The sequence below is a fragment of the Coptis chinensis genome, chromosome 4, assembly GCF_015680905.1.
Source record: "Coptis chinensis isolate HL-2020 chromosome 4, ASM1568090v1, whole genome shotgun sequence".
Lineage (NCBI taxonomy): Eukaryota > Viridiplantae > Streptophyta > Magnoliopsida > Ranunculales > Ranunculaceae > Coptis > Coptis chinensis.
In genome coordinates this window covers 97275121-97419299 of record NC_141459.1, presented here as the reverse complement: position 1 = coordinate 97419299, position 144179 = coordinate 97275121, and the positions used below count along the sequence as shown (strand labels likewise).

General features: G+C 37.9%; 11 protein-coding genes, 1 long non-coding RNA gene and 5 pseudogenes across 15 annotated transcripts; 7 read left to right on the top strand and 10 right to left on the bottom strand.

Annotated features, from left to right (window-relative positions):
- Nucleotides 1-5931: 5931 nt before the first annotated feature.
- On the top strand, nt 5932-7201 carry LOC147506024 (bifunctional aspartate aminotransferase and glutamate/aspartate-prephenate aminotransferase pseudogene; annotated as a pseudogene).
- LOC147506023 (polyubiquitin-like) lies at nt 7054-8048 on the top strand (annotated as a pseudogene).
- Nucleotides 8049-9534: 1486 nt separating this feature from the next.
- LOC147506022 (polyubiquitin 11-like) lies at nt 9535-10689 on the top strand (annotated as a pseudogene). Its single transcript, XR_015193555.1, has 2 exons — nt 9535-9643; nt 9805-10689. The product of XR_015193555.1 is annotated as a polyubiquitin 11-like (transcript).
- A 434-nt stretch (nt 10690-11123) lies between these two features.
- On the bottom strand, nt 11124-13420 carry LOC147506021 (uncharacterized). Its single transcript, XM_086558356.1, has one exon. It carries the CDS (start codon nt 12677-12679, stop codon nt 11279-11281), a length of 1401 nt encoding a protein of 466 aa, XP_086414482.1. The 5' UTR covers nt 12680-13420; the 3' UTR covers nt 11124-11278.
- On the top strand, nt 13419-14461 carry LOC147506020 (uncharacterized). Its single transcript, XR_015193557.1, has 3 exons — nt 13419-13475; nt 13612-13848; nt 13928-14461. It is a non-coding gene; the product is annotated as an uncharacterized LOC147506020 (long non-coding RNA).
- Nucleotides 14462-14495: 34 nt separating this feature from the next.
- LOC147506019 (uncharacterized) lies at nt 14496-15134 on the bottom strand. The gene has a single exon (XM_086605680.1). The coding sequence runs from the start codon at nt 15132-15134 to the stop codon at nt 14496-14498; it is 639 nt and encodes a 212-aa protein (XP_086461806.1).
- Nucleotides 15135-58954: 43820 nt separating this feature from the next.
- On the bottom strand, nt 58955-59569 carry LOC147506018 (uncharacterized). Its single transcript, XM_086605679.1, has one exon. The coding sequence runs from the start codon at nt 59567-59569 to the stop codon at nt 58955-58957; it is 615 nt and encodes a 204-aa protein (XP_086461805.1).
- A 3043-nt stretch (nt 59570-62612) lies between these two features.
- LOC147506017 (uncharacterized) lies at nt 62613-66753 on the top strand. The gene is made up of 2 exons (XM_086605678.1): nt 62613-63051; nt 66602-66753. The coding sequence occupies exons 1-2, from the start codon at nt 62613-62615 to the stop codon at nt 66751-66753; spliced, it is 591 nt and encodes a 196-aa protein (XP_086461804.1).
- A 10303-nt stretch (nt 66754-77056) lies between these two features.
- LOC147506016 (polyubiquitin-like) lies at nt 77057-78124 on the bottom strand. The gene is made up of 2 exons (XM_086605677.1): nt 78101-78124; nt 77057-77971 (listed from the first exon to the last, which is right to left on the bottom strand). The coding sequence occupies exons 1-2, from the start codon at nt 78122-78124 to the stop codon at nt 77057-77059; spliced, it is 939 nt and encodes a 312-aa protein (XP_086461803.1).
- A 676-nt stretch (nt 78125-78800) lies between these two features.
- LOC147506015 (RAF-like serine/threonine-protein kinase 20) lies at nt 78801-81435 on the bottom strand. The gene is made up of 5 exons (XM_086558353.1): nt 81127-81435; nt 80904-81051; nt 79932-80054; nt 79604-79691; nt 78801-79117 (listed from the first exon to the last, which is right to left on the bottom strand). Exons 1-5 carry the CDS (start codon nt 81285-81287, stop codon nt 78942-78944), a joined length of 696 nt encoding a protein of 231 aa, XP_086414479.1. The 5' UTR covers nt 81288-81435; the 3' UTR covers nt 78801-78941.
- Nucleotides 81436-81445: 10 nt separating this feature from the next.
- LOC147506013 (putative LRR receptor-like serine/threonine-protein kinase At1g53430) lies at nt 81446-85517 on the bottom strand. 2 transcript variants are annotated; one of them, XR_015193553.1, is made up of 5 exons: nt 84882-85517; nt 83062-84181; nt 82387-82474; nt 81922-82163; nt 81446-81588 (listed from the first exon to the last, which is right to left on the bottom strand). XR_015193553.1 is itself a non-coding variant. In XM_086558354.1 (4 exons), exons 2-4 carry the CDS (start codon nt 83436-83438, stop codon nt 81990-81992), a joined length of 639 nt encoding a protein of 212 aa, XP_086414480.1. In that variant the 5' UTR covers nt 83439-84181; nt 84882-85517; the 3' UTR covers nt 81909-81989. The 2 variants fall into 2 exon arrangements, 1 of the variants encoding a protein (XP_086414480.1); XM_086558354.1 differs by lacking the exon at nt 81446-81588 and having other exon boundaries at nt 81909-82163.
- Nucleotides 83541-84979, bottom strand: LOC147506014 (LEAF RUST 10 DISEASE-RESISTANCE LOCUS RECEPTOR-LIKE PROTEIN KINASE-like 2.4 pseudogene; annotated as a pseudogene).
- A 425-nt stretch (nt 85518-85942) lies between the features above and the next one.
- On the bottom strand, nt 85943-94661 carry LOC147506012 (RAF-like serine/threonine-protein kinase 24). Its single transcript, XM_086558355.1, is given in 12 exon segments — nt 85943-86298; nt 86300-86349; nt 86783-86870; nt 87507-87629; nt 88081-88228; nt 88314-88477; nt 88750-88902; nt 90880-90957; nt 91079-92024; nt 92027-92678; nt 92681-93625; nt 94293-94661. Coding segments are annotated over 11 exon segments (3453 nt in total). The 5' UTR covers nt 93615-93625; nt 94293-94661; the 3' UTR covers nt 85943-86181.
- Nucleotides 94662-116646: 21985 nt separating this feature from the next.
- On the top strand, nt 116647-117066 carry LOC147506011 (protein AGENET DOMAIN (AGD)-CONTAINING P1-like). Its single transcript, XM_086605675.1, has one exon. The coding sequence runs from the start codon at nt 116647-116649 to the stop codon at nt 117064-117066; it is 420 nt and encodes a 139-aa protein (XP_086461801.1).
- A 2146-nt stretch (nt 117067-119212) lies between these two features.
- On the top strand, nt 119213-119959 carry LOC147506010 (uncharacterized). Its single transcript, XM_086605674.1, has 2 exons — nt 119213-119384; nt 119523-119959. The coding sequence occupies exons 1-2, from the start codon at nt 119213-119215 to the stop codon at nt 119957-119959; spliced, it is 609 nt and encodes a 202-aa protein (XP_086461800.1).
- Nucleotides 119960-120443: 484 nt separating this feature from the next.
- On the bottom strand, nt 120444-122723 carry LOC147506009 (uncharacterized). The gene is made up of 2 exons (XM_086604205.1): nt 122539-122723; nt 120444-121274 (listed from the first exon to the last, which is right to left on the bottom strand). The coding sequence occupies exons 1-2, from the start codon at nt 122648-122650 to the stop codon at nt 120637-120639; spliced, it is 750 nt and encodes a 249-aa protein (XP_086460331.1). The 5' UTR covers nt 122651-122723; the 3' UTR covers nt 120444-120636.
- An 11589-nt stretch (nt 122724-134312) lies between these two features.
- On the bottom strand, nt 134313-138026 carry LOC147506008 (glutathione gamma-glutamylcysteinyltransferase 1-like; annotated as a pseudogene). The gene is made up of 8 exons (XR_015193552.1): nt 137845-138026; nt 137611-137767; nt 137027-137268; nt 136516-136678; nt 136204-136255; nt 135622-135850; nt 134993-135508; nt 134313-134590 (listed from the first exon to the last, which is right to left on the bottom strand). The product of XR_015193552.1 is annotated as a glutathione gamma-glutamylcysteinyltransferase 1-like (transcript).
- Between the last annotated feature and the right edge of the window lie 6153 nt (nt 138027-144179).

Genomic DNA, 144179 nt, shown 5'->3' with positions numbered 1-144179 from the left:
TGATGTGGCAAATGAGAATATTTAGGACTGGAGCATATCCATTTCCAATCTGCCCCATGATATTAACTTTGGTACTGAAGTTTAGTCTCCCTGGTGGGATCAACTTTGGAATTTGATGCAACAAACCAATTGGATTGAGATCTTTCACATCAACATCCTTAACAATGAACCCGACATGGCCTCCACGAGGGGCTCCTAGAGAACTTCTTGATACATCTCATCAAACTTAATTTGGCCAGTCCAATGGGAGTAAAGGTCGCAACCATCACTACTAGGTACTAAGTGCCTAAGTGGCACAATATACCATTACCACCGTACTAATCATGACTTTTTGTTTAAGTGGCAATCTCTTTTTAGAAGTTTATAAAAAAATGTCTGTGTATATGTAGCCGAAATGTGCAGAAGATATTGGAATATATACACGACTTTGTAGAAAGTAAGGATGTTATTGTTGTTTTATGATGGATTGGTGATGGAAGTAGGCAAGTAGTATATTTGAATAACCAAACCCTAGGATTCTTAACACCTGTTAACAAGAAAGCTAGACAAAAGTCTTTGGATGCATCAAGACTTGCAATGAAATGTTTATTTCGATTACTTTATTTTGCATTCGAGTGTTTCAATTGGGGACATGTGTATGGCTTAGATAGTTTTAAAACCCCTTTGAGGCTAATTCTCAATAACATTTAAGTGCTTTTACAAGGGTTGTATTAGAAAAAGTTCACTAATTACCAAAAAAAAAAGTTGTATTAATAGTTATTACATTTGAATTTCTACACCAGGCCATCTGAATTTTGAAACACCATTTCCACACAATTGTCATGATGGGGGACACGGGTGTGTGTAGTGTGGATCATTTTGAATGGAGCATTTAATATTGTAAATTAAACGATTCATTTAATAACACACTTATCGACTCAAGGGTGTAACTTGAAAATTAAGGGGTTGGATTAAATTTTCCGATAAAAGAAACTTCAATAACATCGTTAAAGTGGGTCGGGCGGTTTACAAGGGTTTTACATCTTAGCACTCTCCAAGAAATGTAAAAGAAAAATAAAAGAACGGAAATATTCTAAAATGGTTAGTTCTTTCAGCAGCTACAACACATGGTTCGTTTCTTATCTCTTTCTGAAATATGTGAAAGGTCCCTCTCCATTTTTTTTAAATTTAGGTGGGTTCATCTTTATTTGTGATTGAATTTTCCAATTTCTTTCATGGGCGTACACTGTAGTGATTGGAATTTATGATACTGACTTTGGAGTAGGAAGAAACAAGACTACTTTCAGCAATATCGACTCGAAGGCGAACTTCATATAGGACAATGTTTCATACCAACACCCTTTGTCTTATCCTCTTCGGTCCGGCTTCAAAAATTATCGGTTTGTAATTAGAATTTGTAATACAAAAGATGACAAGCATTTGATAAATAAATCAACTTTAGTTTCTATTGTTTTGATTTTTGGTTCATCAATACCATTGTTTTGCATATAGACATGGTTGTTTGCACTCACAGGCCACAACCTTCCATATATAGGAAACCAAGTGAAACTCATATATTTTTAATTTCAGGTGCATTAACATCTAAACGTTCTTGGTGGTATTGAAAATTCGTGGGTATTATGGGTTTTAAGATTTGGACTTTTCACTAGCTGGAAGTATTGGTTTGATTTATGGTTTTGTTGGGGTATTACCTAGAATTGAAATTGATACACAGTTTGATACTAATCAATCAGTAGTAGTTAGAGTTATTCGTCTCGAATATTTGATAAATTTTACAACGCTAGCTTTAGATTCTTTTTCTTTTCTCCATTTTAGCAAAACATGTTGCTTCTTTTTCCCACTTCAATAGATTTAGGCCATATCACGTTGTGATAATTTTTTTTGCTTCTTTTACGAGTTTTTACATTACGGTGGTATGGCGATTCAGCCTTACCAAGATCTTGATAGCTTATGTAGAGGAACGGTGAGGGAAAATAAGGGGATGCATTACAAGAGTGATATGATGGACTCCACTAATTTGAAAGATAAAAACAACTCTTGGGCCTAAAATTTCTGCTATTGGATTCTAAGGTAGACACTATTAGGGCTTCATACTCATTGGTATTTTAAAGTTTGTGTTGCATCACTACTTTATTTTTTTTTCTAGTTGTGGGCAACTAATATATTTGCCGAAATTTTCATCATGGATAGGAAGCAGTAGCATAGTTTTTCTCCCTGATTTAATTAGGAAGCAATAGCTAGCAAGGTAGGTGTTAATGCTCCTTGATAGAGTTTTTTGAGTGGTAGAAGATTACATGGACTAGAGGTATATGAGAAGCTATGACAACCATTTTATTCTTACTTATTGCTTTATTGGCTTCTTTGACATAAAGAAAAATTTATTGTTCCAATCTATACCAAAACACTTGATTTGTTAAACCTACAATGTCCAGGTGCCAGATCCAATTTCATTGTGCCAAATTTGGTTTTTAAAAAACAATTTGAAGCTTGGGGATAGATATATGAATTGGTTGAATTGGGTGTAAACATGGCTACTCAATGGGTATACGTGGCTAAGGGAGGTATACGTGGCTTGAAGTTTGTGGGTAATGAGGAAGGGGTATTATATGTTAACTGCAGTATGCTACTACAAAATATGATTATTTTTTCTTTGCTTTGAAATATTGAAGCAATTGTTCTCTCTCTGTTAATGGACTTAGATTAGTTCGATGAAGACAAGTGTACAAGAGAACCAATACATAAACTTGAGGAGTAAGGATATACCAAACCAAAATTAAGGTCCACCTATTCATTTGGCTATCTAATATTCTCTTTTCCTCTTCCAGTAGTTGCCCACATATATTTTCCACTTGCCCTTTTACTAAATGAAGAAGAATGCACTCTTTATTTTTTGTGACATTGGAGATTGCTATGGCAAATAAATCTTCAATTAATGGTAAGTTAGTTGTCTCTAGAACCAATTTTAGCTTGGGAATGATTTGGGCATATTCATTGTAGTCAAACTTTACCATTTGAAATCAGACTTATTTTATTTTATTTTTTTAGCAGGTGTGTTCGTGACTTCCACAATTGATTTCCAAGATATAAAATCATTTTCTTTTCTTTATAGATTTTGAAATGGAATGAATGTTTTTTTTTAATGCTAACTAATTTTTTTAAAAGATATCACTTTTGTGTTGATGTCATTATTCATCCTCTATTGTTGGATTAATTGGTTTCACGATTGGTGTTATGTACAACCAAAATTTTCATAAGGAAGTGTAAATAGGTTTTCACAACTCCCATACCTATTTTGGGAATAGAGGTACACTTTTGCAGCTCTTTTTCACAATACAATAAAGTTGGGAAAAAACCTATGAATTATGGAATTTTTATGGTATGTGACATCGATACCATTTTTAAATCAACTAGGAACAAAAACAATTACTGTAATGAAGATTCTTTTGAGATTTGACATAGTTAGTACTATTGTTGATGGTTAGATGAGTTCTTGTGGTTACTTCCAAGTAAAGTGGAAATTTCACTAAGATTAGTAGACTCACCGAGCTTAAAGTTAGTGATGTTAAGTTTCTCCTTTTTTTTTTTTTTTTTTTTTTTTCTGATAATCCTCGATGAGAAATTTAGCCTCCTAAAGTCTAACATTATTCTTTTCAACATGAATACAACACCTACAATATTGGAATGTATGTGTATTCACCCAGTTGCAACAAACACAGCTCAATCAAGAATGCCCAAGAGAAATTAGTAGAAGTTGTTAAGGCATGACAAGTAGGTGTACCACCAGCCTTCTTGCCCATCGAATATAAGATAAATTGTGGAAATTGATGAACCTCCCAAAGCAATTGACATGCATGTACGAGTAAGAGTTAGCATTTTTTTGGATAATCATCGTTGAAGCTCCTCCCAAAGCAATTGACATGTATGTAATGTAAGAGTTAGCATTTTTTTGGATAATCATCGTTGAAGCTTGACCTTATGGTTTGTTGTACCTTGGATGGTTTTACTTAATGTATAATTAGTTAATGTTGTATTGTTGTGTACTTTATTTCATCAAAGTTTTTTACTTTATTTGTGCAATAGTTGGCTCATCTGTATTGAAGTTATATGTGATATTTGGTGGAAGTCATTGTTGTACAAGTTATTTGCAGATTGTAAATAGCTTAACCATATATTTTGCCTTTGTCTGTAGTATACTTCAATAAAGTTTTTTTTTTTTTTTTGCAAAATACATATATTAAGTGAATTTGATGACTTATATTAACTTTCTTTTAATTTTTAAGCACAATGTGCATCAATCAATAAATGTAAATACAACTGTGTCGAAGGCACGGGTTATACCTAGTATATCTAACAAAACAGGGAGGAGTGGGAGGACAGATTCCACGTCATAAGGTGAGACGTAGTCGACACACCCCTTAACCATAGCCACTCAAAACCAAGGCCCAAAATATCGATATCGATGAATATATCGGTGTACCCAAAAACCGATATATATCGGATATATCGGATATTTCGGATATATCCATTTTTTTTTATAACCAGTTCAAACTATTTAAAATATCGGAAATATCGGAAATATAATATCGGAAATATCGGATATATATCGGAAATATATTGGAAATATCGGATTTATATTTTAAAATAGTCAAAAAGTCAACCGATATATATCGATTATATATCGAAATATCGATTATATCGGGTGATATAAAGTTTCATATCGGAAATTCCGATATATATCGGAAAAAAAATAGTTCTATATTCGGTGGATATATGTCGGAAATATCGATGTCGGTGTACCAAAATACCGATATATATCGGCGATATATCGGATATATCGGCGATATTTTGGTCCATGCTCAAAACTCATGGATGGTGAATTAAAAAGTTTTTATAGGGTGAGTTAAACAGTTTTTCTCACCTCACTCACCCCTACACAAAAAAGTCAACAATGGACAAAAAATTTATGGGTTGAATCTTTTATGGGCTTGGAACCATGAGCATGGGCTCAATTAAAAAAAATTGTAATAGTGGGGGTAGACATCCAAAAATCAGCCAAAAGGCTGGGCTTATAAACTGTTGGGCCTCTAAATTTGACATGGTATTGCCATAGTTTGTGATTCCGAACGAAACTTTGGAATTCCGCCCGGAATTTCGGTTTTTCAAAAAAACGGAATTCCAAATATAGAGTCGAAATATCCGAAATTTCGAATGTGATAGGGGTCGAAATTAATAAATTTCGGATTTTGGATTTGTCAGAATTCTGAGAATTCCGAAATTCCGAACTATGGGTACTGCGTGACAATTGGTCAACCCAATTGATATTATTGGGCTTATGGATAATGGGCAATTACCGGCCCTATGCCCTTGACGAGTTGTTTCTACCGAAGATGCACATACACCTTGCGCCCGAAGGTGACGAAGTTGTTTTCCGGGCGCTGACGTGTTATTTCGCGTCGAAGACACACGCGTTCGGCATCGTCGCTTTGCACCGAAGGTACAACGAGTTGTCGGGGTAGCGTGGCAGGCGCGTTGAGGTCTCACGGGTCGTAGGCACGGGCATACCCTAGTAATATACAGAAGGAGTCCACTTTGCACTTGGTCCTCTGTCTCTGAGGTGGGATGCAAATCTTTGTTAAGACTCTTACTGGAAAGACAGTCACTCTCGAAGTTTAGAGTTATGATACTATTGATAATGTCAGCGTGAAAATCCAAGACAAAGGGTATTCCCCCAGACCAGCAGAGACTGATCTTTGCAGGAAAACAACTCGAGGATGGTCACACCTTGGCTGATTATAACATCCAGAAAGAGTCTACTCTACATTTACTTCTTCGCCTTAGAGGTGGAATCAGGGGCGGATCTACAGGTTGGCTGACCGGGGCTGCAGCCCCCCCCACCCCAAACTTCCCAAAAAAAAAAAAAAATTAGTATGAACACTATTTACAGTCGATACTACATTGAGTTCTAGAGTGAATTCTGTGAAACCGTCAAGAACCGTAGCAATAACTGATCAAGCTATTGCACTAGTTCAAGCTGGTGTACTTGTTATCTGTTTAGCAGCTGGAGAACCTGATTTCGATACCCCATCAGTGATTGTTGAAGCGGGGATTAATGCGATACGTGAAGGGCATACAAGGTATACTCCTAATGATGGTACTTTTGAGTTATGTAAAGTGATATGTCATAAACTTGAAGAAGAGAATGGTATTAGTTATACACCTGATCAGATTTTAGTTAGTAATGGTGCTAAATAAAGTGTACTTCAATGATTGCTTGATGTTTGTTCGCCAGGTGATGAGGTTATAATTCCTGATCCGTTTTATGTTAGTTGTCCTGAAATGGCTAGAATGGCTGATGCAAATCCGGTGATTGTAGAAACATCTTTGAATAATAACTTTTTGTTGGATCCTAAAGTTTTAGAATCAAAACTTAATGAGAAGTCGAGGGTACTTATTCTATGTTCGCCTTCGAATCCAACTGGATCTGTTTATCCTATAAAACTTACGGAGGAGATTGCTAAAATAGTTGCGAAACATCCTAGACTATTAGTGTTATCAGATGAGATTTATGAACATATCGTTTATGCACCAGCTACTCATATTAGTTTTTTGCTTCTTTGCTTGGAATGTGGGAGAGAACATTGATTGTTAATGGGTTTTCGAAGGCGTTTGCAATGACTGGTTGGAGACTTGGGTACCTTGCTAGTCCAACACATTTTGTTCAAGCTTGTGGGAAGATTCAAAGTCAAGCTACTTTAGGTGCTAGTAGTATTTCACAAAAAGCTAGAGTTGCTGCTTTAGGACTTGGATATGCTGGAGGTGAAACTGTTGGTTTTGGCAGGGTATGCAATATATTAAACCACACATTTCTTAATAATTGTATTTGGCAGGTAGGCATAGGCAGGGGTGGATCTAGGGGGGACACACCCAACTTTTCCGGCAAAAAAAAATACTAGTTATAATAGTGTATAATTCATCCCAAAAACAAAATTTGTAGTGTATATTAGTTGTAGCAGCCCCCCTTGAGTGGCAATCCTGGATCCGCCCCTGGGTGGAATGCAGATCTTTGTCAAGACCCTCACTGGGAAAACTGTCACTCTTGAAGTTGAGAGCTCTAATCAAATCGATAATGTAAAGGCAAAAATCCAAGACAAAGAGGGTATTCCCCAAGACCAGCAGAGGCTTATCTTTGCAGGGAAGCAGCTCGAGGACGGTCGAGCATTAAGCTAAGATTCAGGGGTAAGAGGGCATCCCCCAGATCAGCTGAGGCTTATCTTTGGCGGGAAGCAACTGGAAGATGGTAGGACACTGGCTGATTATAACATTCAGAAGGAATCTACCCTGCACCTTGTGTGGAGGCATGCAGATCTTTATCAAGACTCTCACTGGGAAGACTATCACGCTGGAGGTTGAGAGCTCAGATACAATTGACAACGTGAAAGCTAAGATTCAGGATAAGGATGGTATACCACCTTACCAGCACAGGTTGACGTTTGCTGGGAAGCAACTGGAGGATGGTAGGACATTGGCTGATTATAATATTCAGAAGGAGTCGACTCTGCATCTTGTACTCCGCCTTCGTGGAGGCATGCAGATCTTTGTCAAAAAACTCACAGGAAAACCATCACTCTAGAGGTTGAGAGCTCTGACACTATTGACGATGTGAAAGCAAAAATTCAGGACAAGGAAGGCATTCCTCCCGACTAGCAGAGGCTCATATTTAATGGTAAGCAGCTTGAAGATGGCCGTACACTAGCAGATTACAACATTCAGAAGGAGTCCACTTTACATCTTATCCTTTGTCTTCCTGGGGGTATGCAGATCTTTGTGAAGACACTCACTGGTAAAACCATCACTCTTGAGGTTGAGACTTCCGACACCATCGATAATGTGAAGGCGAGAATCCAGGATAAGGAGGATATTCCGCCTGACCAGAGGCTCATTTTCGCTGGAAAGCAGCTTGAGGACGGTCGTACTTTGGCAGATTACAACATCCAGAAAGAGTCCATGTTTGAAGTCTGAAAATAAGATTTTGTTTGGTTATGTACAAAATATTCATTATATAACTACTACTTGTTACCTTAAGTCCTTTTTCTATAGATCAGTATTTTGGTTACTTCTTGGCACTTTTCTTATATGAATCTGCTTCAGTTGTGATTTTTTGTCATGTTTTGTTAACATATCTTATGATGTGACGAATTCATGCAGGTTCAATTTTTACATATAAATTTGAAATAGTTTAACAGTACTCTGTTGCATTATTTAGGGAAGTTTATTTTGCATTGGAAGCCAGGTTCAGTACCTGCACAGCTGCATTTGCCCTTGTAGTAGAACTTGGTTGTGGATGATGGTTTGCTGTGGAAAACTGATTTTGGCATGAGCTGTTTCCTTGTGTTTTAATATTGGTAGAGCGAAGGCAGGAGTAGAATGTGTATTTAGTAGTACTGTAGTAGAATGCGCTGCTGGTTCTGTCCATGATATAATAACACAAGTCCTGACGGCTCATTGAAGTTGTCGACCGTGTTGCAGTGTACTAGTCCTTAGTCTTACTGTACTTTACTCACTGACTCCCTTATATTTAGAGGTCGGCCAGTAGATCCAATGGCAGGACCCCTGTTTGTATCGAGAGGTCTGGGCGGTTTATGTGGAAGAAAGGGTCCTTAGACTTGTTAGTCTGATCAAAACACTGATAGAATTCAAGTATTAACCATTGATCCAAAATAGTGAATGAGTGAAGGAACTTCTTCAGATCAATGTGCAACCACATAAGAGTAAGCTTGGTTTTCTTAGAGTACGGTATTGTTAAGGGTGTCATGTATTGCATAGAACAAACTTGACATTCAGGAGAAGCGATGGATCTATCTTAACCAAACAACATAGCTCCTTAAGCGTTTAGGCACTTGGATAATTTGGAACTACAGCCCCCTAATCATAACTGCACCGAGTTGTGCTTTATAAGTTGCTTCTGCAAAAACAAGAAACGGTGTACGCACTAATACACTAAGCCCTTCAGTTTAATAACACGATATGGCTGCTAAATTTCAGAATTTTCCCCGTGCTCTTTGTTTGGTATTCAGTGCTCCAGAAATGGTACTATATTAATATGTAAGTATGCAACTGTATAATGTCATTCTCAACTTTATTGATTGAACATAATTAGGTTTGAATCTAAGGTGAAAAATTAGGGAGTGGAAGCCTAAAGCACTTTTGTTTTAATTCATGGTGGACAACATATATGCACCAATCCTCAGTACTCATCACTTCATCAGCCTTCAATCAAGAGACACTGTTAAGTAATCAAGGTCCCTCTATTAAAATTGTAAAAGCATGTCTGTGTCATCCTCAAAGTTGCACCACTGCACCACACGTCCTCACTCCGGAAGGTTCTACAGTGCATTTCATGTACAAACATCAATTTCATTTGAAATATTTCTACCAAACGGTTTCGACAAATACGACATTTTGTCAATTTCTGACTTATCAAAAAATTTGAAGCCCAGCCCATAGGCCCATACTCGAATTGGAAGTTTTGAGACTTCTAAACCGACTCATATTCCCCATAAATACATAACCTTTCGTTGGTCTCAAACTCTCAATATTCTTTTTTTCAACTGTGTCTCGTTCTTTGATCAAAATCTCATTAAGGGTAAGCTTCTTTTCTCAAGATTTCAATTCGTTCTAGGGTTGTTTGTTTGTTGTGATTTGTTAAGAATACCAATAGATTGATCATTGATTTCCATATAACTATCAGTCTTGTACTCTTGTTTATTCTCGGATTATTTCATCTCACCGGTGTTTTTTCTTTAGATGCAAATCTTCGTGAAAACCCTCACTGGGAAGACCATCACTCTTGAAGTCGAGAGTTCGGACACAATTGACAATGTCAAGGCGAAAATCCAAGATAAAGAGGGTATTCCTCCAGACCAGCAGAGGCTGATCTTTGCAGGGAAACAGCTTGAGGATGGTAGGACGTTGGCTGATTATAATATTCAGAAGGAGTCTACCCTGCATCTTGTTCTTCGTCTGCGCGGAGGCATGCAGATCTTTGTCAAGACTCTCACTGGTCTTTGTCAAGACTCTCACTGGTAAAACCATCACTCTGGAGGTTGAGAGTTCTGACACAATCGACAATGTTAAAGCCAAAATTCAGGACAAGGAGGGAATTCCACCAGATCAGCAGAGGCTCATTTTCGCTGGTAAGCAGCTTGAGGATGGCCGTACCCTGGCAGATTACAACATCCAGAAGGAGTCCACTTTACATCTTGTCCTTCGTCTACGTGGTGGCATGCAGATTTTTGTTAAAACCTTGACTGGAAAGACGATCACTCTAGAGGTTGAGAGCTCGGACACCATTGACAATGTGAAGGCTAAAATTCAAGACAAGGAAGGGATTCCGCCTGATCAGCAGAGGCTGATCTTTGCTGGGAAGCAACTTGAAGATGGTCGCACTCTGGCTGACTATAATATACAAAAGGAGTCCACTCTTCACCTTGTTCTCCGCCTTCGTGGTGGTTATGAGTAGTCGTCTGTCTGTTTGGTCTGTCATCTTTTGGATCCTGGATTCTGTGCTAGTTTTATTTTGCTACATTATCTTATGTTGATGTAACAATGAATGTCTGATTGGTAGATTGTTCTTAATGCATATGGACCACTACAACTTCGGTTTCACGTATACTATCGGTGTTGGTTTGATATTTGTTTTGACATGTATGGCTTGGTTGGCATGATGTTTCTTTCGAGTTTCAACAGCTTCTGTATATCATTGGTTTTGCTCACATTAGAATCCAGTATTGGACAGTTTGCCTCAAGAGTCACTCATAGAGTCCTAGGTCTAAGAGATTAGATTTTTGCTCCTTTTTCAGTGCCGAATGTAATTTTATGGAGAGTAAAACAGTTCATTTTTATTATTATTAGCGTTCTTAGTTGCAAATCTAAGAGTCATATACAGTAATATTACCGTTTAGATTGAAATGGTTGTTGAGTCCGGTTCCTGCCTCTCTAGCTTTTGATGTGGTTCTAGTATTGGGGTCAAGTTTGACGACTCCCTGCTCCATGCTCTGCTGACTAATTAGAACATGTCTGAGCCTGGTATGCCGATGCATCATTCTAATGGTGGAAGCTGAATATGCTAAAAGTTGTGTGAACACGTGGATTAACCAGTATTTCTCATGTACAAAACATATATCATCTAAAGGTTTTGCAGTTTACACCATAAACTCATTGCTCTGCCTCTCCAAAAAAAAAATGCTTCTTGAATTCTTTATTCGTGCTTACTGTTGTTTCAAAGTTCATCTAGGGAGAAACTATTTTCATCGAAGTTCCCATTGACACCTTCGTGCCCATTGAATTCATCGAGTCCAACTAGCGTTTCTATTGGAACGTCTTTGATTGACAGAAAGCAGTCTTCTAGCAGCTCCCTGTAATCTGTAATCAGCACGTCATTGGCGATATTTTCCCTCGTCGGTTCATCCAAATCATCTCGAATCTCAAGAGGTCTCTTTTCCGTGGAATCTTGAACTGATATTCTTAGCTTTGAAGGCATGTTACTAGTTCTCCTCATATTCTTCTTCTCATGTTTTATTTTGGAGCAAAAAGTAGTTGGCACCTGAGATCTTGAGCTGGAAAATTCTTCTTTTTGGTCCCTGAATTTTCGCGACTGAAGTCTTAATATGACTGATTTGGGAGCGGAAAACCTCTCACATTTCCCCAGCTCACTTCCAACTCTACGAGGTGACATACAAAAACAGTCGAATAGTACTTCGGAATTCCAACTGAATTTAGACTCCGGTGGCCTGAATAGGGGTTCGTCATTATCACATTCAGCAGCTTGTAATACATCCTCCGACAGCAAATCAGAACTCAAACTGTTTTGGTTTTCTTCATGGAGGGTAGAGACATTAGAATCAGAGGATCCAACTAAAGAGTAACATCTTCTCATGTATGAAGGACTGGGAAATTCAGATTGGAAAACATCCCATCCTGTCCTTATATCTATCAAAGGGTCACAAGCATCCATTTTATCGAGTTCCCAAATCCCAGATGAAGCATCATCTGTACTGAGGGACATCCAAGAACTCTCGCAATCAGAAGAGTTCTCATAGCAAGAATGCTCATCAGATGACTCTGACATTTCCTTCATGCCATTCCATGATGAACTAAGTTGCCAAGGAACTACTTGTTCCAAGTTTTTTCGGACAATAGTTAGGTTCGACATCTTCTCCAGAAGCAAAGATGCCTCGTCAATAGGATCTGTTCTAGACCCGTCAAAAAAAGAAATTTCGTTTATAGAGGAAAGAACCGAGTTTCTCGATATAGATAGCCTGAAAGACAAACGTTCTGTCCCAAGATGATCTTCACAAGTCAAGGAAGGAGGCTTGATATCTGAAAACAGCCACATACAGTCACCCTCACCAGACCACTTTTCGAAATCAAACTGGTCATCAACACCATATTCTTCTGACTCGGGAAATATAGCAGCACTTTTCTTTGTAAGCTTCCAAGCATCATCAACATCGTTGCTTCTTCTCAAGTTACTCGATCCCTTTCCCCTGGAACGTAACTGATTGTTCCCTCGATGAGAATCATAATTAGTCTTCTTTGGACATGTAGGAACCACCCTCTTTGGAAGTTGTTTAGAGTTGTCTCTTCTTGTAGAGATCATTTTGTTGGAATACTCAGTCATGTTCACTCCAAGTCTCCACCATAGAATTCATCTACCAAATCCAAGAGTAAAGACACAAATAAGGTCTGCGACGAACCATTAAGGGAATTCCAAATACATTGAAACAAAAGAAGGCATGATATATAGAATTGACACATTCCAACATTTGACTAAGACAAACCTTTATGAAAAGTCACCTATCAGAACATAGAAAAGTGAATTTGGAACTTTCTCCTAGTCAAAGAGGGCTTAGAAAATAATCTAATTATAGTCAATAGGGGGGAAAGACTTTAATGACTTGCTTCAGTAGCAGCCTGAAGTTGGATATTCCCCTTTCTTCTGAAGCCGAGTCACCTCTTCGCTTGCATTGCCTCCTTCCCTTGTTCAATTCTTGTTGAACCACCTTGGCAACCAGAACTGTTGTGATCAAATCCACGCCAGTGGACTTGCTGCTGGCCCTCATACACTCACACTGAACTCTTCTATTAAGTTTTGACCTGCCTGGTCTTCTTGTGAGCACCCTTGGGGCAACATATATCAGACTAAGTCTGAAACCAAAATGAAGAAAAAATAAATTTAAGGAGAGAGACGATGGCAGGATTTGGCAGCCTACCCTGCTGGTAGTATGGTACACAGGTAATTTAACTAGATTTAGTTTTCTTCTTTCCTAAATGCTGTTCTCTAGTAACAAATCTTACTTCCTTCTTTTCTTGGTTATATATGAAAATATAAATCAAATCTAGAAGTAAATGAAATAAATTGAATTGGCAATACAATACAATCCAGAATGCCAAATCTCAGTTTTCTGCAATGAAAGGTATTTCTGCAAACTTGCACGAGTTGTCTTTCGCTAATAAATGTATGTCTTCAAACTGAAAGAAAATTATACTTTGAGGATGGCACCACTGATTTGCGTCTTCATGAATTTAACTCATATTTTGTATTGGCTCCAGGAAAAAGACATTTGAACTTTATATGGATAACGTGTACACCATTCTTGGTGTGAAGGCCAAGATTCAAGACTCACGAAAATATTTCAGCGTGCCAGCAGAGTCTTATCTACCATGGACAAAAACTTAATCATAGGAAGACTTTAGCGGCTTATATGAGATTAAGGGAGCGTGCACATTTATCTTAATCTTTCATCAGGAAGATTGTTTGAGGATATAGTATCTTGAGTACCGACAAAGGTAGTGAAAGCCTTCATTTACTATTCAGGCTGTCAAGATCTTTATTAAGAGCATTCTTTTGTTTCCAATTTCTTATCAGAGACTCTACGGTGATGGGAACCAAGTGGTGGACAATAGGCAAATAGGTTCTTAATTAGCACATTACAAGGCTGTGGGAGCACGAACACTGTGTGGTATATACTTTCATGGAAATAATTGTAAATAGACTTGCAAGCAGAAGAACATGCGTATAATGCAATGAGATGAAACAATTTCGCTCCCTCAAGGCTAAGATTGAAGAAAGAGAAGGACCACCTGTCAAGGAACAAAGAATCGTCTACGGGGCAAAGGATTTTGAAAAATTATCAGACTAATGCTGAATCCAATATATCTCATGTATCTTAGCATTCTTCACCTATTCCTTTGTCTCAGGGCCGGACCGGTGTGAATGGGGCGTTTAACTTTTGTTAGTTGCTGACTTCTGAGTGTCTGATTTATATAAATCATTCAACAACCATAAATTGATGGCTTGGTTAACTTCTGTTTGGAGCCAATCACGTGGTTTTTATGATTTCAGAGTTCTACTTTGGAATAAAAAAATAATAAAAATGCAACACATATCGATCTGATATGTTACTAATACAGTAATACCACATCACATACGAATCTTACATCAAACTATAGCCGAAGCGAAATGTATTATGACCGACACGAAATGTAGCATAAGCATCAATTGTAGCATACTTGATTTGCTCGTTAGTAATAAAACCTGCATTCCATTCAGTAACTTTCTCCCTGGAAGGTTTCACAGGTAGACCCACGTTAGTCGCTCTAGCCAAGTCCATTATATTAAGAACTCCAAGCAGCGGTTGCTCACGAGTATTAGCACATAATGTTCCCAAATCAACGACCTTCCTACATTCCATCTTGAATTTGTCAAGACAATTGCGAATATCAACACCCACAAAGTAGATATCAGGATCATCCAGAAAATCAAGAAATGAGGAATGAAATGGTGCATTCTCTACCACAGGTATAATCAAACATCTTCGGTCTACACATAGTGTCAACACTCCCAAAAAGCCAGCACTCCGGTTGGAACTACTTCGCGACCAATCAAAATGCAATCCGACAATAAGACCTTTTTCCTTGCACTGAGTCATATAATCTTTAGCAAACATGGATGTACCTTCTCCTGACATGGTTGAAATAGTGGTAGCAACTGTTGCATTTCCAATTTCAACACTAATAGTCGTATTTGAAAGTGATTCGATACTAGTTGCTTCGTGTTTTATATGAGTAGTCATTTTTTTCAACGAAGAACTATGGTCGGGTTTAACTGTTTAAGCCTTCCTATACATACATACTCATTAATTATTTATACAACAAATTTTCTTTTCCTATTCCCTATTCTGGTAGTGGACGTGGTAGTAACGCTTACATTATTAAACACCCAAAGTGGCTTTTCATTTCTCAATATCAATTTCAAATTCACATGGTCTTTATTCTTAAACTTGGGCTACTGACAAACAGTTGTTCGAGCCCCATTAAGTCACAAATAGTTGCGTGCTCGAGTCTACAATTCATTGAACTTTTTGCCAAAACTGGAGCCCGTCTTGAATTCACTGCTTTGCAGATAACCATTGTCCACCGTCAGATAACGATTTTTGGCCTAATAAGATCGGTTGATTTTGCAAACTTATTACGCAAACTATTCTCCTCATCCTTTTTTCACCTGGAAAATTCAAAAAGCCAAGAGGTAATTATTATTATTTTTAACTTTATTTATGATGTTTGTATGCTTATTTATTAGTGATAACAATATCCCTAATTCTTAGAAGTGTGACAGTGCCCATTGTGAAAGCTAATGTAACTTTTTTAGTTTAATAAAAGGTTACTATAATTATTTTATTCGTTCCACTGTAGTTCTATTTCGGCGTGATCTGTTCATTCTGTTGTGTCCAGTGTTGGAAAAAATAATTGAAGTATTAAGTATATTATTTATAAATACTTTTATAAACTTTCTTTCTACTCAATTGTTTTCTCAAGGTGCTAAAGTGGTGGTAATTTCTTTCTCATTTTGTTCTAGGTGGTGATTTATGTGAATGTGAGAAAAACCATTGATTTGAAGGTGATGGAAGACGAGACGCTTGAGGATGTCAAAGCTAAGTTTCTTGCAATGATGGGCATTCCTGCCAACTCAGCTGAATTAACTTTTGGTGGCAATTACCTTAACACTAAGGCTGTGTTTTGGTTCAACAAATTTTGATTCTCAAGAGAAAATCCAGAAACTAATTTGACAGAATCCATTTTTGAGGAATGTGTTTTCTAGTTGTTTGGTTCACAATTTTAAAAACTGGTCCACTGGATCAAACCCCACCTAAAACCTGGTAACTCTATGCACGAGTGACTTTCTAGTTCCTCTCGAGTGGTGACGACGGAATAACTTTAGCCAATCTCAGCCGACAAACAAAAAGAAAGCAATTTCTCTCATTTTAAAAAGGATGTTTTCCTCAATATTGGTCCGGAATGGAAAATGTTTTATCTGTTTATCATTTTCCATAGTCTACCAAACACCTAATAGAATTTAGAATCCAAGAAAACATTTTATTTTCTCCCATTTTCCATGAACCAAACACAGCCTGAGAGAAAAATTGTTGATTACGGAATTCATAACGGGTCAACATTGGACATGTTACTCGATCTAGGAGTTGGAATAACAATATTTGTAGACAGCGGTGATTTAAGATCGGGTTAGATCGTAGTTAATGTAAATATGATTGACACTATTCATAATGTCAAGGCCAAGATTCAAGACAAAGTGGGAGTTCCTCCTAATCAGCAGATTCTTATCTACTCCAATGAAGAAATGGACAATAATTGTAATTTGGTGGGTTATAACATTCAAAGGGACTGCACCCTCAAGTTATCTTTCATCAAGAAATTGGTCCCAAGGCCCATTTGCGAGTGAAAATCACTCATAGAGTCACAAAACCAGTGTTTTTTTTTAATCACTCTCAAGGATAATTTTCGGGTGTAAATAATCCGGAAAACCAATTTTTGAGTGAAAATAACTCAAGGACAAATAGCCTGAATTTGAAATAAATATTTTTCGATTTTACCCTTTTAGTCATTTTGCTATGAACAATGAGTGTTCATACCTTATGTTGATGTATGAACATTGATTGTTCATACCCAAATATGTTAACGTACCTCATGCAATATATTGAGGTATGAACAATTATTATTCATAACTGATGTTGAGGTATAAACAATGATTGTTCATATTCTAATATGTGTTCTTACTGATCATACATTATGTTGAGGTATGAACATTGATTGTTCATACCCCAAATAGGTATGAACAATGATTATTCATAACTCATGTTGAAATATGAACAGTGATTGTTCATACCCCAAATGAGTATGAACAATGATTGTTCATACTCCAATAAGTACTCTTACTGATCATGCATTACATTGAGGTGTAAACAGTGATTATTCATACCCCAAATATGTATGAATAATGATTGTTCATACTCCAATAAGTGTTCTTACTGATCATATATTATGTTAATGTATGAACAGTATGAATAATGAGTGTTCATAGCTCATGTTGAGGTATGCCTATACCCCAAATACGTATGAACAATGATTGTTCATACTCCAATAGGTGTTCTTCATGATCATACATTATATTGAGGTATGAACATTGATTGTTCATACCCCAAATAGATATGAACAATGAGTGTTCATAACTCATATTGAGGTATGTTCATACCCATACCCCAAATAGGTATATACTCTAATAAGTGTTCATACTGTTCATACATCACATAATGTATGATCAGTAAGAACAATGATTGTTCATATGAACAATGAGTGTTCATAGTTCATGTTAAGATATGAACAATGATTGTTCATACTCCAATAGGTGTTCTTACTGATCACACATTATATTGAGGTATGAACATTGATTGTTTATAGCCCAAATAGATATGAACAATGATTGTTCATACTCCAATAAACTAATCATATATTATGTTGATGTATGAACAGTATAAATAATGATTGTTCATACTCCAATATGTGTTCTTATTGATCATACTATATATTATATTGAGGTATGCACATTGATTGTTCATACCCCAAATAGGTGTGAACAATAAGTGTTCATAGCTCATGTTAAAGTATGAACAATCAATTATACTCACTGCCGACTATCAAAGTCGATAGAACCTTTGGGTGATGATACCAGAGGTCTGGGGCTTGAACCCCTCCAACATCAAAGAGTTACTGATCTCATTTAAAACAGGCTTACCAAAAAATTTAAAAAAAAAAAAAAAATTCAATCATACTCTAATAGTTGTTCTTACTAATCATATATTATCTTGAGGTATGAACAGTGATTGTTCATACCCCAAATTATGGGTGATAATTTGGCCCTCAACCCGCCCCGACCCAGCCCTCAAAATTGCATGCTCAAGCCCTCAAAAGTTGGCCCTCACAGATTTGAGGGGCGGGCCCGCCTGACCCTCATGCTTATAAGGGGCGGGCTAGGGCCTAGGTTATGAAACATGAGCCTAGCCCTCATTAAGCCCTCACCAGCCCTCACTTTGCCCTCATACATTTTCTTGTTATTTTACATTATATTTAGGGTTTATTCGATTTTGGCCCCACTTTTAATAGGTATTCAGCGTTTGGCTCCTGTAAGTTGCGTAATTCGTTTTTTGCTCCAGTTAAATGGAGTTGACTTGGTCGACTTTAAGCGCTCCGTAGCTTTTGGTCCTCATAATTTCAAAATGACAACTTTACCCCTCACGGCGTGGCTGCGTGATTTTTGTTTTTTAACAAAAGCGAATGACACGTGTCCAAATCCAACGGTTGGGATCCAAGGGTTATTAGTGATTAGCCGACTTGTTCAATTTTGGCCAGAGGACTCGACTTGCCTAAGCTGGCTCGATCAGCAACCACCACGCTCAGTCACTAACCATGAGCAGATTGAAATCATCAAATACTGATTCAGTTAAGGATCTACACAGCAAAGGAGCAGAGACTCGAGGGATTCCTAAAAAACAAGTTAGATTTAGGCATTTAGCATATCAACCAATAGTAGGACTGGTTGCTAAAGAGCAGGATAGAGATCCAGTGCGAGGTAGTTTCGGTTTGACTTACTATCAGAACCTAGTAGGGAACATGTACTGAACTCTAAAGACAACTACTCGAGTTGGATATATATGAAGTCAAAAATTAGATATTGCATATGTAATGTAACTAAACATAAAAATTTGAATTTACAAAGGATATGAAATAAAACCAGGAGATATATAATGGAAAATGACAAACAAATTCATAACAAGATGTTACAGCAAGATCTTTCAAGTTTCACAGGAAGTCAGAGTAAGATATTATCACAACAGCTATTGTTTCTCAATAAAAAATTTCAACAGTAAAAGCTAACCATCTTTCTTTCTTTTCCCTTGATTCAGCTAGCGTCTAATGCGTCTAGGGAAACCTCACCATCTATAAGACCTCTTTTCCCTTGATTCAGCTAGTGTCGGCCGTCGGGAGAGAAATAGATTGAAATTTTAATATGGAGGAGGTGGAGGCAGCGTATGATGCTGATAGTTTGTAATTGGAAGTGGTGTACTAGTACCCTTCCATGGTGATGGGGTTGGAAAATTGGTAGGAGGATTAGCTGATGGTGGTGGAGTTCTGTGATGATAATGTGTTGGTGGAAGAGGTGAACTCCCAGTAGGAGGAGAAGGAGTCTTTGAACCGGCTTTCTGGCGCATGGTTGTGGATTTGGAGGGGCGTTGGTGACTGATTCTTACTAGGCGGAGGCGGTGACACTAGCACCCAAATCGTTGGAGGTGGTGACGCCGGTGTCCAAGTCGTTGGAGGCGGTGGCAGTGCAAATGGAGGGGAGTAATCAAAAGGTGAATAGTGATTAGAAGGGGAGTGATCTCGTGATATGTAAAATCCCCAAACATTTTAATCCAAGCCGTCAATGTTTGTAATATAGATACTTGCCACGTGGACTTTTAAATCGATATCATCGAAATAAAATTTGTATTGGATTTCAAAATCGAAATTTTATGAAACTAGTATTTAAGAGGTTCACGTGCAACTCACGTGAAGGGTAAAATTGCCATTTTGAAAATATGCTACGGAGCAGTTAAAGCTGACCAAGTCAACTGACAGAACTGGAGCCAAAAACGAATTACGCAACTTACAGGAGCCAAACGCTGAATACCCTATTAATAGTGGGGCCAAAATCGAATTAACCCTTATATTTATATATTATACTCTAATTATCTAAGTTGTATAAAAAAAAAATCACTAAATTAGTTTTCAATAGGGGATAAATTAGAACATAACATAGCATATGCGTTTTTTGTAATTGATTGAATGATAGGTATATAAGTCATACATAAAAGCAAATCCAACCTAACAACATAGTTAAGTATGAAAAATGTAGATGTTTTAAGAGTATCATCTCTTCCACCATCTCTATCTCTTTTTTAGTTTTTCTAAAGGCATAAGAATTAATTTTGTATACTTAGTTAAAATTGATATATATAATCAAAGTATGATAAAAATAAATAAAAAATCACAAAAAAAAATAAACTAGTGAAGTATAATTAGACCAGGCCCGACTCGGCCCTCATTGGCCCTAAAAAATGAGGGTCGAGGGGCGGGTTAAGGGCTTGAGTTTTCATGCTTGACCCTACTCGACCTGGCCCTCAATACAAAATAGGGGCAGGCTGACTCGGCACTCAATCACGAGGACTTTTATGCTCGACCCGACTCTTTTATCACCCCTACCCCAAATAGGTATGAACAGTGATTGTTCATAGCTCATGATGAGGTATGAACAATAATTGTTCATACTATATACAATGGATCGTTTCGGTTGGGCCGAGCCGTTTATTATTTCACATTAGGAGTATACTTGACTTTTCATCTACCCGAGCCATTTTTAATTTCATGTCAAGGGTATATTTGACCTTTCATCTACCCAATCCTTGTGAGTGATTAAAAATAAATGTGTCCTTAAGAGTTACTTTTTCCTCCAATCTGTCCTGGAGAGTTTCTTTCTGATCTTTCATTCCAGATGATGATTTGGAGATCTTTGTCAGCATTGATGAAGGTAGGGAAATCATCAAATGTGTAGTGAAACTTTGGCACACGGTTAGAGAAGTTAAATCCATAGTTGGGAGAAGTCTAGGGGTGCAAAGTATAGCGCTATGTATTGATGAGAAGCAATTGAATGACAATAGGACCTTATCATACTACAATGTTATGAAAGAAGCAGGTGCTGACTAGCTTAGCAAAGTCAGTAAAACCTTTGGGTGATGATACCAGAGGTCTGAGGCTCGAACTCCGTCAGCATCAAACAAAAGAACAAAAAAAAGTTATGAAAGAACAAACACTGAATATGGATTATTTGCTACAAGTGTTTGTTAGATTGGCATTGTCACCACCGAAGACAACAACTCTACGTTTGAAGAGATACTACACAACTAAAACTATCATGGCTATATGATCCAAGCTAAATAAGGAATGCGTACCGAAAGCCAAAGGCTTAATTACCAGGGAAGATGTCTTCATAGTAACTGTACTATGGCTGAAAGTGGAATCGATACTTTAGCAACCATGCAGCAATATGTTCATTTCCATGATTACATTGATTCCGACTGAGACTTTAGACATCCAAGGCTGGATCTGAGTTTTTGGGAGTCTTAGGGGAGCTCTTGAGTTCGGACTTTTATTGGGGGTAGTAAATTAAACACAAATATTACACACCTAAAAAAATATCACTTACGAAAACATCGATATTCCTTCTGAAAGTATATTACAATGTTTCTTTAAATTCTTAGCATCTTCCATAATTTTATTAATAGACAACAATAACTAATAATTGAATGCTAGTATGCAGCGAATATGTCAGCCATAGTGATTGTGAATAATTACCAAATCTCCAAATTTCAGTAATTAGTTTAATTAAAAATTTGGCAATATATCTGACTACTTACAATGTATCAGTTTATAGTAGAAACTAGTGTATTGCGTATTGCCCGTGTCGTACGACACTAAAAAAACCCTACCAAAGCCCGATTAAAAAAACTCCAATTGAAGTTCATTAGAAGCCCGACAAAAAAACCCAACCGAAGCACATAAAATTCCAGCCACATTTGTTAACTTCAATAATGATGCAACACTCTTGTTCCACACTATTAAACGACCCACACCTCATAAGCCCTACGATTCGCCACGTCATAAGCTAGATCCAAAGGTTAGGGGGTGGTGTTGGATGTCCAGCACCACACTAATTTGTTATATAGATTATTCTGTGCACACAGCACATTGACTCATTAACTTTCGTGCAATTATCTCTAGATGGTTGAACGTAGCAATATTTGAATAAAAACTTCCTGATTGGTCTTTCGGTCTTCAATTGGCTCACTTGGAAAATGTAATTCCTTACCTGTTCCAATATGCCTTTTGGGCTTTAGAGATCTTTGTCAGCATTGATGAAGGTAGGGAAATCATCAACCGAGTTAACTAGTATTACCCCCCACTAGATAACCCAATTAGGATTTTCCCCTCACTAGATGGGAAATTAAGGTCTTCTCCCACGGTCAACTTGGTTTGACTATTAACTTTTAGGTCAAATAACTTAAAATGACACAACTGCCCCCACCTATGCAAAATTGAACATTTTCTTCTTGAAAACAATGAGGGCAGTTGTATCATTTTCAGTTGCTTGACTTGACATGTAGTGAAACTTTGGCACACTGTTAGAGAAGTTAAATCCATGGTTGGGAGAAGCCTAGGGGTGCAAAGTCCAACGCTATATATTGATGAAAAGCGATTGGATGATAATAGGACCTTATCATACTACAATGTTGTGCAAGAACAAACATTGGATATGGACTGTGAGGGAGTAATATACACTTCTAGTAATATTAAGCACATGTCCAGCACACCAGGACAGTAACACTCAGCTAGGCGTCCAGGTCGCTCAAGATCAGTTACTCTATGGTCGGGCGACCTCGTCGACCCGTAAGCACACCCCACGTAACATTCAGATTGAGAGCGACAAGTGTCCGTAACGGCTCATATTGTCCATCACTTCAACGGTTAGTAACGTATGATCTGGTTGTCACCTTAAAGACTGGAGCTACAGATGCGCTCGCCATTACTCCACCGCAAGACGCCTTTATGACTCTTTAAGTGCCATCAAGTCCAGAATTTGACTGGACGCTGGAAGGGGGAGGCGCGAGCACCTTCACCTATATAAAGAAGATGAGAAACTACGTTTGACCTGATTCAAGTCTCCCCCAGCAGAGAGAACTTGATACGTAAGCAGTTCATCCATACGAACTTGGTCAACTCTATCTAATCATCCCAATCCCTTCACTAAACCTATATTTGTGAGGATTACCAAAATCATCCTTTGCATTGGCGCCGTTTGTGGATTGAATTACTTGAAAATTCATCTACTCAAAATTTCCATTTCTTCCAAACCATCTTCCTAGAATCATTAATTTTCAAGCCCACGAAGCATGGAAAGCATCCAAGATCAAATGAAGGTCATGGCCACACAGATATGATGGGAACTGTGAACGACAGCATCACCCTCTTATGATAGGAGAACGCCACATTAAAAACTCAGGTGGCAGCCCAAAACCCCAACAGAGTCACAACCGAAGACGGCATTAACAAAGTGAATCATCAAATCAACGAGCTTTCCCAACGAATTGACCAAAGTGCTATGAAGAAGGACACCACTCAGATCATCCAGAAGATGCTGAAAACTTATCGAGCGTCCCCATTCACTCCAGAGATACTCAATAAACCCTCCCCGCACGATTTCATACAGCCGCGCTTTGCGATGTATGATGGAAGTTGGTGTCCCGGTCAACACGTAGCTCGCTACATCCAGAACCTTACACTGTATAGTGCGCAGGAGTTCGACTACTTGCAGTGCTGCCTATTTCCTGCAAGTCTGAAAGAAGGAGCTCTCGACTGGTTCTACTCGCTGGAACCGAACTCCGTCGATAGCTTTGAAAAGCTAACTTATTGATAAATCGATAATTTTCGGTTTGGTTTTATACTTAAGTCCGAAGTCCACAGTCCAAAGTCCGAGGATTAAAGTCCAAAGTCCATACATAAATGTCATTCGTTTAGTCAAGTTACCTTACTCACGTGTGTTTGGTAGGATAGGTCGAGTAAGGGATTGTCCAAACCTTAGGGCTCGGCAAGGTTCACAACTAGATTTACAACTTTTGGTGAGTAGGATTTTAGGTTTTTTAGTTGGTTTAAGTAAATTAACGGTAAATTACTAATGGTGATTTCGACGTAAAAAAAATAAAGATAGAGAAACAGAGAGAGGGTTAATCATACTCCTACAAGAATCATTTTCAACAGTTTATACTACCACATGACTACAGCTCTAATCCGTCTCGAGTTCATAGACAAACCCGAGACAACATCGAATATCGATCCCTAGCAAAATACACACATCTCTGAGCGCATCTTACTAGCATAAGGAGTTGAACTAATATTTCATCTCTGGAATATCATTTTAGCTCCTAGTTTGATTCTACATCAGCTGGACAAATTGGAGAGCTGTCTGACACCAGAGAGTCGCGCGCGAGACATTTTGGGTCTCTCACGAGACTGTTCTGGAGCATCAACACTCGAAATTTGTACAGTCTCAATTATTTTGGGACCAGATGTATAATCTACACCTAATTCCTAAGTCTAGAACATTAAAGTGTTAATCCAGATTCTCACATGAGCAACATAACCCTCCCCGGGATTAGCTCATGGTCATTGGAGGAATAATTAAACTTGTTGTATACAATAAATAAGTAAATGCAGGACATGAATTAAATTTGAAAAGAAATTACATTTATTAAGAAGAAATAACTTACAGTATTGAAGCTACTGGAAGAGAAAATGACGGAATGTAAAGTACCTACTGGAATGAAGCTACAGACGATAAACTAAAGCTAACTAATTGATGAGCAAGGCTAAAGCATAAAATGCTGAAGGAGAAATATTGAAGGCCCCCCTCACATATATATAGGATGGTCTCCCCTCGTGAAGCCATTTAATTTGGCTTTGTCATTTTCTCTAATTGAGACATTCAAAACTTTGAAATACAAAGTTTTGGCTTCATATGAATTAATTTGGTTATGTGTCTTTTTGTACCTTATGTTTTGTCCTTTGCCCAATTCAATTCAAAACATTGAATTGGTACGTGTCTTTTCCTTTTGCAAGGTGGCACAAAATTGTGACCATCACTTGCCACCTGCCTATGCTGACTCGTCATGCCTTTTGGGCCTGCAGAGTGGGTCCACGTGGTGTGTCCAATGGTGACGCCGATTTTGACATTTTTACAACTTTCTGTCTTTGCGTAGAGTTCGTCGCCCTGGTTGCTTTGGCAGTTCACTAGCCGAAGTCGGTGTCCAGGTTTGAAATATGTGAGCTTCAGAAGTTTGCTGACTCTTTACATGTGGACCCGTTCTGCACTGGTTTTGTTCCTTTGGAAACTTTGGCTCTAGTCAGGCTTTGTTGGGCTTCACTGGGGCTGAGTGGGAAGACTTCAAATATTCCAGTATTCCCGTACTTCGATGCATGTTTTATCATTATATTCACGTTAACTGCGAAAACCTGCAAAAGTACAAAAATATAATTATTACATGATTATTAAACACATAATTGACCAAAACACTATGTCTCTCGGGGTTTAATATTACAGTTTTGGGTGCTTATCACTTATCAGTTCGCTAACCATTACGACCACAACAGACGTATTAAAACTGATGTAGACTCACTCTTCATGTTGTCTTAGAATAAAGACTAATCAATTCGCTCCTTCTTAGGGCAATTCAAGACAGACTTACTGTCTATAGAAAGCGACCTCCAAGAGTCCTTTGCAACCTTGGAATTCACTAAGGCAATCCGAAAAAGCACCTGGCTATACAGGTCGCTCATGAAGGAACGTCCTGAAAAGTTAAAGGACTTGTACTCTAGAGTATACAAGTATATAAAGCTACATGAAACTTTAGATAACGACGGTGAATAAGAGGAAGTCGCAGCAATCTCGGACGCTGCCCCGTCCTCAAATAAATGACCCAGACCTCAGGGACAGAAGTTTGGTACCAGGATGCACACGAAATGCGAGTTCCCTGTGCTAACAAGATCTCCAAGCTATATACTGGAGAAAATAAAATCAGCGACCTATTACCGACCTGAGGTAAAGCAACCAGAAGACACACCAGGAAAGCCATACTGCGCTTTCCACAAAGCAAAGTGACATGAGACCAACGACTGCCGCAAACACAAGCACTACCTCTAAGACCTCATTGAGGCAGGCCATATCAAGCACGTACTATACTGGTACAGCCGATGGCGACCTGCGCCATAAGCTCATGGCTCACCAGGAACAAAGCTGATCCCCTCCACGCCATCACCAATGACCTCACTCATGCGCTAGAGGATGCTCCAACGAGCGTTCTCGCCATGAACGACATCAACACTCTTTGTACAGGGAGAATCACAGAACAATCAACATGATCACATTCCAAGACAACTCTGTCACATCATCTAGGGAGAAAAGGAGACGAGTAGGTGCTCTGCATGAGGTATACCACTTCTCCTCCCAAGCGGCTCATGTTCCACACGCATCTGCCCGCAACTCAGGAGACATCACTTTCATTGAGGCCGATCTTAACAAGGTGTGCCTTCCACACAATGACGCCCTAGTGGTCCACGTTAAGATCAGCAACTGGATTGTCAAGCGCATCCTGATCGACCTAAGCAGTTCGTGTGATATCTTATTTTACCAAACTCAGAAGGAGATGAACATGCCCAAATTAGTCATGATCGATCGGCTTCAACTGATCACGAGCCGACCCAATAGGAGACATCATTCTACCTGTCTCAGTTGGATCACAAGAAGATAAGGTTAGCATCAACACGCGGTTCAGCGTTCTGGATGTCAATTCATCCTATACTGCTATTTTAGGGAGACGTTGGATCCACAAGATGAAAGCAATTCCATCAACGCTCCATCAGGTTTTACGATTCCCTGGCCCCAGAGACATAATGGAGCTCAGAAGCAACCAACTCGATGCCCACAATTGCAACCAGATCCTTTCCGTCAACAAGCCTACTGGGGCTTCACTCAAAGATAAAGGAGAGATCGCTAAAGCTAAGCTGGCAGAAGACTTCATCTCTGAGGTCAAAACCCTGACCAAGGCCCCCCAAAACGAACTGACAAAGGAGAACACTGGGGGCTCAACCCAACACACCCCTCCAGAAGCTCAGACCCTAGAGATCGCCCCACCCCTTCCGGTCAAGGAGACACCGCCAAAGACTAAGACCCCAGAGGTCGCTCAGCCCACTAAAATGGCGGCTCAAACCGAGATGAAGGAAAATGTCAACCTAGGAACTGAGGATAGTTCATTTATGTAGGAACTAACCTTGATTATACTCTCAAGGCAGAACTTGTAAGATTTTTATCATTAAATAAATATGTTTTTGCTTGGTCGTACATCGATGTGACTGGAATTGACCCTAACATTGCATGTCACAAACTAAATCTCAACCCTAATGCTAAGCCAGTTCGCCAACGACCTAGGAAACTATCTCTTAGGTTCAAAAAAGCAATAAACGACGAGATCAACAATCTCAAAAAAGTAGGCTTCATTAGAAAAGTGGAATACCCCGAGTGGATCACTAACATTATAGCAGTCCCAAAAAAAATAGCATAGTTTGCCTATGTTTCGACTTCACCAATGTCAACCAAGAAACCCCTAAAGACGGTTTCCTCTTACCAAGAATCGACCAACTCGTGGACCAAACCGCTGGCCACGAACTCTTATCCTTCATGGACGCCTACACTGGCTACAACCATATCCTACTGGCAGAAGAAGACCAAGAGAAAACCTTATTCGTAATAGAGCAAGGCATCTACTGTTACAACGTCCTCTCGTTCGGCCTAAAGAATGCTAGAGCGACCTACCAACGATTGGTCACCGATATGTTCCAAGACATGTTAGGAGATACCATGGAGGTCTACAATGACGACATGGTGGTAAAAAGCAAGAAAGCTAGAGATCACTTGGGTCATCTCGAACAAGCGTTCTCCAGACTGAGGCGAACTTAGATGAAGCTCAACCCCGAGAAATGCCTCTTCGAAGCGTCATCAGGGAAATTTCTTGGATATAAGGTATCTTAACGAGGGATAGAAGCAAACCCATATCAGATTCGAGCGTTTTTGGATATGCCAGATCCAAAAAATAAAGAAGTAGATACATAAATTGTTTAGGATGGTGGCAGCTCTAAACCGATTCATATCGAGAGCATCTGACAAATGCCGACCCTTCCTACAGATTCTCAAAAAGGGTGAACAGTTCTCATAGAATGAGCAATGCCACCAGGCATTCTACACTCTCAAAGAACTACCTCACAACAACACCTATACTAGCAAAACCAATTGATGGAGAGATGTTGAGGCTATACTTGGCCGTCTTTGACTTCGCCATTAGTTCGGTTCTCTTCAAAGAGGAATAGAACGCTAAAAAGCCGATTTACTTCACAAGCAAGACGCTATTACCAGCTGAGAAGAACTACTCCCACATTGAAAAGGCAGTACTGCCATTACTTTATTCAGCAAGAAAGTTCAGGCCTTACTTCCAAGCACACTCAATCAAAGTGCTCACCGACCTACCACTAAAGAAGATACTTCTTAAAGCCAGCAAGACAACTCGCATGACAGTATGGGCAGAGGAACTCGGCGAACATCACATAGAATTCACCCCGAGAACCTCACAGAAGGGATAGGTCGTTGCAGATTTCTTAGCCGATTTCCCAGTCAACGATCTCAACTGGGAACCACCGTCCGACATCTCGACCTATAAACAACAAGACGCATCTGTATGGTTAGTTTTCGTAGATGGCGCAAGCAACCCAGGTGGCAGCAGAGTGGGTGTAGTCCTAGTGCCACCAAATGGAAACATGGTGGAGAAGTCAATTCGTATCAATTTCACGGCGTCCAACAACGAAGCTGAATACGAAGCCCTGATCATAGGACTTCGCATGGTGTTAGAACTCAATGTTCAGGAGCTCAAGGTCTTCAGGGATTCACAACTGGTCATTCACCAGGTCACCCATGAGTATACCACTAATGAAGGTAACCTTTCTAAGTACCTTCAAGTTGTAGATAAATTACTGCCTTCTTTCAAGAATGCCACCATACAATATTTCCTACGGGAAGAGAATCGCCACGCTAACAGCTTGGCATACCTCGCGACCCAAACACCGAACTGTGACCCTAGGAAGATACTCATCAAAGTAGTCGATCGACCTGCTTACCAAAATGAACACGTCCTAGAAGTTACCGACCTATGCCCAATCTCTAAGACTTAGATGAGTCAAGCATGGATGTAACCTATCATGGATTATATCCAGCTCAGCAAAGCGCCAACAAATCGCACCAAGGCCAGACAGCAGGCTCAATACCAGTTAGGTCGCTACTGCCTTGTCAATGGCAAGTTGTTCAGAAAATCCACCGGAGGACCCCATCTAAGGTGCATAAGCCCAGAACAGGGTCAGATGATTTTCGCAGAAATCCACGAGGGAGAATGCAGGAGGTCGCTCTTTGGCTCACAAAGCGATCTCACAAGGATACTTCTGGCCAAGAATGCAGATCGATGCCAAGAAGTATGTCCTCAAATGCATTAAGTGTCAAACATTTGGCCACAACATCATCCAACCAGCTCGCGAAGTGATCAACATTGCCAACCCTTGGCCATTTCACATGTGGGGATTGGACATCATGGGTCCATTCATTCCACAGAAAAGCACAGGCTTTCGGTTTGTCCTAGCTGCAACATACTACTTCACTAAATGTGTGGAAGCCATTCCGTTGGCTCATGTCAAAGAATCTAATGTCAGAAGTTTCATTTGGACCAACATCATTACTAGATTTGGCATCCCCCATACATTGGTGATTGATAATGGCTCTCAATTCAAGGGAAAAACAGTCAAAGAATTATTGGCAAAGTGGAAGATCATTCATGCATTCTCCACTCCCCAGTACGCGCAGAGTAATGGTCAAGCAGAAGCTAGTAACAAAGCAATTCTGGATAACTTGAAAAAGAAGATCGAGAAGAACAAGAGCTAGTGACCAATGTAGCTAGAAAACATTCTATGGGCCCATAGAATGATAACTCGCTCTAGTACAGGCGAGTCCTCGTTCTCACTATGCTACGACACTAAGGCCGTCATCCCGATTGAGCTGACAGTTACAACAACCCGCTTAGAGATCATTGAAACCGGTCATAACGATGCCATTCTTGCAAGAGAAGTCGACCTTGTCACACCCCGAATTTCGACAGAATTCGGAAAAACAATATTTGTTCCTGACTCTTCGATCTTCGAGGTGTGACGCACTCTCAACTTCCAAAAACCCATAAACAGTTTAAATATGCGGATAATTAAAAACCAATAAAAATTTCAATTAAACAAAAGTCCTCTTCATTACAAAAATTCACAAATAAGATTAGGTTACAAACCTTTTTTCAATAACTCTTTATTTAAAATTACAAATGAAAATACAAATAACCTTGTCTAGACTGAAAATCTATATCACCTCAAGGGGAAACAAAACATATCCTGAAATGCAACGCTAACGCAAACCACAAGCAGTAACCAACCTTCTTCAACACTAAACCTGTCAAGACTTATCAACTATGTTCATTTAATGAACACACCCGATAAGCAAACATACAAATCGGGTCAGCATTATAAACAATGCTAGTGTGAGTAGCTCTAAAATACAACCTATACTTGTACATATACATACACAATCCATAAGGCAGTTAGTTCCTCCACCGAGGCGCCTTAACTTCCAACAACTAATACAACATTCTTAACTACAATAAGTAAGGCAGGTAGTTCCTCCACTGAGGCGCCTTAACTTCCCACTAACCACACCACAAACCATACGCATAATAAAAAGACATTTATTTCCTCCACGAGGCGCCTTAGGTTCTAACTAAACTAATAACTTGACCAAACATATTCTATACTTCGTATTTCATGCTCAATTACAGAGTGGGTCGTCCGCGCCCAAGTAATTAGTTTGACCCACACTACGCAAAACCATATACAATCATCTATCTAAAGATACATCATTAACCAACACATTACCATAATTATATTAATTAAGGCTTTCTTTGCGTGTCCCTAAAATCACATCATTATCTATGTTTTACCTAGTTTCCCGGCTACCACAATCGCTTCAACGCCGAACATGTACATCCACATGCCTCCCTTTACATAATGAACCACTCCGTGCGTAACTACCCTGACCGGGATGCCGCACACCAGGTAACCCTCACACGAAAACCATTATGTAAGTACTGCCACTATTCAGCATAAAATATCACGCATTTCGTTCTAGTTTTACGAACGGAATAATCAAGCCACTATTCGGCTACGCCAGAAAGGCCATTCAGATTCCCTGAAACGCCAGAAGGGCCAATCACATTACTACGCCGCGGCCATTCGATTCACTGAACGCCGGAAGGGCCAATCATATCACATCGCCCATCACAAAGGCAAATCACATGAGTTGTGGTAGCTAGGTTCTAGGATTTTCGTTTCGTTACGTAATTTATTCAGGTGTCATACCTTTATATCTCAGAATAATTCTTATTCTATCTCATGCCAGTATACTTAATTGTACTGAAGCTCAACGTTTCTCGTTATAATACAATCCACATTATTGATAAACATAAAAACTCAATTAGATTACTCTAACCTTATTCTTACGGTATCAATAATTTATTTCCTACTCTCACATGTATATTCATGCAATATATAGAGTACAGAATCGTTCCACTCTTAACTCTCAAGACTTAAACAAATTCAATTGAACAAACACAAAGAACAATGGTGAGAGTAATGATTTGATGTGAAATTTCTATATTACCATTCCCAACACAAGAACAATAATAAGAACATGTCATTATGGAATAAGTAATTAACTTTATAAATCTAATAGAACAATAAGAACAAGATATGATTGAATGAATAACAACTACTTATTAATCTAATGAACAATAAAAACAATGATTCAATACTCAAGAAATAAACTAATTAATTAATGTAAAACTAAATAATATAAAACTAGATCTGGATCTAAAAACTAATCTCTAATGGCTACTTTCTACCTAACCTAATTTAACTACCTAACCTCCTTTTTTTTAACAAAGAGTCAAACTTTTGTTTTTATACTTTCAAATCCAAAAATCGTGCATGGGCTTGGAGCCATGTTTTGGGCCGGAAAATCGGGCCCAAAACCCAATTTCTTTAGTCCAAAATGGGCTCTTCAGCTGCAGTTGGCTTCGACATATATTTCGTCCACTTTTGCTCCTCTGATTGGGTCAAGGCTTAGACCATTGGAAAACTCTTTCCGAGCCGGTCGTTTTGACATAAGATACTCCCAATTCCGAGGTCTGAGTCCAAAGATACGGCCTTCAGGAAGTTTCACGACTTGTGTCTTGTTTACGCCCGTGTTGACTTTTCAGCTGACCCGGGCTTTACAAAGGCTTTGTCTCCTTGAATCTTGACCTTTATTCACGAACTCCTTAGCAACCGACCTTTGCTCCTTTATCTCGCTAAAGTGGCACATTTACATTACATAATGGACTTTGAAGTCTGAAATGCATAAAAACACGTAATCAGTATTAACTCTTAATTATTACTCACATAATTGGTCTAAAAGTATGATGGTTAAGGGGTTAAAACTACAGTTTTGGGCTCTTATCAATTATCATGTGCCAATACTATTCATTGCACGATATCCAAATATCTCTATATCAAATCTCAAAACTTATTATTTCATGTGCCAATCTTATATATTTTACACACTATTCACGTCAGATCTTAATTAGATAAAGACAAACAAAATTATACAATTTCCGACAATATTTTATTACTACATTTGTCCATATTCTTAAATATGTGAAAATCTAGAAAAAGTCAACATTCCACAGTCAACGGTCAACAGTCAACGGTCAACGTCAAAGTCAACACGTCTTTGTCAAAGTCAAACTGTCGTTTCCATGTTCAACAGGTTCAGGGTCATAGCCCTGGTTCATGGCTAAGGGCAAAGGTGCATGGCTCATGGGCTCATGACCAAGGCAATGGTTCGGACCCAACTAGCCAAGCCCAAACCCAAACCTTAGAACCCGAAAGTCTAAATGTTGAAAGACCCATTTGGATCTCTATTAAGTCCTATGGGCTGGCCCCAAACAATATTAGAAATTGGCCCCAAACACTTAAACTAACTGGCCCAACAACTTAAACTAATGTGGACCGGCTCGAACAAAACAATCTAATGTTGGCCCAAACAACTAAAACAAAACCGGGCCCAAACAACTAAAAACTAAAGTCCAAAAACTAAAACCGGCCCAAGGCCTAGCAACTAATATAAAAACCGGCCCAAAACTAAAATAGATTTTCAGCCCAAACAAAACCAAAATAAACCGGCCCATTGAACTAAACCAAACTGGTCCGGCCCAAGCCCAACCAACCAAACACAGTGTCGTCTTCCTCACTTCCATCGCCAGCAGCCTCTTCCACCACCAGCCACCACCGTATTTCTCCTCCTCCTCCAATTCCATCATATCAGTTTGACTCCTCTTGAAAAACCCAACCTGCCGATACCACCCAATTGAAATCCCATCACTCCTCCAACATCGCGTTTCGACGCCATTGATGAACACTCAACTTCGACAGCACCTCCCCATAGCCCTCATTCACAGCCCTCATCCCCTCAATCAATCCTCCTAATCCCATCACCAACAACCCATTCAAATACCCAACAAAAACCCAAACAACAAAGTTTAATTTAAACTGGGCGATTTCTGGTCGCCGCCATTAACGAACCATTTGGGAGCTTCGACAGCACCATTAACACCCTTCAAAACAGTTGGGTTTTGATCCCTAACCAAAACCCACACTATACTATACTAACCAACTCGATTCCAACATCATTCACCACTTATAGAAACAACTCGACCTCCATTGACTCTGTTCAAAGCTATCAACAACCCCGACATCACCTACTACCTCCACTCAGTAATACAATCAACACAACAAGAGTATAACTAAAAAAATGAAATACAAACAGTTCCAAATCATATACAGGGGACCCTTTGTTTTGTTTGAAGTATGTGAGGGCTCGCGCGCCATTAACGACCTCAGTTCCAACAGTTCAATAAATCTTGGTAATTAAGAACAACAACCAATATAGAACAGGTTTTAACAATACTCCAAGTTTTAGCCCTACGACAATACGCAGAATAACAACCGGGAATGAGAAGGAAACAAGAGCGGAAATCTTAGACAATACAGTTATCTCTGTATAGACGTAAAATAATAGAAAAGTTAAACTACTCACCTTAATTAACAGCTTGACGAATTCCTCCTAGTCCGAATCGTTGTGCTCCAACGCTCTAGCCAACGAGCTGCCTCCATTTTTTATTATTTTATTATCTCAGAACCCTATTCTCTAGAACAATACGAATATATACTTGGGTTTGAAACCCAAACCCAACACAGACTCGGGCCCAGAAACCAAGCCCACATATCCCAAATCCAATCCAATCAAATTTTAAATAAATAGTTAAATTAATTAATTAATAAATACATATTTTAAATACGGACGTTACAAACCTACTGGAAGAACGTCGTGACCTAGCAGCCATTCGAGTGGCATCCTACTAGCAAACTCTGAGGAAGACATACAACAAGAAAGTTAACCCTCAAAGTTTTCAACTTGGCGACCTAGTCTTAAAAAATACTAAGGATGACTCGAAACTGGCACCAATATGGGAAGACCCTTATATAATGGAACGTGTCGTTGGCAATGGAGCATATTGGATCAAAACCCAAGATGGACAGGCACTTCCACGTCTTCGAAATACTTTCTTGTTAAAGAAATTTTATCAATAAAAAATTCCAGTTCCATGAGTTCGTACTCTTAGTATCTATACACATAGTTTTTATTTTACATCCATGCACTGCAATCTCCCAATGTTATCAAGTCGATGCGCAGCTCACACTCAAAGAGCAGAACGCTTACTCGAACTAAAAACATTCTACAAGGTTTAAACGTTCTCCACAGCAAAATGCTCACTCGAGCTTAGGGCTACATAGATCACAAGCTACTTAGCCTTAACACTGCTCGTTAGTTGGAGACCTATACTTCTATGGTCAACTAAGTGCAGAACGCTCTCTAAGAGCAAAACATTCAAACGAACTTAAACGTTCTCCAATGCTCAAACGTTTTGAATGACCAAACGCTCACTCGAGCTCAGGGCTATATAGCTTATACACCTCTCACTAGTTCAAAACCTACATTTTTGGGATTAACTTAGTGTAGAATGCTCTCTAAGAGTAGCACGCTTACTTAAGCTACAACACTCACTCGAGCTCAAGGGCTTCACAACTCCAACACCTCTCACTAGTTGAATACATAGAACTCTAGGATCAACTTAGTGCATAACGTTCTTTGGAACAGTCAAACCGCTCTCCTGAACAGTGCACTCAATCGAGCTCAAACACTTCATAGCATCCTATGTGTTCCTAGACAACGAGATATATATTTCTAGGTCAAATTCCTACGAAATGTCAAAATAGTATGCGACAAACATTCAGATGAAAGTAAACATCATGTGTTCCATAACGTACGAAACAAACGAACTGCTTAAACACACTCAGGAAACCAATTCTTCAAAATAACCAAACGACCACTTATGTGGACATCAGTTCGCTATGTTATCCATAACACAAACTGCCCAAGTTTCCCCAGGGTATCAGCTCTTAATGTATATGGGCCACACCCAACCATTTCAAAAGCGAACTGCCTAGGCAAGCCCAGGAAACTAGTTCTATTGTTTTACAACCACTTACAAACATGAATTTAGAGAAAAATATTCAAAAGCCGCACAACTTACACAAGGGAAGAAGAAATCTAGACACAATGGTCAAGCACCAGGAGTAACATGCTTATCATCCGTAGGAACGTCAGCTCGCTCAGCAGGAACAATACTGGTAGACGCAGCATTACTAGCATCTCTAGGTACGACAAGCACACTTGTACCTAGTGCCCCACATTCACGCCCTTCTTTCAATTGAAAGTATGTCTCCTCTAGCAACAAATAATCTTGGCACACTCGGTCATATGCCTGTTGAGCCTTTCGTACAACCGACTTGCAATGCTTGGCGTACTCAGTTGATGCACCCAATCTTTCCTGCAAGACAACCATCGAGATGAGCATCGACGTCCTCTCAGAGGCAGCGTCCTGATACATTTTCCTCAAAACCTCCAATTCCTTCTTCACCTTGCCCACATCGTTTTCCTCAGCTTCCATAACTTGGGTCATGTGCTTCAATTTCTAATATCCAACAAGAAACTACAAGTAGAAGCAGCAGGGTTACTCTCGCCAATAAGATAGAAAGAGACTAGAGAAGATTAAAAGCTTACCAAACAGCAAGCCATGTCCATGGTCTTTAAAGTCTTGTCCAGATCTTGGCCTTCTAGCTCTTTCTTATCCCCCTCTAAAACAATCCCTCCCAGGAGACAGTTAGTTATGGGTGCCGACCCGAAGCTACAGTAAGATTGTTTCACTGCACGCTTCTTCCCCGTTTTCCCAGTGTAGACGAAGTCGCTTCCCAGGTCGCCAACCCGCCTCCCCAATGAACCAGTCTCAGAACTTTCCCCAACAACAGCTTTCCCCTTGCCCACCACACCACGGTTGTGAGCGATCAGGTCGACCCCACCCGTAGAGCTCGGGCACCGAAACACCACCCCCAGTTCGCTTATGCGAACCAGAGTTAGAGCGACCCACAGGTTTGGACCGCTTAGTGGCCCTCGAGTCAGAAGCAACAGCCTTCCGCTTACCCAGATCGGCCCTACGATGCGGTAGGAACTCGATCTCATCCAAAACAAGGGGAGGGCCATCCCTCTCCCTACCCATTGGAGAGACCAAACTTACATCGTCATTACTATTTAGCCTAGCCATCCTACACTTCATAGACAATGCAACATTCAGCAAAATAAGCATACAAAACTTACATATCATAAAAAAATAGAAAGGAAAAGAAGTTGGAAGCTAACCTGAAGCGCTCTACAACTTTGGCAAGAACTTTGGAAAATCGCTTGAGGGAGATAACGAACCAGTACCCCTAAACCTCTCACGAAAAGCTTTTAGGGTAAACTATTTCACTTCCCAAGACATACCATTTATACATTGAAACCCTAACCAATGTGTCGCATGACCTGCCATATTTTCAAATTCCACAAACATTTCGCCTCCTCACACGTGTCAAACACGTGCTAAAGTCCTCTCTTAGTAGAATGCTTTAACATATAGAACACTCTCTATTAGCAGGACGCTCATTCGAGCCCACAGGCTACATAGCCTTAGCACTTCTCACAAGTCGAAGCCTACAACGCTAGTATTGACTCAATGGAGAATGCTCTCTAAAAGTAGGATGCTCATTCGAGCCCACAGGCTACGTAGCCTTAGCATTTCTCACTAGTTAAAGCCTACAACGCTGGGACTGACTCAGGGGAGAACGCTCACTCGAGCCCACAGACTACATAGCCTTAACACTTCTCGCTAGTTGAAGCCTACAACACTAGACGTGACTCAGTGATGAACGCTCTACAAGAAAAAGACGCTCACTCAAGCTCAAAGGCTACATAGCCTGGACACTTCTCACCAGCTGGAACTTACAACGCTAGGCAAGTGCAACAACATCAGCCAAATTACATTCAAGACATCAAGAAAAGAGCAAGGAGAATGAGCATGCATTTCATAAATGTAAGAGAGTGAACTGCCCGAACAGGCTTAGGAAACCAGTTTGTTTCGAACTCAAACTAAAGCAAATAATAAAGGCGAACTGCCCAGGCAAGCCCTGGTTATTAGCTCTTAATGTGTCAGGTCATAGGCCATGCAGCAATAAATAAAGGCGAACTGCCCAGGCAAGCCCCGGAAACCAGCTCTATTGTATCATAACAAAAACATTATCTCATAATTGACTAGATTTAAGAAACATTCAGCATGTTCTCAGTGGCTAGGGGCTCCAGCACATCCTCCAAAGCAGCTCCATCCAGGGCAGGATCCGAGGCAACATCATTTACAAGAGCAGGACCTTCACATACCGGAAGAACAGTACTAGCATCTCTAGGTGCGTCTAACATTGTTGCACCTCGAGCCCCATGTTCTGATTCCTCCTGTAAAGCAAGGTATTTCTGCTCCAGCTCGTTGTAGTCCTTGGCCAGCTCGGTCGCCTCTTCGAACAGAGTCTCATAGCGTCCTTCGCCGCCTTGGCTGCAGCTGTTGCCTTCTCCACGTACCTGATGTACAGGGCAACCTCGTCATTCACTTCCTCTAGCACCCCTGCCATGAACATTTTCTCTAGAGCGGCCTGATCGTGCTATTTCTTCAGTTCGTCAAAACTGGCTTGGAGCGAGACTTGAATGGAATGAACGTTCTCCAGTTCTTCCTTCATCTTTTCTCGTTCGCCCTTTTCAGTCTCAGCGATCAGGGCCAGCTCTTTCAATTTCTGGTACCAAGATAATACCTACAAAGCAACAACACACTTACACATCAACGCACCGTTCTGCATACATAAAGCAAAAAGCCAAATAACATAAACGTTTACCAGACAATACCCAAGATCCATCGCCCTCACATTTGCAACAAGGTCTCCCATGGCGTCCAGGTTATGACGATCTCCATCGAGAGCAATGCTATCCAGCAAGCAGCTCGCTATAGGAGCCGACTTGAAGCTACAATCGGAGGTCAGCACGTACTGAGTTTTGCCAGTGTCAAGATCGACATAGAAAACCTTTTTCCCAAGAGCATTGCCCTTTCCCTTGCCATAACTAGTCTTGCAACCAACCTTACTCGAACCCTTTTCTTTGCCTCTACCAGTAGGCGGAGCAACAACAACAACAACACTATCTTTCTCCTTTTCGAGGGAGTTCAGATCCACATCACTCAAGTCAACCCTTTGGAACGACCTACCCCAGGAACTCGAACCACCATCAGTTCGCCCAATCGTCCTCTCAACAGGACGCTGACTCGAGTCCCCCTTCATTATGCCCTTCAGACGAGCCACCTTGGCTGCCTTATCATCATCAGCACTAACCTTCCTCTTTAACAAACTTCTCAGTACACGAACTGGCACACTGAGTTCGTCTATATCCACCAGAGCGGGCCCGCCTCCAGGAGTTCCTGAGAAGACGGTTCAAAACCAGGGTCACGGTGGTGACCCTTCCCACCAGAATGCTTGGTCACACCACCATCACCCCTAGAGGTCCCACCGCCACCTACAGGCCTCACTGACCCACTTCGGCTTTTGTTCCTAGCCTCCCTAGTTACAATGCCACTCTCTTCCCTTTCCATTACAAGTTCGTTAGAAGATTCACTGTCAACCTGACCACGAGCTTTTTTCTTCTGACTCCTCCTCTTCAACCTTATATGATGACCTCCCCTCTCCACAAAGTAGGTCGCTACCTAGGGCAACTTCTTCCGCTTCTCCAAACGTCTAAGCTTAGCAAACTTCTCAATCACACCACGGTTCGATCTCCGGGAAATAACGACCTCTGCAAAACAAAGAACACCGACGTCAATTTAGTATGACAAGTATTACTCAACATACAACAAAGGACACCAAAATATACCAGAAAAATTGCAAACCCTAGTTTGTACTCCAAACCCACTAGCACAAAACTCTCTAATTAACAGCAACGGCCTCCTCTCCCAAGGCTCGTTACTCACACCATCCAAAACGCTCGACTTGCTTGTCTGCATCTGCAAACTGAAATTATTGGCACGAAATCGCTTTACAGCGAAGTGTTCAAGAATACCAGCAACCTCAATATTGTACTCCCCGCTATCGTTCAATAGATCGAACACTCTAAGCAACCGCCAAGTGTTGCCAATGAACTGGCACGGCGCTTTCTTACAAAAGTTCAAAAAATTGCAAGTAAGTTTCGAGAACGGTATCCTCATACCAGCTCGTAACTGCCCCTCACAGACAACTACCCCAAAACCTAGTGGTACGTAACAGTTGCTAAACATGTATGCATCCTCCCTCAGTTCGTGTATCTCCAGGTCGCTTACATGTATATCATAAGCTTCCCTTAACTCTACAAAAGCTTTCACAACACGCCTATCTATTACTCTAGGTGGTAAACCACTAGAAGATGACGAAAACCTATTACCAAAACTGCTCGCCACAGCGACCACAAAGTCAGAACCATCTTTTTCAACTTCCTCACTAAGGGAAACCTCTCGAATCTCATCAGATCGAGTATCATCTAAATCAGACATACTTCCTCTTTTTTCACAAATTACCAACAACAACTAACAACTACAAACGACCTCCACAAAACAAGGCGGTTAGCTGGCAACCCTTCAAATCAACCGTCCCACGTGCCAACTTAAATCTCTCACCAGATCGCTACACAATAACAAACGACCTGCTGAGAGGGGGCTATGTGAGGGAGTAATATACGCTTCCAGTAATATTAAGCACGTGTCCAGCACACCAAGACAGTAACACTCATCTAGGTGTCCAGGTCGCTCAAGATCGTCAGCACCCAGAATGCCACCCCCATAGAACGTCAGCATCCAGAACGGCAAGCGTCTAGAACGCTCATATTGTCCATCACTTCAACGGCTAGTAATGTATGGCCTGGCTGTCACCTTAAAGATCGGAGCTGTAGATGCGTTCACCATTACTCCACCGCAAGACGCCTTTATGACTCTTTAAGTGCCATCAAGTCCAGAACTTGACTGGATGCGGGAAAGGGGGAGGCGCGAGCACCCTCACCTATATAAAGAAGAGGAGGAACTACGTCTGACTTGATTCAAGTCTCCCCCAGCAGAGAGAACTTGATACGTAGGCAGTTCATCCGTATGAACTCGGTCAACTTTATCTAATCATCCCAATCCCTTCACTAAACCTACATTTGTAAGGATTACCAAAAGCATCCTTTACAACAATAAAATCTTTTAACCGAGAATCAACGCTTCTAATTCATAAGTAAAGATAACGATTATTTTCATACCACATGATAAGCATTAGTCGTAAACACAAAAATTATTGTCACATTCACCTCCATCATACCAACTCTTAGTATATATTAGAGTAACCCAGACAATAATACACTACGATAATACCGTAAGAATAATGTAATAATGTACCTCTTAATCACTTAACCCATAAACAAAAACCGATAAACAAATCTTAATCTTTCTCCGTATTCATTGTTAAACAACTTTAAAATTATTGGAATATAATTTCTGCAACAAGAACAAACAGTGAATATAAGAAGGCTGAGGCACGGATCGGTATGCTCTCTTTAAGGTTGTTTCGCGTCTGTTCTTCTTTATGTAGACAGACCACGTCAACCTCCAGGATACAATAACCAGTTATTACTCTTCTCTATTTACTACACACAAACCAAAAAAGAAAAGGAAGAACAACAAGACTGATCTTATGATTGCCCAAAAACGTAGTTTAGAAAGTAAAGTTTTGCAAATACTCTATAGGCGTATATATAGAGGAAAAACGTAGAGCACTAGAAGATCCGATTTGGTTGGGAACTGTTTTAGTTTCCCGATAAGGATTGGAGTCCACTAGCCCACTACGTTTCTGTTTCCTAATCCATATCCAATTTTGTTTCCAAACCTATCCAAAACAGTTAAGTAAAAAGATTTACCAAAAAGAAGATAAGGAATCAACGAGCCCAAGCCCAAGCCTTAAGCCACGAGCCACTTGTTTTATTCAAAATAACACAACAGTAGCTTATAGCATTTGAAAGAAGACCAAATGATGCACTGGAGACATTGATTTTAGGGTTAGTTAGACTTATCCCCCCATTACTAGTTGCAATTAGTGTTACCCCCTCGTTTTCAAAAATATTAGTGATACCCCCCATTTGAGTGATCCAACGGTCAGATTTCTTCATCTGAAAAAAAAATTCATCTTGTAACCGTTGGATCTTGCAATTGGGGGGGTATCACTAATATTTTTGAAAACGAGGAGTAACACTAATTGCAACTAGTAATGGGGGTAATTCTAACTAACCCTTGATTTTATATTATTTTAGAACGTGTTCTGACAATTTGTAGTAGAATTATTTTTTCATTATAAAATGTGTTACTTGGTACATAAGTGTAATGGTTTTTCATTATAAAATGTGTTACTCGGTACATAAGTGTAAGTTACATTTTTTTTTTCTCTGGGTAATGAATGTAAGATAATTTTATTGCAAGATTTTAGACATTTAAAGATTTTTGTTTAATCCCAAAGTGCCTTTACTGGAATCGAGAGAATAACCCGTGCAATTTAATGCAGCAAGCAAAATATCATCCCGGGTCTGACGCGCGTGCATAATTGCTAGTTTGAATAAAAACTTCGTGATTGATCTTTCGGTCTTCAATTGGCTCACTTTGAAAATGTAATTCCTTACCTGTTCCAATATGCCTATTGGTCTTCTGCTGCGTATCAGCATACTATAAATGGATAACCCTCAAACCTTTCAGTTCACACTCTTTTCTTTGTTTCTTTGATATATTGGAAAGACATGGCGCTGTACTCTTCCTCAGACGAAGAAGATGGCAATGATGTATGCATACCACACTTTCTCTTTTGTCAGTTACTGTTAATTCATAACTCTCCCATAACTTCTTAGTGCTTGAATTTGATTATTTTTATTGCACTTTCATCTTTGAAGTTGTTGTGTTGGAGTCAGTGAAACAAACTTATAAAGCGGTAGTTAGATAGGTTCTTGAAGCTATTTGTCTAATCTGATCGTCGTTATGTTGTCTTCATAATATACGGCATGAGCTCTACACAGCAATTTCGTTTAAGCACAACTGTACAAGGTTAGATGACGGGGTAGAAAAACTCGATCTTAACTCATACTTTGTCCTTGTTTCCAATTTTGGTTTACATAGTTGCCAGAAGTTAAGTTATAATGTTATCGTAATAACAATCTGAGGTCACTGCTTGTTATAAAACTTATAATGAAAAATAAATTAAGAGCATTTGCAATGCAGGGAAATAAGGGGGGTTTGTGACTTTTTTCACCTAGTTGGGTCCAAAAGCGCTGTGCAATGCAGGGTGAAAAACTCGGTGACTATTTTCTCCAGTTCAAAATAAGGTAAAACCTTCCACCGAGATAGTCACTGACTTCTTAACTTCGGACGAGATGTTGGATTCCGTATGGATTACAAAACTCACCAGACGGAATCCAACATCCCGTCCGGAGTCCTAACGGCTAGTTTATCAACGGTCAAAAAGTCAGAACGGTAAAAAACGGTCAAAATAAAAAACTTTGGTATATATACAATATTTGTTTCATTTCAACTCACACTTCCAACAATCATATATCATATTTCTTCTTCTTTAAAATCAGTTCTTAAAAAAAACCAAATATCAAATGGCATCAACTCAAGCATCTCAAGCAAGTGGTGGCACTCAAGCAAAAGCGAAAACTCACTTTAGTATGTCCGATGATCAAGCTCTATGTCTTGCTTGGATAAAAATTAGTGAAGACTCCATTATTGGTGCTTTCCAAAATGCAAAAGGATTTTGGAATCGTGTAACAAACGAGTTCAATCAAGTACGTGGGTCGGATAGGTCTTCCGATTCAATTAGCGGTAGGTGAAAATATATTTAAAAAATGATGAACAAGTTTGTTACAATTGTGAATGCGGTGGAGGCTCGACATGCAAGTGGTACAACAATACAAAGTCGGGTAATTACAACGTTTTCAATTTGGAATTTATTGATTATCTTAGTCTTAGTCTAATTATCTTAGTATATTTATTATTTTCATTTTAGTCTTAGTCTAATTATTATCTTAGTATAATTATTATTTTAGTTTAATTATCTTAGTCCTAGTGATTATTTTAGTCTAATTACCACCATTTTATTTTTTAGTTGTCCGAGGCAAGAATGACGTACCAACTACAAGAAAAATCGGCTTTTTCACTTGATCATTGTTACTTTATACTCAAGGATAATCCAAAGTGGAGTAACGTTTTTGAGGCAAGGTCAAGCCACCCCACAAAGGGAAAATGTCGCAAAAATGATGGTGAAGATTCAACTTCTAATTCACCAAGTGTTGGTGGAGTTGAATTGGAGGGTTCTCAAGAAATAGAGCGTCCAAAAGAAATGGAGCGTCCTCTTGGATCGAAGAAAGCCAAGTCCAAAAGGAACTAAGAAAAATCAGTTGGTATGTTGGAGGGTTACTTTACACGTTTAGAGGATACATTTTCACATGATGCAAATGAAACACAAAAATGCTTAGAACTTAAGGAAATGGAACTTGCATATGGTCAAAGAACTGTGATGGCAAGAGAAGAAAAAAATCGGATTCAAGCGAAAAAAATCAGGTTCAATTGGAAAAAAATCAACTTCAAAATATGCAATATGAAGCTAAGATTTTAGCGACCCAATACAAGTGTCCTCCATCCCGATACCGCTTTTATAATCGAGCAACAACAAGCTGAAATACGTGCTGAATGGGCAAGGGCTAGAGGTGGTTCTAGCTCTAACTAAGCTTATGTAATATATAGTATTTTATTTTAATTAAAGCACTATGTATTTTAATTAATGCACTATATATTTTAATTTCATTGTCTTTTTAATTAATGCACTATTTATTTTAATTTCATTGTATTTTTAATTAATGAACTATGTATTTTTATCTAACTGTTTTTTTTTTTAATTAATGCACTATGTATGTTCTGTCTAATATAATTATTTTCATAGAAATACAATTACCAATAAAATTAAAATATATTGTAATATAGTTCATTAAAACACAACTCATTAAACACATAAGAACTTATAGGAATTACATAGGAAATACATTAGGAAATACATAGGAAATACATAGGAAATACGTTGGAACTTAATAGTTCACGTTAGGAAATACACTTTCATTTCCATTTTAATTTTCGCCTCCTTCTCCCTCATCTGGATCCGACCAATTTGGATCATAAATTGGTACCGGATCTGCTGTTTCTTCAATGCCAGTCCAATTAAAAACATGTCCAACTAAGTCCTTTTGAAGATTAGTATGTGTAACTTCATTTCTGATCTTATTTCTTGCTTCAATCATCGATAGACAAAATGAAAACCATCATCTTCCGAAGAAGCGCGGTATTGTTTCTTTCCTCGACCTTTCCAATTCCAAACTCCACTTTCACGTTCATTCTCAACAATCATATTATGCATTATAATGCATGTCTTCATTATGTCTCCAAGAACAACAACACTATGACAATGCGCAGAAGCCTTAACAATATGCCATTGTGCCTGCAAAACTCTAAACGTCCTTTCAACATCCTTTCTTGCAGCTTCTTGACATTGAGTAAAGATCTTTTCATGCTTATTTCTTGGATAACGAATGGCTTGAACAAATGTGCCCCATTTTGGGTAAATACCATCAGCAAGATAATATCCCATATCATAGTCATTACCATTCACATTAAATGCAACAGCAGGAGCCTCACCTTGCTCTAATAATTCAAAAACATGATAACGATGAAGCACGTTAATGTCATTATGCGAACTTGGTAAGCCGAAGAAGCAATGCCAGATCCAACAATGTTTGTATGCAACAGCTTCAAGTATCAAAGTTGGTTCCTTTTTGTACCCTACATGTGTTCCAGCCCATCCACTTGGACAATTCTTCCACACCCAGTGCATACAGTCGATTGATCCAAGCATTCCTGGAAAACCCCTTGCCGCATTTTCAGCTAATATCCTAACAGTGTCTGCCTCAGTTGGTCGTCTCAAGTACTCTTCCTCAAACGTCGTGATAATTACCTTGCACCAACACTTCATAGATACATTTGCTGTGGAATCTCCAATTTGTAAATACTCATCCGTTGAATCAGAAGAACAACCAGTTGCTAATTGTGCAACTGCAGCTAGTCCCTTCTGTAACCCAGAAATTGCTTACCGACCCAATCCATTCACCTTGTCTTTAAAGTAATCGTCGAATGATGCAACAGTATGCAACATATACATAAAAAACTCTTTTGTCATCATGTACCTTCGTCTAAACTTATGAGGAGGCCACCTACAAGGTGTTGTGAAGTAATCCCTCATTATCTTTTGTTTACTGAAATCACCACCATCTCTAAACGTGTACTCTCTGCCCTTCACAGATCCACCGTGTTTGTCTGTATCCACATCTTCAATTTCAATGGTTGCTTGAGTCATTAATGCCCCAGCAGTGGATAATAACTGCAACCTCCTCATCCTCCTTCGCCTCATCATATTATTATGCACATCTTCAGTAGAAGTACCAGAAGACGACCCGGTGAAACTAGAAGACGAACTATTACTACTAGATCCTCCCCATAACCTTTGGTTATATGCAATTCTTTCTTCTCTAGACATTTTTCCTATTTTTAGCTTGGTTGTGGGGAAGAAGATGGTTGTTTGTTTGTTTGATCTAAAAGAAAGAAGAGTAAAACGAAATATGAAAGGTAAGGTCACATGTGATACTTCGATTTTGGTCCACTTACCAATTGACAACACATTTTATCAGATTTTTGTTCACTCTCCAAGTGACAACACATTGTATCCAAATGTCTATTCAAATGTACCCTCAATAATTCCAATGGGCCACCATCCCCATCCATAATTCTAATGCTTGGAATAGTAAAAGGTGCAGGGAGAAGGACTGAAAAACCAGACGGGATGTTACATTCCGTCTCGGTCTAAAAAAACCAGACGGGATGTTACATTCCATCTCGGTATCCCTATACACTATTCCTGTTAGAACCTGTCAGAACCAAACCACGCCTGCAAAAATGAGTGATATTCCATCAAAATTTTCTGTTTCAACAAAGACAGGAAATGAGTGAAACGAATGTGAAATTTTTGGAAACATACAAACTTATAAATTTTTAATTTTTTTTTTGTCATAACCTCATTTGTTTTATTGACATATTCATATCCAAAACCTGCTAATATACTTTGAAAATAATAAATAAGACAAACAACAAGCATGAACAACACCCAAGTCTAACACGTAAACTTCGGTAAAAAAACTAACTTATAATTTCTAAAAAATTGGACATAACCTCCTTTGTTTAATGACATATTCATATCCAAAACTCATCAAAGAAAAACCTGCTAATCAAAAATTCATTACAAACAACAATCCCAAACGCCATAAGACAAGTAATGGCGCATAGTTATTATAAACTACAAAAAAATATCTACTGAGATCTCCTCCCCCTATGAGAAGGCTCGGTCGAAGAGCTCTCCCCCTTACATCGTTGTCGCCTCTCTGGTTGAGGTTGAGCTTGAGGTACTCCACTTCCACCATTCTCCAACTCTTGCACACGTCTCTGAAGCTACAAAGTTCGATTTCGCTCTTCTTGTAAGTATTCAAAACTGCGACGAGAGGACTCCATGAAGGACTCACGCATGGCATAACTGAGAGAGTTGTAGTTAAGGAGCTCCGACCTTACTTCATCCTGTTTAACAAAACAAATGCATATTAGGGGTTATAGTGAATACTAATAATAACAAATCATGAATAAATTCAAATCATACTAACCTCGGCTAACTGCTCCAACTGTACTTAACAAATTTGCAACCCCTGCGGCATCTATGGTGGAATAGGTATTCTCATATCTTGCCCCTGAGAAGTAATCATGCTCCAGTGCCAAAGGTCATCATCATCAAATATCTGTGGAGTTCTTTGCGGCATCTGAATATCATGAAACACCCTGGGCTGTGACTGTGGCAACTCCACTCCTCTTGGGAAATGAATGTCGGGTCTCAATGCTCCAGAAGTAACCCCTTCAAAATTGGTGCCCCGGTATAATGCACCTAGCAAGAGACCTCGACCAACCCTTTTCCAATATAAGTCATAGTAAGCCCGTAAAATGAAAGGCGATCGCGTCGGCCACTCATTTGGGTTTTCTCTATATTGTGAAAGAACAGCAGGAAGAATATCAGAGGCTATCATATCTATGGGTGGTGGGTAAGGTATAACAATCTCTCCAGATACTTGCCGCCAACATCTGTCCCCAAGGTACCATCGCGATCGACCTATAAGTATCATTCGGCCATTGAGAAAAAACCTTACTCTATGACACATATATGATAGTCTACGGTATTTTCGGTGTTCTCGGGAACATCCGGAATATCCGCATAAAGGGTCGAAAGATGAAGGACTTCCGCCTAGGAGGGTTGCCACTCAATTCGGGTAGCTCCTAAAAGCTCAATCTCGACGAAAGTGTTATGAATATTATCGCGATAGGTCCCCACCCCCTCGCCTACGATGAAGCCCCGTGCTTGAATCACGTGGAATCAGGTCATGAGTCCCATCCTCTTCAACACGGGGATGCATCACACGCTAAAATGTTAAGTACCACCAATACGCCATCAATAGATAAAATACAATATCAATATATATATATATATATATATATATATATATATATATATATATATATATATATATATATATATATATATAAACATGTCAACATTAATAATTAGATAAATAAATGAAATAAAACAATAACTTAATAAATAAGACTTACCGGTATAATCCAAAAAAAGCCGACAAATTGCCTTTAGCGGCTTTCGTCTCAACTGCGAGGTCTAGCCAGCGGTAAAGGTATGCCAAGATGGATTGACCCCAGTCATAATCCCACATCCTCTCTACGTCTGAGACAGCGGCCATCCACCCGATACGTAAATAACTATCAGCATATCCAAATAATACCGCACCAACAAAGTAGAAGAGGAAGGCACGTACATACTCGTGGATCGACTCCTCACCAATATGATAGTCTTTCGGCTTCTCCTTGAGTCTATTCAAATATCTCGAAGTAAACCAACTCATATTTATAGCTCCTCCCTTAAACTGCTCAGCCAATAATCTCAAAAACTTGTCTTGCTCATCATCTTCAACCAAATCAAAATCTTCAAAGAAACTCATCACCGTAGTAAAAACCTCTAAAGTTTCATCAAAAGGAACGGCATCTTCATAACCAATTGGGATACCCATGAGCATTGTGAAATCAAGAGGGGTAATCCCAAGCTCACCCCATGGGAAATGGAATGTGTGGGTAGTTTGCCACCACCGCTCAACTATCCCAAACAACAACGCCTGATCATTTTGTCCCAAATTAGAATTCAAAAAGTTCCCAAATGGTGTAGCGGATATAATGTCGGTAACCGTGACAAAATTAGGATCCGTTTTTTATTTCATACAACGCCACCACGACACAACATTTGAAAGTGCACAACGCACTTTCAATAGGTGTACTTCCTATATTCAACCAACACGCAATACGATATAATTACAACTATTTTTTTAAAAACAATGCGACAAATTCAAACTAATTACACAACAACAAACTTGATATAAACTAACATAAATAATAATAATTAACATAAAAAAAAAATCAAAACTTATTTTGAGACTCGCCCACTCGATTTGCTACGTGTCGGACCGATGTTGACGCTAATGGTGAGTGTTCCTCGATTTCACAATGCGGTGGAAAATTGAACCCAAGTTCAATTTCGTCCTCCTCGCCCACATTACGCGTTCTCGACGACGATCCTTTTTGCCCTTTTTTTTGGAAATTTTAACATTTCCAAACCATCGGGAATGCTTTTCATGTGGTGAGGTTGGTGGGGATGCATTGGGGGGTGGAGAAGTCATTATGAATGGAAGTTTGTGTCAAAAGATTGTTAATGGAGGCTAGAAAATCGCAATTTTGGCTGGAAAGGAAGTGAAAATGGAGCATGTTCGCGTCTGTTCATATTGAGTCATCAGACCCATTATAAAATACCAGACAGGATGTTACATTCCGTCTCGTATCAAAAACCTCCAGACGGAATCTAACATCCCGTCCGTGATATATTATTCACCTTTGCATTGCACAGCTTCACCTTGTTTTTCACTGTTTTGGTGAAAAAGGGGTAAATAAGTGATGAGGTAGCGGTGAATAAGGGGGGAAAACTTTCACCTGCATTGCAAGTGCTCTAAGGGGTAGATTTTCTTCATCCATGTACTCATTATTTTGTCTGCAGTGTACTTAAATCTTGATACCCTTTAACCATAGGATTTTATATCTATTGAATTTTGCACTTAGCTACTATTTGATCTCCTTGTCGGCTTATGGAGTGGGGAATTAGTTCTTGTGGGTGTACTTCTCATATAGAATGTTGTTACTTCACTAACAAATGTTATGTTTTACCATTTTCATTTCAGACAATCTACGTGAAGCTAGTGTCAACTGTCGCGATTAAAATGAGTAGACTTGACACAATTGGGGATATCAAAGGTATTGTCTACGACTTTGAGGTGTATAACGATTACCAGACCAAGCTTTTGTATGCTGGAGAAGTCCTTGAAGATCATAAGGGATTGCAAGAGTATGGCATAAGTAGTGACTCGACCATCTACATGATACGCCATTCTTTTGAAAAAATACCTATATACATATCCCTTCCGTGGATTACAGCTTTAGTTTAAATCAATGTGAAAGAATGGGACACTATCAAAGATGTCAAAGCCAGTATTTGTCGGGGCAAAAACTGATCTACCCAGACACTCTTAAAATAAATACTGACCTTCTGAATATCACCACCTTCTGCAAAACAATTTCAGAACTCGTGCACCTTGTTGAACTTGTTGCATAAGAAAAAATGTTTTAGTTGTTGAGACTGAACCACTTTTTAGTTCAGTGGCTGCCTACATACTCCAGAGGGATCAAGTCTCTCTGAAAATCTCCGGAGTGTGGAGTTTTTCAATGTAGTTCTGTTGCTGAAAACTCCTCATTATGTAACAGTCCGGAAAACTAGAGAATCCCTGGATATGGATCTTTATCCTAGTTTTCAGTTACATTGGATAGAGAATCTCTGGATATAGATCTTTATCCTTAATTTTCAGTTACATTGGATAGAGTCCAATCTCCAGATTTTGCCAGGTCTGGCTGGGCCTTGTTTTCATCTGATTACGGGCTTATAGTGAGGCTTGGCCCACATGCCATGTTGGGCCCTGGTTACGAACCAGGGCTAGGCCTGCAGATATGTAGGGTCCAGTCTGGGTGTCATGTCCAAAGATCATGCCCAACTGGTCCATAGACTTCCATGATTATCAGGGGTATGCTCATCTCTTTATAAATGCTTAGACTTCCATGATAAACATAATTAAAATCCCAAGGGATGTGAAAGGTGATGAAGGTGAAAATAAAATGATTAGAAATGGGGCTGTTAATGGAGGAAGTGGTGGTGTTAATGGAGATAAAGGAAAGAGGATTGATGGTGGTGGTGGGCGACATGGCGGACATGATGTAATAGATCTACCTCGTCGGAAGTCTCAGCGTCTAAGGAGGACCAATGGAGGCCATGGTGTGGCTGAAAATCCAAGGTATAGGGTCGGAAATTCGTTTCCAGCACCTTCCTCTTCGTCCCTTTGCTTTTTCATTCCGTAAGTAGAAATGAGAGATAATGATTCCATGTTTTTCCTCACTGATGCCGCACGGTCTGGCTTGACCCATCTACCATCATATTTGCTTCTAGATAAGCATATAATCTAGATGAAGAATGATAGTGTACCCACCCTAGTCATGGATGGACCACTTAACCCTCTTTTAGACAAATGATTTGGTGCTGCGCCATATTGAGGCTAGATGGTCTCCCCACTTCTGACTTTGACCCGTCAGTGTTAACTTTGACCAGTCAACTTTATCTTCTTCTTTTTTTTTTTTGAAGATTCTCATAGACTTAGATAGCACATGGTACTTGCTTGATGCTGAGAACATGTTCACTCTAACCGATGACATGTTTGCTTGTAGGGCTCCGTCCGTCGATATTGATTCTGATGATAACGGTGAGGATGATGCTGAAGCTAAAACTGAGCAAGCCACTGCTGGCAACGTTATGCCTATGCACAGGTGGACTGCTGGAAGCAATTTACCACTCAACCGGGGTCCTTCACTATTCCGTCCTGAACGCCTATACAAGAGTTTTGGTATACCCGAGAGTGTTGTTATACATAAGCATGATGACTTGGCACTCCCGGTTGCTGAAAATGAAATAGTCGTTTCTTATGCTCAGCTACAGTACGGTCTGAGACTTCCCTTGGGGAAGGTGATGTCTAGATTGCTGAATTGGTGGGGGCTTGCACCTGGGCAGATGATGATCCTGTTTTACTTGGTAATGAGCCGAGTCCACTACATCCGTCAATCTTATAGCATCAGACTTGGAACAACAGAGATGTATCTTATGCTTAGGCCTAAGAAAAGGATTTTGAAGGACATTCCTTTCTTCACCATCGACTTTGTTTCTTCGGATAGGAAGTTCACCTATCCCCCTACTCATTACTTAACATGGCATACACCAGCCTACAGAGTTCAGGGCTAGGCAGGCCGCAGAATGGATATTCCAAATAATTTCTCAGGTGAGCTCCTTAAGAAATTATCTTCTTCGTCCACAATTTTCTTTGTTCTGCAACTCAATTTAGTTCTTTCTCTAACAGATACCTGGATTTCTGATGCTGTGGTGAGTGAAGTTGATGAAAATGCGGTTCAGCATAACCTTCAAACCTTGTTTGGTCTCCCAGAGATTATTAGGGACTTGAGTTATCCTGATACAATCGTTGCATGGGCTGCCGCATACCTTGTTCATCCTCTTCAGTCTGTGATGTCTAACACTGCTGGAGCTTCAGAAAAGGGAAATGAAGTACGTGTTAAACCTATGGCATCGAGGAGGCTTCCACGTATTGCTCCTTCATATATTATCCTCCCTGGCTCATTGGGTGATGGCGCTTAGAGTTCGGACATAGGTGATAGGGTAGAGAATCCTGCACGGCGTCGGTGTTACATCTAATATTCTTCTGACGAAGACGATGTTCCACCGACTATCACAAGGCATCCTGATCCTAGCTTGAGATCTCGCAGCTCAGGTTTGCATTCTCCACGAGCCACCATTTCCAAGTCTACTTCTATTCCACCTTTTCCAGTTGTTATGCGAGGCTCTAGAGAACATCCACATGCTGAGGGTGTTGTTGAGGTCACCGCCTCTGGTGTTGCCACTGAGCAGAACCATGTTAGTGCTAATGTGAATGGAGGGGGTACTCGTTATGTTATTCCTGATACTGCGGATGATGTACAGTCGGCTCACTCTGTCCATGTCTCTAGTCACTCCGGGAACCACAGAGTGAGAGACAATTCTGCAGATAATTGCTCTGCTAAAAGAGTTAGAAAAGACCCTTGTTCCAGTTCGGTACCATTTTCACTATCTTTTCAACATGCTGAGGAGGTCTTGATTAAGTCCTCCACCCTTTTTCGTGAGGCTTGTGTCGAGGCTGAGCTAGAATCTCAACATTCACGAGACCACGTTACCACTTTGTTAAAGGAATGTCGTCGACTTAGAGAAACATTGTCTGCTCGTGATGAGATGATTGCGTCTAAAGACTTAGAACTTATTACTTTAGTGGATAAGCTCAGGGAGTCCCAGAATGTTATACGAGCTATGGAAAGTGATCGTCGTCTGAGTGAGGAGAATACAGGTCGTGTGGTGCAGGAGAACTGGCATCTAGTTGAGGAGTTGCGCCTGCTCAAGAATCGTGTTACAGACTAGCCAACTTGACATTTTGCTTTTCTTATTATGTATCTTCCGTTTGTAGTTCGGATATTTTGAAGGCTCCTACACTTTAGTTATCTTGAATTACCGTGATGTGGCCTGTAAGGATATTTCGAAGGCTCCTGCACTTTAGTTATCTTGAATTACCATGATGTGTCCTGTAAGGATATTTTGAAGCCATGAACTTTTCTGAAATGAAAAATCTTTAACAACGGTTTGGCAATAAAATAGAACTTGAAAAGTATTGGCCTGAATATTAGCAAAGCTATATACTACCCCCAACACTACATGTGGATACGATTCACGTGTAGTGTTGAATAAGAAAGTTACTGTGTACACTGGTAAAATTGGGTATTTTTACCAACATAATGTAAAAGGAAATAGAATTGATAATGAATTGATGTTTGGCGATTCACCAATAGAATTCCATTGTAGAATAACCCAGTTGAATAGATACAACCGGGCTGAGCATGTCGCCATACTCAGAATATATATCGAACGATAGTAAGCTGCATCTATAGAATGACCTGATTGAAGCGTAATCGGACTGAGCAATTTTGTAGTAATGCTCAGATATAAATAAGTCTATATAGTTGAACCTTTGAAGGTGTTATCTTGGACAGTTTCAGAAAAGAGTATCGATTAACAAGCGTGGGTTGGCCGAAGCTTTTTGCTATGAAGCTTAGAGATGACGTTAATGCACAGAGTTTGATTCTATGCATATTGTTTTCGGTTGAGAGGATCAATGTCATTCAACCGTACCAAGCGATGTTCTCTATCCAAACTTAACGGCGCCTCTAAGGGATAGATTGCATCCAGCACTTGGGTTTTTAAAGTCCTAAAAGTTCGGAGTTACCAAGTTCACAAATAGGACTGAGCCAGAGGGTCGATGCCATTTACTCGGACCAACACACAGTGCGCTTCTGTATGTTGGCTTTTTGAACTTCGGGGATTTGTGTTTCACGCCGAAGCCAGGCAAGAAGGTCAAAGCCATATACCTGGACTCGATATTTTAGTCGTACGGGACATTTTTCAAGCCTGACGCACTCGCAGCACTTGCCTTATCACCGGCCTCAGTCAATTAAAAGGATTTGAACAGGCAAGAGGGACACTCTGGTCTGTACCAAGCTAAACAATTGATGCCATTCAGCTGGGCTTCAGAGTGTGCATTTAGTATTCTATGCACTTCCAAGTGCAAAAATGTTGGAGCTTGGAATTTTTGCAAGCAAAAATGAGGCTTTTTCACTTGACCAGGCATTCTAAGTATTTGAACCGGGTTTTGTAAAGTTGATAGAGATTCGATCACAAAGTCGTCTATACCAGCTAGGTTCTCTTAGGATTGAACCTGTAGTGTGTCTAGTTGGAGGGGTTAACCACAAGTCTGAACTTGACCAGGCGCTGTGCGCTTAAACCTGGATTTCTGTAGTGTAGCTGTGCTAAAAATTCATAGTACTGTTAATAAGAGTATTAACTTTCAATGAGGCAAATAATGAATGACAGCAAATGATCATTGGACTTAGAAGTTATTCAATGACTCTATACATGATATAAAGAAAAACTTGCTAAGATGAGAAGCCATGCTTTACTCTTGACATTGCCAACGAAAGATTTTCACTGCATTATTAAATGATTTCAGTGCATCATTTATTTAAAAAACTTCCTAATATGAGAAGCATTCCATGCTTTACTCATGACATTGCCGGCTAAAGATTTTAAGTAATAAGAACCTTTAGATGCCAACCTATCCACAATGAATGGCCCCTCCCAATTTTCAGAAAACTTACCCGCACTCGGGTTATCAAAATTCTTTGCTTTTCTGAGGACCCAGTCACCAGGTTTGAAGACACGTTCTCTGAGTTTTCTATCATGAATGTGCTTCATGTTTTCTTGATATTTGACTAATTGCTGAAGAGCTATATCTCGGCGTTCATCAATAAGCGCTTTGTCGTAAGCTAAGACCTCATCTTCAACCCCGGATCTTATTGCTTCAGTTCTGGCTGTTGGCGCCATGATTTCTATTGGGAGTACTGCTTCTGCACCATATGCTAAAGAGTATGGTGAAAAACCTGTGGACCTTCTAGGAGTAGTCCTATATGCCCATAGGATAGCAGGCAGCTGACGAACCCAGTTGCCTTTAGCTTCAGTAAGCCTTTTCTTAAGGGTACCTAGGATTACCCTATTAGTGGCCTCTGCTTGGCCATTTGCTTTAGGATGGTAAGGAGCAGAAAAATTGTGCTTTATGCTCATAGACCCACAGAATTGTTGCATCTCTATGGAGCCAAACTGGGAACCGTTATCTGATACTAATTCTGAAGGTACTCCGAACCTGCAGATAACATCACGCCACAGAAATCACTTTACATCAGCAGTAGTTATTGAAGCCAAAGCTGTGGCTTCGACCCACTTTGTAAAGTAGTCTGTAGCCACCAACAAAAAACGAACTCTTCCAGGTGCCCTAGGCAAAGGTCCCATGATGTCAAGCCCCCATTTTGAGAAAGGCCAAGGGCTGAGAATTGGGTGCAATTCTGTGGCTAGTAGTTTTCCAACTTTAGCATGTTTCTAGCACGGCACACAAATTTGAGTGATTTGTTTTGCGTCTCTTTGCATGTACGGCCACCAATAACCCTGCGTTAAAGCCTTGTGGGCAAGACTGCAACCTCCCGAGTGATTCCCACAAACACCTGCATGAATTTTTTTAAGTATCATTTCGTCTTGCTCTTGGGTAAGACATCTTAACTGTGGCCCGAACCCCATTGGTCTTTTGTAAAGTCGAGCGACTCTTTCTTTAGTGAACAATACTGCGAATTTCCATGCCTCTGGCTTAACCTTATGAGATAAAGCTTTCTCTATGGGGAGATTCCCCGAGTTCAGATACTAGATGAAGGGCAGCCTCCAATCAGATTTTTCTAGTGCCAAGATTTCTAAGTCCCTTATCTCCAAATCATCTAGAGTTTCCTCTTCAGATTCAGACTTTTCGCTTTCAGTAGGGATGATGTCGCCCCCAGTATCTTCATGGTCTCCCCCAATACTGCCAAGGTTACCAGGGTTCATTCCTTGATCTGAATCATTGACTGTGGGATGCTTTCTTTTGAGTTGTTTGCGTAAGGATGCCAAAGTCTGGCGATCCTCAGCATCAACTGGATCTTTAGATTCTGAAGATGCACGATCTTCGTCGAGTGTTAACAACACAGACTTGCATTGCGTTACACTCTATAACATATGCCTCATGAAGTCTCATTGGTTTTAAATTGATGCTCGGCTCTTGTTGGAAATCAATCTGGATTTCTCTTGGTTCATCTAGCTGGACAGCTACAGAGAGATAAGCTAGTGCATCAGCGTGCCTGATTTCATTCCTTGGCCTTTGACTGATGGAGATTTTGTCAAATTGCACAGCCAATTGGTGAATGACTGTCAAATACGCTACCATCTTTTCATCTTTTGCTTGAAAAGTACTACCAAATTGATTAGCCACCAAGAGAGAATCTGTTAGCATTTGAATGTTCTTTGCTCCCATCTTAAGTGCGGCATTCATACCATAGATAACAGCTTCATATTCGGCTTCATTATTAGAGGCCGAAAAGCCTAGTCTGACCGACCTTTCAATTTTCTATCCTTAGGGCTGATAAGTACACAACCTAGACCAGATCCGATGCATTTTTGAACCGCCGGTGAAGATGGTCCGCAGAGCTTGATTCTTGTCAAGAACGCGCCGCCTTAATCGGATGTACTGGGTGAGAATTTCTCAGTTTGTGCAGGGAACTGAACAGAATGCTCAAGAAGTTGTTCTATTTCTGCTAATTATGGACTCAGTTGGATGTCATCCACAGGAAAATCTTCCATAAGAGAGGCTAGAGCATGCCCCTTTTCTGTAGTCCTTGGCTCATAAACAATATCATATGCGCTGAGGTAACTTGACCATTCAATCAGCCTATTTGATTCCTCCTGTTTGCCGAGGGTCTTTTGTAGAGGATACTCAGTATAAACCCTCACCGTTCTCCCCTGAAAATACGACTTCAACCGCCGAGCTGCATGTACTAAGGCCAACGCGACTTTCTCAATTTTGGAGTAACGACTTTTCTTTGCGGTTAGTGTTTTGCTAACAAAATGAATCGGCTTTTCTTGAGAATCATCAACAAAATGATCGCGACCGGCTGCAGAGTCGATTCGCAAACAAGATAAATTCCTACGAGGTTCTCGGCCTTTTGGGACTAACCAAAATTGGGGGAGAGGTAAGGTAGGCTTTGACTTCAGAGAAAGCCTTTTCACAATCTTCATTCCAGGTGGATGCACTTTTCAGAATCTGAAAGAACGGCCTACATTTATCAGAGTATCGAGATATGAAACGACTGAGTGCCACAAGATGACCTAAGAGCCTCTGTACTTCCTTTCTGCAGGTAGGGGGTGGCATGTCGAGAATAGCTCAAATTTGCTCCGGGTTAGCTTCAATTCCCCTGTGGGTCATCATGAACCCTAAGAATTCGCCTGAAGATAGGCCGAATGAACATTTGGAAGGGTTAAGCCTCATTTTGTATTTCTTTAGTCGATCAAATACTTTTCTGCGCAGTCGACAAGATGATCGTGATTCTTATTGGACTTAACCACCATGTCGTCAATATAAACCTCCATAATAACCTCAATAAGATCAGCAAAGATAGTATTAACAAGCTTTTGGTATGTGGCCCTAGCATTCTTTAGGCCGAATGGCATAACAACATAGCAATATAGGCCTCTGTCTGTGATGAATGTTATTGTATACTCCTGGTTGTCATAGTGCAGTACAATCTGATAATATCCTGAGCTTGCATCCATAAAAGATAGTTTATTGAAGTCATATGTCGCATCCACCATATCTGAAATTCTGGGTATAGGATGAGGATGTAGTGGGCAAGCTTCATTCATATCTGTGAAGTCGACACAAATTCTGAGCTTCCCATTCTTCTTTGGTACTGCGACAATGTTGGAAACCCAAGTTGGGTATTCAACTGGTCGAATAAATCCAGCCTCCAATAACTTGTCAATCTCCTTGTTCACTAAGAGTTTCCTGTCTGGGGCCATTCTCCATGGTTTCTATCTTACTGGTTTGATTTTTGGGTCGATGTCTAATGTGACAAGCGACGCTGGGGTCAATTCCGGGCATATCTGTTGGATTCCAAGCAAAGATAACTTTGTTACTTTTCAATAAGGCCACCAAAGCTTCTTTCTCTGTTTTAGAAAGTTCTTCAGAGATGAAGGTGGTCTGACTTTCTTCTTCACCTATCTGCACTTCTTTCAGCTTATCAACCGTTGGAGGTCCCTTGGTTGGTGCCTCCCGAGGTGCTTTGGCTGCCCTCATTGGTGCTCTGGTCCAGTCCTATTGTAATTGCTATTTCTGCTCAGTGTTGAGAATGGTGTGTCCTCTGACCTCAGACTTTTTATAATCATCCATCGTATGCTCATGGCATTTCAGGGATGCAATCTGGTCACTTCGGATCTTACAAGTTCCCTCTGCTGTTGGAAACTTAACAGCTTGGTGATAAGTGGACACCACTGCATGCATTACATGAAGCCAATCTCTGCCTAGAATGACATTATATGTGGATGGGCAGTCTACCAGAACAAAGTCAACTCCTACAACCTTAGGACCTACTGTGACTGGCAAATTAATTTTACCAACCTTTTTAGCTAGAGCACCATTAAAGCCGACAATTGGAGTATCATCTTCCTGAATAAGATCATTGTCGAGATTCATGACAGAATAGCATCCAGAGAATAGGATACATGCAAAGCTGCCAGTGTCTATCAGAATTCTTTGGACTCTGCGGATGCTAACCCATGATGTAACCACCACAGCATCATTGTGAGGATAGTAGACTCCTCGCTCATCTTCTTCAGTAAAAGTTAGTCCTCCTCCTACAATAGTCTCAGCATAGAACCCAGATTTAAAGTTGATATTGTTTACGTGATTCCAACTACCAATTTTTTGAATCTTGCGCTTCATGCTCCATTTTCTTTCACGGTTGGATGAGCATACAGCCGCCTGAGCATGACATACAACTATCACATTGTGCTCGATCAGATTTACATGCGCCAGCTTTTGACTACCCTTTAGATACTCCTTCAGCTATCCCCCATCTGCCATTCTGGAGATCTCCTTCTTGAATGCATAACAGTCATTCAAAGTACGGCCGAAATCATTGTGACTTGCATTTCTTTGACTTATCTCTCCTTCCCTCAGTATCAGGTTTCATAGGGAACGGCTTGGAGATTTTTCCTTTGAGCTTGTCATACAATTCTGAGAGACTGACGCTGAGCTCTAGAAGAGTAAGATCTTTGCTCAGGCGGCCATCTTGCTTCTGACTTTGTGAGACACCAATTTTGGCATCTTTGTTATGTTTCTTTCTGTCTTTGTCACGCTGTTGTTGTTCCTGCTTTCCTCTATCACTTGAAAAATCTCCTTGCTGCTTGTACTTTGAATCTTCCTGAACAGTAGCATACCTTTCTGCTCGCACCAACAAATCCTGAACTGTTTTTGGAGGCTTCAGAGTTAGTGAGTTGTATTGACCAGACTTATCAAAAGGGAAAACATTTTTGAAAGCTTGCGCAACAACGTCATCTGGGACATTGCTGAACTCCTTAAGCAGCACCCTAAATTTTCTGACAAGGTCTCAAATGCTTTCTCCTTTCTCCATGTGGAGGTTGAAAAGAGTTCCAGAACCTTTTATGGTCTTCCTGTTGTAGCGATAATGTTTTGAGAACTTGTCGGTGAGCTGTGGAAATGTATGGATTGAACGAGGATGGAGCTCGTTAAACCATGTCAAAGCTTCTCCGCTAAGGGTAGCTTGGAACATTATGCACATCAATGCATCATTGTTATTAAAAAGAGCCATAGACGATCTGTACTTCATCAAGTGCTCATCTGGACAACCATCATCTACATCATCGTAGGTTGGGACTGAAGGTTGTTTGAAAGAACCAGGGGAAATGTAATCTCTGATTTCATCTATAAAAGGAGATTCTTCAGGTCCTTTGATTGCCAGTTTATCTTCCCGAGTAGCTTTGGAATCCATGGCAATTCTAATGAGTTCTTGGACTCGCTGCTCATTCAAGTTGTCATTATTTTCCTGCAGAGCGACATTGTTCGTGCCGACTCTGTGGGTATGGTTTGTCCTTTCAGGGCTCCAGCCTGGCTCAACAGGGTCTTGCCTATGTTGCCTGAAATTTGCTTCAACCCTACGTGGGTTTAGCTCTCTGGTTTGAGCGTAACCACCCACAGAATTGTGGAGGGCTCTGGTTCTGTGGCTTCTGGCCCACTATTGGCTACCGCTTCTATCTCCAACCATCTGATATATAACCTCCATTAGTCCTCCGGCGAGTGTTCCTCGAACCATTTATTTGGATTCTGAGGAATCTGAACCTCCAGGACTACGATTAAATCTTCTGTTACCTCGAGCTGGTCTGTATTGTCCTCTTTGTAGTACCAGACTGTGAGAGCGTTGCATGTCACGCTCCAGATCGATTTGAGCCTCAGAGGAATATCCGGGAACTGACAGTGATTGTTCCTTGGGGATGCGGGAATGTCTTGACACCGACCGCCCGATTGACGCCGTGGCTACTCTGAACTTCGTCCCTAGATGCGACATCGGCACCACCTAAACACTCCACAATAGGAGTTATGTGGTTTTGGTTGCTGCTGGAGGCATGGCTCCTTGGATGATGCTTCCTCTTTTGAGACCTGCTCTCCCTTGGTACGGAAGATTCCTGCTGAGAGTTTTCTTCCCTAGGCCTTTTGTCGTCATTTCTCCTAAGTTGATTGTTTTCTCTAGTCAGCTTAAGCAACATAGACATTAGAGTTTCTTCATCAAATGGGTGAGCATTGTGACTTAGATCCTGAGAGCCCGATCCAGGCCCAAGGCGGCCTTGCAAACGCCTAGGCAATATGGATGGTCCAGATTGGGTGGAAATAGCACCCGACCTAGGCCCAAGGCGTTGCTGCAGACGCTGAGGCAGCATTGATGGTCTTGCCCTAACAGATGCAAATCCGTCTGTGTGTGACGACTAGAGTATCCCTAGTTGCATCTTGTTCCCCTGCTGGAACAGTAATTCACAGGGTCTCCACCAAATCTTCTTCTTCATGCTGGGAGTCCAGATTTTGTGAGGGAATCTGATGCGTATACTTCTTCTTCTGAGTATGAACCTCGTCAGCAACTATGTGTTGTGTTGTCTCAGCACTAGGAGGCAGATTTTGTGCAATTTCTGGAGCTTGACTAGTGTCAGCCACCTTTTGATTTCTTTTGGGTCTACCAGGAGCCATTGATCGTTATATTCAATATAATAAAAGAGAAGAACGTAGTCGTGGGTTGATTCCCCATAGACGGCGCCAAAAGATGTCGGGGCAAAAACTGATTTACCCAGACACTCTTAAAATAAAAACTGACATTCTGAATATCACCACCTTCTGCAAAACAATTTCAGAACTCGTGCACCTTGTTGAACTTGTTGCATAAGAAAAAGTGTTTTAGTTGTTGAGACTGAACCACTTTTTAGTTCAGTGGCTGCCTACATACCCCAGAGGGATCAAGTCTCTCTGAAAATCTCCGGAGTGTGGAGTGTTTTAATGTAGTTTTGTTGCTGAAAACTCCTCATTATGTAACAGTCCGGAAAACTAGAGAATCCCTGGATATGGATCTTTATCCTAGTTTTCAGTTACATTGGATAGAGAATCTCTGGATATAGATCATTATCCTTAATTTTCAGTTACATTGGATAGAGTCCAATCTCCAAATTCTGCCAGGTCTGGCTGGGCCTTGTTTTCATCTGATTACGGGTTTATAGTGAGGTTTGGCCCACATGCCATATTGGGCCTTGGCTACAAACCAAGGCTAGGTCTGCAGATATGTAGGGTCCAGTCTGGGTGTCATGTCCAGAGATCATGCCCAACTGGTCCATAGCGGCACTGTGCTGTTGAGCATTCCGTCGAGTTGGATGTCTCACTGCACAAGTCGATCCAACGAGGCCACAAAAGAAGAGGATCAGGTAATGCCATGTGGACCATTTATGAGGGTCCACACAGTATTGAGATTAAGGAAGGATGCCTTAGTGAGGGACTAACTCTCGTTTACAATGGTGAACATCTCACTGATGCCAAACCTTTGGCTGCCTATGATATTCATCGTAATTCCATTCTGAATGCAATTGATAATGCGAGTGCTATATCTACAGTTTTTGTTCTCACCCCAACTCAGCCAACTGGATGCATCATAATAAATGTGAGGCTATCTTATACTGTCGAGGAAGTGAAGGACATGATAAAGAGTATGGTGGATGTCCCGGAACGTCACTCGCTAAGGCTGTACTTGGATACGAGGCATTTGGACGATAAGCATATGTTGGCAGATTATGAAATTCAGAATGCAGACAGCTTGCATCTTCTGTTTATTCCTTTTTATTGCGGCAAGGTGATATATGTGAGGATACTGAACGGTAAGACTATCAGGGTCGAGGTGAGCGGTTATGATACTTTGAAAATGTAAAGAAGAAAATTCAAGAGAAGGAAGATATACCAATACACAAGATGGTGCTCATTTTTTCAAGGACAAAGCTCGAGGATGGCTTTACACTTGAAAAATACGACATCAAAGACGAATCAATCCTACTTCTTATGCTTACGAAAGGTGGTAAATGCTAATTTTCTTGTTGAGGAATGGTCTGTAACCATGGCAAACTGAATATATCCTTCTAATTGTCAGGATAGATATTATGTTCTCCTATTTATTGTGAATGACTTCAATTTTGTTACTGACAAGAAATTGATTTACTTGCAATTTGAATTTGTTTTCTGAATTAAAAACGACTTGAAATTTTCTTTGCTCCAATTGGAATATACAATGTCAGCTATTTCTGAAACAGTTAAGTTAGCTTGCTGAAATGAAATTGTTGATTGAAATAATTTCATTTTCCTAAACCTACGATCCTAGTGTCCAAAATAAGCTGTTTTTTCTCTTTTTCTTTTTTTGTTTTGGTTTTCGATGATTAAAATTTTTTTTTGATAAAAAAGAAAATACAAAATGGGCTAAACAAGCATCTACAAGGGTGCCAAGAGCCCAAGACAATCCTTCTAGGAAAGTCTAAAAAAATAAGGGTTAACTAGTATTATCCCTACTAGATGAGCCAATTAGGATTTCCCTCCACATGGGAAATTAGGGTCTCCCTCTAGACACACGGTCAACTTGGTTTCACCGTTAACTTTCAAGTAAAACAACTGAAAATTATACAAATGCCCTTACCTAATTAAAATTTAACATTTTCTTTTTGAAAACAATGAGGGTATTTGTGTAATTTTCAGTTGTTTAATTTGAAAGTTAATGGTCAACTAAATTTACCATGTATTTAGGGGGGAGACCCTAATTTCCCATCTAGTGGGGAGAAATCCTGGCTGATCTAGTAATACTAGTTAACCCAAAAAATAAATGTCTTCTTTTTTCGCCATAGTTCCATCAGTTTATTGATTTGATAAAACAAGAAGCAATTGACTTATCAACAAGACAACAACTCATAAATTATATTACAACCTTGCTTCTGATTCTTCTTGTCCTCATTAACTGTGTAAGCCTGTAAGGCCCATGTTGCCTAGGTAGCCTGTTCTTTCTTTCCAGGTTGAGTCCAAGGGAAGGCAGAGCAAGCTGAGTACCAGGAGCGTGTTTTTTTACCTGTGGTTTAACTGGAGGAGTCTCCTTTGTATCTGCACTTTTGGGTCTGAATTACATGGAAGAGTCTCTTTTTTATCTACATTTTCAAAATCTGGAGGTCTATCGGTTGAGAAACTTCCATGGGAAAGGATACACAATTGGTCTTGGTGCAACAGAGGTCTTACAAATGAGCTAGTGGAATTTGTGACTGTTGATGCCCATGCTACCTGTGTTGTGGGGGAGAAGCTGATGCGTCGAGAGAAGGAACTTTGGTTTTGCAGAAGTGTGAAATGGTTCGATTCATGTCAGTGTTTTTCTTTCGGCTTATGACTCGATCATTTAATCTTCTGACTCGATTGAGGAACTTTTTAGAAATAGTTTTGAACGTACTTCTTCAGACGTCTTTTGATGTAATACTTTGTCAGTCATCACCATGGCTAAAACTCCTAAAAGTAATTATCATTTGGTTCTAACACACAATTTTCTGTTACTATAGAATGATACTGGGAGTCAGCGTTAGAGATCTGATTTTAGCGAGCACAAATAAAAGCGTCATTTGAAATCTTACTATGCTAAATCAAACTCTTATACATAACTAAAAGTGCATGCGGACATGATTAAAATGTTACCAACACGAGGGCGCAGTTAGTATATGTCTCGTGTTGCCTGATATTGGCATCTCTCATATACAATGTGGTAAACTGGTTTATCCTGAACTCTTTTATGAATTCTGTAGAACTTATGGCATCAAACAATCTCCAGTTTACCCAATAATCTGTTTGGTTCGGTGCACTTAGTTGGTTATGACAAATAGTTGCAAATGGCATGTGATTATATTGCATCTGATTGCATTGCATCCAACTTACTTGTGCTTGGTAAATCCAAGGCAAAAGGATGTAAAGTTGGTTATATTATCCTACTACTTTTTTTCACATCTTATAAAGTTGGTTACATCATCATACTACTTTTTTTCACATCTTATATAAGAGAAACTACCTCTCTTGTGTTTGCATCTATTTACACAACTTTTTTGACTGCAAATGGATGTCATGGAAACTACTTAATAGTGCATATAATTGCAACTTGTTGCATCAACCGCCTATTTGCATTTTGCTACTAAACATTGTTTTGTGGATGGTTACATGGAAATAAGTGCAATTGCATGTAAATATATCGAACCAAACAGAGCATTTAAAGTAGTCCCGACAATACTGACATTGTTATTAGATAAGCATTTCTAAACTTGTAACTACTAAATTATGCTGATGGATAAAATAAGCAAGCAGTTGGTGCAATCGTTGTGCACGTCCATCTCCCAGATTCAGTTAACACTTTACACCCTCTTAAATCATATATCCACATTACAGACAAACACTAGTAATAACATCAATCGGAGTGCAACAACTGTCCTTTTTTGTCATGGAGAATGGAAGAATCAAATACGTGCATCTAGGATTCATACAATGCAGCATGTAAATTCTAAACTTGTAGAGAGGTGATCTTGGGTCTGCCGAGTGTTTAAAGTTCCTTCATTTGTTCAACGCAACCCATCAATTCATATTCTCGTTGAGACCTGCATAGTCATCACGACGTTACAAGGCATAAATACTTGGTGCTTATTCTCAAGGCAACATGACAAGTACACCATGGCGGTGAACCAATGGTTGTAGACTTGTAGTATTGGCTAATGTGACTGTAAGACTTCTCACAAACGTCGAAAATTTTGGAAATCGGATCTAAACAGCTTGGAGACTTCAAAAGGCAGTGTGTAATAGAGTAATATATGTACAAGTGCCAATACAAAAATGGGAATACAAAACAGCAACGTATTCTATATATAAAGTAAATTAGCATATGCCTCTACAAATCCCATACGCCCTTCATATTTCATCCCCGTAAGTCCGTATCAAATTAAGATGACTACTCATGTAAATGTTGAAGGTCTTCCTGTGAAAATTGAGGGCCTTAATTAAGTTCGACTCCCTTCAGAAGACTGATGTATACATTGGACGGCCTGGAGGCACAGTCGTAACTACCAACGTCTCAACAATGTCTAGAGAAAGCATACCAAAATTTATTGCTGAGATTAAGTCTAATAACAAGAAAATAATTTTTATTGTCAAGTGCCGATTAGTAAAGTCGGTAAAATCTTTGGGTGATGATACAAGAAATCTATCTGGGACTCGAACCATACCCTGCCAGCATCAAAGAGTTACTGATCTCATTTAAAACAGGCTTACCTGTTTTATATATATATCTTATTGTTGGAGTACACATTGATTGGTGGCGCAATAGTTTTGACAGGTGTGTTGGAGATAAAGGTGTACTAACTACTTTGCGTCAAGGAAAGATGTTTAATAATATACCTATTGAGGAGCACAAAAGATTTCGTGGTTCACTTGTTAATTTTATGGATGATCCTGATATCTACTTTGCTGGTGTTGGTATATGGCTCTGTTTGGCTGCAAGAGATATTACATTACTTAACTATGATTAGGTGATACAAGTCATGAGATGAACTACTTGTGTGTCTGCCCTTTATCCTGTCACATGTTTTACTTCGCTACTGTTTGGCTGACATTCACCTCTATATACTCATTTTTTTATATCAAAAAAAAAAAAAAAAACTAACTCAGTAAACAAAATTTGTAAATAAAAAACTTAAAAACAAATAAAAACTCATAAACAAAAAAAAAATGAAAAAACTCTAATTAAATATTGAATACATAACACCCAATTGATTTATACAAAAAACATCCAAAAAAAAATAGGAAACCCCCAATTTGATAAATAATGTGAAGATTTAAACACCACTTTTTGGAGGAAAAAAAAATTAATGAGAGGAAATAAATAAGGTGGAGAGAGAAAGAAAATACATAAGGTTTATGGTTCAATTACTATGATTTCCATGAAAGAGAGAAAGAGAGATAGAAAGAGGAGGGGGAGAAAGAGAAATTGAGAGCATTCTTTACGTGTTTTTTTTTTTTATTATTTTTTTTTCTCATGGATATAAAACACATTTTAGCGAATCTGGGTTTTTCCTTTGGATTTGCTTATCTACACTTTTGTGTTCCCGCAATTCAAGGGGCTTACTAGAGTATCCATGTTTTATACAGACTAAACACCTATATAAGGTAAACATGATTGCCACGTCACCAATTCCTAAATATGAACTCTCTATTTGCACTGCCAAACAGAGTCGTTCTCTTGCAAAGTTGAACATAGAATGAAGGAAGGTTGTTGAAGTGGGATCACTATTTGCTTATGTTTAGCGCGGACCACTACTTCGCGTGCTTAATGTATTAGACTTGGCTCGTGGGATCGCAAGTTTATATACTGTGAAACCTTTAAGGGAAAGGGTTTATAAGGATTGTGTTGTGCAACAGAAGTGATAACAACTACAAATGGCGATAACAACAACAACAACTTGAGAGGAGTGGTAAATCACAACCAACCAAAGCAAAGAAAGTATCAACTATACAAGAAATAACCAACCAAGTAGTAGAGACACAAAGATTTAAGTGGTTTGGCTTACGACTAATCTACAACCAAATGAAAAGTTTTAAATTGAGAGAATCAAATAGTGTTACACACTCACCTTGTTCAATAGAACACTCAAAGTCCCCTTTTAGAAGAACTCACAAATCTCTCATCACCCTTTGGTTAAAACCTCAATTTTGTTTTTATAGTATAACTGAAATTTCAGAGGAATACGAAATTTTGGCTCATTTCAGCATATGGCTACCAAAGGCCCATTAGGCCCATCATCCCAACAATTCTGCACCTCGGCGAGAATTTCTCAAATTCGAACAGACCAATCTGCTACACCAAACCAAAACAAACAAATATCTCGAAAAACCAAGCAAATGTCCCGAAGGACCAACAACGACTTCACCACATAATAGTTACCTACGTACCCTCTAAACGGGATCAAGCCAATCATAGCTCACATATGCTCATAAGAGCCAAATCATCTCAAATGAAGGATACAAATCAAGTCCAAGCAATGGTAGAACTTGACTCCAAAAATCATTTTGGTTAACATATCAATGGGGTTCTCCTTGGTGTCTATCTTAGTAAGTAAGATATCACCCTCTTCCAAAATCTCTCTGACAAAGTGAAACCACACATCAATGTGCTTTGTTCGGGCATGATGAACTTGGTTATTGGCCAAATATATAGCACTCATGCTATCACAATGAATCTTAAGCTGATCATGCTTCCCAAATCATCCAACAAACCCTGCAACCAAATAACCTCTTTCATAGCCTCAGTCACTGCCATATATTCTGCCTCAGCTCTGTCGTAGACAATGCAACCGTAGACTGTAAAGTGGACCTCCAACTCACCGGAGCACCAGATAAAGTAAATACAGTGGACCGACACTTATCCAAATCACCTACATAGTCAGAGTTCACATAACCCACACAGAGCTGACTAGTATCCCTCTCAAACTTCAAACCAACATCTATAGTACCAAGAATGTACCGTAGAATCCATTTCACAGCTTGCCAATGTTTCTTCCCAGGATTGTGCATATACTTACTAACAATACTAACAGCTTGTGAAATGTCCGGCCTAGTACATACCATCGCATACATCAAACTACCAACAACACTAGCATATGGAACATGAGTCATGTACTCACGTTCCTCATCGAAACTCGGAGACATAGTAGCACTAAGTTTAAAATGAGGGGCAAGAGGAGTACTCACAGACTTAGGGTTCCCATCAATACCAAAATTATGTAGTACCTTCTTCAAATATGTCTTTTGAGACAACCAAACTCTACCCTTTGCTCTATCTTTCTGAATCTCCATGCCAAGAATCTTCTTAGCTTCACCCAAGTCCTTCATCTCAAACTCTGAGGACAAAAGTTGTTTCAACTCATCAATCTCAGTCTTGTTTCTTGAGGCTATAAGTATGTCATCAACATACAATAGCAAGTAGATGAAAGAACCATCATGTAGTTTGCGAAAGTAGACACAATGATCATAATGAATTCTTGTGTACTTAAGCCCTATCATAAACCGATCAAACCACTTGTAGCAATTTTTTCAGTTTACACAACAAATCCTCATTTTCTGCAACTTTAAATCCACTCGGCTGAGTCATATAGATCTCTTCTTCTAAATCACAATGTAAAAAAGCAGTTTTTATATCGAGCTGGGCTAGCTCCAAATCATACTGAGCTACCAAGGCCAAAAAGATGGGTATGGAGGAGTGCTTCACAACCGGAGAAAACACCTCATTATAATCAATCCCCTCCCTTTGAGCATAGCTTTTAGCTACCTATCTTGCCTTGTAACGTAACTCATCACTTAGAGATCTTTTTTTCAATGCAAACACCCATTTCCCGCCAATCGCCTTCTTACCCTTAGATAACTTTACAAGCACCCAAGTATCATTCTTATGAAGAGATTGCATCTCCTCATCCATAGTTGTCTTCTATCTTTCTGACTGCGAGCACTAGATTGCTCCATAATATGAGGAAGGAGAGTCTTCATCAAAGCTTTCAATAACTGAAAGTGCATAGGTAACATAATCGTTTAGCTAATACAATGGGGGAACATTCCTCTTAGATTTACCAGTTGCAATAGGCTCATGAACCGGAGCCAAAGGACCAACATTAATTTGCTCCTCTAATGGAGCCACATTCTTTACATCATCATCTGTTCCATCACCTGTATTCACTACTTCTGTGTCTTCAACTGGAACATCAACTGACTGACTACCCATGGTTGCCAATCTACTAGATACAAAACCATCTGGACTAGGTGAAGATGCATCAATCTCCACCTGCTGCAATACCTCTTTGGCCATACTCTCCACCTGATGAGAGTCAGCAGACTTCAACATAGAAGCCTCATCAAATGTCACATCTCTGCTCAAGACAAACTTCTTATCTTGCGGATCCCATAACTTATAGCCTTTAACTCCACCTTTCAGACCCCACAAAGATAGCTTTCTTTGCTCTAGGATTCAGCTTGCTCTTTTTGACATGGAAGTAAGCAGGACACCCAAACACACGAAGGGAATCATAATCTTGAGCAGGTTTACCAGACCAAACCTCCATAGGAGTTTTACCTCCAATTGCAGACGAAGGCAACATGTTAACAAGGTAGCATGTATAAGTTAAAGCCTCAGCCCAAAATGCTTTGCCCAATCCAGCGTTGGACAACATACACCACACCTTCTCCATTAGAGTACGGTTCATGCGCTCAGCTACCCCATTCTGTTGCGACATACCTTTCACTGTGAAGTGTCTCTCTATTCCCTCATCCTGACATACTTGCAAGAACGGATCACTCGTGTATTCACCACCATTATTAGTATGGAGTCTTTTGATCTTTCTGCCAATCTGAGTTTCAATCAACTTCTTCCACTTCACGAAGATATCTAGGACTTCATCCTTGTTTCTCATGGTATATACCCACAAACGCCTAGAATAATCATCAACAAAGGTCACATAATAATGTTTGTTCCCTCCAAGAGATGCATTCCTAGAAAGACCCCAAACATCCGAATGAACATAATGAAGGGTTCCACGCATACAGTAAATAGCAGTGCCAAACTTCACCCTTGTCTGCTTACCCAGAACACAATGTTCACAAAAATCTAACTTACAGGTCTTAGAACCTTTCAACAGTCCCTGCCTCACTAATGCTTGCAAAAACTTTTCACCTGCATTTGCAAGACGCATATGCCATAATCTGGTGGCCTCCTTAGCAACTACCTCTGAATGCTCAGCAATAGCTACTTCCCCAGTAATTGTACTACCCTTCAAATAGTACAAGTTATTTCGTCGTTTGCCTTTCATGAAAACCATTGCTCCCGAGACTAACTTCATAACACCATTTGCAATAGCTACCTTGTAGCCCTTAGCCTCCAAAAAACCAACAGAGATAAGATTCTTCTTTAATGCGGGAACATATCTAACATCCTCCAATTCCCAAACCATTCCATCATACATCTTGAGACGAATATTACATATCCCCAAAGTGCGACAAGGTTGATCATTCCCCATCAACACATCTCCACTATCAAGCTCCTTGAAGCTTGAAAACCACTCCCATATGGGACAAACATGATAGGTAGCACCCGTATCCAAAATCCATTCACTAGAGTCAATGAAACAAATACTAGATGTAACGGCAAAAGAAAAATTAGAACCATCTGAATCATTACCTCCTTGAGCAATGTTGACATTGGCTTGTTTCTGCTCAGTATCTTTCATCCTGTGTTTCAACTTCTTGCAGTCCTTTTTCCAATGCCCAACCTCATGACAAAAAGCACACTCATCTTTGGCCAGAGTTCACCCTCTCGACTTAGAACAAGATTTCCCTCTTCTTCCACCAGAATTCAGGCGGTCATTAGACCTCCCTCTTACCACAAAAGTAGAACTCGTCGACTCCTTTTACTCCATTTCATTATTGTTCATCATATCCCAACTTGTCAACACAGTATGCACCTCAGAAAAGTTTAAAGATTTCTTTCCAAATATAATGGTGGTTTTTATATGCCCGTACTCTTCCTTAGTAGGAGATCTCAACAAATGGAAAGTTTTGTCCTCATCCTTTGTTTCTTCTTCAATATTTAACAAGTCGATAAGTAACTTATTGAACTCATTCATATACTGGGCCAATGAAACACTTTGCTTCTTTCTTATTTCATATAACTTCTCTTTCATAAAGACACGACCTTTCATTGTCTTATCCAAATACTTCTCTTCAAGGATTCTCTAGATTTTCTTGGCCGAAGTCTCATTGAGAACAAGGTACTTTACATCCCTAGCCAAACACAATACCACAAGCTCGTCTATTTTTCTTAACCCAAACACTCTCCTCTATATCCGATGGTTTTTCATCTAACACATCATCTAAGTCTTGTTGGCATAGTGCATCTATAACTTCGCAACGCCACATACTAAAATTGTTAGATCTATCAAATTTCTCCACATCAATTCTCACATGATTGATATTCAAAGTCATAAGAGATTTCTCCTTAGACGTAGAAGTCGTATGAGTAATGGTGGACTCCGTCGACATACTATTCTCAAACTTTCACACACCCAAAACAATCCGAGAACCCAAATACCAACAACCACAATAATCAACTAAGAAACTCACTTGAGAATTTCTTCAAACACTTGGACTTCTCCAATAACCACAAGTACAAACCCAAAGTAAAACCTTGGCTCCGATACCAATTTGTTGTGTAACGGAAGCGATAACAACTATAAATGGTGATAACAACAACAACAACTTGAGAGGAGTGATGAATCACAACCAACCAAAGCAAACAAAGTATCAACTATGCAAGAAATAACCAACCAAGTAGTAGAGACACAAAGATTTAAATGGTTTGGCTTACACCTAATCCACAACCAAATGAGAAGTTTCAAATTGAGAGAATCAAATTGTGTGACACACTCACCTTGTTCAATAGAACACTCAAAGTCTCCTTTTAGAAGAACTCACAAATCTCTCATCACCCTTTGGTTAAAACCCTAACTTTGTTTTTATAGTATAGCTGAAATTTCAGAAGAATACGAAATTTTGGCTCATTTCAGCATATGGCTACCAAAAGCCCATTAGGCCCGTCATTCTAATTTGATTCTTCTAAAATGGGACTTTGAGTGTCCTATTGAACAAGGTGAGTGTATAGCACTATTTGATTTTCTCAATTTGAAACTTTTCATTTAGTTGTGGATTAGGCGTAAGCCAAACCCCTTAAATTTTTGTGTCTCTACTACTTAGTTGGTTATTTCTTGCATAGTTGATACTTTGTTTTTATAGTATAGCTGAAATTTCAAAAGAATACAAAATTTTAGCTCATTTCAATATATGGCTACCAAAGACCCATTAGGCCCATCCTCCCAGCCAATGAAGATTTTCTGACGAATGACCAAATTATATGCTACAACTGATGCCTATGCTGCTTTTCTTGTTGGGACTTGGGAGAGCGAGTAATAAATCATGACCACGAAATTTCTACCGATCTTCGGGGGCTAGTGGGCTACTGACGGTCTGACGTATCTATGTTTTGCTTTGTGATCATGAGATTTTGTATTTTGGCATGGTTAAAGTGTTTATATTGAAATTATAAAGAACCTACTGGTGCGCCGAGGTCTTGAAAAGGCCTGAAGCCGCTATCTGAACCCATTCAACTATAAAGGTTGTGGTTAGGCCCATTCCTATGTTCTTTATATTATGGCCTTTTAAGTTTTAACCTAAGCACGCAAGGACGGTCATACTTCTTTCTAGGAATTTAGCTCGTTTCCATTGCAGCCTTATGTGTATTTAGGAGCAGAATATTGCCCTACTTGTCTTTAGAGTCCTTTATTTGTGTTTTCTTAAATAAACACTCAATTTTATGCTAACTATTGCTCATCTCAAACTTGAGGATTTAGAGGTCCCGAGGCAAGGTACGCATTTCTATCTTTTAATTTTCTTTGTATTCACTTTCCTCGGATTCCCACCTTGCTACATACAACCTTTTTTTTTTGTTAAGGATTTGGTCCATATTTGCTTGTGAAGAAAAAAGAGAGAAGTGGTATATTGTATAGACCATTAATTATTTTGCGGTTGTTATACTGGTTGTGTATGTGTATTTTGGCGAACAAGATTTAAGTTATCATACTCGAGTGTGTTTCCTAAAAGATTTGAGACTGCAACACACCCCTTTCAGTAATATTTGAAATTATGGGATCATGAAGTTTTTAGTAAAATTATTATGTTTTAATCATCAGCATCCACAACTTTGTAACTAAACTCAGGTTGATTTTATTCTATACCAACAATGTATGTCTTATTGGAGGACTAATCGTATTCATATGCATTAAATTTTGCGTTTGCTTATTTCTACCAAGTCTTTTACTATATATTGATTGTTTGAGGCACATACATTATATATTGATTGTTTGAGGCACATACATGAAAGCGTTGAGGACTCATAATTTCCCGTTGTGAAATTGGTGTACACAATAAATTCTCTATGTAATGCCTCGTCAAAGTAGTGTGTATTTGAATTTGTATGTTTCTTTTTTCCTATATTTTGGTTTCGAATAGTGCTTTCTAACGTGGATTCATATTGTGCCTATAGATGAAGCTTATTCCGAACTTTAAGTTCTTCAATTTTCTTAAGAATGGCAAAAAATCATTTGCTCGTGACATTGATAATGGCTCGAGTGTCAATAGGTCTTCCTGTTCAAGAGCTAGAATTAAGATATCTGTAAGACTTGAGCAGAATCCAAAGGCAATTGAACTTGATATCGATAGTTTGGATACCATCTTTGAAGTGAAGGGTTCAAGACTTCAAGGGAATTCCAACTAACCGGCAGATTCTTCTCTTCCTGGAGAAAGAACTCAAAGATAGGCAGACTTTAGCTGCTTATATGATCGATAACTTTTCCACGTACTCTTTTCGTAATCTTCCATCAAGAAGATCCTTTGCAGATAAATGTAATTATTCAAGAAGGCGAGGAACCCATCAAACTAAACGTCAAAAGTTGCTACACCATCAAGGATGTCAAATGCGTGATTGAGAGCATGAGATGAGGAACTGCTACTGTAGGAAGGCACGAGAGGGCAGGATCTCAACTTATGAGAAGAGACTCCACATTGATGGAAAAAAACTGGAGGACAATGTGACGTTAGCAGAATACAAGATCGTGCAAGAACAAACACTAAATATGGTCTGTACTGATCTCCAAATATTTGTAATGGGACTTAGAGGAAAATGGAGACGCATAATGTCAGGGAATGTGATACAATTGGATATATTAAGGCTATGTTCGAAGAAATAGATGGACCGCCTGCCAAGGAACAAAGGCTCACCTACCGTGGGAAGCAGCTTGAAGATCATCACACTATTGCTGAATCCAATATCGAGAATGAGGCCGATCTTCGCTTGTTCCTTCGTCTGAATATGGTCTGTAAACAGTGCCTCCGTACTGGTTGTGCACCTATATAAATTATTTATTTGTTTTTTCGTTAATGAGGTAACAAAGTTAACTTGTAATATTCTGAGTGAGTTAAAAGTAGGAGTCGATTTGAGCGGTCATCTGTAATTTTCCGCTTGAATTCTTGTTTCTTAAAAGTCTTTATTATGCAATATGTATCATAGTCACAAATTCGGAATTCATTGTTAATTAATTCGGCAAGGATGAAATTGTTAATTCGTACAAATTCATTTAAAAAATTGGAAAAAATCGGAAATATCATAAATAATTAAAACATAAAATAGTATGCAGTGTGTGATTGTACATCATGTCAGGATTACTTCGAGCATATATCAAATTCAAAATTTGTAAATACATATGTAAAGTCTTGTTATATCCTACAAATATTTGCAATTCATAAAATAAAATATTAAAATAAATAAATGAAAAGCGGAAAAAAAATTAGAAATTTGCTAAAAATTGGTAAATATCGGGAATTATGAGGTTTTTACTGTTTATTCGTTTAAAATTTGGTAACCAGTCAATTCGAAGACTTTTTACGTTTTTTTTTTTTAAATTGAAAATTTTTGTGACTATGATATATAGTTTGGGAATATCTCAATATAACCAATTGGCATGGAAACTACACCCAAACTTGATCCAAGACGGATATCCAATTGACTGAAAATCACGTTTTATTATTTCATAAATGGCAGTTCTCATTGCTGAAAAGCTAATACGAGTTTAAGGATTTTGAGCTCATGAACTTTAGGCTTACAAAAATCCAAGCATTAACACGAGAATCATCACACACTGAACCGGAAGTGAGAATGAACTATTTTTATAATTGACAAGTCGTGGGAAAGCAAGACAGTCAATTGAATTCATAACCTTCTATATTACCTTTATACCCTCCCAAGGTATACCCGTATAGCTTATTACATTCTATGAATTTGAACAATATTTAAAATAAATGAAGAATATAGTATGGGTAAAAGTGGAAACTGATACTGTAGTTCGACCAGTTTTCTTAATAGACAAGTATGCAAACCGTGCTATGCATCGTCGTTTGTTTTTTTTAATTATTTCTTTTAAAAGTCTTAAAACCTGTCATTCGAGATCAATAGTTACCATAGTTTCTTTAGATTCTAATATAATTGTAATTATATAGGGGAGGCTAATCTAATTTTATTTAAAAAAAAGATATGAGATAATTATGTTATTGAAGTGATATTAGAAAGGTTTTTCTAAATTATTAATAATAAAAAAAATTTGTTCTAATTTCAATGAGAGAAATGGAGAATGATTATATAATTTAAGTGATATTAGAGAGATTCTTCTAAATTATTAATAAAGAGGGGGCTTGTTATCATTTGTGTGAGGGAGGTGTTTCTAAATTGAATAAATAGAGATCACAAATTGACTACTCGAATGTAGAGAGGGAGTTCCATAAAACCCAGCTATCATATAGTGTATCATATAGTGTGTAGAAAAGTATTTTTTAATTTCTCTACAATGAAAAAAGGAAAAGGAAAAATTTATTTTAGTTATCTCTATAGTCTATACACGTGGCCCACTAAGAGCGCTGGTAGTTTTTACCAGCAAATTCTCGGGTGAAGTGGTGAACAAATTCGGACTCTGGAAACACCGAAACAGTATGGATAGTTTGAAAAAAGTCAGTCAGAGACGAAACTATTAAGGAATTAGAAGAAAGATCCCTTAAATGAGTAGTGTTGCTCATAGCCAAATATTGGCACCATTAATATTTTTGACATTCCATACAAATTTGATCCAAGTAATTACATTTAATTTCATCTTGGCTAATTGTGATTTCAAATCTAAAATACTTCACCCATTTTTAGCAGCCAATACAATTAAGAAGCGTAAGGTTAAGGATTGACTCATTTTTTATATCATAGTCCTCAAGGGTGTACTCCGCTTGTAGCTTCTTCCCTGCATATGCTAGTGCCAAACGATCCGTTTTGATTGGTATCTCAGTTATATCTTGAATCTTTTTCATCACATTTTTAACAGTCTCATAACTATCCACCTCGAGCACAATTGTCCTGCCATTGAGTGTCCTCACAAATATCACCATGCCAAGGAATGAGACCAGTTCCAATATTGACAAGTTCCGTATATTGTAGTCTTTCAGTGTCCTGTCATTTTCCAACTTCTTCATACCAAAGTACAATTTGTTCTGGTTTGCTGGGACTTCCGTAGTTGTCTCAATCATGATCATGACATTCTCGACAGTGTCTAATTGCTCCACTTCAAGCTCAATCGTTTTTCCTGTTGTTGAACAAACAAAAATTTCCATTACATCTCTTGCACTGTCTGCCACTTGTAAGATTGATCCTGTACAAATCCCATAAGTTGCCAAAGTCTTGTTATCATGGAGTTGTTTTCCATTGTAAATGAGGCTCATCCCATCCATTGTGCATTGCTTCTTGTAATGAAGTTTGTTCTTGACATTATGGATAGTATCCCATCCATTTACATCAAGTGTATATGCATATTGACGCCATTGTAATTTTACATGTATCACCATAGACGTTGCAGGGCTGAGAAGCAAATGCAGGGTAGAACCATATTGGATGCCATATTCTTTCAAATCTTCCCCATCATTGAGATGCCTCCCGTTGAAAAATAGCTCTAATTGGTTTTCTGGAACACCCTCTATTTCGAATAACTTAGCTTTGACATCCTCAGTTGTGTCAAGTCTATCCATTTCAAGGGAAATGGTCTTTGTTACCTTCAAATAAACTTTCATCTGCAATTACATGAAAACGACATAGAAGAAATATCACAGATAACACCAACATTCAAAACAACTTGCCCACAAATATGAAATGTGAGTGTGTGTGGGTGGGTGTGTTGTGTATTAGAGAATAATGAGGACCTGTTCAGAACTTGAAACTGTCATTGTAATAGTATATGATGAAGACGGTGAACAAGATCAAAGAGATTGAATTGCCGAGGGACTAAATTTTGTGAAGGAGAACTGAAGAGCAAACAATTGGAACTGGAACTCAAACATTGGAAGTTGTAGAAATTAATTAGTCATACCTTTTATGACATTTGTTTAGGAAATTGTAGTCTACGTCTACCATGGTTATCGTTTTGAAAACTGACGCTAACAAAGGTACCTGTAATGAAGAAAATATTTACATCCATTTTAAGTACTTTTTTTCTAGTCAAGCCATTAAAGTGTCCATCACAAATTCACAACCATCAACTGCGATCATTACAAGGTTATGCATGTGAATTCGTAGTATACCACTGGTATCAAGGATTTTCTTTTTCCAGAAAGCTGGGCTTGACTAACACATCATTTGGATAAATTGGAAATGTTGGAGCTTCAAGGAAATTAACTAAACAGTCGGAACAAACATACCTGTTTTCCTCAGTTTAATTTACACCAACGCAAATTGACGAATAAATCTGGAACTATTTTACAATTTGTTCTAATTCACAAACAATCAGAAGAGCAATTCTATATTTCATAATTTTTTTTCCCACAATCATAACAATTTGATAACAATTTGATAACATTTCCCTAGATTTTTTTTAAAAAACTCAGAGGCATGGAGCCCTTTCACATTACATACCTCTTTAAAAATGCCAACTAATTGTAATGTAATCCACAAAACTACACATGTAACATATTAATAACATGAATCATGACAAATAGAAGTATATGAGTGTAACACATACATATAACGTGAAAAATGGAAAATGTATTATGTGCTTGCTTGACTTGCTGTCTGTGAAACCATCACCCTTAAACGACTGGCTATTTCAGTGAAAGATGGTCGAGCAACAGGATCATGAGCCCAACACTGTTCCATCAACTGTCTCCATTGCGAGTCACAGAAACTGGGCACTGGTGGTCTAAGTGTGTTACTTAAAATACCATCTGCATATGAAGAGAAAGAGTCAGTATGAAGATGCTCATCTACAAGTTCTTAAAAGGCCAATATGTCTACAAGAAGAAATACGAGATGCTCATCTAGAAGACAAAACAGTTCCAGCGTCAAACTGTATACCTCAACAGACAAATTTCTCTTACGAGTAAAGAACGATATTCTGATATTAATAACTTTAAACCAGCCAAAATAGGGAAAGGACCAATATATGAGCACTATGGCCTATTATTGGTTGATTTATATTGGCTTTCTCATTAATCCCGCTTATTTGATGGTCTTGACTTCTTGAACAATAAAAAATGTAAAATTTCATAAAATCAACCAGCAGATGATTGTAGCCGTCCTGTCTCAAGTTCCTTATTAGCGTATTCACTACTTAAGAATGGACTGTTTATTAACCTGTCAACCCTACCCCACCAATTAAACGTCCCAAAATACTCGTAAACCAGCACATTAAAGGAAGCTGAAGAACATACCTACTATTGTCCCAATGAGCATGTTTGGATAAGGTTCCTCACCCGTGAGAATCTCCCATAGTACAATTCCAAAAGAGAACACATCAACTTGCCAATGAACAATAACCATTCTTTCCACCATTAGCCTATGCAGTTAAAAGCACAGGCAGGCTAAGCGGGAGCCTAGACACACTTTTGAGTACATAGCCATTAACAGACCCACTGCTACAGCACCATGTTGAGAATAGAGGATACAAAGTGCCATACTGACACAAAATGACTGGATATAAGATTATCTTTGTAGGCCTAATGAAAGAGTAAACATACAAATTACAATGTGGCAGCTCACCTTTTCAGAAATGTTCCGGCTGCTGCCATTCACTAGCTCTGGGGCCATCCATTGTAAGGTTCCCCTCGTGCAACCATAAACAAGGGTAGTTCCTTTTCTTTTTGACCAACCAAAACCGCCTACCTGTTAAAAAGCATATTTATTTGTTCAAATGTGTCGATTGTTTTATGGCATCTATGCATCAGCATAGGAAAAGTACGAGAAATGAGTATACAATGGATTATAATAATAACAAGAGTACTCATGCAGCTCCAATATCTTTTATTTAGGGCAAGTTTGAATCACCACGGAAATTCACCTTTATTGGAAAAATACATGGTTTGCTCAGATATTGAAGAGTGTAGGAGCATATTAATCTTCAGGTGTGGGAAAGTTTGGTTGAGATTATACATCTTTCGAACGAAAAAATCCCTGCTTCAGATAAGATAACACAGCCGCATAGCCTCTCCACTAACAGTCTAACAGTGGTTCCCAAGGTAATTGATAATGCTGGGAATCCAAGTCAAAACCAATTGGCATGGAGCAGCCCCACAAATTATATATTGTCATCCAAGGATTAAGGATTTAGACAGGCTTTCTCTTAAACGGACATGTCCGTTTACGGGATTAGATATCCAGCACGGATTATAAATCTCAACACGCCCCTCATGTGTTGTATGATCTTGAGCCATACACGTGAATACTTGGGGACAGAGAAATAGCCTGCTATGATACCATGATAGATTTGGGCATCCAAATCTAAACCAATTAGCAAATGAGTGGAGCTGCCTAGGATTTTTATATATTGTTATGAGAGGCTTTAGATATCCGATAGGGAGTGGCGCGGGAATATATGAGATTACACGCTTTTAGGTTGTACAAACCAAAATGCCTCTGCTAAAAGTGGTCCCAACGTAGTACTTCCCGTGGTGAACCAAACACATTAGAATTTTAGAGCTTACAAGAGCTTTTTCTTAAGAACATAATAATTACCTTGCAAATAGGTCGTTGAGAATCTTTCAGGTTCACAAGCAAATTCTCACATTTCAAATCAAAATGCACAACATTTTGAGAATGCAAATATTCCACCCCAGAAGCTGCATCCATAGCAATAATGAGTTGCTCACGACGGTCGATGTACCTGAAATTTAAACACATAAACAAAAAAGTAATGGGGGGTGAAATCAGAGATAAATCCCGATATCAGAGACAATACCTGTCCTTGCGTAGTAAAATATGTCTAACAGAACAATCAACCAAGAATTCTGTTACATTAGCTATTGTACTCCCTGGGCCGTCTTGCACAACACCATAAAATGCCAACACATTCGGATGGTGAAGCCTTGAGCGGATTTCAGCTTCTATCCAAAACTCCATGACCTAAGAAGAGAATTGCTATATATTGTTGGTAAAACCTTTGGGTGATGATACCAGAGGTTTGAAGATAGAAATTTCAGTCTAAGACTAGATTCTTTTCAGTGAAGCTGGAATCCTCAACAAATGAACATAACATAACACATGAAATACTCACCAATCTCTCCCTGGATTGACCAGTGAAGCTTCTCTCTCCTATTCTCTTAATCGCAACATTTATGTCTCTCCAAATTCCATGATAGACAGATTCAAATTTATTAGAACCAAGTTCCTCCCGCACTTCAAGATCTTCATTCCATATGATCTATAATGGACCCTCAAATTCTCAAAATTAACGCATTTCAAAGAACTAACTTCAATAATGCATGATAATAACTAGTTTCAAGTTTCAACTGCAGTTAAGAGGATTTAAAATCTAACGTAAGTAGATCTAGCATAACTTCTTGGAAGTAATATTATTCTTCAGATATTACAGTACTACTTGATATCAATACTATGTATTAATAATTAATTATAAGGTCTGGCCTTCATTTAAAGCAACACCAAAATAAACTCATTACAAATGCAAATAAAGAGAAAGTTGGGGATAAGAACTCACTATAGTTCAGTCATGAACAATCATACTGAAGAACCATACCTGGTAACTAGTATTATCAAAATCTTCTGGAGTAAAATCCACAAGAGATTCACCAAAATCAGTTCCATCTATGTACAATGAATTAATGCCAGAGTCATCCTCAGAGTCAATCTTACATATGAAAATTGAAAATCACGAGGGAACTGGTCGTTGATGTCAATAAGAATTTCTCCATGCTCTGGAGTGGAACTCTTGGCAACAGAGTATTCAACTTGAGGAACATCTTTCACAGAGGCCCCTACCTGAACAGAAAACTTTCAATGCTCATTGACATCATTTACCATGTGAGAAATTGCAAGTAATCTCATCCCAATGAAGCTCAGGTAGATGAAGTGTCTACTACTTCATCGTAATGAATAGTTTCAACTGCAGGTGACAGGCTTTATAACTAAGATCAAGTATAACTCTTTGGAAGTGGAATATGAATAAGTTCTCAGTATTGAGCATTCTTGTAGATATAAAGACCTTTTCATCAACTGTAGAACCCTGAAGAGGTTGTCTCAAAGTGCGACTGAACGCAAATTCCTTATCGGTCGAATCCTCTTCATGTAGGCTGAAAAAATAATGGAAAGGGTAAGAGAGTTCTATTCATGTAATAGTTTTTACTTTATACTAATGTCAAAGCATCAGGTTACTACATCTCTAACTCTAAGAGCAACACCAACGGTCTTGGCCCAACTATCCTGACCTCCAATGTTAGTCTCACATCTCATCATCTCAACACTGGGTGCGAGGAGAAGATTGATCTAAAAGGAGATAAGATTCCATAGAGTCACGACTGTTATAATTATGTGCGATGGATATTTAAATTTATTTGTACAAACAATACGCAACAACATATGTCATCTCATGATAGCTATGATTGTGTGCAAATATTGCAGCAATTTTGGTTAAGGAATGGCAAATAATTTTTCACATACCAGTGGAGGGTTGTTTTCTGAACTTTGCATCTTCAAAATTCCAAGGCACCATTGATGATGCTATATTGCTCTTCGTGAAATTAAATGTGTTTGTTATTTGGTCAGATAGCATTAAACTACATTGATTAGTAATTAAACTTGAGAAATGTTTGATGTTCAAGCTAAATTGAGCATCCAACGCCAAATTTTAAAAAAAGAAATCCCAAGTTGTGATAAGTACCTTTTATTAAAGTCGGGTGAAACTACTGAGGGTACTGCACGACCACGAGTACTTGTGGAATCACCACTCATGCTGCTTTCACTGGAAGAAGAGTCATAATACGGAAATGGATTCATACGTAGCGGCTGAAGCTTAATTACACCCTCGAGCATCTTCACCACATCGCTCATTAAAGGTCTTTCTTGTGGATGACTTTGAGAACATAGTAACGCAACCATAGATAATCTTTTTGCTTGCTCTTTATCATTCTCACCGATGCTACATTCTGTAAGAATTTCGCCGAGTTGTCCCTTCTCAAAGTATCCCCAAAATTGTCCTGGAAACCAATTTTGGTCTTCGTGATTCCTTTTCCTCCTCAAGATTTCAAACAACATCATTCCAAAGCTGTAAACATCGCATTTATACGTTATTGCTTTTGCTCCCAAGCAAACCTCCGGAGCAGCGTAACCCTCTGTCCCTCTGAATCTGCTCTGTGCGACTTAACTTACATTCATGTTACAAAGTTTGGCCAATCCAAAATCTGTAATCTTAGGAGAAAGAATTGAGTCAAGCAACACATTCGTGGCCTTTATATCATGGTGAATTATTATCGGCCTGCAATTCTCGTGCAAGTAAGAGAGTCCCTTGGCTACTTCAATAGCAATGACATCTAAGTCTATCCACTCTACCCTTAGGTAGTTCTCATACAAAACCTTATCCAGTGATCCATTCTCCATGTACTCATAAACAAGCGCCTTTATGTTGTCATCATAGCAAAATCCATACAGTTTAATTAGGTTGTGATGGTAAGTTCTTCCCATTGTGCTCACTTCAGCTATAAATTGTTGTCTCGTTACATCCTGCTTTTGCTTTACATCTGGCATGTTGTTTTTCAAAACCTTAACAACAATTTGCGCACCGTCAGGAAATTGACCTTTGTAGACATCTCCAAATGCACCAAAACCCACTTTACTCTCGAAATTTGATGTAAAGCTCTTAAGCTGCTCATTTGAAAATAGTTGGGGCTTCTCTTTTGCTAGTTCACTCATGATCTTATTAATTGATTCCAAGCTGTCATCATCCTCTTCTAGTCTACTAGGATTCTTCATAATCTTTGATGATGCGGTATAGCTACGAGTAGCTGTTCAACCAATGACAAGATGAAGAAAAATATGAAAATGCGGTGGACAGAAACTGGCATTCATCAAGCGAGCTAGTAAGGTTTATCACCGATCAAAAAAATTAAATAGTAAGGTCTATCAAGAAATTCATCTAAAGATTTTGTGAGTGAGCAGAAAAAAATGTTACAAAGGATTTCTAATTCAACGATTCCATAAGCTATACTTTTGCTACATTACCAAAAACACACACACACACACACACACACACACACACAAACCATATGAATCAAATTTTCTTTTACTCATAAAAAGTATCAAAACTTCTTTCTAAACAAATTGCACGCAGTCAAAAGTCGTCATGAGGCCAAAGCCCAATCTGCAATATCCAGTTAATTAATTCTAAGCCAAATAGAATCATAAAGTGGGAACAAAGCCTAAGTTATAAAAAGATGGGCTCCAGTCTCCAGAGCATTATAATCCGGTTTCCAAGTAATTCAAGTTTAAGAAAATAAAGTACCTGAATAAGGTCTCTAATCTAAAGTTCAAGCAAAACAAAGTATGGTCCTTCACAATTGTAAAATGGACTTGTTTTGGCAGTTTCCTGGACCAAATGTAATCTTAATTACCTAATACTAACTTGAATGGAATGAACTATTGAATCTAAAAAGTGACATTTTAAATGAAATGAACTATCCAATAATTTAAGGGACAAGCATGTACCTGGAATGTGTAATAGATTAGCTACTCAATTTTCAGTCAGTCAAGTTCCACCGCCATGTCTGCTCCCATTTTTAAGTACCTTTGAAAGTAAGAGACATTTACATTTATTTTGCTTATTATAACTTGATAACAATAACGAATAACAAATAAAGTCCTGGATACTGATGAGAAGGAGTTCAATCCCGTTGCATGCGTGATTTGCAGCTCCAGAGTCCAGTGATGAAGAAGAGGGGAAGAAAAATGGACCTACTCTGCTACACATGTTAGGTTGACAATTAATTATGCCAACTGGAGAATTGGAACAAGTTGAAATTTACCACAACATGCATGATTTTAGGTTTGAGAACATATTTTTTATCAGTAGTCAACGAAATTACAACTTAAATTAATTCCAACTTAACTTTATACAATTATATAGATCGAAGACATGTTCAACTGTCCCATATTCTGCAATATATTTCGTAACAGATTGTGTGTGTGCATTCGTTCATGTTTAGCTCTCCATACCTCCAAGGTCCTACACTCGTACAGTAGTTAGTGGTATACTGTAGCGAGATTTGTACATACTTAATTCTTAGCATTCCTCAATTCTATTCGAGATTTATCGAAGTTCCATTTTATGAGCTTAGGCAAGCTTCTCATTCCAACAGATGCTTGTTTGCCTTGGTTTAGCTTTGACGGCAACTTCAGAACAATTTCCTATTTAAATTTAAGCAGAAATTAATGCACATTGATCCACAAACCCGCTTTATACGTTAGTATGGAATATGGATTGAAAACAAACATCTTAATTCTCCCTCATCATTTTACCCTTTTTTTTTTTTTTTTTTTTTTTTTTTTTTCTTAACTATTAAAGGATTGAACAGTCAGAACAAACAGATCTGTTCTCCACAATATAACAATGATATGACAGATAATAAGGAAGGAACTATACAAAAGCATCAACACACAACTTTACCAGTCACATTTTGTTTCCACCTTCGATTCTAATGCAAGTTACGTACGGGTATGCCATAACCCCAGTGTATTGTTCAAAAAATGAACAGTTGATTTTTCTCAACTTTTCCACAATCACAACGATATGATAATAATTTTCGGAAACCAAAAACAACAATATGATGATGGTTCACCCAGCCAAGCTCTTTACACTCGCAAACAAGAAGCCCCCTTTCATATTACATACCTCTTATAATGCCAGCTAGTATAATTATATAATACACTCAAGTAGCACAATAATAACATGAATCATAATAAATAATGGTGTAAAACATACAAATAAGGTGAAAATTGGGTAAAACTATCATTTGCTTGGTGCCTTTGAAGACATCACTCTTAAACGACTGGCTATTTCACTGAACGATGGTCGAGCAACAGGGTCAGGAGCCCAACACTCTTCCATCAACCTTTTCCATTCCGAAGTCACAGAAGCTGGGCACTGGTGGCCTAAGTGTGTTACTTACAATACCACCTGCAAGTACATGGTAAGTGTCAGTCGATACCAGACCAATATCTCCATGAAAAGAAATATGAGATGCTCCTCTAGTAAGCAAAAGTACAAAAAGGTTGCAGCGTCAAACAGTAAAACAGACCAGTCTGCCTTACGAGTAATAAAAAAATACCAATATATGAACGCTATGGCTGTATGGCCTACTTAATGGTGATTTAAATTGGCTTTCTCAGGAATCCTGCTTATGTGACGATTTCGGCTTCTTGAACAATAAAAATGCAACATTTGACAAGATTGACCACCAGATAACTGTAGCCATCCTGTCTCAATTTCCTTATTAGGCTTTTCCATCCTTGAGAATGGACCAATGATAAATATGTCAACCCAAACCCCAACGATTGAGCTTTCAAAATACTTATCAAACAAGCACCTTAAAGGAATATGAAGTACATACCTATAATTGCCCCGTAGTGCATGTTCGCATAAGGTTCCTCACCCGTGAGAATCTCCCATAGTACAATTCCAAAAGAGAACACATCAACCTGCCATTGAATAATAATTATCAATTCCAGTATGGACCTAGGTCAGGCATTGGAATGGGACATGCATTGCAGCTGCCACGCAAAAAGGACACACTACATCCAAGTTTGAAGCTCAACTCCTTGCAGCTGAGTTTGCAATGGGATATGCAAGACAACAAGGATACCATTGTCATTTTGGAACAGTATGCAAATTTTGAACATGTTTAACCAACCTGACGCTTCATATGATTGGATATGGAGGCCTATTTTGGAGAACATTAGAAATTTATCCTTGTCTTTTATTTCAGTTAATTTTAGTGTAACTAGTTGTACTAGTCATTCATGGGCCACTAAGCTTAGCAAGATGGGCTTATTCGCAACGCCCTATCAACTTTTGTAGCTACCAACCAGGCATGGTCATGCATATTTTAATCTAGTGGGATCAGTCTTTCATTAAAAAATAAATGTGGCTAGGTAGTTTAGAGGGGCAGGTAGAAGCTAAGCGAGAGCCTAGGCGTGTTTTTGAGTACATTGTCGATTAGTCGTGGACAGGACCAAGTACTAAAGTTTAAGACCAGAAGATAATAACCAGATTTCTAAGATAATGTCACTAGGCCTATGAAAAAGCTAAATATGCAAATCACAATGGTAGCTTACCTTTTCAGAAACCTTGCTGCTACTGCCATTCAATAGCTCCGGGGCCATCCACGGCAAGGTTCCCCTCACTCCACCAGTAACAAGGGTATTTCTCTTTATTTTTGACAAACCAAAATCTCCAACCTGTTCAAAAGCAGATTTATTTGTTCAAAGATGTGTCAATCTTGTTATGGCATCATATGCATCACTGCAGTGGAAAATTGAGATAACAGCGCTCTTGCAGCTCCGGAATCTTTTATTTGAGGTAAGTTTGATTCACCACACAAATTCACATTTCTTGGGAAACTACATGGTGTTCTACACTTCTACAACAGGGAGAGGTGTAGGAGAATATTACAACTTCAACACAAGATCTGTGCGAGAAAGTTTACATACGGGGTAGAGTGGATATGTTTGGATGAGAATACACTTCTTTAGGTTGTAAACATCCCCAATACAGGAGTAGATAAGCAAACAATCACCAAAATCCCTCCACTAACAAGTGGTTCCTGACGTATTACTTCCCATGGTGAACGGTGAAACCATTAGAAGTTTAGACCTTACAAAAGCTTTTTCTTAAGAACATAATAATTACCTTGCAAATAGGCCGTTGAGGATCTTTCAGGTTCACAAGCAAATTATCACATTTCAAATCAAAATGCACAATATTTTTGGAATGCAAATATTCCATTCCAAAAGCTGCATCCATAGCAATGATGAGCCGCTTTCGACGATCAAGATACCTGAAAAGAAAAAAGGGGGAGTGGGATTAGAGATTAAAGCCAAAATCATACTTAAAAAATTTCATCGAAAGCACAAAGAAAGTACCTGTCCTTGCGTAGTAAAACATGCCTAAGGGAACCATTGACCATGAATTCTGCTACAGTTGCTAAAGTAGCCCCTGGACCATTTTGAACAACACCATAAAATGCCACCACATTTGGATGGTGAAGCTTTGAGAGGATATCAGCTTCTCGCCAAAACTCCACCGTCTGGGAGAGCATCGACATACATTAAAAAAAATTACTATGTAACAAATAAACCATAATAAAGGTCAATGGCGGGGCCTCAAAATATAAAGGCTACATCCATATGAAAAGCATGAAAGCTTATTGAAGATAGAAAGCTGTAAGAACTCCATCTTTTCAGCTTGCATACCTTCAAAAGACGAACGGACCGTAATATATTTCTTATTTACTTTAAACACAAGAATAGAGAGAAGGGCTGATAATTATTTTGAACATAACACGAGTGAGGTTCTCACCAATCTCTCTTGCTCTGATGATCGACCAGTGAAGCAGCTCTTCTTTATTCTCTTAATCGCAACATCAGTACCCCTCCACTTTCCATGATAGACAGTCCCGAATGTGCCAGAACCAAGTTCCTTCAGCTCTTCAAGATCTTCATTCTTTATGATCTATAATGGACCGTCAAAATTAACACATTTCAAAGGACTACCTCCAATATTTAATTGCAATAAATAGTTTCAACTGCAGCTGACAAGATTTACAAAATAATGTAAGAAGATCCAGTATAACTTCATGGAAGTGGAATCTTTCTTCAGATCATGTGACTATTACTTGAGATATAGTTAGTCATGAGTTTTTTATCTAAATTCTAAACTAACACAAAATAACTCAATACCAATGCAAATGAAGATAAAGTGAGAGGACAAAAACTCACTAGTATTGGGTCATTTGTTAAAAAGACAAAGGCAAGGGCCTAGGTTAACAGAACCATTTAGGAGGGTCGAAGACCCTGTCAAAAACTGCACTCCCACATTTTGAGAGTGGATCGCAAATAGCTGCGATCAGAAGATTCGGTAAGAACACACTTGGAAAACTGTATATCCACCACAGCTAAACAAAGATCCTAGTAACATTACTAATTAATTATGTAAATGGATTTTCATATAAAGAACGGAGTTGACAAAGCAACATATTTGTCGCATTTCACCTCAACACAGACAATCCAGAGAACCAGTTTATCCCACTAATAGAGAAAATATTGATTAATGCACATTGCACAGTGATCATCTAAGCCTGTGTGCTTCACATAGTGTCGTGTCACCTTCAGCGGGAAGGCCTTGGATGGGCCCATTTCTAGCCTTTCAGAAAGTGAAATTGATGCTGGAGCATCTGTTCCAGGCCCGATCACTGTTTCTAAGTTGGACAGCCTATTAATGGAGGCCCAACTACTAGCTAAAAGGGCAAACGTCCAGTCCAAGAGATGCAGAAGAGTCCATCAATGAAAACTAATTCGAAGATCAATCAAAAGATTAGAAGAGGAAGAGAAGAACTCGTTTTCTCTAGAACCTCAAACTGAACCACAGAGGATTCATGCCATTACTCACAGGTAAGTGCAGATAGGATGGAGAAATGAGAGAATCCCTTTGAGGTGGGGCAGAATTCTCTGCAGGTCAATGTAGCAACGGAAAAGGAGGATGTATTGGAAGTTGAAGAGTTTGTGGTGCCACGGGCGTGACTACGAATGGCCTGGGGGAGCTGCAACACAGTGAAATAGTTACAGAGGTGGTCACTGGAGTGCATGCTATGTTGGAGGACAGTGGTGGTAACGGGTTGATGCAAAAACATCCTTTGGAGGGAGTCAACAGCAGCATGGTAAGCATGTATAATGAGGTTGGGGCAGTAGGTGTGAGGTCTACCGAAGTAGTGGACGCTGCTTTTCATGGCAAAGTATCTCGAGGCGATGGTGTTGAGCTATCTAGCAGCGGTACTGCAGGAGTAGGAACCGGTTCATTTGACTTGGACGATCGCCGTTGGATGTTGCAGAATGAAAATCTTATTGAAGGAATGTTGGTGAAATTGCGAAGAGAACGTACAATTGCCAAAACACTGATGACTCTCACGATTGGATCAAATACATGGTCGTGCCATTAGCAGGAAAGTTGGGAGTATCATCTGGTTTAGGAAGAAATGGCCTTGAGAAACTCTTTGGGGAAATACTTGGAAATAACATTTAAGGAGTGGGATCGAGCACACTATGGGGCTTGATTTGGACAACTATTAGCCTATCATAGAGAGAAATGAAGATAATCAGGTACGATAACTGAATGTTTCGCTAGCAATGGTGTAGTTGCTGGTGGTGGGGGAAAAATTGGGATCTCTGGTTTAATATTCGGATTGTAGGTGGTTGAGAGTTTGTAATTGGGTTGTCATTGGGGCATATATATTTATTAAGGTGCTTCTTAGAAGGGGCATTACACCATGGGAGGTGTCTGTCCTCCAGTGTATAACTGGTTACCCCCTGTAAGTGAGATTCCTCTCGCATTTGTATTTATTTACATCCTAACCAATAAATTTTACTTACCAAAAAAATGAAAAAAAAAAATGCTTGTTAATCATTCATGAACAATCATACCAAAGGATCATACCTGTAAGTTGATATCGAATTCTCCAAGAGAAGAATTGAGAAGAGATCCACCAAAATCATCATTTCTTAACTTTCCATCCTGAAAGCATCAAGCAGATTCACATTTAAAAATCTGGCAGCAGGATAGTGATTCTAATTATTATTATTTCTGGAAAGGAAGAATGCATTTAAAACACAAATCAGTGGAAATAGACAATTACCTCATAATCTGACTCCGGAGTTCCTGGATTCTCCCCTGTTTTTGCATAGGACATTTCATCAAACTGCACAAACTCAGTTCCCTTGACCTGTGAAGCAACAGATGGTTCCTGCTGAATTTCCTCCTCAAAAAAAATTTGAGAATCCACAGGTCCCAAGGCATTCACGTCGGTCGTTAGTTGTGGAAAATTATAGGCTCCAGAACTCCCTTCGTCAACTTTAGTAAGTGGAGACGAATATCCAAGATGGTCCTGATCCATAAGAGAAACATCATTTCTAACAAACTCATCCTGTGCTAAATTCTGAAAGAATGACCAATGTTTAGGATCATGGTTTTCCATGTTCATGCTCAATCCAGTTCCATCACTGTACAACGGACTTATGCTAGAGGAGTCTTCAGTCGATCTTTCCTTTGAAAATATATCTGACAGGAAATCCCGAGGGAACCGGTCGTTGATGTCAATAAGAATATCTCCACGCTCTCGAGCAGAACGCTTGGCAACCGAGGACTCAACTTGAGGTGCATCTTTAGTGGAGGCCCCTACCTGAACGGTATTATTTGATTGCTCAAGGACATCATTACTATGTGCGTCACTGGAAGCTATCTCACCCCAATGAAGCTCTGGTAGGATAGATGCAGGGTCCTCACATTGCTTAGAAGTTACTTGCCTAGCTGATGAGTTGATTTCAGCTGTTTTTGATTCGTCATGAGAGACTTCTTTCAAGTTAGTTCTGACTCTAGCCGGTCCACCATCATTTACGAAAGTATCTTGTGGCTTACAAATGTCACTCTCTTGATAAACCCCATCCATCTTAATGATATTTTGATCATCCATCGTGATTGTTCCTGGACTATTCAACTCAGAGTTCTTAGATTCTGACTTCAGCTCATGTGCACTCTTGGTACTAATTGTATTAGCCAACTCTTTAAACTTCTCAAGTTGCTCTAGACCCTCTTCAACCCTTGGAGCCTGCAGTGTTTTTCTGAGGAAACTGGCGGCTCCATCTGGGAAGCCAAATTAACTTCATTCACTTTATCAACGGATTCAGTGATTGGCTCCTGCTGTGACACGCCAGAACGTGAATGTGACATCCGTAACTGAGAACCAAAGGAATCATCAGACTTGGACAATCGATTTTGTAATTCGGGCTGTGCCTGCTTTTGGGGAATCCTCTCAGAATGGAAAACCCTCTGAGGTGGTACAGGTGGCTCATAGCCAAATTCAGTCGAATCAGCCTCCGAGGCAGTATATCCAACGTTAGCTGCTCCATCAAAAAAGCTGTCACTGTCTTCATCATTGGACTTATGTCTTTGCACCAAAGCATCGGGCGCCAGTAGAACCGGTACAGATTCCTGGTGTTTCACACTGTCAATTGGATCCAAGAATGAAACTCCCTTCTCTGGCACAGAAGTGGCTGAATGTAATCCTTCAGTTAAAATGTGTGCGGTAGTAGTGGGAGGTGCAGGAGAACTTGCAAAAGGGAATGCACTAGTCCTAGTTGAATCTCTTGCAGCTCTACTCATCTCACTTTCCGCATTAAGGCCAAGTAATTGATCCAAATCATTTGCTGAAGTACTTGCTAACTGTCCACTTGAATTTGTTTTGGTCCAAGGTCCATGCCATTGACAGCAACTACATACTGCATTTCAGAATCACCATCCATGCTACCCAGACCGAAATGAGGATCATCTAACTCTGATGTGGATACAAGGAACATCCTAGGTTTCTGCGATTGACTTCCATGTTCTAGGACACTACATTCCTCTAACATATTCTGCAGATCCTCATCACAAGATACCGAAACTAATGCATCAAGATCCTCCCCAGGAAGCTGATATTTGATGGTATGAGCTTGGTTGAAAATTAGCACAGTCTTTTGTAAAAGTTCCTGCCAGGAAATGGATTTGCTTATCCGAATAATACGTGTATCACCTCCCACATATCTAAGCCTTCCATCACTGGGACGGGGTAAGATTTTACCACCAAAGCTGCAGAGAAACTTAATCTTTGATGATGAACTATCGGAAGCTCCTGAAGAAGCATAGCCATGAGAAAAATTCTGACTACTGCCATTCCGGGACAAGGTACGTGGACCTAGTCGCAGAGAGTCATAGTAAGTTCTGTTTTCATGTCCATAGGAGGCCTTCTTCTCAAACTCCTTAGCACGGCCCTTCTCAACTGTAGAAAACATCGACATATCTGATCCACTGTCAGATCCTCCGTGACTAATTCCTATAATTCCCTTGAGATCCATATAGGTTGACGCATTGCTCGAATCACCAGCCACGTTTGGAATGGAAGGCTTTCTGGGAATCGCTCGATCTCGCATAAATTCCAGAGCAAACTCCTCACCTGTCTGAATGGAGAAATTCACAGCTTTAGTTCCTCTTGATGAAGTGAAATCTGGTGGCCTAATGTTTGTGTTTATGGAGCCCGATGGGTCATGCAGAAATCTCTGATTTGAAGTGCTAAGTCCATCATTTCTATTCTCTGCCGCACTGTACTGAAATTGGTTATAATTTTTTGATTGCTCCATCGGACACTTTTCTGAAAAAAGAGAGAATATAATAAGTCTGGAGTATGAACTTGGAGGGTGAGGGGGACCAGTGAAGAAAAAAAATCTGGTAACTTAATGTAAACAGCTAGAAAAAAATATAACTCAAACTTTCCACAAGAACAGCTAAATAATAACGCTTCCCAATGTTTGGTATAACAAAATAAACATCTTACATAAATATATAATCCTAATGGTCCAACTTTGATTTTTCTCCACTAAATCCTTTTAGTCAAACATCCTGACTAAGCAGAAAAACACAAAGAATTTTCTGCTCCATCTCAAACAACAAAACATCCTGATTGAGCGATAACTTACTCACAGAAGCTCCCTCCAGCTCAAACAACAAAGATGCATGCCCTAGTAGGAAAACAATGTGTTCATCCCTCCTTCACAGAAACAGTAACACGATGGTTCGCATCCCCATGATATTTAGAAAAAGTCTGATGGTTAAACTTGAACTAAGACGATGGTAATTTAAGGATATTGTTGTCCTTAAATTACCTTAAGTGCTAGAGCGGAACAACCTTAAGTGACTAACCATTTGCTATCATGATAATCAATATCAGAAAATTCAAAACTTAATCTAAACTTAATCAGACTCTAAACTTAAGGAGACCCAATGAAAAAATAAAACGGCAGCTATTATATATGTCGCACCTTTATTATGAAGCCTTATAGGTTCGATTTCCTTCCCCCACGGTCCATTTCTTCATTACTTCAATTTTCTGACAAATTAAAACCACAAAATACATCAAATCACAACAAAATAATCCAAATTGATACGAATTACATGCTCACCACTGATTTTCACAATTCAAAATCCTAAAATTTACAATTTTTAACAGTTCCAAAGTCAAACCAACACAAAAATACCAAAATCAACTCCAAAAACACGATCAAACTACTAACCCATCACTTAATTTCAACTACCCAGCTAAAACTCACTCCAATTTTATCATTTAAAGTGAAAAAAATTCATGTCCAATTAACTAGGGTTTTCAATTTTAAGAAATAACAAAAAGAAAGAAGTATTTTTTACCTAAAGTTGACTGCAGATAATAAAATTAAATAAAAGGAGAGATTTTCGGAGAGTTCGATGTGAACTGCCAACTGACTGACAACGTGTGATTTTTAAGGGCTTGTCTAGATTTTGTAAGTTTAGTAGTAAAGTTTGTGTTTTTTTCATGGTCCTGTATTGTGACTTGTTATTGTGGTCCCGTACTCCCGTGGACCAGTAAAAAAAATAGAGAGAGTGAATTAAGAGCTCAGTGGACCATTTATGTGTTGCCAAACTTTGCCATGTTACAAAGTCGGACTTTTGCCAAATTAGGTCGACGGGCCACTTGGTAATCTTGGAATCCTGAAATTGTGTTTGGTCAGGTGAATCATGGTGATAGAGCGACTGTACATAAAGATCTACAACAATACACTGAATTATTAATGCTATAAATCATTGGTAATTTGACTGTTTGATATTGCTGCTTTGTTAGAAGATTTGGTGTTTTTGTGTCCATGGGGGCGGTCTTTTATGCTTTAAATCTTAAATTCTTCTGAAAACAAAAACAGAGAACAATAAATTATACTATTACACACGTATTTTTACGAATTTATAATTGGCCAGCAAAATACGCATCAGGAATAGAAACTGTCCAAAAAAAAACAACTACAACAACATCCCACGTACATTGATTATCATTCAAGTTTTGAAAGAAATATTTAGTACATAGAAGGCCATCAGTTAAACAACTCTTTCTCCTCATATAGAGCTGCTCTAAAACTTTATCCTACAATAGCCATCAGATAGGTATGTCCCTTGGTGCAAGACGTACTCTAGCAACAACATCTAATAAATCTTTATATGCACACTCTTTTATCCTCTTCTCAAGCTAAGGTAAAAAATATTTGATAAGACCTTTGCACCGACCAAACAACAACATCGTCTCATGTTGGATGGTGTGCTCTTCAATTTGCTTTAATTAGTAATTTCTTGAAGCATGTCAATCTCCGCCAGTTTTGCATTCTCGACATTCAATCTTTCACTTTCAAGAGAGCGGTTATTTGAATGCAATTCATCAAAAAACACTAAATAAAATAAGGAAAACAACAAAAAGAATGCTCACATAGGTTGTACAAAGTTATATACCCAGCTCGGGGGTCGGGCAAATTCCACCATACCTATTATCCCATTTAGCTATATTATGAGTGTTATAATTATATTTACGTAATGTCACTTGAAAAACTATAAACTGGTTGTAAAGTCACTTGAAAAACCACTCTTCAAAAGCTTTTTAAAATAATAGTACAGTGCTCTTCTAATCTCCATGTCAGACTATTATCCCTACTGCAAAAGCCTTCGCGAGCTATTGGATGGTACCTTGAACCTGCTGTAAACTACACCTAGAAGTCATCCATCATGTCTTTTACATAAGGTTGCAGCTGCTCCGGTATTAGTACCTCTATCATAAGCACCATCAAAATATATTGCAGACCAATTACAATATAGTGTAAGATGAGGATATTAAATTATGTGGCCTTAAAAACTCCTTTTTACAGAACATATGTACAGAAGTTTATATCTACATCCATTCATCCATTGAAGCATTAGTAGTTCCAATGGCAATTCCTACTTTAAGTGTTCTCTTTGTTCTTTGAGCAAACAGACGAAAATCATTGTTTAGTGTGATGAAGTAATTATATATATTACTAATTCTTACCATACCGGAATCTTTCGACCACTTTAATTTGTTATATACGATAAAGTGATTCAAAGACAAACAACAAAGAACATTTTGACAATTTTCCCATTGCAAGAAGTTAAGTTCCATATTATACTCTAAGAATTATCTCTGTTACGTGGATTTGCAGACATAATTCACTTACCTTGAAAAGATTTTGTAGTTGGCCATATATCTATAATCCATCGAGGCCAAGATGCGCGACACCAAGGGTGAAAAGAAAAACAGAAGTACCTACATATAATATTCAATAGATAGGGTTACTTGAAGCCAAGGAGAGCTATCTATGGAATGCATAACAGTGCTATAATTTCTCCTAAGCTTCAAAAACCAGTAAAATCAAAAATATCACCAGCGAGTTAGCAGCAGTCCAACACCACCTTCATTACTAATTATACTGGCAATCAAACCAAACCAACAATAGAAGATGACACAATAATCTTCCTAATGAAATCACGTAAAGTTTTATAATATATGCCTAGTATATATGCAATTTATTTAGTAACACTAATTGTTAGTTGGATATGGGGGCTGAAACTTACCTTATAGGTGAATGTTATACCACAGGGCATATGTACTGCTTATCAAGAGTTATCAGGCTGGAACTATTTATCGGATAATTTAACAGGTAGATGCACATAGGATTCAATAAGTAGGCAACTCTTAAATAATATTTAGTATTTGCATTGTATAAAGAGGTGTTGGAGGTACGTACAACGTAGGAGCAGTGGCGAAGCCAGGAAATTGGGTGAGGATGAGCCACAACTAGTCACTATATAAAAACTAAAATAAAATAACACCCAATTTGTCGAATTTTTGTTTTCCCTTGCATATTTTTTAAAAGTAAAATAGAAAAAAACACAATTCGATTCCCATCACAAAAGACATGTAAATTTTGGAATTACAAAAAACTAGATTGCTTAATAGATCGATTTAGGAGGAATAAATAAATAAAAATACACGGACATTTAGCTTTAGAAAATTAGGAACTTAAGAAGAAAGTGTCTACAAATATATGCTTCTTACAAATATATATGCTTATGGAAACCACTTTAAAATTCCACAAAAGAAAAAAACAATGAATTCTTTGGAACTGTAAGAAAAATAGTCCAAAAAGCATTGGGAAAAAAAATAAGCACTTAGGCGTAATAACGAATATTATAGAATGTTTTTTTTTTTTTTGGCTAAAGGGTAATTAATATTAATAGCAAAAAATGGTGTTACAGACTTACAAAACGTTTACAAATTCTGGATTAGGAATATAATTCCCATGTTTACGCTTTCTCAAAAATCTATATTAGGTAAGTAAAATTTGGATTTTCAAACTAGCTTGTTGCGCCAATATGGTTTATGATCCCACCATTGTTTTAAACTGTACATGTTTAGACACCCGGTTTTTTTTTTTTTTTTTTGTCACTTTAGCATTTATTTTAATTGTTTTCGTTTTCATTCAATCCCAAAATTCCAATCAATGCCTTAAGTAGATTCAAAAGTAAATTTACTACAATTTTATGCAACAAATTAAAATTGCAATGGACTCAAGTAACCGATGGATTGAATTCATTACATACAAAATTGAATTATAACTAATAAAATTCATTATAAAAAAACTAAAAAAATAAGAGATTGGGGAATTAAGGTTTAGAAAACATACCAATAAACATACATATGAATTATTGGGACTGAGACTTGAGAATGTTATTATTCTTTTTTTCTCTTTCATCTTTTTTGTTTTTCCAAACAAGGAAAAACACTTGCCAAAAGTGTTGTTTCTCAAAATACATAAAATTAGAGATGGAAAGCTTTCTCATGTTAGTTAAGGGAAAGGGGTTTTTATTTTTGGTCGGTTACAGTGAGGGTTTAATAACAAAATCATTTTCATATATATACTAGTCACTTTTTAGGAAGAAATTGAGGGTGAGCCAGGGCGTACTCTGGGCCCCCCTGGCTCCGCCACTGTGTAGGAGCACAACATGTCCAAAAAAAGACAAATTGATCATCTATAACCATCCTGTCCCCTCTCAGCAAGGTGTGCACTGCTCCACGCAGACTTATGTATGCAAAACCTACTTCCTCATCCTAAATTAGAGATCACATGAATCAGTCAAAAAACCTAGTACACTTGTAGCAAACATGAAAAATATGAGAACCAAAATCGCACCTCAAGCCCTCATGAACTTTTGCTTGCAACAGGGATAAGTGAGCTGCTCCCATATTTAATCCACATTTGTTCTTTCATTATACATCTCTGAAAACCTTGACAATCCAACATTTCAAAGGAAATTAATTCTAGTTACATTTCAGAAATACGAACCTTACATATAATAGTTGAAAGAAATATATATCAAATGAAAAACACAAAACATTATACATATATAGTTGACAAAAAATACACAAGAAGCATAGATACAATTAAAAGTAGTGCATATCAAAGTACCAAAATATATTTGAGGAAAAAAAAATAGTTTCTGGTGACTTTAGGCGATATCCACTATGCACCATGCATTAAGCGCTATCATTACACTGATTGATGTTTTCAATAACCATTGTCAAGAGTCTATAATACCAGTTAGCTTACAATAAGTTAAGGCCATCACAAACCTACTTAACATTCATTAAGTCTTCAAATAGATGAATGAGAATGTTCTTGATACAACTATATGCACCTATCACATTCTCTACTCATCACAATCAAATATATAGTATACATTTGTGAAAAGGATGGTCACACTTGAGTAAAATCAACTTTGCCCAGAATTGAAATGTTGAATGGTAATCTTATAGCAAAACTTATTAGCCTAAAGAACTAAAAAGAAGTAATTAATTTTCTTATAAGGTGACCTTTAATCTAATAAAAGAAAACCACCTGCAAAGATTCATCCGACGAAACATCGACAGTTTAAATATTCTCTGCTTGCCTCCACAATTTGTTAATCCCGTCAAAGCAACCGATTTAGTGACAATACCATTACACCATGAGAACACTTACTCTAAACTTTAGGAAGATAAACTTTAGGGGAGCTCTACAGGGAAATTCCTCAAGGCATATGCTTCCTGGAACCTTCCTCAAACCATAAAACATATGACGATTTAGTGAATACCCATGAGCTTCAAAATATTAAATCAAAATAAACCATCTTAAAACCTCCATCCAATATCTGTACTGGTTTTCCATGTCCCTAGTTGAATTGGTCCTCAATATATGTGAAAAACAGATAATAGGCCCGGTGTGAGCTCTTTAGTAGGTGGTTGAGTAGAATTGTCTACATTATCAATCAATATCGTTATTAGGTGGTTAACAAAGCTCACATAGGTTACTTAAAGATGAGCAAGTTTCTCAGTTTTAATATAAACCAAATCTCCTTTCTACAACTCCTTGTCTCATATGGAACTTAGACCTTTTCAGCAAAAATGTCAGCAAATATCTCTTGTTGTTAATTGATGCGATCTTATGTCGAAACTTGATATGTTGAAAATTGAAGCAGGACAAAAAAGAGTCGCATACCTTCTTGGAATAAGTCATTTGTAGTCTTGTTTCAAATCTAGTTTGCTTAGCCTCAGTTGCTCAATCATCCACCATATCATCCATAGGAAGCATCCTTAAGTTGTAGTATACTATTGCCATGTCTGCTACTTGCTTCTCCTTTGCATCTTCAAGGACACCTTGAATTGTTGACAGTGTCCTAAAAAGCCTTTTCATCTCTTTATCAACACTCCATAATATACCAACTTATTTATAGATTAAAAAGCAAAGGTTATCAATTTCTCATATAGTAATGAAGTAATCCAAGAAATGAGGAAATCACTACTGTTACTCCCCAAATTTTGACAGAATTTGAAAAACAATATTTGTTCCCGACTTTTCGATTTTCGAGATGTGATGCACTCTCCACTTCCAAAAAACTCATTATCTATTTAATTACGCGGATAATTCAAAACCAATAAAATTTTTTAAATAAACAAAAGTCATCTTCATAACCAAAAACTCGCGAATAAGATTAAATTACAAATCTCCTTTCAACAACTCTTTAATTATAATTACAACTGAAAATACAAAACAACATTGTCTCCACTAAAATTTATTACCCCTTAAGGGAAAACAAAACATATCCTGAATACAATGCTAACGCAAACCACAAGTAGTAACCAACCTTCTTCAACACTAACCCTGTCAAGACTTATCAACTATGTTCATTTAATGAACACACCCGATAAACAAACATACAAATCGGGTCAGCATTATAAACAATGCTGGTGTGAGTAGCCAAAAATATAAATTATACTTATACATATATATACACAATCCAAAAGGCAGTTAGTTTATTCTCCGAGGCGCCTTAACTTCCAACGACTAATACAACATTCTTATATACACTAATTAAGGTAGGTAGTTTCTCCACCGAGGCGCCTTAGCTTCCAATTCATTAATAATAAGGCATTTAGTTCCTTCACTAAGGCGTCTTAGCTTCAAACCGTACTAGATCAACTATATCTAATAATAGAATAACCAAACTAAAACTTACTCTATACGTATGCTAGTGTAAGCCAAATCACATAGTGGGTCACACCTGCATAAATTATCAATTCAACCCACCCTTCTGCAAAACCTTTGTGAATGCAACATAAATTACAATAAACCAAACATATCATATACATAATCCCAATCATCTCATTGAACCAATTTCACAACCACCATCAATCATTTATTATAGATTTAACGTACACTTTGATATATCATCACAATTATTGTTTAGAGTTTCTTCAAGTGTCTCTAGAATCACGTCGTCTCTATGTCTTACCTAGTTTCCCTGGCTACCACAATCGCTATCCAACGCCGAACGTGTACATCCACATGCCTCCCCTCACATAATGAACCACTCCGTGCGTAGCTACCCTAAGTGGGATATCGCATACCAGGTAACCCTCACATGAAAGCCATTATGTGAGTACTGCCACTATTCAGCATAAAATATCGCGCGTCTCGTTCTTATTTTGCGAACGGAATAATCAAGCCACTATTCGGCTACGCCATAAGGGCCATTCAGATTCACTGAAATGCCAGAAGGGCCAATCACATTACTTACGCCAGAAAAGCCATTCAGATTCACTGAAACACCCGAAGGGCCAATCATATCACATACGCCCATCACAAGGGCCAAATCACATGAGTTGTGGTAGCTAGGTTCTAGGATTTTCGTTACGTAATTTATTCAGGTGTCATACATTTATATCTCAGAATAATTCTTGTTCTATCTCATGCCAGTATACTTAATTGTACTGAAGCTCAACATTTCTCGTTATAATACAACCCACATTACCACGTGCCAATACTATTCATTGCACTAAGCCACAATCCCGTGGGAAAATATCCATTAATACTATACTACCTCATAGTAGCATCTCACATATATAATAATAGAGCATTTATATCAATTTCTCAAAGATATTGCATTTAATAGATATCATAACATATAATATCATTTAACAGAATAACAATTTCCACATACCACATAATGTCACAATTTCTCCAAACGTACCGCATAACTTTTTTATAGCGTTTATGAATATTATGTCTCCTAACATTTCAATCTCGTCACGTGTCAAAAATACACAACATCAACGTCAAATCTTTTTTAGATAATGACTAACCAATTATGCAGGCTTCCGCACCATTTTAGCATTTGATTTGTCTATACAATTTACAACATAAAACATAGCACAATTAAACAGTCAAAAGTCCACAATCAAAATCCAACACCAAAACCCAAAAATCTAAATATTTAAAGACCCAATTTGGATATATATTAAGTTATATGGACATATCCCAAACAAAATAAAAATTGGCCCAAAGAAAACACTAGTTAGTTTCGGCCCAAGCCCAAAAGTCTAAACCCAACCAATTTATCCAACTTGACCCAATTGGGGACATAAACTGAAACTGGCCCAAAAATTAAACTAAACTGGCCCAACAACTTAAACTAATGTGAACCGGGACAAACAACCAAATAGAGAAACTGGCCCAAGAAAAACTAATTAGTTTTGGCCCAAAACAACTTAAACTAAACCGGGCCCAAACAAAACAATCTAAGTTCCAAAGGTTATAACCCGGCCCAAAGAAAACAACTAAGGCCCAAGCCCAACTAAGAATAGAACCAGGTCGTCTCCCTCACCTCCAGCAGCTCTCCTCCACCACCGGAATCAGCCACCATAACCTCTTCTCCTCCCCCACTCTCATCCCCGCAGTTGGACTCCTAGTGAAAACCCCTAAGACTTTAATTCACACCAACACCGATTTTAGCAATTGTCGAGATCACTCTCCAACAGATCTTGACCGCCATTTCCGATTGTTCAAGCTCCCCACAACCCTCATTCAACAGCCCTCATCCCCTCAATCAATCCTCATAACCCAACTAGAATAACAACCACATAACCCACCAAACAAACAACAAAAAGGTGAGCAGTACAAATTCGAGCTTGCGCCTCCATTAACGCCTGTTCAAAGCTTCAACAGCCCCACCCAAATCCGGCATTCAAACCTCCCAATACAACCAATCATATATCCAACTAACACACCACATATTAAACACAATAAAAGTTTAAAAGTATACAGAGACGATCTCTCTGTCTTGCGCCACCATTAACGCTTCTTCAAGCTTCGCCAGCACAATAATTTACATAATTAAGAACAACAAACCATATATAACAGTAATCCGTTTAACAATTTGACAAGTTTAACACTTTAGCGTGATAAGAAAAATATCGAAAGAAGAATAAAGGCAGCACAAGGAAACTGAGCAGAAAAACTCGACAGTAAATGTTTTTATTCTAAAACTCTAGTTTCGATAAAAAAGAGAAAAATATAACTACTCACATTAATAAAAAGCTCCACGAATCCCTCATAGTCCAAATCGTTGCGCTCCAACTCTCTAGCAAGAGAGCCGCCTCCATTTTATTTTATTTTAATCCAAAAAACCCTATTCTCTGGAAAAATATGAATATATACATGGGTTTGAAATCTAAGCCCAACACAGACTCGGGCCCAGAAATCAGGCTCACATATCCCAAATCCAATCCAACAAATTATAAATTAATAAATAAATAAATACATATTACAAATACGAGCGTTACAACTACTTCTACCATTGCTCCCAGTTAGTATAAGTATATCATTACGCATTTATAGTTATGTTTTTTTTTTTGTAACTTCGCTTTATAGTGTTTGGCTATGACTTTTTAATGATATTAACAACTCATGGTAATCATGATTTGAACTATGATTTCTAACATGGCCATTACCCACATAACATGCAAAGTCTAAATCACATAATCTCATATACATTGTTTCATCAATTTTATTGCGTTCTTCGAAGGGTTATGCCATCAAAGAGACATCAAAGGCCTTACTAAACATTTAGAACCAACATCAGTCACAGAACCATTAATTTGAGTCAATGACTCAGTACAATGCATACCATATTACCAAAGGTAAAAAAGAAGTAAGAAATAATGAATGTATTTTTCATGAAGTGCACATCAAAATCAAGTTTATGCACATAAAATCTTACGAAAGAATAATAGCTTAAGAGGCATGAATACCTGGGAAAATTTCATTGACCATGGAACTTGACAAAAAGATCGGACTTGTAGAATCCGAGTTTCACTGTTTGGTTTTGATGGGGATGGCCAATGTTTAATCATAGAAATTGAGAGGTGTACATAAAAAATAACTGAAACATAGAATTATAGTGTCAATTGTAATGAACAATAGCGTAAAGTTAATTTAGTTAGAAATACTGAAATCACTTTAAACATTTTCTAGCAATTTTATTATTAATTTAGTTAGAAGGTGAAATAGCTCACCATCATTGGGACGAAATTATGAAAATAAAATGAAAATAAACCAGAAGGAGGGAGGAGGCGGATACCTCTTTTTGCTGCTGAACCTGGATTGGGATTCTCAGCCATCATAAAACCATTCTAGGGAAGTATTTCAAGTGGACATGGTGCATTGATTTTGACCATTCGAATCTTCACAATAGAACAACTACAAAGACATATGTGTAAACAATTGATGAAGCAACCTTAAATTCAATTTGTTCCTTTGACGGTGTTTTTTTTTCCTATTCTTTGATGGGGTTTGAGAAAGAGCGATGGAGTATGAGAGAAGAATATTCAAGAACTGTTGAGATACGGTGGAGAGAAAGGGTGGCGAGCTTGTAGCTCGAGATGAGAGAGAAATGGGGAGACCGCGGGAGAGAGGAAAATTCGAGAACTGTGTAGAAGTTTTGGTATGTGATTAAATTACTATTTTTCCCCTGTGTCGTAGGTGAAAATACTGTTCATCAGACCCCAAAATTTTCTAATATAGTAAGATATACTATTAATTCATTATCATATTTTGATGTACTATTTTTTTTTTATTATTATTAGTGAAAAAAATTTATATGTGTTATAGAGACATGGGCCTTATATGGATGCCCACCATGACGAACCCATTATGATTTCAGGAGGTTACTTATCTTGGAACTCCTCTATATCAATACATCACCTTTTTCTATATTAAAGCTAATAGTAAAGCTAAGTACTTCTTACATGGACAGTCTCTATCCTATGTAGCACTATCCTAAGAGGAGTGAAGCCACATGGAAAAGGCTTTAGAAACTGAAAGTCCTACCTCTCCTAAAACTATTAGAAACCACAGAAAGACCTCCAAATCTTTTCCTATCCTTAAACAAGCAGCTAGCAAGAAGTTTTAAGGAATTACCTCAAAATCCATGATGGATTCTTGCAGGTTATCTAATAGTAGAAAAGCGACCATCCTATTTTTGCCTAACAAATCTCTAACACAACCCTTCATTCTCTCCTGTTACAAAGAATAATTAAATTTTTTCAAGGCATCAACCTGAACATAACCAGATCCAAGATATACCTATTTTTCATGGAATCGACCATCTACAATGATCAAGACTAACTGTTGTAGAGGGGCTCTGGCCAGAAAGAACAATCCCAACTTGGCTATCGACACATCCAAGTGGTGTAATAGAAACTATTTCAATTTAGTCTGTCCACTTCAATGTCTGACAGGAATTTGAATGCTCAATTTGTTTATTTAGTAAGGTTTTCAAATCGGTAAGATTTGTCTTTCCTAGAATATGTGTGTGTGATCTAAACTAAGGTACACTAAACGTATGTGTGCTACATACTAGATGCTCTGAACGCGCACTATATTTCAACAATAACTTTTGTTTATTTCAAAGTAATTTGCTAACAAATGGTACATTTGTTGAATGGTTGTCTTTTAGGCTGATTGTAAGTCATTGGTCTTGAGCAAGTTGATAGAGCTAGGTGTTGGAACTTCCAGATACAAATAACATCAAATAAGGATTTTTAATTTTTTTTTTCCTCTTATCAGGTAGGTGCTAAGTGTTTACCAATAAAAAGGTAAGTGCTAAGTGCACATACACTTATGTTAGTTTGAGTCCAGTTGCAAAAGTTGCACCTATTGCATGATTGAACGGTAGGGAATTACTGAAGAAGTAAATCCTTAACAAGTGTTGAAACGTTGGCAGTGTATGTGATTTGGAAAAGACATTGCACAGTAAGAAGAAACAAGTTTGCAGTGATATATAACTAAGTATGGAGCACATGGAGAACGGTAGCTTGTTATCTTAGGAAGCACTCATGATTCGGTAACAGATATGTTAGAATAGAAGAATGTGTAAAATTAGCAAGAAATATGAGTGTGAGTGTATGGCCCGAGAAATAAATTACTACTCATTCTGGAATTCAATAAGTAATAATATGCGTAGGGGATGAGTTTGGTTTGAAGACGACAACTACATGGTCTTAATCTGAAGGTGTTGTACATCTAAGCTCAATGCATAAAGTAGAGCTCAAGGCTTTCAATGTCCTATTCAAATTCATAAACAAAAAAGATATGCACTAAAAACCCTATGCACAAGTTTGAAACATAAGTCCATTTATGGTGTGTTGATATCTAAGGAATCTTTAGTGTGACAAAAAGAAAAAAAATATTGAAAATGAATTTGGTGGATTGGCACAAGGCAGGTTATGGGTTTCTCAACATGATTTTAGCTCTGTTTCCAACTTATATTGACACAGATAAGTACGAAGTGTCTGACACGGCAAGATATTAAAAATTGAGGTATATTACATACAAAATGTGTCCGACACTGATACATGGATTATTTTTGTGTATGCATTATAACCTAATACACAAAGCAAAGTTTGTGGTACAACGAGGAGTAGAAAAAAAAAATGGTATGTGTGTATGTGTTTTCTTCTCATTGTTGTAATGTTGTTACAAGTTAGAAGCACCCAAGTCATGGAAAACTATGAAAGAGCCCGGCCATGGCCGAGTCGAAAACCTTGTTAATACTAAAGCTCCCATAAGAAGTATTTTTCTAGCTCTCTTAAAATTCCACATCATCAACTCCTATTAAAACGGGAATTTCTTTTCAATTGAAAAGAAAAATTATAGCACTTCTAATTAAAATGGGAATCATTCTCATATTATAATGGGAATTCCCTATTGAATTAAAACGGAAATCCTTCTCCTATTAAAAACGGAAATCATACTTCTAAATTAAAACGGTATCCCTCCCCCAATTAAAAATTGGGTTTTTTTAAACTTGATTAAAACAATTTGTTGATAAATTAAAACAGATTTTTAAGACTTGATTAAAATAATTTGCTATAGGAAATTAAAACGGATTAGTAATGAAAACAGGAATCACGATTTGTTAGAAAATTTCTATATGTATAGTTATGATTGTTGGACTAGTTTGTAAAAGAGTTAGTGCGTATGCACATGTCTACTTACTAGTTAAAGGATGTAATCTTCTATATTCTAGATATCAATAAGATCACTTCTTCTCCTCTAATATTCTGACTCTCTTATTCTATATTGTACAACACTATACACTTTTTTGCCAATTTCTAAGATTTCGTATAAAATTTCACATTGTTTTAGAAGATTTTAATGGGTTCAAATGATATAATAGTATACTTCGAGTAACATATACTTAAAGATATGTGGACCTTACACTATTCATTATATATTTCCAATGAAAAAGAACCTAAACGATTAAAATATGTTGTTTTCCTCCCTAAAGCCTGTTAGAAACTACAACAAACCATCTTCATCATCTTCAAAAGAGCCCATTTTTCAATAATTCTTCATTATTTTTCCTAAATAAAACCAAAATAAGTAAATAAATAAATAAATCATAGAAATTGAGCAAAAAACATAAACCACCTAACTTAGTTTATCAAGAAATTATAACAATGATAATTATCAAGAAAAACAACAAATGATTATAAAAGAAGAAAACTCACTTCATGAGCCCTCACAATATATTGCATATAATTTTTATCTAAGAATTTGATGGTGACATCCGGTCCATACTTATTGGCACCCCGGGTTTGACAAAAGTTATCCCACAAGCGTGACTTGGAACTGGGTCTGACTATAAGACATCGTGTAACAAACCCCCTCCTCGGTATACAAATTGGTCTTTCGATATCCTTTAAGTCAAAAGGAGAATCCATATCTCTAGAAAGCCCACCGTGTACACAGAATACGGCTTTGTTTAATAACGCTACTAAGGGTAGACAATCAAATACATTGTTGATCTGTTTATAGACGAGTTTGGTAGACCGATTGTCACACTCTTGATTAAATCTATAAATCTCATTCATTACTATATCCTTGTGGTTCCCTCTCAAGAGATATACTTTGTCATTACTTATTCAATAACATGTATTATTGGTATTTCGGACCCATTATTAGTGTGCTCGTCTTCCAATACTAAACTGAGAATGTTCAATGCCATAAATTGCGCTTGTCTTGCTTGTAATGCAATATCCCAACTATCTGCAATTAAGTGTCAAGCTCTATGCCATCTTTGCATCGGTTTTAGAACCAGACAATTATTAGCAAGTTCAACATGGACAAAATGACATCCATGTACGAAAGCGGTACCCAACAATTTATTTACTCTCTCAGGATTTACTTGGGTTCTCAGTGGCAAGATAAGATAGCAGTACGTACTTCCTAAATGTACGTGGACGACATTAAATCTCGAAGCAAATAGATATCCAGTAAAGGGCATGCTCATCCACTTACCAGGGGGTGCCCAACCACATTCATGGGAAATTGTAGGTTTCACAAACATATCCTCATTGTGAGTGTACAATGTACAGTATAGGGGGAGGTTGTCATTAAGTTTTTGTAACAACTCATTTCTCATCCACGACCATTCTTCCTGACTTTTTTCCAGTGCAATGCACATTACTCTATACCCGCAATTGCCATAACCCACAGGGTCATCCACTTTAACAATATATTTGTGCAGTTCTTCTAGAATATCCAAACCCTAATGTTTCGGCCCCCTCAGGATGCCAATGTCTAACTTTTGAGGTGATTTTTGAGAAGAGTTATTCCGTGGGTGGTTATTTTAGGTGGTAAGGGTGATTTTTAAAAAGAGTTATTCTGTGGTGTGGTTGTTTTAAGTGGTAAAGGTGATTTTTGAGAAGAGTTCTTTCGTGGTGTGGTTTTTTTGGTAGCAAAGGTGGTTTTGGAGAAGACTTCTCTACAGGTGGGTTTGGAGTATCATATTTCGATGGTGTGGGTGTTTTATGAGAAGGCTTGGAATTTGGCGTAGATTCTGATTGTTGCGATGAGACCCACTCTTCATGCTCACGTTGAGAATGTTCCAAACCAGATGGATCTCGCTTTGAAGACTTCTCATCTTCAGTTTGAAGCTTTCTCTTACAACTACCCTTAGGCCGACTGTCACACCCCGAATTTCGACAGAATTCGGAAAAACATTATTTGTCCCCGACTCTTCGATCTCCGAGGTGTGACGCACTCTCCACTCCCAAAAACCCATCAACAGTTTAAATATGCGGATAATTAAAAAACCAAATAAAAGTTTCATTATACAAATGTCCTCTTCATTACAAAAATTTACAAATGAAAATACGTAAAACATCGTCTAGACTGAAAATCTATATCACCTCAAAAGAAAACAAAACACAACTCGAGATGCAATGCTAACGCAAAACCACAAGCAACCAATCAATCTTCCATCACTAAACTCCGTCTAATACTTATCAACTATGTTCATTTTATGAACACACCCGATAAACAAACATCTAAATCGGGTTGACATTATAAACAATCTTTGGTGTGAGTAGCCCTAAAATACAACATATAATATACATATATATACACAATCCACAAGGCGGTTAGTTCCTCCACCGAGGCCTTTAACTTTCAACGACTAATACAAACATCCTTAAGCACAATAATAAAGGCGGTAGTTCCTCCATCCGAGGCTTTAACTTTCCACTAACCACACAACAAACTATCGCGATAATAAATAAGGCATGTAGTTCCTCCATCGAGGCGCTTTTAGGTTCAACTAAACAAATAATCAACCAAGCATATTACCATAATAAGATTATTTCGGACTTTTTTTTGCGTGTCCCTAAAATCACCGTCATATCTATGTCTTACCTAGTTTCCCCTGGCTACCACAATCGCTTACCCAACGCCGAACATGTACATCCACATGCCTCCCTTACATAATGAGTCACTCGATGCGTAACTACCCCCGGCGGGATGCGCGACACCGTAAATCCTCACACGGAAGCCAAATCTATGTGGGTAATCGCCACTATTCGGCATAAAAATATTGGCGCATCATCGTTCTATTTTGCGAACGGAATAATCAAGCCACTATTATTTCGCCAGAGGGCCATTCAGACTTCTTGAAACGCCGGAGGGCCAATCACATTACTTACGCCCGAAGGGCATTCAGATTAACTGAAACGCTATAAGGGCCGCCCGAAGGCCATTCAGATTAACTGAAACGCCAGAAGGGCCAATCACATGAGTTGTGGTAGCTAAGTTCTAGGATTTTCATTACGTAATTTATTCAAGTGTCATACATTAATGACTCATAATAAATCCACTATATCACGTGCAGGTCAATTGCCTTATTACACTAAGCCACAATATATAGAAATATCTCAGTATATCTCATAACCATTTTCATACTTTCACGTGCCAATATATTATTGCACTACACCACACTCCCGTGGGCAAATATTCACCAATACTATGCTACCTCATAGTAGCATCTCACATATATAATAATGGAGTGTTTATATAAATTTCTCCAAGATATTACATTAATATATATATCCCAACATATGATATCATGTCATAATGCTTCAACGTATTGCATACATTTTTATTATAACGTATTAGGAATATAATGTCTCCTAACATCTCAATATCGCCACGCGTGTCAAAATACACAACATCAATGTCAAATCTTTTCTTAGATAATGACAACCAAATTTATACAAGCTTCCACAACATTTTATTACTATATGTGTCCATATAATATACAACATAAAAGCGTAACACAATTAGAAGTCCACAGTCCACGTCCACAATCAAAGCCCAATATATATATGCCTTTACACACTACTCACGTCAAATCTAAATTAGATAATGACCAACCAAGTTATATAATATCGACAATATTTTATTACTATATTTGTCCATACAAATCAAATAGGTGAAAAACTGGAAAAGTCAACATTTCATAGTCAACGGTCAAAGGTCAAAGTCAACATGTCATGGTCAAAGTCAAAGTCAACCGTCAATGGTCAAAAGTCAACATGTCCCGGTTAAAGTCAAACTGTCGTTTCCGGTGTTCGATTGGGTTCAGTGGTCATAGCCATGGTTCATGGCTAAGGGCAAAGGTGCATGGCTTCCGTGGCTAAGGTAATGGTTCGGACCAATTAACCGCCAAACCCAAACCTTAGAACCCGAAAGTCTAAAAGTTGAAAGACCCATGTAGATCTATTTTAAGTCCAATGGATCGCCCAATCAATATTAGAAACCGCCTAAAAGCGGTTAAGTGGTTCGGTCCAAAATTGAACTAAACCGACCACTAAAACTAAAAGCGAAATTTCGCCCAACCACCATTGAAATTTCGGCCCTAGCCACTAAAAAGAAATCGCCCAAGACAAAACACTTAAACATTTCGCCCAACAACTTAAAATAGAATCCGGGCCCAAACAAAACCAAAGGTTTTGGCCCAAGGCCCAAAGCCCAAATCGGCTTGGTAATCTTTTCATCTTCTCCAACATCCTCCACCACCAAAGCCCGCCACCAAATTTTAGGCCACCCACTCCCGTTTCATCATATCGGTTTTACTCACAAACAAAAACCCTATAACTTTAATAAAGACAATAACTCTAATGTCGATTGATTCAACCTCTTCCTCAAACTAGATCTACAAAATGTCGACCTCCATTAAACTTGTTACAAGCTTCCAACCGCCACCATTTACATCCTAACATTCACACCTACATCAACAACCCACCAAATCTAAAACAAAAGCGGTTCAAATGATTTTACACGATAAACCCCAAGTCCCGATTATCCACGGAATGGCGATGCGCCATTAACGCCTCCCTCAACGCTTCACCGCCTGCCGACATCACGCATCACCCAACCCAACTTCAACCCATTATCAACAATCCATACAAACCATTCGACGAAAGATTTTCTCCATATCGGCGTCGACCATTAACGACGTCTTTGAGCTTGAGCAAATTTCATCCAATCACCGATGATCAAACCTCCGGCCTCACTCAAACCCTCCCCACCTAATCTACAACCCATCATCAAACAATACAACAACCAACAATGACAGTCCACACAAAAGTTTATGGCGAAGTTCTCCGCCGCCATTACGCCATTAATGTAAACCGAAGCTTCAAGCTTCCAAAGCTTTAATGATTCAATCAAATTTCGATATTTAACAAAGTTTATTAAATCACGACGCATCGACGTCGAATAAAAGCGGGATAATAAGCGATATAAAATAGAAATAGTAGGCGATATACCGACATGCGAAAACTACAAACTGGTGAAATAGCAAAATAGCTACTCACGTATTCCACACTCCTAATTAATTTCTCCGAGTCCGAAGTCGTGGCTCCACCGCTCGAGCAAACGAGCTTCAAACTCTGCCTCCATTTTTAATATATTTTATTCTCTATGAACCTATTCTCTAGAACAATGTGTTTATATACTGGGGTCTAAACCCTTCTCCAACATGAACTTCGGCCCAAAACCATGCCCACATGTCCCGAGTCCAATCCGGTAATTTTGAAAATAAATAATTAAATTAATTAATTAATAAATAAATATGTATTTTAAAAATACGGGCGTTACACCGACCTTTGGTTTTTGCCTCCTCCTGAGGCGGTTCTAGCCATGTACTTTCTGGCATGGCAATCTCTATAAGTTTCCTAACCATAACCTTATGCTCTTCTTCAGAAGCCATTTCACACCTTTTATGGAACATATTCACTGAAGGTCTACAATCGGGACCAACACCCACAGACACATTTGGAGAAGCAGACAAAGTTTTCCAAAAGGGATCAATAGCACTCAAAGATATGGACCGCTATTGCTTTTGAAGTTCTATAATTTCGTGAGCACATGGCAATCCATGGCTGGTGCGCAAATAACACCCACAAATGAACTCAGAGTCTTTAGCAACATCCATTACGCGGGTATTTAGTTCTTCAAAAAGCAAGTCCAAACATTTTATAGAGACCAGGTTTCTGAGTTCACGAAATAACGGAATTTTGTGGCAGTGCTGAGTTAGAATCAGACTCCTCTTAAAAGTACTTCTAATCTCGGACATCTGAATCTCTAAAATTGGGTGAATCAAGTAATACATACCTAGAAAATCATGTCTGTTTGTGTTTCCTAGAACACTTTTCACCTGAGCATGAGACCCTTCGACTCTATTGGTCGTTGTACTCCCAAATTGAATGTGTTGGTCTGTCTAACAACATACGAATCGATCTTTGTAAGGCCATCAAGTCTCTCGTAAATAACTAACAAAATTGGAGTACTCAACCCTATAATATTTTTCCAAAACAGCAAATCTACGGTTGAAGGTATCCTCAATCCTCGATTTCATTACAGTATTTCACGAGAACTGGCCTTTCTCTACAAGTTCTGTGGTTGAAAAAAAATCAAAGCATTTTTGAAGGACACTCGTAGCGATATGCCATCTATAGAGATGCTTGTGTGCGTCAGGGAACACAGTATCAACGACACGCATCAAGGCCAACTCCCTATTAGACACGATCACGGATGACCTTTCGTCACCCAGCAAGCCGTTAAACTGCCGCAAAGCCCACTCATAGTCTATTGTTATTTCAGACTGAAGCAACACTTGACAGACTGTGAAAAACTTCCAGGTTGAAATCACCCCCACAAACTGTACAAAAGGCCACCGATACCTATTGGTTTTGTAGGTGGCATCTATGATGATAACTTTTGGAAAAGTCCGAGCCAACTTAACACCCTCTAGATGGGCTCATAGCAATCCCGTTATCTCATCCGTATTCGTATCCTCTCTTACCTCCTCAAAATAATGGTTTTTTTGCTAACATCTCACGCAATCTCTGCATTTGCATGCGACCATTCATATCTAACGTCCTCACTTTGTGCCTCGCATTATAAACTTGATATATCCTGGATAAGTTTTCAAGATACCTATTTCTGATGGATTTCAAAACTTCTTTAGGCTTAATTGAATTTTGAGTCATCTTTAACAAGTACTCGAATTGTGGAACGGTCAGCCGAGTAACAAATGCATATCCTTCAAGGGTCTTCGCCAATGGATGGTTGTGAATACCATTAACAACAACAATTTTCCAACTATCCACAGTGCCGCGTTAGAAACAACATCTTAACTTAAATGGACATCCACATTTTACTGTTCCCGTATTTATCTTATTAGCCTTATCTTGACCTTCCTTTTTGTGTGAACGATATATACCCGAACTCTCACAAGTTAAATCCAGCCTTGGTACTCGGTTCCCATTAACATACTGCGACTTCCCAATTACCACAACCACATTACATTAATGTTTTTCCCGAGCAATTGCCCAACCAATTACGTCATTACGTATATGAAATACCTAAAGATATGAAAGAAAATAACAATCAATACACTAATATAATTTCATTTAGAAAATAAAAACAAATAAAATCAATACCTAATCTGTACCTCGATCATCTGTAGTAAATATTTTTGTTGTATCCATTAAAAGTGGTTGAACATCATCCACGTCATTCGAGTTTCCAGGGTTCTCGGAACCCCGCAAAAGATCATGCATGAAGAACAATTGTTAAGTGATGTATTATACAAATTGTTTTTTTATACAATTTTATTAGAATTGTAATTACGTACGTCATCGATTTGGTGAAATTTCATTTCATTTTAATAATTTTTTTCTCATTCGATGTGACTAGGTCGTTTGGGACTCACCCAATTCGATGTGGTCATATCGTTTATACTGAAGTTAATCGATGTAGCTGGGTCGTTTGGGACTCAAGCTATCGATGTGACCGGATCGTTCGAGATGCCCAATTTCGATGTGGTGGGGTCGTTGGGGACTCGGACAAAACACGCAAAATCAAAAAATCAAGCTAGGTTTACCTTATGTCCTTGAGTATTTCTTCTTATCTCCGTATTATTTTCGGCTTTACTTCCCATTGCAACTTCTTCATTTTAAATATTTTCCCTCATTTTGTCATATTCCATTCCTCTCTCTTTTTCATTTTCTCTCATGTGTTCATTAAATGGTTCATCTTCGTGTTCTAAAAAATTCGGGTCTTCCATTTTATTGTTTCGAAGTTCCTCCACTTATGGTTTCCTCCACTTAGGGTATAGTTTAGGGATTATGGATTATGAATGAGTGAGAAGAAGAAGAAAAAAACTAAATAGGTTGCCTCCAGATTATTTGTATTTAGTTGGGTGGTGTCCAACACAAATTAAGATGTTTTTTGTTAATGAATTATTTTTTTGGGGTCCGCCCAACACAAAATGGGTTGTGCCCATAGCGAGTACCTAAAAATAACCCCCCTACGTCAAGTTAACCTCTTGCCAACGTGTTTAGCCTTTCTCACTTAGTAAGGATAGCTCCATGGTTAGATGCAACTGAAAGTTTGATTCTCTCCAAGTGTATTCTCTCGAAGTGTGAGAGATCAAACAATAAGTGGTACATCTTCTACAAGACTGGAACTGAGCCACCTTTTTTAAATAATTTGGCGTTTCACTTTAAATGGCACCCTAAATTTTGATTCTCTCCACCTTTAATATATATATAAAAGGGAACAGATGTACTTCAAAAACCTCATTTACATCAATCTTATAATCCAAAAAAATTGACTTGGGACTTGAAAGTACCAATTTCGATCAGGAACTTATTAACTGACGTGACATAATCCAAGTTACGACTACAATTCATCAACTCTCTTCCCTCTTAACGGTTAAAGTTGTTCCCGATGGGTTCATGGGTTGATGTTTAGCATTAAGCGAGATTGGGAGGTGCATTCAGTCGCTCACAACTCACAAGCTTGTTCGTAGTAGACCAAGAAGTTGAAATCAGCCTTGAACAAGTTGAAAGGGGAAGTTGGGATGCAATTTCTTGTGCACCATGGCTTTCAGCGGGCCGGCCTTTCGCAATGTGACACCCAACTTCTCTCTCTTGTCCATATTTTCTGGTGTAATACCATTTTCAAACGAATGAATCAATTAACCTATTTCAAAACTCCATTCATTACGCCTGCATATGTGGTGGCTTTGCTATATCACGTTATTCAAGTATTTTTTTTGGGCCAGCTACTTGCTTTAGTTCAGTAGAGTACACCATAAATTGGTTTGGTGCAATCGGTAGCTGCTAAAGGCGAAAAAGATAGGCTGAATCACGTAGAGAGAAGAGAAAGGGTGAAACTGGTTCTAACTGGTTTTTCGAATTTTTTGCGAGTTGGGTTTTGGGCTTGGGGGTGTGCTGGACCATATGTAGTGCCCAACACAAATGCAGACCTATATTTTTTTGGGGTCTGCCCAGCACAATTGTGTGAGTGCCCAACACATGAAGAAGTATCCGCCGTAAGATTGAGTTAAGGTCGGTCGCAAGTCGCAACCTGGCACTGGTTTCTAATTCTGGTCTTCAACTGAAATTAGTAATCCGTTTCCACTTGTTATTTGGAACCGTAATTTACAAGCAACCACCTGTATTTATTGCTTATATATACATCTCTTCACCCAAACAGCATTGCACGGTTCATTATATTCAACTATTCAAGACTTCAAGTACAAGATCTCACATTCTATAAAGTATAGTAGTAATCAACAATGGCATTTAAGAGGGGTGATTTAGTTGAAGTTCATAGCAAGGAAGAAGGCTACGTAGGGTCATACTATGCAGCAATCGTTGTTATGCGATTGGATCGTAACCAGTACGTGGTGGAATACAGGACATTAGTAACCGATGATGAAAAACATCAATTGCAAGAGATTGTGCATGCAAGTGAAATAAGGCCTACACCACCTGAAGTTAAAGTTTGTGATTTTCGTCCACTAGACAAAGTCGACGCTTATGATAACGAGGGTTGGTGGGTTGGAAGGATTGTTGGAAGGACTTCTAACCAATACCATGTTTATTTTCAGAGCTCTGATGAGAAGCTTGCTTACCCGGTTGACCGACTCAGGGTTCATCAAGAATGGAAGAATGGGATGTGGTCCTCATCTCTGATCAACGACAACAAGATTTGATTCTCGAGAATTCCAGTCATTGATTTTTTTGGTTTATGTTACACATTTACATTCTACATGTATGTTTCAACTTTTCAAGCTCATGGAGTCTAAAGGCTAATCAGCTAATGTTATTCGAGCATAGCTTGTAAACAGTATATGTCTTTTGTTAAATATATGAGTTAATTTTAGCTTTGTGGTAACTATTACTCTACGGGAATACTTATATGCTTTTGATTCTTCAATTTCTTGTTGGTTTTATTATGCAAATGTGGAAAACATGCGTGATCCCCAAGCAAATTAAAATTATGTTCTGAATACAGTAGCAGTATCAGACGATTTGTCCATAGGCTTTTATAAATATTTACTTCTGTAAAGTGTCAAAAGAAACAAATATACTATAACCGTTTGTTACAAACAACTAACCAATTATATGTAAAATCAACACTTACCTTGTTTTTGGGACTAAAAAAAAATTCTGTAATTTACCTTTTTTTTCTTCTTGCAATTGAATGCAATACTTCTCTGCTTCTCTCTACATACATGTAACAATGTGGACTTAAGAATGCCCAATGGAGAGACAATCTGATTCATTAAGAATGCCCTCCATGCTTCTTGTCGTGGGTTCACCACCTTTAACAACAACTTTATTTTCAAATTTAAAGAATCTGAACTCTACAATTCCCAACTACACGTGGGAAGTCGAATTAATGGGTATTTGAATGAACTGATCCACTTATAATATACCTGATGCGGACATCAGTATGGTCAAGTCCATGGGCTGCGAGCTCACTAGTTTAGTTATTTTATTTTAGTTGTTGACACATGTCGTGTTTCTATTGGTTTATAGTTTTTAGAATTAGTATAAATAATGGGCTTGTAATTAGGGTTGAGGAGAGTTGTGTTATTGAGAATATTTCAGAGAGAAATAAAGATTTGGTTTAGTTTTAGTTGTTTTGTTTAATTCAAGAGTAGATTTATTAAACTCAAGCTTCCGCCAGTTTAATCTACATCATTTGGTATCGGAGCACGAATCGTTCCCGAGTAAAATCCAATTTTTCTTTTTCGTATTCGTTTTTAATTTTATGTGTTACTGTTCACGAAACAATATTCATCGGGAACACTATTCATCGCGTTACTGTTCATCCGAAAATCAATTTTTTGTCTTTGTCTTCTTTCAAGATCAAAGTTTTAATTTTTATGTCGTATATCAAGAAACCAGAGATGAAACACCTAGAAGAAAATTATCAAGGTTTGAATGCCAAGTTTGAAGCTATGCAAGAAGCCTTGAATGCGCTTCTAGTCGCCCAACAACAAAATTTTAAGGTTTCTCCAGAAGTTAGTTTACCTTTTTAGTAGCCGTCACAGGTTCCACCATTAATGGCGCATTCTCAAAGTTTTCAGACATCGCCAATTTCTATGCCATTCGACTATTATCCAGATCTCTATCAGCAATAGATGATGTATCAGGGTTATTCTCCTTATTATCAGTCTTGGAATCCTAGTCAGTATCAATCTGTGCCACATTATGCGCCTAACCCTAATTTGGGATATGCGCCTATGCCAAGCTATCCTTAACAAGAATTTTCTAGGTAACAGACTGCTCCAGCGCCGCAGGGTCTTGAAGTAGTGGGTGCGCCTATTGTGACTACAGTACTCTTGCCTCCTACCTTGGTCACTACTCATCGCGACTGCAGACACTACTGATAATTCCGGCACCCACGAATCTTGTCTTGCTAGAAGCGCAGTTGCGACACGGTACCAACCACTGCGTCCTTTTGATGTTCGGTGCGGTCACTCGACTCCTCACCCGTGTCTTATCGATATAGTTGCAAATGGCGGGGCCGTAAACGAGTTGAACAATGGCTCCAGCATGACCATCCAGTCGAGGTTCCTCCATTAGTTCGTGAACCTTTTAATCTTCCAGCTGTTATTCCTCCTCAGTGTGGGGGAAGACCTAATTCTGTGCTAAGTTTACCACAACTCCAACCATTGGAGCGATTTGTTTCCCATTAGAGACAACATGTTATTGTACAACTGCAAGTGCAACTTGTGGGCCAACATCAGCTACACGGTCTACCGCCAGTAAATAACATGCAGGAGGGTCCTTTTATTCAGCCGAACCACTTGGGTGTTGGTTATGGCATGGCTCCTAGAGGACGTGGTCATGGCGGTGAAAATAGAGGTAAGAGGTGGTCGGCCACCTCATACTCAGCGTGTTCCCCCTTGGCAAGCTAGGCAAGCTCAACTTCCTCCACCATCACTCAGGCGACATGCTAGTGATACTCTCTATCTTTCTTCCGACGTTGATTCTTTTAGGCGGCGATGCTCTATAAGCGGTAATCGTCGTGTACCTACTAATTTAAATATTGTTGATTGTTTAATTCGTTTGTTAGAAAAAAAAAAAAAATAATCATTGTGATATTAAGATTGATGTACGAGTTTGATGAGAAGATGGATCTTTGATGTGTTTGTAGATTGGTTGACTCGAATTGAAAAGATTTTTGAATATAAGAGCATTTCGGGTGCCAAGCGTGTTCGACTGGTAGCTATAAAATTAGGGGGTTATGTGCAGGTATGGTGGGATGAATACCAAAGAGGTCACACTGTTAAGGGCAAGAAATTGGTGCAGCGTTGGTCTAAGATGAAACGAGCTTTGTGCAAAGAGTTTGTTCCTAATAATTATGAGCGTGATTTGTTTAATCGCCTACATAATTTGCGGCAAAACTTGTCTACTGTTCAAGAATACACTGAAGCTTTCAATCTGCTATGCACTCGCCTAAATATGACTGAGACCGAAGAATTCAAGATCCATAGATATGTCAATGGTTTACAGAAACGCATTCAAACTAATTTGTCCTTTGTTGATATTCAAACTATGGCAAATGCAGTTACTTATGCTAGAAACTCATAAGATCTCCACAAGTCGTCCAATTCATCATCATCTTCTGTTGGTCTATCACCTGTTAGTACTGCCTCTACTACAGTTCATCCTGTCAATGCATTTTCTGCATCTAGGAAGTGTTTTGAGTGTGGTGTTATTGGCCACATTGCTGCTAAATGCCAAAGAAAAAAAAACGCCCTGTTTTATTCGCAGAAGGAGATGACGATATTGGAGAGGTTATTGAAGAACCACTTGACACTGTTCCAGATTTCCAGCATGAAGCGCTATCAATTTTTCCCGCTTCTAATGCACCATCATTGTAGTTTGTGGACAAATTCTTTCAACTTGGGGAGAGTGATGCAGACATCAGTATGGTCAAGCACATGGGCAGCAAGCCCACTAGTTTAGTTATTTTATTTTAGTTGTTGACACATGTCATGTTCCTATTGGTTTATAGTTTTTAGGATTAGTATAAATAATAGGTTTATAATTAGGGTTGAGAGGAGTTGTGTTATTGAGAATATTTCAGAGAGAAATAAAGATTTGGTTTAGTTTTAGTTATTTTGTTTAATTCAAGAGTAGATTTGTTAAACTGAAGCTTCCGCCAGTTTAATCTACATCAATACCAGTCCGATCTCATTGGGTATCTCCATTTCCATATGAGATTAGCAATAACATCAAGCCAGACGTCACAAATATTACAATTGTCACTCACTTTGTACACGAAACCACCGTTTTGCCAACTTGATACTGCCCCAGCCATTAGCTTTTAAAGTCGGACCGGCAAATGGCAATCCATAGTTCTGAAACGTCTTGATTTCGCCTCTTAGGCCTGCAGTCACTATTACCATGCCCCAAGCTGATCTCCCTTGCTTAATCTCATTAGAGAAGTCGAAACTGCCTTGAGATCTACGGCACTGCGTGGCCTGAAGCAACTTTTCCTCATGCCATGTTGCTGACATTTTATCAAAGAAGTAGCCACTGTTTACATTGGAGAGGACACCATGCATTGGGCTAGCATGCCCATTGGACTCTTCAACCATCAAGGGTGTATTTTGGGCTCCAGGCACCTCGTCCTGGAGGTTACCAAATCCATTGTACTCCCATTTGCAACTATCTAGGATCCCTTCATTACCACCTACACCAGGCCAAGGAATGGCTACTGACACATCTTGACAGTGGAAATGCTCATAAGAGCTCGTGACAGTGACACCCTTGCTTCTGCTTGGCCTCGAATCACCTTCAAGATTCCAAACATAGACATACGAGTCACCACTAGCACAGACAACATGCTTTCCGTTTGATGTAACGGAGGCCGAAATTTGACTGCTTGTGTTGCTAAATCCTGTCAAGAAATCGCACCAACATCGACAATGTTAGAACAAATTATTCGAATACGAAAATAAACAAATACATATTTAATGGGACTGAAAATTCAGGGTGGTCCAATTGGAAAAAATCAAAGCTAATTTGTAATTCATCTTAATTTTATGTTTTGCATCGTTATTTAACTCGAAACGGCATGCATGGTAAGTAAATTAACGGATACGATGTAAATATGCGACTCAAAAGTCTCAGACATAGGTTGATGTTCCGAGCTGACTAGAGTTCCTCAGAATTCTTCGTGGTCCATTGAGTTATTATTACGATACCTGGTATCTTTAACATTTTGAAATTAAGTAGGGAACTCTATTTAGTAAATTCAGAGAAACTGGTACATCAAAAACACTACTCAAATAAGAATAGAAAGATCGATCTGTCAAAGAAATGCAAAGTTTATAAGTTATTGCGGGTCCGTAACTTCCTAATCCCAGAATTACTAAATCAATGAGTACTCAAAACTATGCGAGATAAAAGATATATCTATAATGCAATTGTGCTAACATGCTCTTTAGGATATGAGATCATAACGTTCTACAACCACCCATCATTGTGATGTTGTAACAACACTGATCTCTTTTTAGTTCTGGGCATTGTCAAATGGAAGGCGCAAGAAACAAATGGTATGAACTACGAAGTTCACAATTCGTGGACATAGAAAGGACCTTCAAATTATATTACGAATTGATGAGTTTGTAGCTCTCAATTCTAAGCTCATACATAAACTAATAAACAAATATGGTATTTCAGATTCTCAAAGCTAACAACAGAAATTTATGCCAAAAGCAATTTTGGAAATTCCCGAAACAAATTCTCATCTTCTCTTGACTTTTAAAAAAAAAACATTATTCGATCAAACCAGTTAAGCCTCAGTACAGGCGCTTGGCATAGTCCTCATAGAAAATATGAAGAATCATGTACAAGAAAGTCTCACTTCCCCATCCAGTAAGCTTAAAATGTAAGCCATGTTAACTCAACTAAAATTACTATTAACTAAACTAGTTTTAAAAGATTAGCACACATGTAAAGATATATCATATCAATACCAAACTAGAGGCTTAAGCGCCAAGTGTTCCCCTACCCCATGATACATTTTGTATTGATATAAGCCAACCCAAGTAATTCAAGATAGACGCATCCCTATAATTTTCGTTAATTGCAAAATAAAGAAATCAACTTTGAGACACATGCACCAAAAAAAAGAGAAATGTGTTCACTTCCACTGATACCTTTAAATTTGTGAACCAGATCAACACCATCAACAACCCGAATTCGTGAATCAGCAGACGTGATAAGCACTTCTGAGGAACTCCTAGGTATAAACTGTTTGTCAAAATTCATCAGATTCAGCAATCAAAACAAAAGGAGATCTCATCGCCTAAGATGAGGAGGTCTTTAGTAAAAACTAAAAATTGTAATACATAAAAGGGTTAACTAGTATTACCCCCCCACCATAGTACAAAATATCCTGATATATCGTGATATTTGTCGATATCTATCCAGATTTCAGAAAAAGATATATAAATATCCCGATATGTTCAGAGATATACGACTGTAAATATCGGTGATATTTCAATTATATTTGCGATATTTTGTATATGTAACAATTTTATTTAATATTTACCATCATATTTCAAATAAATATAAATAATGTATCATGATATATTAAGAAATATCCACAATATCCACAATATTTATCGATATTTTGAATATATCCACGATATTTGCATGTGAAACAATGTCAAATATCCCCAAAGAGAGAGATATATCCACGATACATATCCATAAATCAGAAATCGATAAATATCCATATCCTGATATTTTGTACTATGCCCCCCACTATATGAGCCAATTAGGATTTCCCCCCTCCCCCAACTAGATGGGAAATTAGGGTCTCTTTCTAAACACACGATCAACTTAGTTTGACTATTAACTTTCAAGTCAAACAACTAAAAATTATAACTCTCATTGTTTTCAAAAAGAAAATGTTCAATTTTAATTAGGTGGGGGCATTTGTGTCATTTTTAGTTGTTTGACTTAAAAATTAGCAGTCAAACCAAATTGACCGTGTGTTTAGGAGAGAGGCCCTAATTGGCTCATCTAGTGGGGAGAAACCCTAATTTTCCACTATGTTTAATACTAGTTAATCCATAAAATAAAGAATTTTAAAAGTAGACAGGACATTCTTACTGGAAAATAAAAAGAAACATAGTGAAGAGTAAACAGTGGTATGGGTTTTCGTAATACCTGAAACGGTGATTTTCTTCAGATGTGATTTCTTTTTCTTGTTTTGAAGACTAATTTGACTTTTATGGTGCAGCTTATTCTCTAGAATGGACAGAGAAGGTGTGTGTTTATATTCGTTCATTAACAAGTAGATACTAGATAGTAATAATTGGAGACCTAACTGATTTAACAAGTTGTAGTATAGTTAGAGAGACTTGAAAACCAATTATGATGCAGGTGTCGACTAGTAAAGTCGGTAAAACCTTTGGGTGATGATACCAGAAGTCTGGGGCTCGAACTCGCCAGCATCAAATAGTTACTGATTCTCATTTAAAACAGATTTACCAATTAAAAAAAAAAAAAAAAAAAACAATTATGATAACAAATTATTTTTGTTAGTAAAAGTCAACTCACTAAAGAAGCAAAATGTGCAAAAGGTTAGAACATGATAGACCAGGAGACCAGTGTAGCAAGGAGCTAACTAGCCTCCATGTAAAAGGCCCTCAATCACATTCAGTTCACTCGAAGTACAAGTATATCACGAATTCCCAATTACCCATGAAGTCTTGAAAATTCACTCCCTTAACCGTAAAGTGTTGAATTCTATGTTAGTGGTGATGCTAGGAGAGTTGTGACATTGATATATTAGAAAAATCAAGAATAAGAACTGAGAAGACTAGAGATTAATTAGGGTTGGAATATAAAGTCTGAGAGAGGTGTTATCTACCCAGAGTTACATACTTATACTAAAACTAAAACATGATAATAAAAACTACTAGATATGGATGTCCACACTTATAGAAACATTGGACTTTCCATATTGGACATATTCTAATACTGACATATTCTAACACTCCCCCTCAAGCTGTAATTACGCAAACTATGCAAATTATAACTTGGATTACAAAAAACAAAAGATAAGAATACTGCTCCCCCTTTCGCATAGAACTGTCTTTAATTGAAGAACTCGAACAACTGTTGAGACGTTCTGGAGGTGAAACTTGTCGATTGTAGGCAATGTCTTAACCTGAATCTTGAAGGTGTACCACGATCCTGGCCCACAAAAATCATAACACCGTTTTAGTACCGCTTGGCTACTACTCACTCCATTCGCTATTATAGCTGTCATAATATAAATTGAAAACAATAACACTGACTTTATGTGTGTTTCTTGGCTGCTACTAGCAATATCACTGTTAATGTTAACAAAATACTATTATGAGTACTCCTGAATACTGAATACTGGTGCAGTTATAACTTGCAACTACTACCTGAATCTTGATGAGTGCAGTTTAGGCTTGACTGCTACCTGAATCCTGATGAGTGCAGTTTAGGCTTGATTGTTACCTGAAACATACTTGTAGTTAAGGCTTGACTGCTACCTAAAACATACTTGCAGTTTAGGCGTGACTGCTACCTGAAACATACTTGCAGTTTAGGCTTGCTACACAAAAAACATACTTGCGGTTTAGGAGTGATCGCTACATTGAAACATACTTGCAGTTTAGGCTTGGTCGATACACGAAACATCTGATTAAGGCTTGGCTGCTACTGAAACATACTTGCGGTTTAGGCGTGGATCGCTACGAAACATCTTGACGGTTTAGGCTTGATTTGCTACACGAATCAAGACCTGAATAATGGATATGCCTTGTCATGAAGAGTTCGTCAAGGCTTGCTGGAATATGGAGACATGAGTACTCTTTCTCGTACGTCTCCATATTCTCCTTCCCTCATATACTACTGAATATCTTCATATCTCCCTATTCCCCCTGTTAAGGTGGAATATACATGGCTGGGTAAGAACATACAAAAACTTGTCTATTCCGACTTGAACTTAAAACAGAAAAAACCAAATACTAACTTATACAACCAACCAAAATACTATCAATATCACAACTCTCCTAGCATCATCACTTATCGTTTATTTTTGCAATCCAATCTGTAATTTGCATAGTTTACGTAATTACAACTTGAGGGGGAGTGTTGAAGTATATAAAGTATTCCACGTATCTATAAGTGTGGATACATATTTAGGAGTTTCTGTTTTGAGTAGTTTGATACCCAAGTAAGTCAAGTATAAATAGATGAAACTATGGGTAGAGTATTGAGAACTCTCTAACCCTATTATTCTAGCCTCCTCTTTTCTTTATTATTCTTCTTACTTGTTTCCCTATTACAATCATATTTAAACTCTCCTAGCATCACCACTACCAATAAAGATAACCATAAGCACAACTGGTAATAACAAAGTTAACATGCCATCAGTTTCTATTTATGTTAAATAACTTATGCAAAGTTCCAGACATGAATAGACCTGGCCATCGGGCGTGTAGCAAGCAGTAGTCACCATCTCATGTAGATCATTCCAATCCACAACTTGACGATATGAAATACTTAGTTTATCAAGAAATTATAACAATGATAATTATCAAGAAAAAACAACAAATGAGTATAAAAGAAGAAAACTCACTTCATGAGTGTCACAACCCGAATTTCTAAACAATTACAAAGTTAATATTTGAAATATAAATATCTCAAACATTACTATGTTTAATTGTCTAAAACCCAGGCTATGACGGAGTGGATACAACACATGCCAAAACCTAAAACCCTCATTCATAAAAGAATCAACATAAATTAAATAAACCCTATAATTTTTCACCATCACTTTATTAAGCTATCTTCCGTCCAAACAAAACATCAAACAAACTCTAAGAATAAAAGTCTTCAATATCTTATTCTCGTGTCATATGAATATGAAACTACGTTATTACATACTTCCAATAAGAATCGGATATAATAAAAGAAACTAACGGACTACTCCAGGCAAGAATCCAAATCACACGCCGCGGTTCTACTACCTTCCACCTATGTTCCCAAGAACACACCCACATTGTCAAAACAAAGCAAACATGGGTCAGCAAAATGGAATTTGTTGGTATGAGTAAACTAACCACATATAAACATTTACAGTCTTTACTTATCAAACTAACACTTTAAACATATCATAACTTAATCATTCTCAGCTTGGAAGACAAGTAGTTTCGTCATTTCAACTGGCATAGTTTCTTCCCAAGCAAGACTTCAATTTTATTAACTCATTATAATAACTTGTTTTAATAACTAAGTAATTGAATTAAAACTTACCGATATCCACTTTTGTATAAGGGTAGGACCGCGTCCCTGCACAAAATATTATTAAGTCCTACCCTCCTGCAAACGAAAGTTAGAAATTCTAAATAACATATGTAGATATCCTATATGTATTCAAATGTAAGCCCAAGCACACTCGCATAATCAAATTAATTTCTCTTATCAATTAATCAATTTCTTTTCTTATACACCCACCATTTAGTACCTACTCCACACATTTGCCAAATCACACATTTCTATGTACTGTGCCTCTCTCCTACTGAATACCACAATATCATAGCCATCTCTAGGCTTTCATACACATATTTCACAGCCTCTTTGGGAACAAAGCTCAAGTCATTCGATCATGGCACATTCAATGAATACCTTAGGTCATTCCCGCCACATTCAAGGAATACCTATCATATTACTAACGGGCCATTCATGGCACATTCAATGAATGCCCTGGGTCATTCCCGCCACATTCAAGGAATACCCAACCTTATATTCCCGTACACTCAAGGAATACAACTAACCCGCAAAGCGAATACCTTAGTTCCTCTCTAGGGTAGTCCAAACAATCTGGTCATTCATGGCACATTCAATGAATACCCCTTTATAACGCTAACGGGTCATTTATGGCACATTCAATGAATACCCACCTAGCATATGACATCATCAGTCATAAAACTCATTTCCAAAACTTGAGGCGTGGAGAATTCTAAAAGGGTGCGGTAAATTTGTTTATGCATTATTGAATTTTATTGCATATATTATTTCAAAGAATGGAAGAGTAACTTGTTTCACGTATTATTGTTTACGTGTTATTAATTAGATTGATGTCTAAGTGTCATAGCGTCGCATATCCTAACAGAATTTTAATAATAAATGAAATTCACATACACGTACACACTTAGGAAAAATATAGACTTAGCCGAAAGCCCAACACCCTAATAGCCCTAGACTTATCCTACTGGACCTAATCCTAGCAAACAGTCAAAAGTCACACCTGGTCCACTAGTCAAAGTCAACCCTAGTCAACTGGTCAACAGCAGTCAACCGGTCAAGGGTCAGCATCAGTCAAGCAATCTAAACTTATCTAACCCCAAAAACCCAAAGACTAAGGCCCATAGTCTTTAACCTTTCCAAGCCCAACTAAACACTTAAGCCCACAATTGAAATAGAAAAGAAACATTCAAGCCCACCTAAACTAATCTCGGCCCAAGCCCAACAGAAAAATAGTATCGCTAGTCATCTTCTTCCTCACCTCACCAGCGCTTCCACCACCACAGCAGCCCCCACAACCACCACTCGCCACCACTATTTAACCCAGCAGTTTTCCTCTCTACCAAAAACCCAATCTAACTATACCACAAAATCGTGATTCCCCCACTCTTCCCAAATCGCATCTGACGGCCATTAATGCTCCTGACAAAGCTTCACCCGTTCATACAACAATTCCACCACTACCAATCATTCCCCGGCAACCCACACAACCCATATAGATCATCTCCTTACCACCAAACACTTCCAACCACCAACAAAAATCCTACAGACCAACAGTAGTAGTAAAACAAAACCCTTGTAATAGAATTTCTATTTGAATCAAATCAAACAATGATTTGGGTATTTACTAATACACATGCTCATCCTCATCATAGCATAACAATCATGAAATTAAGATTTTCGTCAGAATTTTATACAACTGTAGTACTTCAAAATTTTATCTAATAGCCGGCACCATTAGCAGAGTTTACAAAATATTAAATAAGGAAATCACTATTACGGATATGATTAGCAGAAAACAAAAATTTTAAATAACATCTTCAGACTACTCACTGTTTGTAAACCGAACAGCTAGATTTTCGAAAGCGGAAAAACCCTGAAAGACCGAAGTCGACTGTCGCGCGAAAAAGACAATCTTCTTCGTTCAAAACCTTTTCTTTTTACTCTCAAATAGCAACCACTCACTGATGTTACTCTCCCTTCCGTCTTTTATTTTTTTTTCTGTGTATAACTCTCTGTGTTTTCCGAAAAACTCTACGTGAGAATCTCCTTTTTTATTTTATTTTTTAAAAACCACCACCGAAAAACAAGGATGAAAGTTATCTATTTACCTACGGGGCTTTTATCCTTAACTAATAGTTATAATATATTTTGTTTTACTTAATAATAATAATAATAAAGTTATTATTATTATTATTATTATTATACTAGGAAAAATAAAAGAAAAGACGAGGTGTTATAATGAGCCCTCACAATATATTGCAGATAATTTTTATCTAATCTGATGGTGACATCTGATCTATATTTATTGGCACCCCAACAAAAGTTATCCCACAAGCGTGACTTGGAACTGGGTCTAACCATAAGACATCGTGTAACAAACCTTCCTCCGGTATACAAATTTGTCTTTCGATATCCTTTAAGTCAAAAGGAGAATCCATATCTCTAGAAAGCCCACCATGTACGCAGAATACGGCTTTGTTTAATAACGCTGCTAAGGGTAGACAATCAAATACATTGTTGATCTGTCTATAGACGAGTTCGGTAGACCGGTTGTCAAAATTTTCATTAAATCCGCAAATCTCATTCATTACTATATCCTCGTGGTTCCCTCTCAAGAGATATACTTTGTCATTATACTTGATCTTGTAGGCAAATAGAAGGAACACGACCTTAAAACCTAACGGCTATAATATTGGACGGCAGAGAACAAAATGTCGTGCCAGAATAAGCCCAAACATTTCGAAATATGTCGGATTTTCAGTACCTAAAACCGGTAGAGATCGCGATAAAGCGTAGATTATGAATATCGGAGGAATCTAGTACTAGAATTTGCTGTGTTTTGTCGATAATATTAATGTAGAGAATAGGCCTGTGAAACCAAAAACACTAACCTATTGATTCCAAACATTCTCTCAAACTGGTCAAGACATTCATTCAACCATAGAATCAAAAGATGGATAATATGTCAATTCCAGAATTTTGTTTTGCAATTTTGACTAAAAATATAAATTCTGTCGTTTTTAATTTACTTTATCCCTAGGGATAAAAAACCAAACAACTTACTCAGCAAATGTAAAGAAGAAGGCATTTTTTTCCCCAAAAAGAAGATAAAACAAATAAACCCATCACTACAATAAGAAGAAAAAAAAATTCGAACAAACCACATTCGATGTTCATGACCATTAAATCGAAACGATGAAGACCATGTTCCTTTTATTTTATTTTTTTAATCCTAGACTCTCTCCTAATTTCCAAATAAAATCTCTTTCCAAAATCTATGTGCCCAAAAAAAAGTCACTTAAATAACTTCTTTTATTAATAATTAAAAAAAACCTCCATAATATCACTTCTATATCTTAATATTAAAGCTCCCACAAGAGTATTTTTCGAGCTCTATTAAAATTCCACGTCATCTCCTATTAAAACGGGAATTTCTCTCCTACTTGAAAAATGGGAATTCTTCTCCTATTAAAACAAATTCTAACACTTCTAATTAAAGTGGGAATCATTCTCCTATTAAAATGGGAATTTCTCTCCTATTGAAAAGGGAAAATCTAGCATATCTAATTAAAATGAAAATTATTCTCCTATTAAAACATGATTTTTCTCCCAATTGAAAAAACGGGTTTTTAAAACTTAATTTAAAACAATTTGTTAGAAAATTAAAATTGGTTAGCGACTAAAACGGTAGTCCTAATTTTCTAAAAAAAAATCTAAATGTTTTCAAAATAGTTGGTGCGTATGCACGGGCCTACAAGCTAGTAAATAACATAATTATATATTATTTTTTGAAAAGAAAAATTAGATTAACCTTCCCTATATAATTAAAATTACCAAATACGTACAATTAGAATATGAAGAAACTATGTCTAACTATCAATCTCGAATGACGAGTTTCAAGACTTAAGAAAAAAAAAAAAAAAAAAAAAAAACGACGGATAGCACAATTTGCATACTTGTATAATAATACAGCAGTTTTTGGAGGGAGATATTAGTGTTTGGTGTGGATCATCGTTTGAAGTGACACGTGTCCAATCGAGATCTTCTCAAATTTTAGGTGGGCTTTGGACCTGAACTAAATTTATCTCCAAATAGACCCAACCCAATAACTATTAATATTGAGTAGCCCCATCAATACCCCAATTTAATATGTATTATTTTTCTCATAAATGATATAGTCTTAAACTAGCTTGTACGCTCGTGCATACGCATCGGCTCTTTTGAAAACATTTAATTTTTTTTTAGAAAATTAGGACTACCGTTTTAGTTGCTAACACATTTTAATTTTCTAACAAATTGTCTTAAATGAAGTTTTAATTAAATTTTAAAAACCCATTTTTTTAATTGGGAGAGAGATCTTGTTTTAATGGGAGAATAATTTCCGTTTTAATTAGAAGTGCTAGAATTATAATAATAATAATAAAAAAATATCATTTTTCAAATAGGATAAAAATTTCCGTTTTAATAGAAGATGACGTAGAATTTTAATAGAGCTCGAAAAATACCCCTTGTGGGAGTTTTAATATTAAGACTAGCTTGTAGGCCCGTGCATACGCACCGGCTCTTTTGAAAATATTTATATTTTTTTAGAAAATTGGGACTACTGTTTTAGTTGCTAACCCATTTTAATTTTATAACAAATTGTTTTAAATAAAGTTTTAATTAAATTTTAAAAACCCATTTTTTCAACCCGTTTTAATTTTATAACAAATTGTTTTAAATGAAGTTTTAATTAAATTTTAAAAATCTGTTTTTTCAATTGGGAGAGAGATCATGTTTTAATAGGAGAATAATTCACGTTTTAATTAGATATTCTAGATTTTCTCTTTTCAATAGGGGAAGAATTCCCATTTTAATAGGACAATGATTCCCTCTTTAATTAGAAGTGTTAGAATTTGTTTTAATAGGAGAGGAATTTCTGTTATAATAGGAGATGAATTCCCGTTGTAAAAAAAAAAAAAAAAAATCGTTTTTCAAATAGGAGAGAAATTCCCATTTTAATAGGAAATGACGTAGAATTTTAATAGAGCTCGAAAAATACCCCTTGTGGGAGCTTTAATATTAAGACTAGTTTGTAGGCCCATGCATACACACAGGCTCTTTTAAAAATATTTATATTTTTTTAGAAAATTGGGACTACCGTTTTAGTTGCTAACCCGTTTTAATTTTCTAACAAATTGTTTTAAATTAAGTTTTAATTAAGTTTTAAAAACCCGTTTTTCCCAATTGGGAGAGAGATCATGTTTTAACATGAGATTAATTCTCGTTTTAATTAGATATACTAGATTTTCCCTTTTCAATAGAGGAGAAATTTCCATTTTAATAGAAAAATGATTCCCGCTTTAATTAGAAGTGTTAGAATTTGTTTTAATAGGAAAAGAATTCCCGTTATAATATGAGAGGGATTCCCGTTGTAAAAAAAAATTCCCGTTTTTCAAATAGAAGAGAAATTCTCGTTTTAATATGAGATGACGTGAAATTTTAATAGAGCTCGAAAAATATCCCTTGTGGGAGTTTTAATATTAAGGCTAGATTGTAGACCCGTGTATATGCACCCACTCTTTTGAAAATATTTACATTTTTTTTTAGAAAATTGAGACTACCGTTTTAGTCGCTAACCCGTTTTAATTTTCTAACAAATTGTTTTAATTAAATTTTAAAACCCGGTTTTTTCAATTGGGAAAGAGATCATGTTTTAATAGGAGAATAATTCCCGTTTTAATTAGATATGCTAGATTTACCCTTTTCAATAGGAGAGAAATTCTCATTTTAATAGGAGAATGATTCCCGCTTTAATTAGAAATGCTAGAATTTATTTTAATATACATATATACATTTTCTAACAAATCGTGATTCCTATTTTTGTCGCTAACCCGTTTTAATTTTCTAACAAATTGGTTTAATTAAGTTTTAAAAACCCGTTTTTTAATTGGGAGAGAGATTCCGTTTTAATTTAAGAGTGATTCCCGTTTCTAATAGGAGAATGATTCCCGTTTTAATTAAAAGTGTTAGATTTTTTTTTTCTATAGAGGAGGAATTTTCATTATAATAGGAGAAAGAATCTCGTTTTAATTATAAGTGCTAAGAATTCCCGTTTTAATAGGAATTGATGAAGTAGAATTTTATGAGAGCTAGAAAAATACCCCTTATGGGAGCTTTAATATTAAGACTAGCATGTAGGCCCGTGCATACGCACCGGCTATTTTGAAAATATTTAATTTTTTTTTAGAAAATTGGGACTACCGTTTTAGTCGCTAATCTGTTTTAATTTTCTAACAAATTGTTTTAAATTAAGTTTTAAAAACTCGTTTTTTCAATTGGGAGAGAGAGATTCTGTTTTAGTAGGAGAATGATTCCCGTTTTAATTAGATATGCTAGATTTTCCCTTAATTTTCAATAGAGAGGAATTCTCATTTTAATAGGAGAAGGATTCCCGTTTTAATTAGAAGTGCTAGAATTTGTTTTAATATGAGAAGAATTCTCGTTATAATAGGAGATGAATTCCCATTGTAAAAAAAGATTCTCGTTTTTCAAATAGGAGAGAAATTCCTGTTTTAATAAGAGATGACGTGAAATTTTAATAGAATTTGAAAAATACCCCTTGTGGGAGCTTTAATATTAAGACTAGCTTGTATGCCCGTGCATACGCACCGGTTCTTTTGAAACATTTAGATTTTTTTTAGGAAATTTGGACTACCGTTTTAGTCGCTAACCCGTTTTAATATTCTAACAAATTATTTTTAATTAAGTTTTAAAAATCCGTTTTTTCAATTGGGAAAGAAATTTTGTTTTAATAGGAGAATGATTCCCGTTTTAATTAGAAGTGTTATAATTTGTTTTAATAGAAAAGTAATTCCCGTTATAATAGGAAAGGAATTCCCGTTGTAAAAAAAGATTTTCATTTTTCAAATGGGAGAGAAATTTATATTTGAATAGGAGATGACATGGAATTTTAATAGAGCTCGAAAAATACCTCTTGTGGAAGCTTTAATATTAAGATATAGATATAGATTAGTTGTTCCCTCTCTTTTTTATTTGGGTCGAAATATATTAATTTCATTTTTTAACTTATTAAATCGTTATTTGGTGTTACACATATTGTTTCTATTTATTTTTTCAGTTTTGCCGAAGTGTTTAATTGGCATTAGAACTTTAAAAGGAGAGTTCGGCCAACCTTAGTTGCATCATCAACAGTACCCATGCATGGCTTCCCAAATCGAGAAGAAATAGGATTCTATGTTACAGATTGCAAAGTATTGAAGAAGAGTGAGCATTGTGCGACCGATTCCAAGGCTATAGTTTTAAAGACAGATTCATCTTCATACCACAAGCCAAACATATTAGTGATAACTTATAAAAAAAAAATGATTATCCTATTTTTGGAAATTACTTCTTTTATATCTTAATATTAAGGCTTGGGCCCAATGTAACATTCGAACTCTATTAAAAATCTACATTATTTCCGATTAAAACATAAATTTCTTCCCCTATTAAAGAAAAATCTAGCACTTTAATTAAAATGAGAGTTCTCCTAAAATGCACAAGACTACTTTCTAGTTTTCTCTAAAACATGCTTTTTTGCAGTTATTCAAAACATTTTTTTTTAATAATGATACGAAAATAAAAGTTAAAATTATTGCTAAAAACAAATATATATATTTTTCTGATAAATAATAACGGCACTGGTTGGTATCTCGGTCAATAGACATATCTACTTTCTTAGCTTACTGCTCTGATGCTCGATTATGAATGACCATTACATTCTCATGCCTCCTCGCCAAAAGGAGAACAAATATATAAGAACGAGATAAAGTAAGGTTATTGTAATTGGGTGGGTGCGCTTAGATCGTCATCTTCCTTTTTCTCTTGACACCTCTTAAGAAAAAGGAGCTGCCTCCTCAAGTGCAAAACCTGCGATAAAACAAGATCACAGTGGAACTCACCGTCAATTCAAAAAAATAAACAAACAAATTTGGTTACATACTTAACCGTTGCTTCAAAATTTAATCAGAAGCACTAAATTAGATTTAAATGCCAGTGCAATATCAAATGTATACAAGAGATATCTACAGTTCGAGCACATACATTTTAGAACAACAAATATAAGTTCATCAGTGAAAATGTGAGTTACATCACAATCAAAACAGGGAGATCATTCCCTTTCGTGCTTCACAAGGAAGGTACTACCAAAAGCAAGAGAACGGAAACCATAAATCAATATTACAATAAAAGGGAGATCCAAGTGAAAAGGGTGCAAAAATTGGTTCCTAGTACAAAACAAATTCTAAGAAGGAAAAGAAGTAGAAGATATACCTCTTCCTGAAGAAAAGAGGGAAGCTTTTCAGTTGCCACAAGATTACAAATTTCTTTGAAGAGTTTCTCTTCCCTTATACCAGACCATGTCTTGGGAGGTAAGGCCAATAATAATGCTGTTATAATGTCGTTATTTTGCAGGATGCATGCCAGTGCTACCACTACCTGGATCCAAACTACAACAACTTGGTTTTATTTGAGGGCTAAGGGACCAACATATCAACTCCTTGCTCGTTTCTACCAGTTATCACTGTGCCGGACACCATTGTAACTGAAATGTCACCATTAGTTTCCAACAATTTCACACACATAGCTCTACAGCAAAAACCACTTGAGGAATCAGCCTTCCCTGTCAATATCTTTGCTCCTTGGCAACAAACACATTTTGCGATTTCAGTCAAAATTTCTTTATGACCCAAAGATCCAATATAATTGCAGCATGAATTCACAGAAGACATCCACTTTGTGACATGCTTAAACAGTCCAGTTTCGCATTACCTGCTTCAAAACCTCTTCCTGAAATGAAAAATGATAATATAAGACAGACCATTGTGTGAAAAATCTAAGAAAAAACAACATTCATCAAGTACAACCAGTAAAAATAGAATGGATCTGAAGCTATCCAAGACCTTGATAGCAAGCCTTCCTCTCTCCTCATTGCTCAAACTAGAAGCCCCATCTTCTTGTCTTCGAACTTCCGCAACCCATTTAATGAACTCACTAAAATTTGTGGGCAGTGATGTTAATACAACAGAAAGAACTTTGTCAACATCTTTCACATCCTCAGACTTCAAAAGAAAAGGAACGCCATCCGTTAAATATTTTGCCGCGGTTGATCCAACTTTCATGCTTACAGCTCTGCCAAAGGGCAAGAGTTCAAACCCAACAATTCAGTTACATTCAGAAAAGTCAATCATCGCCCAGACAGTCCAATTTATGTGTGTAGACTGTAAGCATTTAGAGATATGCTTCAAAAGCTGGAATTTTAAATGAAGGCAACTTAAACATGCAGACATAAGCCTTTAACAAATAGGCTATATTCTAAAGCCTCAAATTTGATGTGCTTTGAGCCTTTGAGAGAAGCCTCAGTGTAACCTTCAACTCCAAAGAGATCGTTTTCAAAACATGGTCGAGCCTAGTAGCGCATGTATGTAGATGAATGATTTTAAAATACAAACAAGAAAAAATCAAATCGTGTTCTAAAGTCATACCAGGGTATAAAGTAGTGACGGTGCTTTCTGAAGCCTTGAAATAAGCATGAACCTAGAATGTACATACCAAGTAGATGGAAAAGCATATAAACAAACTATATACCCAAGAACAGTAAAAAGAAAACAGTGAAGCTCACAATTCAACAGTTCTAGTAATACTGCTAAACATATAAATCTGACAAGTTGATGGACATCAATAAACCATTCAGCGTGTCAACCATGTTATTGGTAAAAAGACATTGCAGAGAGCAAGAAGATATTCCTTATCCCTTCAGTCAGTAATTGGTAAAAGATAATAAATAACAGTTATACCCTCTATGATGTCCTGTTCGTCATCAACAGTACCCATGGCTTCCCAAAGAAGTGTAAGTGGGACCCAGTGAGGAGGATACTTAAACCGGGCAACGTCCAAAATTAGAGCCATATCCTTTTCAGCATGATACCCACCAATAGGAGAAAAATGACCACTTCCTGTCTGCAACCAAATTTTAAAGAAATCTTTTTAATCACTTAAGTTTCACTTGCTAGGAAATGGAAGAACAAGAACAATACATGTTAGATGTTAGACTCATAATTATGTAAGCTACAATTGTTTGAAAAGTGCAAACACTTCAAAAGAAAACAAGTGATAAAAGAGTCGGAAAGTTGTAATTTGTTATTTCCATGAGTCAAATCCTAGAAATTGTTCAAGTCAAATCCCACCAGTGTATGATATGTCCAAATGACATGTTTGTAGAGTTCGATTACGCCAGATGTTGATGAGTAGCAATTATGGAATACAACTGAATCAATTAAGAAGTGGAGTTGAACAACTTCAACATACCTGTTTAAAAGGCGCCCTATGGTATGAGGTGATCACGTGACAATCTTCAGATGATGTGCACGACTTAACATATTTTACTAAAAATCATCAATGGTGCTCTGGTTTGTGCGAAAAAGCTTCCACTTTGGCTCCCGCACAATGGGCTAAACAAGCAACTTTTCCAAATGTGATCCCTTCAGCCTTGACTTTATCCAAAGGTTCACAGCAGTCCAACATAGATTCGTCAAACCATCTCCAAGGTCCTGTAAGAAAGTGTGACAATAGCAAAGGATACGTACTAATGCTATAGCATTAAACTAGTATCAACTTAAGAATAAGAATAACAGCAATAGCAATACTGACAACAATAACAATCATCATCATCTATGGGAGAGGGGACAAAAGATCAGACACACGTAAAAAAGAGCACAAAAAAAAATATCCAGTCCATCTCTGCTGTCTTCATGTTCACATCTTCTCAACTGTTTCGTAAAATTGCAATGATACACAGACATTGGGACATTTTGAATAGTTTCCTCAATAAAGATACGAAAGCAAAATCAAGGGAGTGTTTGATTGCATTGGGAAAATAGTGTAGGAGGTACCTTTCCATTTCCTTCCGGGGTCAATTGCAAGGGCATTCAAGACCACGGAAAGAGTGGCCAATCCACAGTATGCCGGTTCAGATTGTGTTTGAAAATAAGAAATTAACTTAAAGAAGCCTTCCATGGTTCCACGTTCAAGAGCTTCACTAAACAGTTTCTGCGTATTCCATAAACAATAAAGAGGTTATTACAAAATTCAAAATTAAAAACAATAAAATAATAGAAAAAAGTTACCTTGCCTTCGGAAGAAGAAAAGTCAATTGCAGGTGGAGATGGAAGAACTCGCCTATAAAGACCTGCCATAGCCATTATCTCAAATCAATTTGCTTTCTTTGGTAATTGGTATTGAGTCAAAATCAAGGTCAAAGTGTTGTAGGGCAAAAAATAACAGAAAAAACTGTTACTATACCCGCCAATCTTTTCAAAAGCACGTGTTAAATAAGACAAAGAAAGATTGGGCTTTAATCCCATATTACGATTTTAAATAGAACCTAAGCCCATAATTGGTCTAAAAGCCCAACTCTTTCTATAATACACGTAACATTCGAGGAGTCTTCTTTGGAAAATGTACTGACCTTCAATATTTGCTTGTGAATTCATTGTTTGACATACATGATGACATATCCTTGCATTGCTTCTTGTGGTAAATTGAATGACATGTGGACTAAATTGAAAAACACATAAATTATCCTTGAATGAAAATATTGCCCGTCGCATCCATTGACTACAATGAAAATATCTGACCATTAAGTGCAGAGCAACTGATCTGGTAGTGACTAACAGTGATGAAGTGCATATTAATACTTGTAAAATGGAGCTACCCTCGGAATTATCTTTATGGTACTATTATAGATACAAGTATGTGTAGTAAGTCTGACAAGCATTCGAGTTCTTAATCTTTCCATGAATGATTCTTCAGGGAGTTTTCCAGTTGGTTTGAAAATGCACTAAAGCAACTTATCTTGAATTCGAATAAGCTCTCAGGGAGTTTGCCCAAGGATTTATACTAGCTAAAAACATTGCGCTTGTTGCATCTCATCGAATTGGATATCTCTCGCTCTCAAGTATTCTCCCTGATGTTTTCATCAGCATGAGAATGCTTGAAAGGTTTAGTGCCCGTTCAATCAATTATGTTGGTCATTTAAGCGTACTCTTTAATCTTAAGACTAGTTATCCTCAAAGGCCCTATTGATAAAATTTGCGCAGCAATTGTACAACTAAGCTCCCTCTGTATAAGTTCTAACAAATCCAATGGACCAATTCCTGATAGCCTCTCCTATTGTCGAAATTCGCAAACTCTAGATCTTACTAGCTTAGAACCAACTCGGTGGACAGATCCCTGGAAGTTTCAAGATCTTTCAGTCACGTTCGGTCCTCAGACACTCATATTCTTGTCTCCATACTATTTCTGTCTTGCAGCAATGTAGAAATCTCAAAATTTTAATTTTAAGCTTGAACTTAGATGCTAAAAAAAATCTTGCCTATACAAATGTACATTTTGAGAGCTTACAAGCACATCTACTGGAAAAAAAAGAGAGCTTACAAGCACTTGTAATTCCATATTGTGGTCTCATTGGTTGATGTTATTAAACCTGATGATTTGGATTTTATCATTAAAAAGCTTTTAAATCAGCACAGCGTAGATCAATTCGTTTTGTCTCAAGATGAAGTATTGAGTTTGTGTCATAATGTGAGGCCGTTGTTTCTTAAAGAAAACTCGTTGCTTGAATTCCAAGATTGTCAAGAGGGGCTTTTCGTTTTTGGTAAGTGATTTATCTTCTATTCGTTTATTTTGGTTTGTTCTTGCCATGATCAGGTTGTGTTGAATTGAATCTAAATTTATTCAAAGTTGAGATTGAATGATGAATTGAAGTTGTAGATTGAGGTTACATATCAAAATCAATACCAAATCATAAAATTGAATGATTGCAAAGTAGAATTTGATAGATGATAAAAAGATTTGATAAGAATTTGACACTAAATCAGAATTTCAGACGACACCTAATTTCAATATTCCTTGATTTCAGCATTCTGTTTATTACACACGCACATTTACTGAAAAAGAGAAAAACACACAGTGGGTGTTTGGGTCTCATTTTATGTTAAAAAATATTTTTATGAAAAAATATTTATTCTAAAAACAGTTTTTGAATAAACATGTGTGGTTGTGATTTTTCTTAAAAGTTATTTTATCAAATTAGATTTCACACTATATTTTATATATTTCAAAGATATCGGGCAAGCATAAAGCACTAAAGTTCCAAAACATCTAAACAATTCATTTGCCTTCAAAATTTTCAGCCCAAGTGTTCCCCCCAAAGAAAAATAGTTTTTAACTCAAAAACAAGTTTTACTTACTTATCATAAACTAGTTTTGGGACCAAAAGTGTTTTTGGATGAAAAACTATTTGTTTTTTTAAATAGAGACCAAACACATTTATTTTTTCAAAAAATTTTTTTTTTCACTAATAAACACTTTTTAGCAATAAATAAATAAGATCCAAACACCCCTTTACACTTGACATGGAAGCTTATGCAAGATTTGACTGGCTCTTTATGCTTAACTATAATGGATTGCTTTAATGTGTTTTCCCCTTTTTGTTAATGCAGGGATATTCATGGTAAATATCAAGATCTTCTTGATCATTTGGAAAAAGAGGGCATCCCCTCTATCATGGACTCTTTTTTCTTGGTGATTTGGTAGATAGGGGAGAACAAAACCTCGAGGTTGTCACACTCATCTTCGCCCTACAAAATAAAATATCCCGGATAAAGTTTATCTTTGAGAGAGAAACCACTAAGATATTGTAATGAACTAAATATATGGTTTTAAGGAGTGTCGCCTCGTTCTACCAAAGTAGTCTATAAAATGATCAACTGTGGCTTTTGATTGTTTACCCTTAGCAACCAGTATTAAACAAAAAGTATTTTATGCATATGGTGGGCTATCAAGTTATTTGGATTCTCCTTTGACTTAAAGGATATTGAAAGGCCAATTTGTATATCTGATGAGGGCTTAATACATTACGTGATATGGTCCGATTTGTTGACCCCAAAGACTAGGTGTGGGAGATGGAGCGGGGATTCTAAGCTAGGATAGATTATGTGCACCCCACCCCCATCCAAAAAAAAAAATATGCAATTTTTTTAATTTTAAATTTTGTCGAAGGTCTAAAACAATAAATATCAAAAAAAAATTATATATTTATTCTTAATTCACAAAACTAGAAAGGGCTGACTACTAATTTAATATTAATTGATGGGTTAACTACTTAAGCACTTGGGCCATTAATTAATACTACTATGTCATATATATCTACATAATCTAGTGCACAAGTCTACAACAATTCAACAAATTGTTAACTTCCTATAATATTATAAGTCTATATAACCTTACAATATTCAATCCGGCCATGTTCAACACCACCATCATCGTTTCTTGGTGACTTCGCTTTGAGGGAAGATCCTACTTCAACACTAGCAACATTATTTGTGTTTTTAGGTGGTTGAGTAGGTTGAGTGAACAACAATTTCCTTTGATCAAATACTTTTAACATATATGTTTAAATAATTAAAATAAACCATTAATCAATTGAATTGAAATTGCACCAATGATATTATGATATTCACAAAAATAAAATTAAATAAAAATATGTGGTTTAATTAATTCACAAAAGAATACAAAAAAATTAAAAACATGGCTTAGGAATCAATATAAAAAGATAAAAAAAAACAACAAGAAAACAAGAAATTTAATAATATTAGGCTTACCTAGAAGAATTTAGGAATTATAGATAGCTAACTAGAATAATAGAGAGAAGGGAGGAAAAGGAGTACCTAGGTTGTGGTTTTATATAAGAAAAAGTCAAAGTGGAGTACGCCTTGGTTTTTGTTTCCTTGTTTGGCTTCGCGTTCGTTGACTATTGAATCTAAAAAGATGTCCTGCATTTATGGACTTCATCTTGCCGAGTCTGTTTCTTTTTTTTGGTAAAGTTTTCGGTTATGGGTTTTAGTTTCTCATTTAACAAAAAATAATTTTTGTTTTGCCAAAAGTTGAGGTGAGCTTTGGTATCCTGTTCCCCGCTCCGCCAGGGGTAGGGGATATAATGTTCATTTCTGACTAAGAGCCCATAATGATCATAGCTAACTCACTCTCAAGTAGGTTCCATAAGGAATTGGACCTCCCATTTATACATCCATGAATTGAAGCTTTCATTACAAGATACACTCTCAAATTTGTTTAGCCTAGATGCATACTTTGTCGACAATACGTTAACATATTAGCTTCCCTCATAGTGTGTGAGATGTGAAGACTATCGATTATGTTCTTCTCGATCTCAAATCTGCCCTTAAACATCCAATGCATAGCACCCCGCTTAGTCAAGTCGTGACCAATTGCCTGCAAAGATCTCGATTCGATCCACACATTCTCCCAACGCCATTTATTAAAATGAATGTAATATATATTATTCTTGATTCAAATATTGCATCACGCGATAATAATGTAATTGTTCCTCCACAGTTAGAGTATAGTTATATGTTTTGAATCAAGGCGGCCACTCAAATAATTCATCGTGACGTTTTTGTCCTCCTAGACACGCCATGGGTATATCAAATTTCTTGAATGGCCTTCGATGAACACAATCACAAAATAATTAGGGATTTTTAGTTTTTCAAACCTCTTTATTATACCCGAGTTTGTTGCTTACAAACCCAAACAACTAGGTGTAAAAGAATGAAACATGACCCTCCATTGTCACCTAAGTAGGCTTATTGAGCTCAACATCACGTAAGAGCTACCATCACAAGAAGATTAACATCACAATCCATTGTGAAACCCTAAGGGTATTTCAGTCTTTTCCCCTTTGTTTACTTCTTTTATTTCGAAATACCCGATTAGGAGGAAACTTGCCATTTCGCAAACTTTGGTGATGGTCTCCGATTGGGTTACTACTATTGACTCAAGATCGCTAGAAGCATGGAAGATGGTAGGATCTTAGATCCACCCGAGAATTCAAGTTCTATTATTGATACAAATACCGATTGTGGAAATTCAGCCTTTAAGCCCCAACTCTATAGGAGAGGTAGAGGTGCTCTTTTGTTTACTTCAAGCAAAACTCCGGACTTCAACCAAATCTCCAAAAGGTATGCCCTAACTTTACTAATGGTATAGGTGATGTACCAAAAGTATTTTGGAGGAGCCGCTAGAGCTTTGGAAGGATCATGTAGTGGATTTTTCATTGAAAAACGCTTATCATATTCTTTTTGTTAAACAAGCAAGAACAAAACAATGGAAACTAAAAGGTGGATTGACATGATTGCAGAAAAAGACCTTTTTTACTTTAAGTTCTTCAATGATGAAGATAGACAATATGTTATCGATCATGGTCCATTATTTTTAGCAGGTAGAATTTTTGTAGTAAGATCTTGGTCACTAGCTGTTGAAAAATATCGAATCAAAATCCAGGCTCTACCTTTATGGGTTAAGATTGATTTACCTAAACAACTTTGGACCGAAAATGGGATTGATTTTGTATCTAGCCTCCTAAGTGAACCCATTTGCATGGACGATGCAACGACCAAAAGAACGAGAATCAATTATGCAAGGGTATGTGTGGTGGTGAACATCAATTTTGGCTTTCCTTATTTTATTCCCTTAATTATCTAAGTGAAGGGAACAAGGAAGATATTGGTTTGGCATCACGACTAGATACCGAGGCGATTAATGGAGCTTGTAAAATATTTGGGCACTCTGAAGAAAAATGTCCATTAAACAAGGACGAACCTGTGACAGAAAAAACTCATACCACTCAAGTTCCAAAACCAACTAGAGTTCAGAAGGTGCAACAACGTATTCCCCATCAGAGATGAACTCCAAAGAAGAATACTCATCAAGGTGCTATATTGTAGCTAGTACTAACCCTCGACCATCTCATGTTGTAGTGAGAAATGCAAGCTCTACTCAAATCATTGAAACTCCTTCTACGAAGCCACCAACAACCGAGTTGGAGCTAGAATATGATATACAATCTACCGACATGGTTGGTAATGTTGTTGAAACCGAGGATATTGCTTCCGACACCCTTGGGCAAGTTGAAGTTGAATTTCCTTCTCCTTCTCCTGCCATTGAAGTTGTTGTTGGTGCAATTGTTAATGTTGATATTGGTGCTCATGGTGTCCTCAATATTGAAGACCAAGATGGTACTCTTCAACCATCTCTTCCTGCCCAACAACTTGATAACTTCCACTATTGATCCTCCTTTCTCAAGATTGGAGGCTACCAGGGAAGAGGAGCAAAGAGAATTCATTCCGGTATTGAGCAAAAAGAATGCAAAGGCTAAGAGAGCTAGTGGGTGGAAACAGTCTCATGTTTCCCCACCAAATACTAGAGCTAAGTCTTGTAGCAGCAACAACACGACAACAATTTATTTTGCAACTCCAGTTGAGGAAATGACTACGGTAACTAAATAACCCTCTCTGAATGTGGTTAGGGTGCACTTACCTAGTGAAATTAGTCCTACTTTAGCTATGATGAAGGCATCTAAGGGAAAATACAAAGGTAAAAACCT

What these genes read in the sequence shown, in the direction of transcription:
- LOC147506021 (XM_086558356.1), bottom strand. Translation starts at nt 12,679, where the DNA reads ATGACTGAGTATTCCAACAAAATGATCTCTACAAGAAGAGACAACTCT.
- LOC147506019 (XM_086605680.1), bottom strand. Translation starts at nt 15,134, where the DNA reads ATGACTACTCATATAAAACACGAAGCAACTAGTATCGAATCACTTTCA.
- LOC147506018 (XM_086605679.1), bottom strand. Translation starts at nt 59,569, where the DNA reads ATGAAGCGCAAGATTCAAAAAATTGGTAGTTGGAATCACGTAAACAAT.
- LOC147506017 (XM_086605678.1), top strand. Translation starts at nt 62,613, where the DNA reads ATGTGGACCATTTATGAGGGTCCACACAGTATTGAGATTAAGGAAGGA. An exon ending in ATATGTGAGGATACTGAACG is followed by an intron (nt 63,052 to 66,601) that starts GTAAGACTATCA and finishes CTTTGCGTCAAG; the next exon opens with GAAAGATGTTTAATAATATA.
- LOC147506016 (XM_086605677.1), bottom strand. Translation starts at nt 78,124, where the DNA reads ATGACAGTTTCAAGTTCTGAACAG. An exon ending in CAGTTTCAAGTTCTGAACAG is followed by an intron (nt 77,972 to 78,100) that starts GTCCTCATTATT and finishes ATGTAATTGCAG; the next exon opens with ATGAAAGTTTATTTGAAGGT.
- LOC147506015 (XM_086558353.1), bottom strand. Translation starts at nt 81,287, where the DNA reads ATGGAGTTTTGGATAGAAGCTGAAATCCGCTCAAGGCTTCACCATCCG. An exon ending in CTCAACGACCTATTTGCAAG is followed by an intron (nt 80,055 to 80,903) that starts GTAATTATTATG and finishes GCTTTTTAACAG; the next exon opens with GTAGGCGGTTTTGGTTGGTC. An exon ending in GCTCATTGGGACAATAGTAG is followed by an intron (nt 79,118 to 79,603) that starts GTATGTTCTTCA and finishes CTTCATATGCAG; the next exon opens with ATGGTATTTTAAGTAACACA.
- LOC147506013 (XM_086558354.1), bottom strand. Translation starts at nt 83,438, where the DNA reads ATGATGTTGTTTGAAATCTTGAGGAGGAAAAGGAATCACGAAGACCAA. An exon ending in TCACCCGACTTTAATAAAAG is followed by an intron (nt 82,475 to 83,061) that starts GTACTTATCACA and finishes TTATTTTTTCAG; the next exon opens with CCTACATGAAGAGGATTCGA. An exon ending in GTTCTACAGTTGATGAAAAG is followed by an intron (nt 82,164 to 82,386) that starts GTCTTTATATCT and finishes TTTTCTGTTCAG; the next exon opens with GTAGGGGCCTCTGTGAAAGA.
- LOC147506011 (XM_086605675.1), top strand. Translation starts at nt 116,647, where the DNA reads ATGGCATTTAAGAGGGGTGATTTAGTTGAAGTTCATAGCAAGGAAGAA.
- LOC147506010 (XM_086605674.1), top strand. Translation starts at nt 119,213, where the DNA reads ATGGCGGTGAAAATAGAGGTAAGAGGTGGTCGGCCACCTCATACTCAG. An exon ending in GCGGCGATGCTCTATAAGCG is followed by an intron (nt 119,385 to 119,522) that starts GTAATCGTCGTG and finishes ATGTGTTTGTAG; the next exon opens with ATTGGTTGACTCGAATTGAA.
- LOC147506009 (XM_086604205.1), bottom strand. Translation starts at nt 122,650, where the DNA reads ATGAATTTTGACAAACAGTTTATACCTAGGAGTTCCTCAGAAGTGCTT. An exon ending in TCTGGTTCACAAATTTAAAG is followed by an intron (nt 121,275 to 122,538) that starts GTATCAGTGGAA and finishes ATTTCTTGACAG; the next exon opens with GATTTAGCAACACAAGCAGT.